The sequence below is a fragment of the Canis lupus genome, chromosome 11 (assembly GCF_011100685.1).
Source record: "Canis lupus familiaris isolate Mischka breed German Shepherd chromosome 11, alternate assembly UU_Cfam_GSD_1.0, whole genome shotgun sequence".
Lineage (NCBI taxonomy): Eukaryota > Metazoa > Chordata > Mammalia > Carnivora > Canidae > Canis > Canis lupus.
The window spans coordinates 28,573,846-28,718,024 of NC_049232.1; the positions used below are offsets into that span (position 1 = coordinate 28,573,846).

A 144,179-nucleotide genomic window follows, 5' to 3' on the forward strand; every position below is an offset into this window, starting at 1 on the left:
CAAAAAAAGAAAACTACTGACAAAAGTGTCTGATGAACATAGACAAAAACTCTCAGCAAAATACTAGCATACCAAATTCTACAGCACATTAAATAAATCATATACCATGATCAAGAGAAATTTATCCCTGGAATTTAACTAATTGAATAATACATGAATAAATGGAAATATATCTAGCATTCAAAGATAGAACTAATGTTGTAAAATATTCATAGGACCCAAAGCCATCTAAACATTATTTGCAATCCCTATGAAGATTCCAATGGCATTTTTCACAGAAATAGGAAAAACAATCCTAAAGTCTGAAACCATAAAAGACCCTGAATAACCAAAGCAATCCCGAGAAAGAATGAAGCATCACAATTCCTGGTTTCAAACTTCATTACAAAGCTATAATAATCAAAACAGTATTGCATAAAAACACACTTACGTTTTTATGCCAGTGGAACAGAATCAAGGCCCATAAATAAACTCACACATTAATGGCCCACTAATATTTGACAAGGAAAACCAAGAAAATTCAATAAGGGAAGGATGATCTTTTTCATTAATCACATTGGGAAAACTAGATAATGAGCATGAAAAAAATTGAAGACTCCTATCTTACACCACTCACAAAAATTAACTCAAAATGGATTAAAGATTTGAATTTAAAACCTGAGACTGTAAAACTCCTAGAAAAAAGCATAGGTAGAGAGCTTCTTGACATTGGTCTTAGCAAGAGTTTTCTGGATATGATTCCAAAGTCCAAACAACAAAAGTAAAATAAACAAGTCAAAGATACAGATGCAGTGAAATGCCAGAATACCTGCACCCCAATGTTTATAGCAGCAATGTCCAAATAGCCAAACTGTGGAAGGAGCCTCGGTGTCCATCGAAAGATGAATGGAGGGATCCCTGGGTGGCGCAGCGGTTTGGCGCCTGCCTTTGGCCCGGGGCATGATCCTGGAGACCTGGGATCGAATCCCACGTCGGGCTCCCAGTGCATGGAGCCTGCTTCTCCCTCTGCCTGTGTCTCTGCCTCTGTCTCCCTCTGTGTGACTATCATGAATAAATAAATAAAATCTTTAAAAAAAAAAAAAAAAAAGAAAGATGAATGGATAAAGAAGATGTGGTCTATGTATACAATGGAATATTACTCAGCCATTAAAAACGACGAATACCCACCATTTGCTTCGACGTGGATGGAACTGGAAGGTATTATGCTGAGTGAAATAAGTCAATTGGAGAAGGACAAACATTATATGTTATCATTCATTTGGGGAATATAAAAATTAGTGAAAGGGATTAAAGAGGAAAGGAGAGAAAATGAGTGAAAATATCAGTGAAGGTGACAAAACATGAGAGACACCTAACTCTGGGAAAGGAACAAGGGGTAGTGGAAAGGGAGGTGGGCAGGGGGTTGGGGTGACTGGTTGATGGGCACTTGGCGGGATGAGCCTTGGGTGTTATGCTATATGTTGGCAAATTGAACTCCAATAAAAAAATTAAAAAAATAAATAAACAAGTCAGACTATATCAAACTAAAAAGGTTCTGCACAGGAAAAGAAACAATCAACAAAATGTAAAGATCATCTACACTATGGGAGAAAATACTTAAAAATCATCTATCTGATAAGAGTTGATACCCAAAATATGTAAGGAATTCATACAACTTAATAGCAAAGAGCTAAAACAAAACCAAATCTGATTTAAAAATGGGCTCAGGATTTGAATATACATTTTTCCAAAGAGGACATTCAAATGGCCAAAGGTATATAAAAAGATCCTTGACATCACCAATTATCAGCTGAATGCAAGTCAAAATCGCAATGAAATATCACCTCTCATCTGTTAGAATGGCTGTCATCAGAAAGAGGTAAGTTGTGGTGAGGTTGTAGAGAAAAGGGACCCCTATGCAGTGTAAATTGGTACATTTACTGTGGAAAACACTATGGAAGTTTCTCAAAAAATGGAAGATAGAGCTACCAAATGATCCAGCAATCCATCTCTGGGTATATAACTTGAAGAAATGAAATCACAATCTTGAGATCCCTGGATGGCTCAGAAGTTAGTGCCTGCCTTCAGCCCAGGGCGTGGTCCTGGAGTCTGGGATTGAGTCCCGGGATCGAGTCCCACATCAGGCTCCCCGGATGGAGCCTGCTTCTCTCTCTGCCTGTGTCTCTGCCTCTCTCTCTCTGTATCTCTCATGAATAAATAAATAAAATCTTTAAAAAAAAGAAGAAACCACAATCTTGTAGCACAAGCAGACTAAAACAACTATTTTATTGTGCTGATGCTTTCACAGATTCATAAATATGTGAAAATTTACCAAGTTGTATACTTTAAATACATTCAGCCTATCTTATATCAATTAAACCTTAATGAAGATGTTTGGAATGGAATATAATTTTCCATATTTTTATTACATAGGCATTTGAATTTTCCAAAAACCCTACTGGGAGATTAAACTATTACTCGAGACATTTAGCAACTACCAGTTGAAAGTCAGAAGAATGTAGAATAAGAACAGGAAACAGATCAGAAGTATGTTGTCTGGTGTGAAATGTCATTGTTACAAAGCCAAGTTCTTCAATTTATATTGTGATCTGACTATATAGTCTGAGCTGTTGTCTTCTGGGCCTTTAAACTAAAAACCAGTGGTTTTAAACATATTTCTCTTAGTGAAGAAAGGAATGTAGCTTTGTACTCTTTGGCCCCTTGAAACAGAACCAATAGAAAATAATAGTAAACATCTGAAAAACTACGTTATAGAAATGGGGAAAAATGACTTTAGAGTAAAAAAATGGGTTCAGTGTGCTGCATCAAGGTCTTTTCTTATTGTACCCTCCTAAGGAAAAGAGTATATTATCCTTATCTTAAAGTTCTCCAGCTTTTTATGGTTCCTAATGTAGAGGGACACAACAAGGGAATGGAAAGGGCTCTGGCTTGGGCTTCCCACATTTCTGGATATCCTTGACTAATTTACTTGGCCTAAACTGTTATTTACTGCGTGCATGAAAAGAGGAGTTTGCACTATATGACCTCCTCTGCAATTGCCTATTTTAATTATCAATTAACCAATGGTAAAATGAGTTAGGGACTTGGAGGTGCTGAAATAAGCCCGTATCTGGTGCTTGAAAGCTTTATTAATAAATGCCCTCCTTCTTCATTCCTCACTCTAGTTTCTCAAGACAGGTTATGTGGTGCTATCCTCATATTATTTGCATTTTCAAATGCAGGCCAATTTTGGAAAGCAAAATAAAACTGGATTTGTTTTATGTCCAGTGTATTTAATGGGACTTCTCCCTTTTAATCATTATAAGTTACAGTAGAAAAAATTAAAATGATTCTCATATTGGAGAAGTTGTTCATCCCCATGCAGAATAGATTATTCTAGTCTTCTTTGAATGACTGAAATTATTTTCCTGAGGTAAAATGAAGGACACTCCCAGAGTATTTAACAGGGCTGATTTTAAGACACACTAGTTGCAAAGCTGAGGAGGTAAATCTGAAAACAGGTTTTCAGAGGGAAAATCTTGTTTTCCTTTTCTGACCCACCATAAAAATGTTTCACTCTCAGCGCTCAGACCAATTTCCTAGCATTCTGTGCCCAAAGGTTTGAAAGAAAATGATAGAGCTCAGGAAGATTCCAAATAAGATAATGAGTCAGATTCTTGAGAAGCACCTTTTTAAAAAAGTGGAATGGAGTGTATGAGAGATGAATGGGATGGATTATCCCTTTTTTGAGTGGAGAGGGTTGTCTGTTCTATGCACAGCAGGTCTGTGTTGATGGAAATGAGGAGTCAGCCCTCGCCCCTCCCATTTTGCTTCTTGAACCTGACAATAGTGAAGTGGAAGAAGGTCCGTCTTTCCAGAGCTCATGACTGTATGCAAGCTGCTTGCCTAATGCAAGAAATGTTTAATAATGCAGCATTGCTGGGGATGACCATACCCCTGGCACGATGCTGGCCTTTTCTTCTGGATACTATCAAGTTCAGTCTATTGTTCATGCACCAAACCTTCTGACATCTATTGTTATAAATGACCCTGCTTTTTTGAAGCTAGTCATCATTTTCATTAATGGAACAACTTTTCCTCTTAAGGCAGATATTTCCTTCCTGTTCTTACTTAGAATGGGAGATGGACAGTTTCTAATAACTGCAGCTACATGGTATGGTCATTGCCATTAAGAGATTAAACTTTCAAAATTGTATGAGATGAGACATTGAAAGATCAATTGCCACCAGAAAATTCACTTCTAGACAGATTGCCAAACGCAGGCATGACAGCACTAGCAGCAACAATAGCCGGAATATGAACAAACTCAAGTGACATTTCAATTCTCAATTTTCTCTCCTATGAGGACATTTCCTGTGCATGCACACGTGCATGTGTGTGAGTGTGTCTGTCCATGTGTATTTTTGGATGGGCAGGACTGATTAACACGTGAATACTCTGTGTAAATGAGCCTAGACTCTCAAGAGTCTTTACTCATTAAACTGTCTCAACTTATTTGAAGTGGTGCTGTTGTCTGAGGTATATATATATATAGCTGAACAGTGTAGTATGTGGCCTGCTGACTTCAGAACCATTATGTCACAATTCTGTGGGCAGAGTTATGTTATATTTTGAATGAATTATGCCTCCTGGCTATCTTGATTCCTGCAGCCAATTTGATGCTCTGTTTTTCAAAAGCAGGCCTCTGTATAGAAACATCTGTGTGACTGGTTCTGTGTCTTACTAGAAGCATTTCCAATGTCCGCTTCACTCACTGTGATTTTAGCTACGACTGTGCCTGAGCAGTGATCAGCTCTTCCCCAACGTCTACTATGATGCACTATTGTCTTCTGAAACAGTGTATTGATCCACCTTCTAATTAGCATCTGTTTTTGCTCCTGTAACACGAGAGTGGGAAGGGAACTTTGCAATTAAATCCTAGCTGTGTCCGTTACTAATTATGAGGTCATAAACTCTCCATACTCAGTCTTTACTTCTGCACAATGGAAATAATAACGCTAACTTCCTAAGATTATGAGATTAAGTAGGATGTCATGGTGGCTCTGTAATGTGTCAACCTGGCTAAGCTAATTTTCACAGAATTTTCTTCCTTGTCTGTTTCTGGATAGGGTACACCACAAGAAAGATTCTTGAGTGAACTTTGGAGGATAGAAGGGAATTATAATTTTATGGCTTAAAGATATTGTTGCTTATCTGCTACCTGATTGGTCAGCTCTGTAACTGCTCTCTTCCCTTGGGTCCTCCTTCAGTTTCTCAGATTCTTGATCTAAGTCATATGTTTAGGTCTCTGATGAAGAGCCCAAGATTCTAGATGACATCCTTATTATCAAGATCAGCGGCAACAGCACTGACAATTTCCAGTCTATTTTCAAGGGTTCTAGCGTGTCTTGTGCCTTCTAGCTTGTCCATGCTCTCCTTAACTTTACCTCTATTTTCTGCTGTCCACTTTACTTCCTATGGACTTCAATTTCAGTATAAGATCTGAAAACAACAGACTTACAGGGGCTACATAATCGGCTCCTACAGCTACAAAACTTAAATTTCTATAATAAATCAAAACACACAGAGTTAAATCTTCTAGTGATTTTTTTTCTGATTGAAATTTAACTGACATAGATATAATATATAAAATGAAAAGTGCCAGGATTATGGAAGGCATTCAATAAAAGGTAGATAGATGGATAGATGGATGGATGGATGAATGGATGGATGGACACAGACTTACTTGCCTGGGTGAAGATAGAGAAAGTGAGCTAGAAAGAAATGTACTTTTATTGAGCACCTACTACATGCCAAAAACTATGATATGTGCTAAGGATACAGTTGTACAAAAGTCAGACTAGGTCTTTGCTTTTATAACCACTGTAGTTCAGGGATTTTATTTATCTTTGTTGATATCTTGCCTCAATTCCTAATGATGGTCATTTAAAGTCTATCTGGCGTAGAGGTAATATTATGATTATTAAAGAAGGCAAATGAAATATGCATACACCTAGGCATCACATCTCTCCACAGTCTATTATCAGTAAATGTTTAATGAACAAAAGAGGTCTAGAGCAGGTCCAGTTCTCACAGGAACTTAAGGAAACTGGGCATTCATTCCTCTAGACGATATTGGGTCTAGTAAGGAGCACACTACACTAAATAGATTTTCTATTCCCTTGTTATTAATCCCTTCTACAAGGAATGTTTTGATGAAATAGGAAACTCTAGTAAAGGGTCTGGCTCTTTTTTGCTGACATAAATTTTGAGTAGATAGGCCATTTCCCTGATATATGCTGGTTTGTGATCTTGGGCTCTTTATAATTGTCATGTCTTTAGAGAATGACATTGACTTAGCAATATTTTTGTAATATATTATATGTCTTTAATGTATAGGAAATCCAGAGAAAAATATATTGTAATTAAGGCTATGGCAAAGTTACTGTCTACCAGGGGTTATGCTAAAAATACTAGCAAAATTATGACATGGACAGCAAATAATCAAAGCTGTCTGGAGTCCTGAGGGTTCCTGCTTGGCCATGTCTTAATACTTTAGGTTCTGAGTTACAGACAGATTCAAGAGGTCCTGAGGAAACCCAGGTTGGTTGGACATTTAGGTTGATCCTGGGGAAGATCCAGCAGCTCAAAATGCAATCGTGTTAATATCACTAACCCATACAGATGAATGAATACACACCAGCTAAACTGGTGCTCATTTGTTTGTTTGTTTTTTTCACTCCAGTCATGTAATTCTGGCTGCTGCCAAAAGGATTTCATAAAGCCTATATTTATAGCAGTAATTCAATGATTTTATGACTTAGGACTTTCCAAAGCTACCCAGAGATTTGTTGCAATTCTCTGACCCCACAATTTGCAGTGCTATACATTAAACATAATGGAACTCTAGTTTCATGTAGACATCTTATCAAGAAAATTGTCTCTTTTAGTCTAAATTTCTTTTCTTTGGGCTTGGACTCCTCTGACATTTTTTCTGGATCTTATTAATGTTGCACACCAGTGTGCTTCATGGTGTCATATACTTGGTTCTCTCTGTTTCTTTTTCTCTCTTTCTGTCTCTCAATCCCTCTCTGTGTTCACTTTCTACCTTATATAAACTCTTGGAACTATTCAGCTTACAGCTCCTGATAGAAGCAGTTCTTTGGCTGATTTGTGTCGGGTCACTGTACAAGCAGTTGGGTACTGGACAAAGATTACAAGGGGCCCATATGCAGGTCTCTGGAGTTCTTTCTCTTTGTATCTCCTTCCTCTCAGTACTCTGCTCCTCAAATTCCAACCCCCTTGGCTTTCACTACCTCTGATCTCTTCTTGATTTGGTGAGAGGTTATACTCTGCCTGGGCTATCCCCTCCTTGATCCATACATGCAAGATGCCTCCAGGTGGAAAGCTAGTAATTTTGTAGGGCTTGTTGTTTCCTTTCTCTCAGCAATCAGTCTGTGGCTGCAGATAATCTAATGTCTGAAAACTTTCATATATTTTGTTGATTTTTTTAGTTGTTTCTGGTGGGATGGTTTGTCAAGTCTGGTACTAGTAACTCAATGAGGTAGAAGCAGAAGCTCTGCCTGCTTTTTGAACTAGGAGTACTCCATATTGCCACCTTCTTAATCTGGGTGCTTTGCATGAGTGTACACACATCCTTCCCAACTTGCTATGGCAAAGGATGGTGTAATTTAGACTTCCTTTAGAGGAAAGAATTACTTCCTAATTAAAGTTCAAATTGAAAATGGCTTCCTTACTTTGAGAAGAAATATGAATGCTGTGATACTTCGACTTCCAATAGATAAACATCATTAGACAGTCTCCTCTTTCCTGGCAGCAGCAGCCAAGAAAGTACGGGTGCTCATTCTTTAGCATTTTCATGCCACATGTCATATAAGCTGCATGTCTTTTCATTTGTGCCCCCTTTAGTAGATAGGACGCAACATGGAAACCCTTTTATCTAAAGAGACTGGTCTCTGGAAGCCTCTTGCCTTGCTCTAGGGAAAACTATAGGAATAACATGAATGATTCGCATTTGTATATCACTTCACAGGTTCTAAATAGTTTCATGTCATTATTTCACTGCACCCTTATAAGTGGTCTCTGAGGTGGGTAACACAAGTAATATTTTCCAAGTTTACCAAAGAGGAGCTAACAATGAAGGATTCCAAAATTCTGATTCAAGTGGTTCCACAATTTTGTCTTGAGTCCGGGAGTAGGGGGTGGGGGAGGGGGGCAGGGAGGGCTAGTTATCATAAGCATAGCTTAAATGATAAGTGCTTAAATTATTGTAAATTAATATAATCCATTTTTTCTGTTTTAACTGTCTTAATTTTTAAAGAAATAACGTAGGGTAATTCAAAAGTGTCTTGCAAATGTGTTTTATTCTCTGTCATACAGTTAACCATGCCTTTTCAGGATGTAAAGCCATAAATCAAGCACCACCAGGTGGCAGCTTCAACAAATTGCCAGTATAGCCTTTGGATGGAAATAAATAACTCCTGTGTGCCAACCTTAAAAAACCTTGTTGGTTATAGCACATGATCATAATGGCCAGTTTTGCTGTAAAGGTAAAAAAATAAGGAATGAGGTGAATCTTTTAGGAAACTATGGGTAAAGGATGTAGGTGATAACACTGTACTTCCTACCAGATCTCATTCTTTTTTCTTTCTGAATTATTCCCTAACTTCTTAATTTAGGAGTCTGACACTTTAGGAAAAACATTTAATAAATGAGTCAATTAATTCAAAATTTACTGAGTATTCATCATGTGCCAAGCTCCATGCTATACAATGGATATACAAACTGAAAAAGCAGACCTTAGGGCAGACAGATTCTAGCCAGCAGAGAAGAGACAAAAACCTCACTCTTACCCTGTTGTGAGATTTTGCCACTTAGAGGTGATGGAGCTTTGTGCAAAGGGAAATTTTGTACGGTTCTCTAAGGAGGATATAATCCCTGGGGTCTGTGGACAGGGAATTGAATCTTGTCAAGTCTATGTTACACAAGGAGAACTTTGAATGCCCTTGGTGGCTGGGAGAGAGTGCTGGCTAAAAGAAGACATAAAGATGAATAACCTGTCTCTGCTCATAGGAGAGAAATATCCCAATGGCAGAGAATTATAGATCCTCCAATGTGAATGGAAGATTATGATTTTACGATAATGATAATAATAGCAACATTAATATTAGCTACCAGTGATGTTATATCTGATATGAGCCAAAGATGTGTCAATCATATACATATCAGGCAGCTGTTATTATGCAGTTTTACAAATAGTAATACTGAGGCCCTTGGACTTTAAGTTATTTTCCCTGGGTCACAGACCTAGTGATTTTGAGCCTGTGTCTATCTGACCCAAAGTCTTTACATTGACCCTCAGCCAGTAATATTAAATAATATTGAGTGACTCTGTGCCTGTGCAGTGATGATATTTTAGTTGATGCTGAGTATGTTACAGACAATTTTCGTTTTCTTTCATTAAAAGTATTTTCTAGTGCACTCAAATCAGTGTGCTTAGAGTTAGTGTAAACCTGCAGAACTGTCTAGAGCAGAAAGTGTTGCCCTTTCTGAGTGAGGGGCTTTTGCCAAAGCTTATGCAATTCCCACAAAGCAACTTTGGCTGCTTGAGTCAAAAGCAGAAGAATTAATTGAGTAAATGTTAGTTTGTGGTAAAATGGAGTAGAAGGAGGAGGTGAGGGTCAGGAGATAGTAGTGGAAGAAAAGAATGGTTATTACACTATATCTTCTCTGTGGCCTTCCTCTTGCTGTGTGGCTGGACCTGGTCCTGAATAAGTAGCTTCAAGTACTGGTTGATATCTTGCCTTGCTCAGTAAATATGTTCAATGGTCAGGGGAAAATGATTATTTTCCATTGCACTGTTATTAGAAATTGAAGTCCCCATATAACAGAAGCAATTTTTTGGTTTTGTTGAGCTGCATTTTGCTACCTTGTGAAAAATAAAGGCCATGCAATATATAAATCCTGAGTATGACAATTTCAAGCTTTAAACCCGTCAAGGAAAATTCACATTTTTTTCTATTTAAGGGGATATGAATATATATATTTATTATATTATATGAAATATATATTTATTATATTATATTAATATATATGTATATGGTTGGATTAAGGGAAATTGGGGAAATGGGAAATTAAAGAAACTTAATTTTCTAATTTATTCTGTCTTGGGGTATATGTACACATACGCATATATACGCACAGTCACAGCTTCCGTTTATCTGAGGACAATGACAGGTGGCTGGTTCAGTTCACTTTACAGAAAGGTTAGAAAAACCTCTTTAGACCCCAATAATTCTTGTACATTCTGCACTTCTCTCCCAGACCTTGCCTTATTCATTTATGGCATAACAATGATGCATTGGAAGGCGTCAATCCTCAGGAGCTTGGGGGAAGTACAGCACCAACTCAGGCCTTGCATTTCAACTCAAGTTAAGGTTAGTATTTGTGCATAGGCTGATTTTATTTATGCATCAGGCCTCCAGGCCTGTACTCATTTGTGTGGCAAGTGAGAGCAATTCCCTTCAAGCAGAATCTAACCTTAAGGAATTGTGGTCTTGTGAAAGTCTAAGTTAGGCTTAAGGGAAGCACAGGGAAGGGAACGTAGCCTAGGGAATGAATGAAGGAATCACAAAGGGAGAGATTGATGTCCACCTGGCCTGAGACTGAGTCATGTCTAATTTCTTCTTGCATTCGTACTTATCTTGCAACAAATATTTAGCATTAGAGGATAAGGCAATAAGTTAGAATGCTCCCCACCATCAAGGCATTATAGTCTAAAAGAGGAGATGAACTTGCAAAAAACCATTTAGGTATCATAAGATGATTGCTATATGTGGGACCACACAGAAAGGTATAAAACATACAGGGAAGGAGTCATCCATCCATTCCTTTTGCCAAAACCCTTGACATGCATTTCCATGAGTACTTCCTCTCCCTTGCCACTTTTTACTGTTTCACAAACTCATTCAATTCCTTCCATTCCCATAACAGTATCTTATTTTAGGAAGCCCCTATCTTCCATCTGGATACCCTCGGCAGGCTCCTTACAGGTCTCCTTACCTTTCATTGCCTGCTGCATGTCTTTCTCTGTCTGTAATCTTTCAGTGGTTCTTCAATGACTTCAGGAAGATGTCCAAGGAAACTCTGGCTGGGATTACTTCCTAGGTTGTCTTTCATTAATCACATCAATGTTTATTGACCACCTATCCATAGTGCTAGCAGAAGTTGTGGCATCCGGTGGAGATATTCACCAAGTAAAGCTCAGTTACCATATCTATCAAATAAGTTCAGAACTTTCTCTAGTGGCTCAGTATGTTTGTTGGGAGAATAAAATGAGGTACCTGTGAGAAACCTTTAATATGATGGAAGTATACAGGTAAGGGCTTACTATAGCATATCTTGGGATGCATGAGACTCTCATTGCCCCCCAGGTACAGGAAAGGAGAATCTAATACCTTTAAATTAACTTGTGTTTCTAGTGGTTACTCCTAAGGCAGCTTACTGTAGTGATTAGGAAGATCTGAGTTTAATTCCTGGATTTGCCCTTTATTAGCCCTATAACCTTGATCAAGTTGTTTCACTTCCCTAATCCCAAGTTTCAAGCATCTGTAAAACTATAATAATTATAATATCTACAGTCTTTAGTGAGGATTACATGAGAAAACGTAGGGAAAGCTTATAGCTCAGTGCCTGGCATATAATAAATGCTCAATAAATGTCAGCTACTAATTCCCTTTCTGAAACGAAGGCATTTCATGGGGCCAGTGCACACTCAAGAATGTGAAAAGTGTTTCTGTAATTTTGTGAATTTACTGTGCTTATTTTTATCAGTAGATCTGTGGCTATTTTCCTTCCTTTTTCTCTCCAGTACTTTCTGACTCCAAAATCCTTCATTTCTGTTTAAAATATGTTAAGTTTTTAAGTAAAGAGGCTCTGAAATAGAGGGAACTCATTTCAGAGATGAAAAAAATGTCCATTTGTGAAAATCAAATTTGCAAAGATTAAGTCTGTTAGCTGAGCAGTTTGCACGCAGGCTGGGCCCAGGCATGGGCTGTCAAAACCAGCCCCGCTGTATGAATGAATGCGACAGAGCAAAGGTTCACAATTTGCAAAGTTGCAAGCCTCTTTCTCATGGAAGACACATGAAAAATGCTGACTTCTTGGACAGAGAAAGCATGTTATTTCCTTTGTAATATATAATATACATAATATATATGTATAATATATAACATATTACTCCCTTTTGGGCCTTATCAAAAAGACCATATTCTAAAAAAAGATTTAAATTTTCCCCAATCCAAATTGGGGTTGTGTCTAAGTTAATGGCATCCAGGGAAAGATGTATGGCTGATCCCATTTTGAAAGTGCTCTCCAGAGACTTTTCTGAAACTCCTGCCTGAAGACCAAGACAAATCTCCTGAGATCCTTCAAGCAAAAGGAAACATATTTTATTTACAATGTTACTAATAAATCCTTCCTACTGCATGTTAAGTTCCCTCTCTTTAGGTAGGCACTAGGAAATCTCATGAGGGGAGTGCTGGTATGGTGTCACTGACTATGCCTGTCTGGGAGACTCCAGAGCAGTATGTCTGGGGCCTAAATGAACGCAAAGCATTCTCAGATCAGTATGACCTGCCATGGCTTTTCTGTTTTCCTCAACCATTTTTATTTCTTTACCCAGTTAAAAGAAATACATTTCATAACTAATACACAGCAAACACCGGATGGATATAATTTTCTTCCTTCTTTTTTCTTACCTCTTTCCTCATCCATCCCTCTTGCTTCTTGTGTGTCTCAATGGCTTTTTTTTTTTTCTCTTCTACGTCTTTTCTTACATCTTTTTCTTTTCAACCAGTTTTATTCTTCTCTGTATTTATCTTTTTTTTCTTCCTTACCTTTTTCTTTTTTCTTATCCCACTTATAGGCATTCATTGGGGGTGGAGGAGATTTATTTTTTAAAGATTAAACAGAATGGCTCTCATTTTCCAGGTTGTATCTGTCTAGTATCGGAGAACGTTGGTCCCTTCTACTGTTTACTGACTTTAAAGAATATTGACCATAGTTTTAGGGTGATTCTGATAATAATTACACCTTACTTTTTTGTTTATTTGCTTCCTTTCATAAAGTCCTTCTCTTTTGTTTAGTTTTTATATACTGTGGGACTCCAGAGACAATATCAAATGTGTGTAGATTTTAGCAATCTTTCAGATCTGATGACATTAGTTTTGTTCAGGCCATGAGACCTGACAACCAGGGCATGGATGCAGTTCAGTTGCATAAACTGACTGGCTCTTGTGTGCCAGATACTGCATACCTAGAGACAAAGAAGCAGGCTTTGCCTCTTAGGAACTCCCAGTCTATCACAGAGTAGTTCAATGCAAAATGCTGTGTTAAACCACTGGTATAAGCAAAGTACTATCAGAACATTAAGGAAAGATTGATTTTTTTTCTTTTTGGATGGGAAATGAAGATAAAAGTCTTTAAAGAATGAACAGAATTTCTAAATGTTGTGAAGGGAAGGGCACTTATGCAGAGGGAACAGTTTGTACAAAGGAACAAATCATAAAAATACATGGTGTATTTTTGCCATTAGTTAGTAGCAAAAATGGTGAGTGAGTGCTGATAGGAGGTATGAAAGATGAGTCCAAGATATTTTGCTGTAATGATTGTGAAGGTTCCAGGTGATAGAATTTAGACTTTGTTATAGGCAATATGTTATAGGGCAAGTCTGGTGAGATCCCTACAGAAGGCCCTGAATCATATATCACTCCATGTTATAACAATTTCCCTTCTTATAACAATGGGGAATAGTACTACATTTTGACTTTTTTTCCAAAGTGAGATTTGTCAAACTGTTTTGTGTCTGTTCATGTAAGATATCTGCATTTTCTTGCCCAAGGGAAAATAAGAACATTTGCAAATCCTCTTCTCTTAAGGGGTTTTGGTCCTTGCCAGAGACCAGTGAAACTTAGCCCCAGGGACTAGTTCTGATCATAAAGTCTATGTTTTTCAATATCTGATCTATGTTAGCCTGCAAGTGTTCAGGGGAAAGATGGACACTTGAATTTTTTCGACTTTAGGCAAAAGGCTAAAAGCTATTTGGGGGAATACTCATTATACATCAGACATTGCGTTTAATAAGAAATGAAAAGGCTTGGATACATGTGTTTACTCGTTACTATTCTTTGATATCCTGCTATAGCTGTTTCATTACAATAAAAAGAATCACAATTTGGGTCTATTTCAAGAGCAGACTCTTACCAGTTCGGGGAGACTCTGGCCATTGAATCAGAGGGAGTCTTAGAGGAGGAGCTGGCTGAAGGTAGGAGGCCTAGTAAGATGCAGGGACTGTGTACAAGGCAAGGGAAGGGTGGAGGGCAGAAGAAGAGGAACAGAGGGGTTTCAAAATATTTTATGAGATCAAATTGATAACAGGCATTCATTAGAAATGGAGGATGAAGGAGAAAGAAGACTCATAAGATAGAAAATAGATTTTGAGAATAAGTCAATGTTCTTATTCAATAGTCTGGAAAACTCAGGAGGGTGAAAAAGTGGTAGATGAGGAAGACCTCATCTGGTTTGGAGTATGTTAGGAATAGGGGATCTGGGGTGTAACCTAACAGAGATTTTTAGTAGACAAATGAAAGTTTGCATCGGGCACTGAGAAGAGCAGTTAGATGTGGAGAAAGATTTTGGAGCAATTAGTATCCATACAATAAAATGGAAAAATAATACATAGAAAATGGGATTCTTGAGGTAGGCCCTGAGTCTATAATTAGTTGCCTGGGTGAAATTAGACAGGCTGACAGTTGACCTTTCTAGACTTCAATGCCTTTTTTAATGCAGTCTTCAAGTTCCCTTCTGGAAACTGTTGAACAGTTCAAAGCAGTGCTGGTTGGTGAATCCTCTGCTGGCTTCATGTCCTGCCTCGTGATTTGTGTAATGGACTCAAGGAGGACAGAGACCAGGAAACCCAGGATGGAGTTTGTAGGCTAACTTCTTTGTGACGGCTCTAATGGATCTTGCTGTTTGGAAAACTGTTAATTACACTGGAAAATTACTTCAAACTTCAGTTCTAAAATCTCTCATATATTTCAGAAAAGAAGAAAATAAAATAATTTGCACTAAAAATAAAAAAAAAAAATCATCAACAAAATAATCTACCCCCAAACCTGTAGTTCTTATTTTAAAAGTAGTGCCAGTTCCTTTGGTTCAACATAAGTGTGTGAGGATTGAGAGGTTGTTCACATGTTTGGCCTAGTGGAGTTATAAAAAAACAAAACCAAAAAACAGTACAAAACACTGAATTCCTTTTTCAACACCTGGCCTTAGTGACTGTCAATCTCCAGTTCCTCAAGGAGAGCTTTATTTTCCACTGGAAACAAACCTCTGCAGTTGGTAGGTGTGGATTAAGTGTGTGATTGATGCCTCCGCTTTCCACTCTCAGCTGCAGAGATCAGATTGGCCTAAAGCAGATCTCACTTAATGCTGGGCAAACCTCATGAATCATTAGAGATGCAACTTTAGCCACTTACTAGCGAAAGGAGCAACATATTGGTAAAATGGTGAGGGAAGTGTTGTCAAACTGTATGTCACTAAGGAAGCAAATCTTGAGAAGTCTTTTCCTCCCCCCACCCCCCAAAAAAATTACCTGTGAAAGAAGAAACAGGAAGGGAGAGAAAATGCTATTTAAAATTCAACTTCTATCTAAAGAAAATGAATCTTGTCCAACTTTTGGTGTTAAAAGAATAGATGATCTGTGTATCTGGAAAGGCTTGAGATCTATTAAGACAGACCTAAGTGGACAGTTTGTCAGGGTATCAGCTGATCTCAATACTGGTACATGAGCATCACCTGGAGTGCTTATTAAGTATGATGAGGCCCAGGTCTTGCTCAGAAATACTGTTATTCTGATTTTACATATATGGGTGAAGCTGCAGTGGCTTTACTCAGGCAACCAGAGCAGGAATATTCCAATTTTATTTGGAATAAGGATTTTTGGGGGTTCTTGTTAAGAAAGAAGCTTCCTTGGGGTGCCAGGGTGGCTTAGTTGTTAAGCATTTGTCTGCTTTTGGCTCAGGTCATGATCCCAGGGTCCTGGGCATCCTGGTCAATGAAGCACCTGCTTCTGCCTCTCCCTTTGCTGCTCTCCCTGCCTGTGCCCTCTCTCTCCCAAATAAATAAACAAAATCTTTTTAAAAAGAAAAGAAAGGAGCATTGTATGTACAAGTTGATTTAGTAGAGGAGACATTCAGGGATCCACATTTTATTTCATGTATTATTATACATTTTTTTTTTAATTTATTTAAGAGAGAGCAAGAGAGGGATGCCTGGGTGGTTCAGTGGTTGAGTGTCTGTCTTTAGCTCAGGTCGTGATCCCGGGGTCCTGGGATAGAGTCCCACATTGGGCTTCCTGCGGGGACCTTGCTCTCCCTCTGCCTATGTCTCTGCCTGTCTCTCTGTGTCTCTCATTAATAAATAAAAGAGCGCCAGAGAGAGAGAGAGAGAGAATGAGAGAGAATGAGTGGGGAAGGGACATAGGGAGAAGCAGACTCCCTGCTGAGCAGGGAGCCTGACAAGGAACTCAATGCCAGGACCTGAGATCATGACCTAAGCCAAAGGCAGGTGTTTAACTTAGTGAGCCACTCAGGTGCCCATAGGGATCCACATTTTAAATAAGCATCCAGGTCACTCTGATGCAGATGGTTCAGGAATGACATTTGACTAACACTGGGATTATGAATTTTGTTCAATGTTGGGGACATCCTAGGATGGAGAAGAGGAATGAGGAGACAGCTAGATGGTAAGAAGTGGGTTGCAATGTGGGATAGTGTAATAAGTGAATTACTATCCTTGTAGTGGCATGAACAATAAACCATTTTAGATGAGAGGAGCTTGATCAAATACTACTAATAAAAGGAATTATAGCTAACATTTGTTGCATGTTTAAGAGAGCATTAGGCACTATTCAAAACACTTTGCATACATTAACTTATATAATCCTTATAAATATCTTATGATCCTAAGGTAGATACACTTACTTATTTCTGTTTTACAGATGAGGAAATGGAGATACAGAGAGGTTAAGTATTTGCCCAAAGTCACACAGTAGAAAATGGCTGTGAGACATTGTCTAAATGGAGCCAGAATAAAGAACCCAGGAAGCCTGACTCCAGAGTGTGTGCTTTTGCTCACTCCACCACGTGGCTCTATGTTGTAGCACGTGGTGGTTAATTTTATGTGTCAACTTAGGCCATGATACCCAGATATTTGGTCAAAAACTAATCTGGATGTTGCTGTAAAGGTCCTTTCAGGATGGAATTAACATTTCAGTCGGTGGACCTTCCGCCAAGGAGCTGGGGCGCGGCAGGTCTTGTTCTCGGCGGCGGTAGCTGTGCTTCGCGGCCAGGCTCCTGCGCACCGGGAGCGTGTCGGGGCCGGGGTCGCTCCGCCTGCCCCGTGGCTGGAGGAGACGAGGTCTGGGGCTGGGCGGCCTCGCGCTCGGCGCAGGGGCTGTCGTCTTCGGCATCTGGGCGCGAGATGCCATTCACGACGGGCGTGCTCTGCTGGGCGGACAGCCGCCCCACAAACGGGGCCAGCGCGGGGGGCACCGGCAGGGGCTCGGCCCCGGGAAGGGGTCTGAGATGACCGGGCTGGACTTGGAGGCCGACAGGGCGCTGGGGAGGACGGAGCCGCTGCTGCCGGCCCCCCGCTGATCGGCTGCACCGCGCGGGCTGGGACCTGGGGCTCTACGGCGAGGCCGAGAAGACCAAAACGCGGGGCTGCTTTCCCTTCTCCTACACTCGGGCTCTGGACGGCGACGGCGGCGACAGGTTGCACGTGAGCCTGCAGCAGGGGCAGAGCAGCGGCACCGGGAACCTCCTGGACAAGGGGGACCCGGCCCTCCCACCCCCGACTACCGCACGTCGTCCCGCGCTCCCGGCCCAGACGGCCCGAACCCTCAAGCAGAGGCCCTACAGCCTGGCTGTGCCTGGCTTCTCCCAGGGTCAGCGGCTCGCTGGTGGCCACAGTGTGGGGACGCGGCCCACGGGCAGCCGCTGCTCGGAAGCCCCCCCCCCCCCCGGTCTGGCCTCCATCAGTTCCCACCTCTGCGCTCGTTGGCTTGTTCTCGGGTTCTTTGTCTTCCTCACTTGCCCTGTCCTGCCTTTTGGTTGGTGACCCCAGACTCTGAGATCCCCCAGGGTCCATGGTGCTGCCCCATCTCTGCTCCTCGTGGTTACACGCCCCCCCCCACCCCGCGTGTCCCCCAGGAAGGAGCTGCGGGCGCGGCAGCGGGGGGGGGGGGGGGTCCTCGCCTCTGCTCCGAGGCCGCCGTGTTCATGATGCGCGGTCCCCTGTCGAAGGCTCACCGCATGCCAGGCCTAATGTTTGAAGAGAAAGAAAAATCTTAAAAAAAGAAAAAAAGAAAACCAGGAAAAGGACTTTTCTTTCCCGAAAACCAAAACCAGATCTGCCTGGCCCCCGGGGCGCGTACTGTTGCTCCTGCCTCTGACTCCCGCCGCGGACGCTGGCGTCTGTGTCGGGGAAGGGGGGGCTCGCGGCCCGCAGGCGCCCCTCCGAGGGCCGCTCCCGTAAGGGAGGCCACGGCCCCCGCCCCCGCCCCCGCCCCCGCCCCCGCCCCACGCCGGCCCCGCAGGCCGGCCCCTGAGCGCTTCCTTCCCGCGGACGCCGAGGCCCCTGTGCAGCGCCGAGCGCGGCGGCCCCAGGGCCGTGGGACCTCCCGCGGGGGTGGGGAGGGGGGGCGGCAGGCGCGGCTGCTCTCGGACTTTCCGAAGAGCTGCAGAGACCCCCCCCCCCCGGCCCCGACTGTCCTGGAAAGCGGCGGACAGCGGGAGGGAATCGCGGGCCCCCGGCTGCGGGCCGGCCCTGGGGAGGGGGCAGCAGGCCGCCCCCCGCCCCCCGCCCCCGCTCCCACGCGCTCGGCTTTCCGTGGGTCTTGGTGACTGCAGAAGCAGACACGCGGACTCCTGGGCTACTGGCTTCGCCTCTTCACACCCTGAGTCTGGGGTGGGAGCCCCGTGACGCTGTGGACGCTTTTTCTGATGTGATCTAAGAAAACCCTCCGCCCGCCCTCCTGGGAGGGTTCGCGAGAGAAGCAGCTCAAGGCACAGACAGACCCATTTTATATTTAAGGAAGAAACAAAGCCAGAACGTGACCCATGTGCAGAGAGCCTTCCGTGGTGTGTGCTCATTTTGCTAAAAGATCTCAAATCCAGGGGATTCCATGCTCAATGGATGAATGTAGACACAAAACCGCGACACTTGTATGAAGATGTAAGGTGCTCAAAATATTTTCGTTTCCTTTCCTCTTTTTTTTTTTTAAATCTGAATTGTGCCCTGTACTGCAGTCGTTTGAATAAAAGTTTTATTTCTTGTCAAATAAATAAATAAATAAATAAATCAGTAGACTTTGAATAAAGCAGATCATCCTTTATAATGTGAGTGGATCTCATTTAATCAATTTAAGGTCTTAAGTGAAAAAGACAACCCTCTCCATAGGAAGAGGAAAGAACCTCCTAGCCTCCACAATTTCATGGGTCAATTCATTAAAATCAATCAATCTCTCCCCTCACCTCCCATGTCTGTTTCTTGAACATGGGGAATCCTGACTACTCTAGAATGATAACTTACCTTGGTAACCAACAAAATTCAGCTTCACAGAGTACAAGAATTTTATTAGAGCAGAAAATCAAAACTATAGGTGACTTTGAGGATGCAATATCCTTGTATTTTCCCGTCTTAGGAGATGTAAAGAAATCCTAAGGAAAACATACTTGCCACAAAACATGAAACAAACATTCAAGCTAAAGCTATTTAGATTTTAAGAGAACAGAATAATGGCATCTAACATCTAATTGCACCCAAAACTACCATCACCTACAACTTTTTTTCTTAATCCAAATTTATTTTTTTACTCATCTATTTAAGCCTGTCTTCTGAAGTTGTGCTTAGTAAAAAAATTCATGTACTAATGAATTGTACTAATTGTACTAATACTGCCTTTGACATGTACAGAAGAGATAAGAATGAAATCTATATAGATAGATATAAATGTAGATATAATTGTCTAAACTTACATGATCAGCTGCAAGGATTACTTCAAAGTCATTCCTTGGAATGATTGCTCTCTGTTACTATTTTATCCTTGTTAACAAATAATACATTTTTTCTTTGTCTTGCCATGGATACCCTTTTTCAGACACACAGCACATTTTTACAAAGTACTTCCTCATGTCACCCTCAGCCACAGGTAGAAGTGATGGTATCCCTGCTTGAGAAGAAACCATGGTCTTACTGGGGAAAGGAGATGACATGAAAACAGATATTTATGGTAACATGTGATAAAAGTTACAAAAAACAATGGGAAAATGCTGTAAGAGGCAAAGAAGATAGTTGGAAGATCTTGTAGAAAAGATGACTTTGTAAACTGGGTTTTGAAAGATGAAAAGCAGTTTTCTAGGTGAAGAAAGAGGGCCAAAGCGATAGGTGCAGGGATGGTGAGATGGCTGAATTCAAGATCATTTGTGAGTTCAAAAGAATAGGGATAGCAGAGGGGGCGGGCAAGATGGTGGAAGAGAAGGGTCCCCAAATCACCTGTCCCCACCAAATTACCTAGATAATGTTCAAATCATCCTGAAAAAACTACAAATTTGACGTGAGATTTAAAGAGGGAACAGCTGGAATGTTACAGAGAGAAGAGTTTGAGCTTCTAACAAGTACAACTCGTTTTTAGCCACTCTGCAATGAGCAAAATGACTAGAAAGAAGAACACACCACAAAAGAAAGAATCAGAAACAGTACTCACTGCCACAGAGTTACAGAATTTGGATTACAATGCAATGTCAGAAAACCAATTCAGAAGCAAATTATAAAGCTACTGGTGGCTCTGGAAAAAAGCATAAAGGATTCAAGAGACTTCATGACTGCAGAATTTAGATCTAATCAGGCCAAAATTAAAAATCAATTAAATGAGATCATTGGGAGGTCCCAATGATGAGGGTTAATGAGGTAGAAGAACGAGTGAGTGACATAGAAGACAAGTTGATGGCAAGGAAGGAAGCTGAGAAAAAAAAAAAAGAGAGAGAAAAACAATTAAAAGACCATGAGGAAAGGTTAAGGGAAATAAATGACAGCCTCAGAAGGAAAAATCTACGTTTAATTGGGATTCCAGAGGGCACCAAAAGGGACAGAGGACCAGAAAGCGTATTTGAACAAATCATAGCTGAGAACTTCCCTAACTTGAGAAGGGAAACAGGCATTCAGATCCAGAAGATAGAGAGATCCTGCCCTAAAATCAATAAAAACCATTGAACACCCGGACATTTCATAGTGAAACTTGCAAATTCCAAAGATAAAGAGAAGATCCCTAAAACAGCAAGAGACAAGAAATCCCTTACCTTTATGGGGAGAAGTATTAGGTTAACAGCAGACCTCTCCACAGAGACCTGGCAGGCCAGAAAGGACTGGCAGGATATATTCAGGGTCCTAAATGAGAAGAACATGCAGCCAATAATACTCTATCCAGCAAGGCACTCATTCAGAATAGGAGAGATAAAGAGCTTCCAAAATAGGCAGAAACTGAAAGGATATGTGACCACCAAACCAGCTCTGCAAGAAATATTAAGGGGGACTCTGTAAAAGAAAGAGGAAGCCCAAAGAAATAATCCACAAAAGCAGGGACTGAATAGGTATTATGATGACAAATGATGATAAATTAATCTCTTTCAATAGTAACTCTGAGCATGAATGGGCTTAATATCCCATCAAAAGACGTAGGGTTTCAGACTGGATAAAAAGCAAGACCCATCTATTTGCTGTCTACAAGAGACTCAATTTAGACCTAAGGACACCTCCAGCCTAAAAATGAAAGGTTGGAGAACCATTTATCATTCAAATGGTCCTCAAAAGAAAGCAGGGGTAACAATCGTCATATCAGATAAATTAAAGTTTATCCCAAAGACTGTAGTAAGACATAAAGAGGGACACTATATCTTACTAAAGGATCTATCCAACAATAGGACCTAACAAACATGAATATTTATGCCCCTAATGTGGGAGCTCCCAAGTACATCAATCAATTAATAACCGAAGTAAAGACCTACTTAGATAATAATACACTTATACTGGGAGACTTCAACACGGCACTTTCCGCAAATGACAGATCTTCTGAGCACAACATCTCCAAAGAAACAAGAGTTTTAAACGATACACTGGACCAGATAGATTTCACAGATATTTACAGAATTTGCATCTGAATGCATCTTAATACACATTCTTCTCAAGTGAACATGGAACTTTCTCCGGATTAGACCACATACTGGGTCACAAATCAGGTCTCTACCAATACCAAAAGACTGGGATGTTCCCCGCATATTTTCAGACCATAATGCTTTGAAACTTGAACTCAATCCAAGAAGAAATTTGGAAGAAACTCAAACACGTGGAGGTTAAAGAGCATCCTGCTAAAAGATGAAAAGGCCAACCAGGAAATTAGAGAAGAATTAAAAAGTTTCATGGAAACTAATGAAAATGAAGATACAACTATTCAAAATCTTTGGGAAACAACAAAAGCAGTCTGAAGAGGGAAATACATCGCAATACAAGCATCCCTCAAAAAATTGGAAAAAAATCAAATACACGAGCTAACCTTGCACCTAAAGGAACTGGAGAAAGAACAGCAAATAAAACCTACACCAAGCAGAAGAGAGTTAATAAAGATTCGAGCAGAACTCAATAAAATAGAGACCAGAAGAACTGTGAAACAGACCAACAAAAACAGGAGTTGGTTCTTTGGAAGAATTAATAGGATAGATAAACCATTAGCCAGCCCTATTAAAAACAAAAGAGAAAAGACTATAATTAATAAAATCACAAATGAAAAAGAAGAGATCACCACCAATACCAAGGAAATACAAACGATTTTAAAAACATATTCTGAGCAGCTATATGCGAATAAATTAGGCAATCTAGAAGAAATGGATGCATTTCTGGAAAACCACAAACTACCAAAACCGGAACAGGAAGAAATAGAAAACCTGAACAGGCCAATAACCAGGGAGGGAATTGAAGCAGTCATCAAAAACCTCCCAAGACACAAAAGTCCAGGGCCAGATGGCTTCCCAGGGGTATTCTATCAACTGTTTAAAGAAGAAGCAATACCTACTCTACTAAAGCTGTTCTGAAAGATAAAAACAGATGGAATACTTCCAAACTCTTTCTATGAGGCCAGCATCACCTGAATTCCAAAACCAGACAAGGACCCCACGAAAAAGGAGAATTAGAGACCAATATCCCTGATGAACACAGATGCAAAAATTCTCAACAAGATACCTGCCAATAGGATCCAATAGTACATTAAGAAGATTATTCATCATGACCAAGTGGGATTTATCCCCGGGATGCAAGGCAGGTTCAACACTTCTAAAGCAATCAATGTGATTGATCATATCAACAAGAGAAAAAACAAAAACCATATGATCATTCAATAGATGCAGAGAAAGCATTTGACAAAATAGAGCATCCATTCCCAATCAAAACTCTTCAGAGTATAGGGATAGAGGGAACATTCCTCTATAGGGATAGAGGGAACATTCCTCAGCATCTTAAATGCCATCTACAAAAAGCCCACAACAACTATCATTCTCAATGGGGAAACACAGGGATGTCCACTCTCACCACTGCTATTCAACATAGTACTAGAAGTCCTAGCCTCAGCAATCAGGCAACAAAAAGAAATAAAAGGTGTTCAAATTGGCAAAGAAGAAGTCAAACACTCCCTCTTTGCAGATGACATGATACTGTACCTAGAAAACCCAAAAGACGCCACTCCAAGATTGCTAGAGCTCATATAGCAATTCGGCAGTGTGGCAGGATACAAAATCAATGCCCAGAAATCAGTGACACATCTATACACTAAGAATGAAGAAAGAGAAATTAAGGAGTCGATCCCATTTACAATTGCACCCCAAAGCATAAGAGACCTAGGAATAAACCTAACCAAAGAGGTAAAGGATTTTTGCCCTAAAAACCACAGAACACTTCTGAAATAAATGGAGGAAGACACAAAGAGGATGGAAAACTATTCCATGATCATGGATTGGAAGAATTAACATTGTGAAAATATCGATCCTACCCAGGGCAATTTACACATTCAATGCAATCCCTACCAAAATACCATGGACTTTTTTCAGAGAGTTGGAAGAAATCATCTTAAGATTTGTGTAGAATCAGAAAAGACCCTGAATAGCCAGGGGAATATTAAAAAGAAAGCCAGAGCCAGGGGGCATCACAATGCCCGATTTCAAGTTGTACTACAAAGCTGTGATCATTAAGACAGTGTGGTACAGGCACAAAAACAGACACATAGATCAATGGAACAGAATAGAGAATCCAGAAATGGGCCCTAAACTCTATGTTCAACTCATATTAGACAAAACTGGAAAGACTATCCACTGGAAAAAGGACAGTCTCTTCAATAAATGGTGCTGGGAAAATTGGACAGCCACATGCAGAAGAATGAAACTAGACCATTCTCTTACACCATACACAAAGATAAACTCAAAATGGATGAAAGATCTAAATGTGAGACAAGATTCCATCAAAATCCTAGAGGAGAACATAGTCAACACCCTTTTTGAACACAGTAACTTCTTGCAAGATACATCCATGAAGGCAAGAGAAACAAAAGCAAAAATGAACTATTGGGACTTCATCAAGATAAGAAGCTTTTGCACAGCAAAAGAAACAGTCAACAAAACTAAAAGATAACCTACAGAATGGGAGAAGATATTTGCAAATGATGTATCAGATAAAGGGCTAGTATCCAAGATCCATAAAGAACTTATTAAACTCAACAGCCAAGAAACAAACAATCCAATTATGAAATGGGCAAAAGACATGAACAGAAATCTCACAGAGGAAGACCTAGACATGGCCAACAAGCACATGAGAAAATGCTCCGCATCATTGCCTGTCATGAAAATACAAATCAAAACTGCGATGAGATACCACCTCACACCAGTGAGAATGGTGAAAATTAACAGGACAGGAAACCACAAATGTTGGAGAGGATGTGGAAAAAGGGGAACCTTCCTGCACTGTTGGTGGGAATATGAACTGGTACAGCCACATGGAAAACTCTGTGAAGGTTCCTCAAACAGTTAAAAATAGAACTATCCTGTGAGTCAGCAATTGCATTACTGGGGTTTTACCCCAAAGATACAGATGCAGTGAAACACTGATCACCTGCACCCCAATGTTTATAGCTGCAATGTCCACAGTAGTCAAACTGTGGAAGAAGCCTTTGTGTTCATCAAAAGATGAATGGATAAAGATGATGTAGTCTACGTATACAATGGAACATTACTCAGCCATTAGAAACTACAAATACCCACCATTTGCTTCAACATGGATGGAACTGGAGGGTATTATGCTGAGTGAAGTAAGTCAATCAGAGAAGGACAAACATTATATGGTCTCATTCATTCAGGGAATCTAAAAAATAGTGAAAGGGATTAAAGGGGAAAAGAGAGAAAATGAGTGGGAAATATCAGTGAGGGTGACAGAACATGAGAGACTCCTAACTCTGGGAAACGAACAAGTGGTAGTGGAAAGGGAGGTGGGCTGGGGGTTGGAGTGACTGGGTGACAGGCACTGAGGGGGGCATTTGATGGGATGAGCACTGGGTAATATGCTATATTTTGGCAAATTGAACACCAATAAAAAAATATACACCCCCCCCCCCAAAAAAAAACCAAAAGAATAGAGATAGACAGATTTTGGTTGTGGATTGTGAGTGAGAGGGAAGGATTCAGAATGAAATTTATGGAGAAACATCTCTCTCTCTCTTTTTTTTTTTTTTTTTGTCAGATGTTGGTTTTAAATGCAGGCAACCTAATGTATTAGGTCAGTAGAGAGATCATCTATTTAAGAAGGGCTGAATTTGGCTATTTAAAGGTCCTTTCAATTCTAAAATCCCATGCCCCTGTAGAACTTGAAGTCTAATGAAATGAACAAAGTTAAATATTTGAGATAAGCTGGACAAAATACATGAAAGGAGGTAATTTGTTTTCCTTGGCAGTAACATTGAATATCTCCTGACCAAAGGCAGTGGGAAAAAGTTATATCAATGAGCATTTATCACAGCTTCTTTTCAAAATGAGCATCACTAAATAGAAAATAAAATCCATGAAGACAAAGAAGCAGAGGGAAAGATGGTGGAAGGGAGATGAGAATTTTGGGGATGAGAATCAGATCATATAGTGGTAACTGACTAAGTGAAGAAAGTAGAAACTGAAGCCTACAGAGTGAAAAGTGAACAGCAAGGAAGCCAATTTGTGTCCATAAACTTTGGAAATGCTCAAAAAGGAGAGTCACTGGACACCTCTGTTGAAGGCTGGATTGAGCAGTAGGGCTGAAAATAATATTTCTTAAAAGTCTGTAGAAGGAATGGTTGCAATGCAGAATACACTTTTCTTGGTAGTGGGAACTTGTACTTTCCTAACCAGATAAAAGGTAGAAATTTAATTTCATGAGGAATTGACCCAGAAAAGCTCTGGCCTGAGGACTCCTAAACACAGCTGGGGACAAGGGTGAGCCACTACCCAGAAAACCAGAGGAATATGTAAGAATGATGTATCTTGATGGAATGATGGTTGATGAACCATCCTGCTTCTCCCCAGCTTCCAGAATGCTGGCTTCCAGGCTGATTGCCCATGTCTTTGTTTCTTTCACCATGCCTCCTTTTGACTCACATGTGCCCAGGGAGATTAGAGAATTTCTCTCTGGAGTAACCAATTGGTTCAGGGGAAAAGATGTGCAGATACTGAAAACTATGGAAGTCCCTTGAAGAAGTTTGCTCGCCATCTCAGCATCCTTCAATATAGTCCACTAGATATTTGCTAAGTTGTCAGTGCCTCACTCTTAAATATGAACAGGGAGGAAGAACAGATTTTTGAAGAAAACATGTAACATGAACACCACAAGCCAAAATGTATATAATAAAGGAAGAAAGCTAGAAGAAATGTGTGGGAAATATCAGAAAGGGAGACAGAACGTAAAGACTGCTAACTCTGGGAAACGAACTAGGGGTGGTAGAAGGGGAGGAGGGCAGGGGGTGGGAGTGAATGGGTGACGGGCACTGGGGGTTATTCTGTATGTTAGTAAATTGAACACCAATAAAAAATAAATTAAAAAAAATACAGAGACAATGTAAGAAACAAAACAAAACAAAAAACCTCAAAGAAATTAATTAATATACTTATAAACATGAGAAGGTACTCAGCTCAAGAAATAAGAAAAAGATATTATTAAAAAGAAAAATTGAAAAAAAAAAACCTTACACATAGTGAATTACATCATGACAAAAATAAGTCACCCTTAATATAAAGTTAACTTTGGCAAAGGAAAAGAAATCTGAAGGCGAATGTTAAAAGACAATGGTAAGATGCAATATCTGTCTAATAAATGACCCAGAGGAAGTGATAGAAGATAGAAATAAATATTCATATTCAGAAATATATGACTCATATGTGTCCTTTATTGTTAAAAGTGTTCAAGGGGTGGCTATTGAAATAAAAGACGGGGTGAATGAATTAGCAAGGTGTAGTATATACATAAAATTAAACACTGTTCAGTCTTAAAAAGGAAGGAAATTCTGTTATATGCTGCAAATTATGCATGAAATGTGAAGATGCCATACTAAGTGAAATAAGCCAGTCACAAAAGGGTAAATACTGTACCTTATGCGATGTACCTAGATGCATAAGAACAAAGTAGAAGAGTGATTGCCAGGGGCTACCAGTCAGAGGAATGGGAAGTTTTTGTTTAATGAGGAGTTTTTATCCTCTGGGAGGGTTAACACTCACCCTCCCTTTTTTAAAAGTAGGCTCCATGCCTAGTGTAGAGCCCAATGCAGGGCTTGAACTCATGACCCTGAGATCAAGACATGAGCTGAGATCAAGAGAGTTGGATTCATAACCAAATGAGCCACCCAGGCATCCCACGGATTTGGAGTTGTAGTTTGGGAAGATGAAAAAGGTCTGGAGATGGATGGTGGTGATGATTGCATAGTGATGTGAATGCACTTATTGCCATTGAACTGTGTATCTAAAAATGGTTAAAATGGCAAATTTTGTTTTGTCATGTTATCCTAATCAGTCAACAAATAATCTATGAGAAAATATTTATTTTAAGAAAACAATGGTGAGCAAGAAATCCAGTAAAATTGATATTTAAATTCAAATAATTGCAAATTATAAGGCTTATAGAGCTTATTGCTATCTTACACGGTTGTTTTTAAATGGAAGAGAAATAATTTTTTAAAGTTTTAAAAAATTTTTAAATTTTCTTTTGAATTAAAAAAAAAAGATAATTATATCTGATCCGATCAATATGGATTTAACAGAAATTCTCCATTGGCAGAAAGTGGAATACAAAAAAGCTAGTGGTGGAAATGCCCCAGTGCTGATAATGGAGATAGCAGCAGATCAAGAGGATTCTTGAGAGATGGTGACATCATTGTTGATAGGGCAATCAGAATTCAATTGCACACAGTTGTACAGAAAGCAAAAGAGTTTATCTAACACTGGTGTCTGACTGGCTGACTTGTAGGAACCATTGGATAAGAAAAGAGCAAGGAGCAGATCCAGTGGGAGTGGCAGAGTAGAATAAAAATATGAAATGTTGAGGTTAAAGAGGGACTTTTCAGAATTTTGGACACTGATACAAAGCAAGCATTCTGTTTGATAACGGAGTCCATAGTGTGTATCTGAAATAGAAAAGGTTTAGATGTGTTGGAGTTGAGGAAATTAAGGAATCAACAATCTGGTCTGTGATGTCACCATGAAGATAGAACTGTACAGGCAAGGAGGACTGCTGAACCAGAGCCAGAGTCTCAGAAGGCAACTACAGCACACTGGTGGATGAGGGTCCTGTGGTACCTGTGGGCAAGGTAAGGGAAGGAAGTGGAGATACCAGACAACATCCATAGGTGTGGGTGAAGTGTCTTCCATTCATCTAGTTTTGTGAAAAGTGCTGAGAATAGCGTTTTTTCAGTGTCACAATTAGTTTGATAATATCTGGAATCATAAAAGTCTATTTTAAAACTGTGCTTGTAGTATGCTTGTGTATTATGTTGAGCTATGTGAAATGCCAGTATCATATGGTAATCATAATAGAACTTTCAAGTCCTCCTAAACTTCCTGACCATTAGAGGAATAAAAAGGTTTTTACAGATTTTCAGCATGTCATTTTAGATAACTGATAAACTCAAATGCAATATGGGAAATATCTTTTTTATACAAGACCATTGCTATGCACAGCAGATAGGATGCAAATGATTAAGACTTTTATCTTGTTTTAGTTCTGTATCCCTGCTAGCTATTCAAATGTATTCTCAAAAAAGTTTTAGGAAAATCTGAAAATAGGCTCTTCAGGTGTTCTGTTTCTAGACCCAAATGGAAATATTAGGAAACCAATCTAATGTGAAATATTCCATCTTTTGGTTGAATTCACTTGCTGTGATCAGATTCAAGTAACATTTATTAAGTACCTGAGCATTTTCTACTTACCAGCCCACATGCTAGGTTCATTCATTATTATTCATACATTATTTTCTTTAATGGCAACTTTTCATGTAATCTTATACTCTTTGGTACTATTTTCTTATTCTACAGATAGGGAACCAGTTTCAGAAAAGATAAGCAAATTGGTCACATGGAACAGATAAAGAGTAGAGCCAGGAATTAAACCCAGGTCTCTTGACTCTACATCTTGTATTCTTTCTGGTATTCCATAATCATTATATTTAAACTTCTAAAAGAAAATAAGAAATTACATCTGGGAAATTACCTATGAAAAGAGGGATGGAATGTTTACTATTGAATTAAGTCCATACATTTCTATATTATATCATGTAGAAGTTAATCTATATTTTTGCATGATATTATACATGTCATAGTGTTGAACAGGGGCCCTGTCATTGAGAGAAATGGTAAGAAAACTGTCAGAATATACTGGACTTTGGGACTATGGGGAGAGAGTGGCACAAGGGAATGACATGAACATAGAAGAAGGAAGTATAATGTAAAGAGTATGTTGACCTGATCTCGATGACCTGTAAATTTGGAAACATGAAAAATGTGTGTCTATTTGTGTGTATGTGTATGTGTATGTATGTATATGTGCATGCATATGTTTATATTCTATGAATTTTAACATGTAATTTGATACTACCTAGGAAATACAATTTATCTGAAATATCATATATATTTCACTATTGCAAAATCTGAACTTCTACAAAATTAATAAAATAAACCATGATCATCTTGCTGAAGGATTTTAGTTTACATAAGTACCACCACTGTTTAAATATTATGTGATTCATATCTGACTTTTAGAAATAACCTGTTATGTAAAGCACTTATCCTTCAGAAACTTGAGGTCTGTATAAATTTCTGGAAAGCATAGACTTTCTTTCTTATTTATCTTAATACTGAGATTCTTGATATTTTATGGATCATTATCTCTTTAAGAATTTGATGAAAACTACAAATTCCTTCCAAGAAGAACAGATACATGCATAAATGCTAACAATCTTACATTCTATGATAGGCATTCATGAACTTCTTGGCATCAACCCCTGGACCTCCTAGGGCATCAACTCGGGTCCATAGTGGCTTTCATTGATAGGTCTTTATACTCCTCAGCCTGAGTAGAAGACACAAGGTATGCCATAGCTCAATCTAATCTCCTAATTCACTGCAACTCTAGCTCCAACCAAACTCCTCACTGACTGAAGATAAGGGGAAGGCACATAATCTCTGTGCAGAAATAGTCAATCTGTCTTTTTAAGGAGGTTATTTTGACTTACCTACTCTGGCTTGGAAATTTTTGAATTAGACACAAGCAATAAAACTCCAAGCTATTTTTAAATCACCAGGTAACATAAAATAAGAGCTCCCACTCGGCCCTGAGCCTTACAGCATCATTCAGCCCCACTTGTGGAGAATACATCAGGATGGAATAATGCTCAGGTATGAGTGATGAAAAAAATTAGTGGGAGTCCTTAAGGACATTAATTATGGTAAAAAGCAGTGATTATATATTTTCACATAGATGCTGTGACTCAGATCAACTTAGGTATGAAAAGAATGGTGGTAGAGAAATGTCAAAGTATCAACGCTACCAAGAAGTTTCTGGAGTCAGTGATTTGCAGTGTTTCTTGCAAAATTGTCTTCCAGCTTTGGACTTGCACTAATACCAAGAAAAAGCTTAATTTGTAAATATATAATCTCTGAGGCCACTTCCAGTTTGTGGTGCTTTTAATGGACAGCCTTTTTTATAGTAGCACATCAATTTTTCTAGCAGACATTGTTATTTTTCACTGATGTAGTGTTTCCCTCTCCTTCTAGACACAAGAAAGAATTACACTCTCTCAATTCTTGAACTTAGTTACCATTTGATTCCCACTTGCCAGTGAAATGTAAGTGAAGTGAAATTTAATATGCATGATTCTCCACCTCTCTCTCCATCTGCCTCACTGACCTGTGGAAACCAGATGATGGTGTCTTCCTCATCTGTGCACTTTGAATGACGATGACATGGAGCAAAAGCCACTGCCAACTTGCAGTGGATACATAGCAGAAGCAAGAAAAACACCTTGGTTGTTCTAAGTTGCTGGAATTTAGGGTTATTTGTTACAGCAGCATAACCTAGCCTGTTATGCCTGCTATTGGTATGTACTGAACTTATACAACTTTTATTTAAACACTATAAACAGAAGAGTGAGCTAGTAAATAGGTGAAACAGTGTAAAGGAGGAATGAGTAGTACCTGCTTTTAATGATTAACCTGTTCCTGCATAAGAGCAACTCAGCCAGTTGTTCTGGGATTCTTGGCTATTCCACAAAGCAAATATCTGTGTGTAAATATAGTCCACAGCAACAATGCCTTAGAGAATTCACAATGGCTGAGTTGGCCCAGTGGCCCAGGCAAATAAACACCATTTGCTTTCTTTCCCCTTTCATTTTCTCTGAGAGCTGGAGAGTGCTTGAGTCACTCAGCTTCATCCACTGGGACAGTGGTGTCAATGATCTTGTAGTTCTCTGGAGGCTCCATGTCATGGTCAAGTCACTTGAAACTGCTTAATAATCTGTGCAGGTCTTGTTGGGTCATGAAGTCCCAGAGCCACTTACTCATGCATTATCTTCAATCTCCCTCACTTTTTTCTAAGAACAGAAGAATCTCTCAGGATCCTTTAAAGCATATCCATCACAGGCTTGACTACAAGGGGAAAAGGTTGGGGAAGGTGCTTTCACCATTAGCAGGCACAAATAGAACAAATTTCAGTGAGTGACAGCAACAGGTAATGAAGAGCTCATGCTTAGATTCCAACAATTCACTAATGCACTTTTTAATTTGACAGGAGATGATATATATGTAGAGAGGCAAATGATGTCATGAGAAGAGCAAAGGATTTGGAATAAATGATCTTATCTCAAAAGCAGTTCCTACCATTTACGGCATTGCAGCTGTAAACATCTGTTTAATCCTTTTTTTTTTAGGATGTTACTTGTTTATCTGAAACAGAGAGAGAGAGAGAGAGTAGGGGTCGAGGGGTGGGCAGAGAGAGAGGGAGAAACAGACTCCCTGCTCAGTGGGGAGCTTGATACTGGCTTGATCCCAGGATCAAGCCCTGAGCCAAAGTCAGATGCTTAACTGACTGAGCCAGGCACCCCTATTAAATCTAAGCCCAGATTCTTCACTAGCACCAATGGATGCAATGATACTTGCCTTCCACAGAAACCCTGAAGGTGTATTTCACAAAATGGGCTTTCATTTAATGCTTCTTTCATTTTTTTCTTTATACATAGTCAATAAATATTAACATAATCCAGGTATCCATACATATCCAATCCTCAAGGATCATGTTTTCCTTTAATGCCCCATAAGCAATAACCTAAGCCTCCATCCTACCTAATCCAAGAAGTCCAATGTTTTGCCTAATTTGACTCCTTGGATTTTCCTGAGAATCCTTGAGGATGTGTACATATTTCACAAATCTATCCTGGCTACTCTTGTCACCTTAGCCAGCTATCTGGCACCAGACTGTTGCTCTGATCCTCTGCAAATCCTCCTAGCTGTTGTATAACTGTCTCCCCCAAGTTCTAGCTCTTTATCCTTACACTGCCTTTTCCCAAATTTTGGCACAGGACTCTCTTTATTCCCTTAGCATGGCAAAGACCAGGCTCTGACAAGATTTTTGTAAAGGTTTAGGGACAATAGAAAATTACTTTAATGTCATAGGGGTGGGGGTGGAGAGGAGGAAGGGCTTACATGCTGATTATGTTCTCATAATCCTCAGACCCAATCCTCCCTAAATGCCAGGATTTCCAGCTGATCTGTGCAGAAGCATCAACTGGGAATTGCGTAGTTCCCTCTTAAACAGATCTAGTGAATCAAAATCTCTGAGGGATGCTGTTGAGAAAGGTGTATTTCAATAAAAATACCTAGAGTTTATTAAACTCTCTATGAAGTATTTATAAAGTAGTTTCTCTGTTGGAACATTGGAAGGAATTCTGTGGGAACTTGCACCCTAGTGCCATGTTTCAGAGTCCAGTTTGCATCCAACCAAAAATAATGATTTGATGATATTTCCCCGACTTGGAATCTGAGCCTTCAATTTCTCCAGGACCAGACTAAAATAGCAAACAAACAAAATGAACAATAACACTAGGAGCAGGAATAACGAATTTTCCAGATCTCCCTGTGGGGAAACTATTATTTGTCTACCCAACACCCATCTCCCCTCTTCATCCTTTCTAATGGGACATCATTTCATTGAGCACAAAGTGCTTGGCTTCTGATAATGAATTAGGATTGGTCTGAGTCTATTTTGACTAACCTGTCTCCTCTTAGCTTCTTTTACAGCTAGGGATAGTCATATGACCCAATTCTGGGCAATTAAGGTATAAAGGAAAATTTGTGGGAGACAGTTTCTGGAAAGACTTTTGATTTCCTATCTTGACTATAGATATGATAACTGGATCACGGGATTTGTGGCAACCATCTTCTGTCTATGAGAAAAGGAAGAGAAAATTACAGAAACATTGTCAGGTCACTAGACCAAAGTCAGCATTTGGCTACCCCCAGTCTTCTTTGGATGGGAGAAAAATGAACCCCTATTTTTAAGCCACTGTAGCTTTTCTTTGTTCTATTTTATTTTAGTTACTGAAAGTATTCCCAATCGCAGGCTATTCCCCCTATAAAGATAATATAATTTCAATGCTAACTGCAATGATTGTTGCCTTTTATACTACATGATCTATTTAGTGCATTGTTATTGCAATCATCTCTATTTCAGAAGAGAATCTTGGCTTTATCCAAAAATCTCATTTTTTCCCTTCAAATTGATGAAGTTTGTCTTTGAAACTTTGCTCTGAAAGTGGTTTGCCCTGGACCTCTGAAGAAAGAGGAAAAAGTGCTGTCATCTTTGAAATAAGCCTTTTCTTTTTACTATCTTAGCTTCCCCTACCCCTCACATATATACTCCATTCATAGTTTGAGAAATCAATCACCCTTTACACCACAAATATATGATATGTAAAAATCTTCACTGGCATTATCCAATCTCTTAATAAATTTTTCCATATTTTCAAAATATTTGCAAACCATATATTTGATAAGAGCTTACCATCCAAATATATACAGAACTCATACAACTCAATAGCAAAAACAAAACAACAAAACAAAATAAACAAAAATCCTATTAAAAATGGGTAAGGGACTGAATAGCCATTATTACAAAGAAGATATAGGTCAAAAGGCATATGACAATATGCTCAAAGTCACTGATTGTCAGGGAAGTCAATCATAACCACAATATGATATCGCACACCTATTAAGATGACTGTTATCAAAAAGAAATGAGGTTAAGTGTTGGTGAGGATGTGGAGAAAAGGGAACTCTGATATACTGTTAGTGGAAATATATATTAGTGTAGTAAGTATGGAATATAGTATGGAGGTTCCTCAAAAAATAAAAATAGAACTACCATATAATCCAACAATCCTTCTTCTGGGTATATACACAAAGAAAATGAAATCAGTACGTCAAAGAGATATCCGCTCTTTCATGTTTACTGCATCATTATTCACAATAGCCAGGACATGGAAACACTCTGTCAGCTGATGGAATATATATCCTCTCATTGTACGGCTGGGCTTCTGAGCGAGTTTGGCGTGTTTGCTAACGGTCTTCAGAGAGGACATGGCGAGTCACAGGGTGACTTCTGAGCTCACAAGCATAAGCTTGGGGGCCTGAACCTGGGTGGGACGGGAAAGAGCTTTCTATGGGCCATACGGGGAAATTGACTACCACGGTTTCTGGAGAGAAGCTGCATCTTGTGTTGCACTGGTTTCTTCCATTGCCCAGTGGGACTGTGTATGGATCTGACCATGATCAGCAGACGCTTTGCGACCACAGAACCAAATTCATATATATAATGGAATTTTATTCAGTCTTAAAAAGGAGATCCTGTTATTTGCAAGAACATGGATGAATTTGGTGATCATTATGCTAAGTAAAATAAGCCAAATGCAGAAAGAAAAATAGTGCATGAAGAAACAAACATGAAGGAAAGTGGTTTTCTTCAGGAAAGTGGGCACATGTAGTAGGATCTGATAGCATTCCAGAAATCAGTCCCCTTAGGCAGGGTTCAGGCCAGAGCTAGAGCCAACCCATATTAAATTACTTTAAAGAAATATTATACAACATCTGTTTCAGGGAACGTGATTTCCATAGGGCACTTTTGAAAGAAGAAGGAGAAGGAAGAGGAGGAGGAGGAGGAGGAGGAGGAGGAGGAGGAGAAGAGAAGAAGAAGAAGAAGAAGAAGACGAATAGAGAAAAGCATAAAAACAAGCACCAAGACCATACAAGAACAAGAGACAAAAAGAAGAAGAACGAAACTGAATCATGAATAAGCCACTCATCCTCAGAAGAAAAGATCCCCCTCCAAAAGAATACTCATCCCCGCCTATACTCCAAAGAAGAAGAAAGAAGGAGAAGGAAGCAGCAGTAGCATAGGAGGAGAAGAGGGGCAGGGAGGAGGAGGAAGAATTTCAAGACCAAAAGATGAGAGAAACATTGTGTACTGCATCCCAATTTTAGAGATTTTTTTCCTAGTCCCTCAAATGATCCTGGCCACCACAGGACATTTAAACATCCTCTTTTTGCCTAGAAATCTCTTTTTCTTTCCTCCTCACCTAAACTTGTCTTTCATTCTTGATGCTTTTATCTCTCCTGATTTTCCCTAACCAGATTGAAATCTCCTCTTGTGCACACTTATAGCATTGTTCACCTCTCCAAAGCAGAACTACAATGATCATTTTATGTTTTATTTGTATAATTATGTGTTAAATGCCTACCTTTCCCACTAGATTACAGATTCTAGGAGGACAAAAACTATGCTTGTTTATACTCAACAGAGTATCTTTGGTATCTAATACATGGTAGGCACTTAATAAGTAGCTATTGTTAGACTGAATGAATATAGAAGGCATATATACTTATCAATGCATCAGAAATATCCTGTAGTAAAAAAAAAACTAATTAACTTTACCTGTAGATTTCCCACATTTGAATCACAGAACTGTTTTTTCCTGTATAACTCCCATTAACATCCTACAGAATGAGGGTTCTAAAAACACATGTTAAAAACTCTTTTCTAGAGCCACATATTTAAAATAAATAAATAAAATTTAAAAATAAAAAATTGCATGGCCTACTGACTGAGCCAGCCAAGAGTCCCATGTTCTGTATCTTTTACTAAAATAAAAACATGAACAAACATCTCCCGCATTCTGTAAGAGATGTCAGAAACCAGAGTCCTCAGGGCAGGGGCTAGAGCACCATCTGCTGCTGCCCGTGGAGCTGGAGAACAGTCCCCGGCCACACATTTTTAATGTTTTGGAGTCTGAAGAAGTCTTAAATTTATCTAGTTTAATTTAAATCCATTCATTTAGCAGAGAAGAGAAAAAAGCCAGGGTGCTTATGTGTCCTACCTAAGATCACACAACTAGTTACTGGCAGATTAAAGTCTAAAACTTAGCTCTTCTATTATCTTATGTAGTCCAGTGATTTCCCTGTGTCTTCTGTTACCTCTCTAACCCAGAATTATGTGAAATTCAGTTGTAAAACAGAGTGGAAAGCAGTAACAACAGGTTGTTAGGAATTCCATTTAGAGACATTCATTTCTCTTCAGTTTCATTAAGACATTTATTTGTGACTAAGTCATGTAACATTTCTTTAGACTTACTCATTTAACACTAATGACTGTGGTGTTAAAACCTAAAACACTGCCACTGAATTTAATCCTTAGAAAAGATATTTGTCAACACTGAGAAATTTTAGTTTCTACTCTTCAATATAACCTCCTTTACTGATCTACTGTAAACTTTAGCAATGATATGGTTCAAAGAAGACTGTACTTTCTTTGCTTGTCTTTTTACCCTTTTCTCCAGCAGTTCTTTACATTATGAAAATTTTTAGATAAAACTTTCAGGACTTCAATGAGTTCCTGACAAATGGTGCCAAGTTATTTAGTGGTTCGTCAGTGGCACCAGGGTGTTCCAAGAGAGGCTGGTGTTGCTACCTCATTAGACTGACTTAACTCTGGCAAGGGATTGTTACTCACTAGGGCCCAGTGCAAAGATTTATTTCAAAGATTTGGGCTGAGCAACTTTTGTTTCACAGTCATTCCTTTTGAAGAAAAGGAGGAAACCCAATACATTTTTATTGCATCTTATTTTTTATAGTGAAGGTTGTTTAGAATGGATAATATGATATAGCAAGGTAATAAATAAAGGAAAAGATAAGAAATGGTTATGCAGGGAGATGGGGAGTAAAAATGGATCAAAGAATAAATGATAGGAAACTGATGAAAAATATTTTGCCATAAACCACAGGGAACATTTTCAGTCACACATGCATTCATTCATATGGAGTCTTCCTCTCCTCCTTTGCATATATAGATCCACCTGTAAATGATTTTCGGAGCTACCCCTTGACCAAGCTTTAAAGAGTCCTTTGCCTTATTTTGACATTTATTCACCAGACTTTAGGATTCCTTTACCTCTTCATCCTCCACGTCCCCACCCATTCCCACATATTCATATATAGAGACTCTTTCCATGTATTGTAAAACAGGGTTAAATCACTGTGGAAAAATATCACCTCAGTTTTGGAATCCAATTGTTTCTTGAGGACCATGATCTTGACTTCTACAGGTGACAATTAAACCACTGACAACCCATTAGAAGAAGGGAACTATTCAAAGCCATTGCCTTGCCATGGGTCAGATATAATCCACATAGAGACCAATCCAACTTGGCAAAACTTATGTGGAATAACTGCCATGTGCTGAATTGCAGTGAAAGAAACAGAAAAATCAGATTATGAAATCAAGGAGTTTATAATCTAGGAAGAAAGAAAGATAACTGGAATTTAATTGTATCTTCTATGTGTTTGGACCCTGAGCAAATTCAGTGATTCACTTAAACTGTCTAAGAACATTTAGTATTTAATGTTTAACTCCTAGAACAGGGCCTAGCAAAATACTGAGCCTTGATAAATATTTGTCAAATGAAGGAATGAATACATAATACTATGAGGAATCAAAAACTCATAGGAACCACATAATTGTTTGAGGTTAGGTAGAACTTACTGTACAAACAGTAATGACTACCATTTATTGAGCGTTTTCTGTATGCTCAAACCTATTAGTGAAGAAGCTTTATCAACACAGCAGCCAGTACATAAGTTTTGGAGCAGACACGGGTTTACATTTTTGCTCTATAAACATAGGATTGTAAGACCAGCAGCTTCACATTGCCAAGGCATGATTTCTTCATATATAAAATACAGATGAGAGTATCTATTTTGGAGATTTTATAAAGATTAAATGAAACAATATGTAAAGTGCCTGGCATAGTGCCTAACACAGGGTAATAAATAACTAACAAAAGCAATATTGGAACCCAGCTCTGGTTGAATGAATTATGGTCCCCCAAAGATGTCCATATTGTAATTCCCAGAACCTGTGAATGGCAAGAGATTTTACAGATGTGATTAAGTTAAGGCTCCTCATATATAGATTATTCCCAATTATCTGGATAGACTCAAGGTAAGGACATGGGTCCTTTTAAGAGGGAGACACAAAGATCATAATCAGAAAAGGAGATATGATGATGGGGGGAAGCTTAAAGTGATGCAGTCACAAGAAATTCAGGAAGCCTCTACTAGCCAGAAAAGGTAAAGACCTAATTCTTCTCTAGAGTTCTGCACCCAGAAGAAATGCAGCCTTGCTAACACCTTGATTTTAGTTCAGTGAGACCCACTGTGAAGAACTGTAAGATCATAAGTTTGCATTTCTTTAAGTTTGTGGTAATTTGTTATAGCAGCCATAAAGGACATGCACATGCTCTTTCCTCTATACCTTGCTTGCCTTCTGCAAATACAGAATTAAAGAAGAAAGAAATCTAATGTTTGGCAGCCTAGTGTTGATTTTGTTTTGAATTCTTATTCTCTTGACATGCTTACTATTTCTCCTCTCATGGCTAGACAATTTGGCAGGTCTGTTCTCACTGTTTGATTGCTTTTTCTGTGGCCACTAACTTGGGAGTTACATGGAAAAAGAAAAAAAGGACAAAAGCAAAGGAAACATTGGGAGAAATAAGAGCTGTTTTGGGGAAATGCAGATCCTCAGTATCTGTCTTCTTACACTGGAAAATGTATGCTTCCCTTGAAAAGGTTATGTTTTTCTCCACCATTTTCCAATATCTTTTCATGCTTCCTTCCTATCTCCCCAGACACAAACCCAGAGAATTTTGGAGAATCTGGAAGGCTTGTCTAATGGAGGCCTAGGTTTGAACTCCATTTTAAAATGCATCCTTAAAAATGGTTATTGTAGTGAATATGTGAGGATATCTTGAATCTTTATTTAAAGATAATCATTCACTTATTCATTTATTAATTCAAGAAATATATTTTTGAGAACTTCGCATGTGCCAAAAGAACTTTGACTCTTATGAGGAAAGCAGTGGTCAGTGAACAGGTCAGATACAGTTTTTTTCCTCATGCACTTAAAATTTCAGGGAGGAAGAAAAACTAACACGAGAAAATACACTTAACATGTGTGTCAAAAGAATTGTAAACTGTGTTAAATATTACTAAAGAAAGGAACCAAAGGCTGAGATAGCTCATAGGATGTATGGGGAGTGGGGTGAAGGGAGAAGGTTGCTGTAGGTAGGTTACTTAAAACAAGGTGTCAGATATTTAAGCCAAGACTACCTTAAAGGATGAATAGGAGTCTTGTAAAGAATGATGGTGTTCTGGAGAGCCTTCCAGGCAAAGAGACCAGCATGTGCAAAGGCTCTGAGGCAGATAGAAGCTTAGAAATTCCAGGAATTGAAAGAAGGCAGTGTGATTAGAATATAGTGAGTGATACCATGTTGTGAGGTGTATTTAGGTTCATAGCAGGGTTTCACTCCTTGAGAGTCTTACAGGAAATATAGCAGGGAATTTGATTTGACTTTGTGTGAGATGGAAAGCAATTACAAATTTTAAACAGACAGTGACATAAACTGATGCATGTTTAAACAGGCCATGCTTTGGTTTATTTGGAGGATGGATTTAAGAGGAGCAAAACTGGAAATGGGCAAATACAATATCCCAGATGAGAGCTAAAGAAGACTTGAAATAAGGTGGTGGAAGCAAAATATATGTCTAAATATAATAGAAAGAATTTATAAATAAAGCAAATATGGGGGGCCTTTTAGCTTGAATATCTGAGTGGATGGGGTACCATCCCAACTGAGATGAGAAGATTGAGGTGATAAGGAAATAATTTTGACAAAGGGATTGAGAGTTATATTTTGTGCATGGAAATTTCAAATGTCTGGCTATTATCCAGTGGAGCTGTCAAATTGGAAATTGGATAAGTATACAAGCCTGGAGTTCAAGGGACAGGTCTGGGCCAGAGATACAAATGTGGAAATCATTAGCATACTTATGATACTTAAAGACAAATGACTTGTGATACAGCTGGAGAATATGTGTGGAGCAAGTAGACAGTCCAAGGTAAAGCCCTGGGGAATTTCCACAGTGAGATGTCAGATGGAGGAGGAGCAGGAGCCATGGGAACAGAAGATGAGTAGTCGGCGAAGGAGGAAGGCAATCAGGCACAGGTTGTGGTCTAGAGTGCCAGAGTGGGAGGGAGAAGGCATGTGTGTTAAATGATGCTGAAGCTTGAGTGTAACAGAGAGTGTCTTTTGGATTAGCCAATGTGGAAAGCACTGATAACCTTGAGAAGATGAAGGTATATTTAAGTCACAAGTAGATTGCAATGAGCTAAAGAGTGAATGTAATGGGAGGAAGCGCAGACAGCATTTGTGTGCAGACATCTTTTCAAGAAATTTGGTAGTGATGGAGGACAGATTCATGGGGCAGATCTGGCAGGGAATATGTGGACAGTGGAGGTGTTTTGTGTGCATATACATAGATAAAAAGTGGGAGATGCTAAAACATGTTGGTGTGCTGAGGAGAGTAAGCAAGTGGATGGAAAGAGATTGTTGATACATGACAAAAAGTGGATACTAGAAAAGCCAGCTCTTGAGAAGACAGGGAAGAACATGAGCTAGACCTTCACTAGCAAGGACACTAAGGAGGCAGGAGAGGAGTGCAGGTATCAATGATAGAAAGATGATGTTCTCACTTAATGGCTTCTATTTGTCAATGAATTTATGAAAAGTCATCAACTGAGTAATAGGGTTAGTGGAAGGTTTGAGGAAAGAAGAGAGCACATAAAATTCTTGTCTCGTTTGGATTAGATAATTAGCTTCCCTTCAGCTGACTCCGTGCTTATCAAGCAACTTTGTGGTTGTAATTAGGCCTCCTGTGGGACTTGCCAACAGAGAAGATATGCAGGTCAGAGGTTCCAAATATCAGCCCAGAGGAAGTTAGAATTCTAGTAAAATGTATCTTGCGAGTCTGTCTATGTGAGTCAAACTGGTCAACTCAGGGATGCAGAGAAGTTCAGACTGGATGTGTAATCTGAAATGTGACCACCACATCAACTTTGTATATGCTTCTAGTGGGAAAATCCTTGACTTATCCAGCACCTTTCTTATATTCTTTTAAATTTAAATTCAACTAGCCAACATATAGTAAAACTAAGTGCTTAGTTTCAGATGTAGTGTTCAATAATTTATCAGTTGTATATAACACCCGGTGCTCATCACATCACAGGTACTTTCTTTTAAACTTCGGTAGGAATTATATCATTTGCCTGCATTAAATAGGCACATTTAGGCTCACAACAGCCTGTGCATTCTATGTCTTAAATAGTATCCTTGAAGAATTGGTTATGATGATTAATAATTTCATAGAAGCACCATTTTATACCTCCAAATTATAATAGTAAAATTTCTGTTGTTCAATTCTTGTGGAAATAAAATGAGTAAGCAGATAATAGAGACAAGGAAGATCTGAGATTAGCCTGGGAATTGAGGGGGCTTCTGGGCCTTATATTCTGAAGAGTCTCATCAGAGGGGTTTCCACATTTAATATTCTAAGTGTTCTGGCTCTGAGAAGAGTGCAAAGACAAGTATGTATATACAAGTAAGAAATAATTTTTATTTATTTGTCTGTTTAAAAAGACTTTATTTATTTGGCAGAAAGAAAGAAAGCACAGAGTTTGTAGCTACAAGCCACAATATCCTTAAATATTCCTTTAAATATCCCTTGAATACTTGCAAAATGTCCAGCTGATGGGTGGAAACAACAAGGAAATATAATCTTACAATATTTTGAGCAGAATAAATAGTGACCATCTGGGGAAAGAGGCTCTAAGTTTCTTTCTTAGATGTTAATTCTTTAGGTACTCCTTTCTTTGACTGCTCTTCATACATTATTATGATAATTATTCTTTTTAAGACTTCATATATTTTCATGTCAAAACAACAGTAAAATAATTGTGAGTTCTAGATAAAGCTACAGTGTAATTTCTATGTTTTTTTTTAAGATTTTATTTATTTATTCATGAGAGACACAGAGAGAGAGAGAAAGGCAGAGACACAGGCAGAGGGAGAAACAGGCTCCATGCAGGGAGCCTGATGTGGGACTCAATCCCGGGAACCCAGGATCACGCCCTGGGCCGAAGGCAGGTGCTAAACCGCTGAACCACCCAGGGATCCCGTGTAATTTCTATGTTATAGCAGCTGGGATTGTGTGTGGTATGTGTGTGTGTGTGTGCAAATGAGAAGAGAGGGACAGAGAGAGGGAGAGGAAGAGGGAGAGAGAGAGGGAGGAAAAGGGAGAGGGGAGAGAAAGAAAGAGAGAGAGAGAGAATAGAAATTTTTGTTGTAGATGAAACAAAAATTCCCTTGAATGATGGAACTCAGCAGAAACATCAGACCAAAAAACAGGACAGTACATTTATTCCAAAAACACTTATTGTACATTTTCCTTATATACAAGCAACTGCACTGGGTATTGGGCATATAAAACAGACCTTAGAAAACCTATGATTATGGAAACTTATATTCTGGTGGATGGCACCTGACTCTCCTCCCTACTACATTAATGGACAGGTATATATTTTTTACCAGAAGTTTCAATACCTTCTTTTGAGAGCCAAGGGAGGTTGAAGGTTTTTTGCTTTCTTGGGTCAAACACAACTTGGTTGGGTACTTTGTCTTTCTAGTTGTCTTAAACAACACAAGAAGTGACTTTCAGGTTTACAGTGATAATAAAACTTGAGCAGAAGTGGCTGATGGTGTTATTTACTATAGAAAAGGAAGTGTATCTGTAGAGTAGTGAGATTAGATCTATCAAGGTAGCTTGCAAGTAACTAGAAAGCAGCCACCAAATAGGATTGACTCCTTCCCTCAGTAGCAATAACATTATCTTCTGTTCTATTGAACTTTTCCATTTCATTTTTTGAAGAAACAAAGTATTCTTTCTCTTTCATTGGTAGACAGGCTCTCAAACACACAAGAGCATTGTCTCTCTGTCCCTGTATCTCTGTTTCTGTCTCTCTCTCTTCTCTCTCTCTCTCTCTCTCTCTCTCTCACACACACACACACACACACACACACACAGATACTGCTTCAAGCCAGTTGCTTCCAGGATTTATCTCAAAGCTGCTACCTAGAAACAAAGCCCATTTTCTCCCTCTTACCAATCACCTTAAAGTTTTCTTTGAAGTAAAATCAGAAGTCCACCAGAGTCACTTTCCTGGTTGCTGAAAATTCCATCACTTCATTTTCACACCAGGATTCTCAGGCTGCTAGCTTTGCTCCTGGAGTAACGGGGTGGGGTGGTAGTGGGGGGGCAGTCTTCCTCCTTTTATCTTTGCTTATGTGGTGAAGCAAGCACATTAGGCAATATGGAAGCATATTATATCCACACTTGTCTCCGTGGCATCATTTATAGTTTCTGCGTCAATGCTTAAGATCCTCGATGATAACAAAGAGGGTAATTAGTCTATAATTAGCAGTTAATCACAAATCTGTAGAAGAAATTTCAGCGTATTGACAAAGACTTTTCTTTAAGTGACATTTCTATGCATAGTTAATTAATTGCTGGTTTCAAATTGGGTCACTAGAAATGTATTTTTCTGATCTCTAGTAATTTCTCATGTAGGCACAGTTTTAAAAAAAATTCAGATAACATATCTAGGTGCCCAGTGTGTAGTTGAGCTATACTGCAGTGGGATAAAAGGCAAACCATGTAGGGCATGGTTAATACACTTGCTAACGAATAACCAGTAACTGATGCACCACTGCAGTCTACTTTGTGAGTGACAGGACATACTCACTCACCCTTTTTTAGAAGGCACTTCCCCTCACCCCTAATTCCTTAAGGAAGTCAATGAACCAGAAACAGCTCACTGCACAAATATGAATTGCAATATGTAGCACATAAGATTAATAATGGGAAAAAACACACTAGCAGGAAGCAAGCCAGACTCTTTTTTACCCCATGTATTCATAGAAATAAATATATCTATAATATCTGTACCTGTGAGACTGTACTAAGTAAGGCTCGATATATGGAAATCCAATGGAATTTTAATAGAAAATAATGTGAGGATTGCTATGGAATTACATTGGTGTTATATTCACTAATACCAAATGCATTAGTTGCACTTAATACTGTTGCCATTACTGGCTAAACAGGGGTGATCACACCTCCAATAATCTGCTGAACAGATTTCATAGAGACTTTCTATCAAATAGTAATAAAAAATGAAATGCTTCCTGAGGCTTTCCAACTCAGAAGAAAGATATGTTGAGATTGTGAATTAAGTTTGAAACAATGTTCTTTTCCTGCACTATGTTCCAGCTCAAATAACACAGCCTTGGGCAAGTATGCCGGAGGATCTTATTCCATAGCCTGAGCAGTTGATGAAGAAGAGCCATCCAGATGGTTCAACTGTTAAGCCCCTGCCTGATTCAGGCCTAACTCCATCTATCTGTAAGTCTTCTGTCCTCCATGGTATGGATTTTATAAACAGAGGGGTTCTGATAATCTGTGCTCCACCCCTGGGCTGATACTCTAGGATTTTATAGTAGTGCTGGTGCTAATGTTCTATAGTCCTAACCCTACACCTACAACCTCCATGGAATGTCCCCATGGTAAAGCTAAGCTCTTTTTCTGACTCTTACATGGCCCCCAAATCTGGAATTTACAATATTTTATGATATTGGTATTTTCTCATTTTAAGCATAAGGAAGCTGAGGCTCAGAAAGATTTAGCAATCTACATGGCAAGTAAATGGCAAAGCTGGGCATCAAATCCAAGCTGACCTCAACATCCACATGCTGACTTTACATTTCCTCTCATATTCCTGAAACTGTGGCCTAGAACACAGTTTCTTAGGCCTGACTACACATAAGAAACACTAGAAGGCTTACTAAAAATACAGATTCCTGAACATTTTCCCTCTGATATTTTGATTTTACTAAATCAAAATCTGGGGTAGAATCCTGGAAGCAGATTTCCTCCAATAGTAGATCTGGGCAGAGTCCAGGAATCTAAGATCCTCCAAGTGATTCTGAAGGAACTGCTGATTTTGATCAATGCACCACACTGGAAACTCAAATTGAGATTCACTCATTGTTTCTTTCAACAAATATTTCTTGGATGCTGACTATATACCAGGTATTGTTCTAGATGCTTGAAATAGAGCAGAAATAAAACAGATAAAATCCCTGCTCTTATGAAACTTACACTCTAACTAGAGGATACATACAATGAAAAAAATATATATACTATGAAGCTGTGACAAATGCTATATAGAATAACAAAGCATGAGATCTACAGGAGATATTAACAGCATGGCTGTAGTTAGATGAGAATGGCTAGGTGAAAATGATAGAAGATGAGTCTGGAGGGGGCAGGAATTTCCTCTCTGATGGAAGAAGTCAGCAGATTCATGGACAACTTCCAAATATGTTGCTACAACAAACACTTCTGGAAGGGAAAAAAAAAGATGTTCTTTTTCTCCAGTTCTTGTGATGACAATAAAATGACAACACATCTGCCCTTTTTGGGGAAGTAGCATCCTCACATGTGGAATCTGAACCCCATAGGTTCATCTCTGCCTCCTCAGGCAGGAAAGGAGAATTGGCTCAGCAGTGCTGATGAAGATCCATCCTTTGCAATCAAAGATAAGGTTCATTGCCCAACCAAAGATCCCAAGAGTACTTTAAATACCATTTGGTTCTAGGCAGTGCTGAGAATCCTCGAGAAGCTGTACAGCAATGAGTGCAAGTTAACAGAACAGCTCACAAATAGATCCTGGGGGAGGCTCCTGCTGCCTTGTGGCAGGCCCATAGCCTACACACACCCAGTCAGCATCTTCTGTAAGCTGGGACCCTCCAAGTGCAAGTTCAATGCTTCCCCATGGTGTTTCCAGGGATATCAGTAGTGAACTTGATGCTTCCAGTTTCCACTCAGATTCTCCAAGATCCTCAGGGACTATAGTTACTATATATTACTAGGAGAATTTCGCAAAGAGTGCTTCCTCAAATTATTACAGGTTGAGACCAGAGCTAAACAGATTACTTTAGTCTACATTTATTCAGGGCTATGATAGGTACACAGGTAGCTTCTCTGAGGTATTCTCAGAATTTAGGGGAACGATCAGGAAAAGGTGAGTCCCCAAGAGAGGGAAGAGCACACATGCATGTTTCCCATGTGCAAATGCCTTATTCTCAGATGGTTTGTATTTATTTTGCTGAGGGGACTTCACAGATTTCTCTGGCCAACATGTGTCTCCAGGACTATGGCACAATTTCAGAAAGAGTTAATCTGAGTGATAGTGCTGCTTCTTGCCTGGCTGAAGTGGCAAAGCTAATGGTAACTGAAGGTGAGAGTCTTCATGAAAATTAGAAAAGGGGAAAACGAAGAGGAAGAATAAATCACTGTATTTCCAGCCCTGTCCACAGTAGAGTACTCTGTTCAGCTAGCACAGGCATCCACTTAACTTCACCTACCTAGACTGGAAATGGGTGGCCTTGAAATCTCAAAAAAGCAAAATCATCCAGCTCCTTTGACTTTGTCTCAACCTAAGTGTAAAATAGTCTCACAGGATTGGGGTGTCCATGGAGTTCTTCTTTATACTAAGCAGTTAGCCGAGATAGCTGTTTTGTCTTTTTAACATCTTTCCTCCAAACCTAACCCGAGTCAGTAGGTATACCCTGCTTTAAGGCAGTTTTAGACTCAATTTTATACATAATTATATATGTGATATGTAATAATATATGTGTATTAATAGTGATGATATGTTTTTAATAGTGGTCTGAAGAAAAAGTCACTCTTTAGCATCTGAAAGGGATTCTGATATAGTTAGGATAAGAACAATACTTATATAATATACATATATATAGTGTACATATATACTATTGAAATATATACATTTTAGTACAATAAGCTAGTGGTAAAATTGGTATCAGAGTCCCATTTTCTGTTCATCTGAATAAATATCTTTTTCTTACTGCTGCCATATTATTGCTACTATACTAGTCACTTTTATTGATGAATTTGGTGATATATGATGAGCCCAGAGAGGTATATGCCATTTTATTACTCTCAGTAATGTAATCTGGAAGTCGGTTGCAGCACAGATTTTATATATCAAACAAGAAAGATTAATAAAGACACGAAAAAAAGAAAATGACCAGTTTAACTTTTATCTTTATTTCAATCTTAGTTCCTATTTTGCAGTTGACTTCTTCACCATTTTTTTTTCTTTAATAAGCTCGCTTGCCAATTCTATTTTTTGGACAAGCTGTTTCTTTCATCTATGTTTTTTTGTAACTTCTCTTAAATGTTTATTACCCTTTAGTGCAGAATTATTTATCCCCAGATTCTTTTGTTTGTGGATATAAGCATTTGGGTTATTTTAATGATTTGTCTCTCAGTAAGTTTGTTTGGATTTATGTCAGTAGCATCTCTTTCCCAATTAAAGTAAGTCACCCCAATGTTTCCAAGATCATAAGATCAAACTTATTGATGACTTCAATTCTTAAGAGCCAATCTTCTCTTATTGAGTGCAAAGCTCAGCTCAGTAACAAGATCTTATTACAAAAAGAAAGAATAAAGTGGTCACCATAATGCTTATTGTTGGGATGTTATTTTTATTCACTGAGAGAACTGCAAGTGTGAAAGTTTGCTTGACATCACTTAATCTGCCTTAGATAAGCAACTGATTTAGGTGAGATCAAAACATGCAGTCCATGGAAGACACATTGAGTTGCCACACACAAAAAATGAAAATATGAATTTACCTTAAATGTTAGATGATGAAAATTGGCACTTGATGAATAAGGACAAAGATATAGGAAATCATCTCTAAGATGTAGAGTGATTTCCAGGATAGAGAGACTATTTTTATTGATAGTATTAACACATTTAAACTATGAATGAATCAAAGCAAAGGAGATTGGTTAACCATAAATGTGCAGGAAAAGGAGTGCTCAAAGTCAACAATCCCCAGGAAGGAGGGAGCAGGTCTCAGTGAATGTACATCAAGTTTGATAGAGGATATCCTGAGACATTACCAAATCCCCAATTCTATCTGTGTCCTCATCTCTAAAATGGAGATTAAAAGTATCAACATTTAAATGAGATCCTGTTTTTTTGGGGGGGGGGGATTACTCTTTAACTTTTATTTTATGTGTGTGTTTACCATTTTACCAAAGTATAATCAACATATAATAAATTATGTACATTTAATATGAACAGTGAAACCACCAACACAATTGAGATAATGAACATATGTACTATTCCCCTAAGTTTTTTTGTGTCTTTTTATAATCCTTCCCTCCTGCTGTTCCTTTCTACCCTCCTCATGCCCCACAGCTCCCATCTCCCAAGTCTCCAGGCAACCAAATGATCTACTCTTTGTCATTTTTAGATTAGTTTGCATTTTATAGAATTTTGTATGGATTGAATTATGCAATAGGTGTTCCTTTTTTTTCAGCTCCTTTCACTCGGCATAATTATTTAGCAATTCATCTATGTTGTAGTGTGTATTAACAGTTCATTCCTTTTTATTTCTGAGTATTTCATCATATGGATATACCACAGTTTCTTATCCAAACACTTGATAAAGTTGGATTGCTTCCAGTTTTGGCTATTGCAAATGAAGTTGCTATAAACATTAGTATATAAATCTTGAGTAAATACTTAGGGATTGGAATGACTGGATCACATGGTAAATATATGTTTAACTTTTTAAGAAATTGACAAACTGTTTCCAAAATGGGTATATTTTATGTTTCTACTAACAGCATATGAGAGTTTCATTTCATCCACACAGGTCCTATATTAAAATGAGAATGATCTCAGTAGCAGGTGTAGGTTCACTCTCCAAGTCTGTATTTCCCATAAGTCAGCTGTGTACTATGCCTCTGAGTGATTTCTGCCATTGTAATGTATGATAGTCCTATTATTTATTAATGTTTATCTTGAAAATAACTCACAGTCATGCTCTTGCATGACCAGAATATATGCACCTATAAATTGGTATTATTGATATCCAAGTTTATGTAGTGATTTTTGGGAATCTGGTTAATATCCCTGTAGAGACTTAGACACATTGCCAACTCACATTTTTGAGCCTACAGAGTTTCACCTCTCACTGTGGACCATGGTCAGTGGACTAGGATAATTCCACCCAGTGAAACCAACCTCTCCTGTGCCACTCTAACCAAAAATATTATTTTCTTACAAGTAAAACACCATATCTTGCTGATTTTGAGCTATACCTATTGAAAATAATAAATAATTCATCAGCTCGGAGTCTCACCTAAAAGTATTAACCTTTTTAAATTTCCAGTGCCTAGGCAACCCTGAGATTCTTTGAAGGTTCAGCTCCCCAAGGGCAGAGAAACAACCTAAAAAATTTATACCAACTTTTCCCAAGTTAGAGCCAGTAACTCAATCAATCTCAATGGATTCCTGACTCATAAGCAAGCTTTCTCTATTAGGTGGTGAATTCTAGGAATTGGTAGATCTGAGAAGTCCATCTTGGCTGTACCTGTGATAAACAGACACTAAAAAATGTAAATGAGGGTAGAAAAAGACTTTGAAGTCTAGAATCAGAGAATCCAAGAACTTGAGAACTAGAAATGACTCTAGTGACCAACCAACATAACCCTTGGGATGCTGAGGTCCAGAGAAGTGAGAGTATTGGCCAGAGGTCACAGAGTCGGTGATTAAGTAGCAGAGGTGCTCTATTTATTTTTTAAATAAAATTAAAATCAAGCCTCATGACAGTGCTTTCACTATAGTGTATTCTTCACAGAAGTACTTTGGACCGATTGCTGTTAAGAAAGCAAGGGTCATAGGGAAACAATGCAAAAAAGAGAAAAAGAGGGTAAGATTTTTGAACTTGGTTTTCCTTGAAAACAAAATAAACAAAACAAAACAAAACACCTTCAGAGGTTGTTTTTACTTTGATAGACCATGTATTCTTCCAGCAATATTCCAGCTTCTCTTTTCCTTTTTTAGTTGCATATGGTTCAGCTGAAGACTTTGGGACTTTTCTACCATAATCATGGAACTATTTCCTAATCACTATTCTGCATTTCTTTTCCATTTATCAAGCAGTTCCACTTCAAATTGCCTGTCTTGAGACTTACTGAACTCTACTAGCATTCAAGCCTGCTCACCACCTACCTCTTACTGCATCTGACTTCACTACTCCATTGCTTCCTGTGGCCTGTTGACAGTCATTTAGTTTCTGTGTTTCCCATTCAATAGCATCTCTGTTTCAGTCCCCGGTAGAGCCTGGTGGAAACTTGGAAGAGAGGAGAGCACATAAATGAAAAATAAACCTCTATTTTCACATCAAAATTGGAGGGTTTTTTTTTTATAGGTCTTATATATTGTTTAGGGAAAAAAGAGTTCATTATTCCTGCTCATGACCTAAAATCAGAAAGCCTTTGCAAGGCTTAGATGTATAGATTATTGAAAACTAAAACCTGGTTTCCACTGGGTACAGACTATCATAAATTCATTCCCATTTAAGGGATTAGAATGACAAAAAGGGAAAATGAAATGCTCTAAAGGAATTTAAATCTTCCTCCTCCTAGAGAATTTAATGCTTTGAGTTCTGTTTCTAAATGTTACAGTCTACAGTGTAATTCAGGAAGTCCCCAACCTATTACCTTTAGCTTTTCCAACCTCAAATGACTCCCATTAGGGCTCTGTGGCCCAAATGAAGTTGATGAAGCCAACCCTTAGAAGTGGTTCTATTCTATAAAACTCTTAATGCATACTTCATCAACCAAAAATAGATGATTTAACTTTTTCCAAAATGACAGACATTTTGGGTTTGGAGAAAAAAAGATGCAATCACTGTGCTATCTCCCATAAAGAGCCATCAAACCCCCAGTGGTTAGTGTTGCCCAATAAACTGATGAGCCACATTGAGAATATTGGATGTGGGGTTATTCTGCTCATCGGCCCTCAAGAGAGATCAAATGGCACTGAAAACACTTCAGGGAATGTCAAGGGAAAATAATTAAGAAGAAGAAAAGGTAAGAAAAAGAAGGAAGACCAAAATTAAAACAAAAACAAGTCAATGTTTTTGCCTAGAACGATAAAGCTAGATATACTTGAAGAAGAAAGCATGATGAACATAGTGAGCACAAATCCTTATTTGATAAAACATCTTATCTGTCTGCTTTATCTGTAAGGCTCTATGTGGAGTGCTATGGGGGGAATGGAGATAAATTAGACAAAGTTCATGTCATGGAGTATATGCATTTTAGTGTGTTTAAAATTAGAAAAACAAATATCAATAGTGCAAACAGAACACTGCATATGTCTAAGAGGTATGTAGATAAAGCAATAGTATTTCAGAGGATGAACAATGTCAATTGGAAGGAAAAGGAAGGGAAATTATAGATAAAGTTTTATCTCAAAAGACAAGTATGATCAAATGTGGATGTATTAAAAACAAGAGCATAGGATATAGAGGGACTATAGGGAAAAGTTACATCAGTAAATTAGTTAAGGCAAAATTTACTGGTATGATTGATAAATCCTCAATCTCAGTGGTTTCACAGAATAGGGATTTAATTTTGGCTTCCAAAATGGACATTCCTGTTTAGTAGGTGACTATCTATAAGTGGTGATTTAACAACCAAGTTCTTTCCATCTTTTGGCTTTTATCCACTCTCACATCTCTAAGATCACTGCACTCATCTACATTCAGCCGATAAAAGAAAAGAGAATAGAAGGAAACACTTGGAAAATTTTTGTGGGCTGTCTCTAAAAGTGGTACATTGATTCTACTTATATTCCAATAAGTATAACTTAGTCATGTGCCCACACTTAACTACAAGGTATACTGGGAAATGTAAGTCCAGTGAGAATAGCAAAAAGAAAATGAATTTGATGAATAAATAACTAGCTGATCTCTTCCACAGGTGGGATAGTCTGAATGGAGAAGTAATTCAGTTTGGTTGAATTGAGGTTGGGAGATAAGACATTCTTTGAGATAAAACTAAAGAAGTGGGTTGAGAACATTTTTATTTTTGAATAATGGATTGATTATTTCATTCATTCATTTAGCAAAATTTATTTAGCACCTGCTATATACCAGATACTATACTAGATGTTGAGGATTCAATAAGCAATGTGTCTAGTGGAGGAGACAATTATGAGAGTGTTGTAAGCATAATGATAGAGGTATATAAAAATACCATAAAACACAGAGGAAAGGAAATCACTCTGCTTGGGAAGTTTGGGATTGGAAGTGAATCAGAATAAGTCTTTTTATGTGAGAATAGTGGGCAGTGGGGGATATGAAAGTGATATTCCAGGTGGGGGAAACATTCTAGGCAAATGTCCAGGTATATGGAAATCACAAGGTCACAGAGAATATGGAATTTTTCACAGAATCCTAGTTTGCTAGAAATTGGCCAACTCTACAAGTCTGAAAAATATGAATTCAGGACAAAAAGGAAAAACAATGGAAATGCAGCATTTCACAGTGGATCATTAATTCACAGAGTTTTTTCTTTAAGAAGTGGTATAGACTAGTGATATACACATTTACTGGTAGATTAAAGAGATAGATTCAAGGTTGAGAGATTACAATGTAGGAAGCTTTTAGGGGTACATTGCAGGTCCCTTGCATTTATTGGCTTAGTCATAATATATTATTTGGAGTTGGCTGTCAAAGACATGGGCTTTTAATTCAGATAGACTTGGATTTAAATCCTAGATGTAGCCCTTGCTAGCTATGTGGTCCTGGGTGATTTTTGAGTCTTGGTTTTCCTTGTCTGTAAAATTGAGACATTGATATTATATACTCTAGTGTATCAGTTAGGTTTTTTGCCCATTATTTAATGGCTTAAAAGTGATTTATTTTTGAGAGTTGACAATTTTGATTGTGCTCAGTTAAACAGTTTTCTTGCTGGCCTCACCTGAACTCATGCATATTGCTATATTTAGCTATAGGGTGGGCCAAGGGCTAGTTGGTCTGCAATAGCCACTTGTCTGGTAATTTGTTCTGGCAGTCAGTCAAGGTAATGAGGCTGAATGTACTAATGTAGCTAGTAGGCTAGTTTGGGCTTATTCATATAGTGACAATCTCAAGATTCCCAAGTGTATAAAGATAGGGCAAGCTCCAATGCTGAAGCGTTTTACAAGCCTCTTTTTGTGTTATGTTATAATCTCACTGGCTAATGCAAGTCATGATGTTCCATTGGCCAAGCTCAAACTTAGTATGAGAATTGACTATCCAAGGCCATGGATACGGGGATTAAAAAATCCATTGGGACTGCAACAATCTACCACATTCAATCATGGTGTTGTCACATAAATTAAATAATATAATGTACTTACTATTTTGATCAAATTTACTAATGTAGTAAACTTTCAATAAATAGTAATGATAAAGATGATGATTAGGCATGGATCACTGCCAAAGTGGAATATGTAATTACTTTTTATAGTTGAGGAAAATGTCTAACAGGAAATAGGAGATCTAGATTTTAGTCTAGCTTTGCTGTAATATGATTTGAGGTAGGGAATTGATACTAGAAGGACTAGAAGTTTAGTTACAACAATGGACAAATAAACATTTCTTTGTTAATTGCTACTCCAGATAATTCTTCTACCATTAATCCTATCACATCCCACCTTACTAGATTGTTTCTCAATACTCTCCCTTGTCCGTTCACCACAACGACCTTTGTCTGCCTAGGCCTGCTACCACTGAATACATGACTTATTATACAACCTCTCACTCTGTGTCAGATATCCTGGGTACTTTTTCTTTCTGGATCTGTGAATGTATTTATTAGGATGCCTATAGATACATGCAACTAAATAACTAACTGAAATGGCTCAAACACTGAGGAATTATTAGTTTATGTAATAACTCTGGAGGAAATAATTCCTGAGTTGATTGATTGATTGATTGATTGAGAGGTTCAATAAATGTCAGTTCTCAGATATGGCACTCTGAAATTCTCTTTGGTTTTCTTTTGCTATTATTGCAAGATGACAGCTTTCATTTCCAAACATCCTGTACTCACAAGACAACATCTCAAGGCAAGAGAGAAAGGGTACTTCCTATTCCCACTTGTGGTCCCTTACTCCCTTTTGTTTACTTATCAGATATGTCAAATTCTCTCAGAACCTTCTCCTTTATTTCTCATTGACTAGAAAAATTACTTCCAAACCAATCAGAGGCAAGGAGGGAATAAGGTTCTTGTTATCATGGTGAGATTAGATTTCTCATCATTCATTTTCCATAAATAGAAAGGGGCCATATTCCTTGGGTATACTGTTGCATAATATATTGTTACAAGATAGTTGTTTTTAAACCTTTACTCATGATTCTTACAAAAATATAAAATGGATAGGTGTCAAAGATTTCATTTAACAGATGAATTAAGAAGGAAATGAGAGAAATTACAACTAGTTCTAAAGAGATTCCAAAGACCAAACAAATATATAAGACCATCATGATTGCTGAAGTGAATTTATTTAATTGATGCAAAACTAGCTTCTTCCATTGTAGGGGAGAAAAGTCAATTGAACCTCCATGGAACAGAACTTATTTTCTATAGAAAAGAAATATTTGTCTTACCATGAGTTTTCTACAAGTTAACTTCTCTCTCTATAGGCTTGTAAAATAGCTCAAAGACAATGAAAGTCACAAATAACATAAAATCAGATGACTCGGGAGAGTGAGCTTCAAACAATATATATATTTAATTTGAAGACATTTTATAGTCTTTTGGTCCATTAAAAGTCTTTCAATTTTTTCTTATAATATGAGAAAAATCAGATTTTCTTAGCAAGAAATGAAGGGACATGGCTGTTGGACAGAACACCAACAGTTAGAGAAATAAACATATTTTAATTTGCAGTGAGGCTTTCATATCACTTCACAAGGATCACTTTGGAGGTAAATGGTGAAACAGACAGTATTGGTTGAGGCAGAGAAAGCCTGGTGATTTGTCCTTAATCTAAGCCTGAGCCTTCAGTGGGAATGGAACAGCAGCTTGGTATCTCCATTTCTGAGAAGTTGCTAGAATTGCACATTAGGAATTGTCACCAGAGGCACTTCTGCCATGAAAGACTGGACCATGAATGATTCCTTCTTGGAAGCCACAGAATTTAATTTTTCTAATGTTCATGATGATTCTTTGTTCCCATTCCACCCCCTTCCTTGGCTCTTTCTGCATTTAGTGTAAATTGAATTCCAAGGGAATTATACCAGGGATCACATACTATTCATTTCAGTCTGTTGACAGGCAATTTTTCTGTAGTACCCTGCTGGGGATTTGATAGTGAGAGGGGGTGGTGTGAAAATGTGATATCTGGTATTCTTACAGCTTTTGTCCCCAATCTGGTGTTTATGGACTGCTTTATTCCTGTGTCTTATACACTTTGGGATACTATATTTTTGTACCTTAATTAGCTTCAAAATTAATAAACCAATTTTTTCCCTTAAGTTCCAAACCACACAGTGTACTTGCCAACACTGTTAGCTCAGCAAACCTGTCTTGTCATAGGAAAGAAATCTAGTCAGGCTTTTGCTAAACACTGCGTTTAATACACATACATTTCACACATATACATCAGACTTTGCCTGTGAATAAATTTTTCCTTGAGAAAGCTATTTTACAAGCCTTACACACTTTAGAGGAATAAACATTTTCTCCACTTTGTTACATTGCAACTAAATAATGTCTATATCCAAGGCAAAATATAGGTCTATACTGATTTCTCTAGGCTAGTGGTTCTCAAGCTTTGGCCTGCAGCATAATCACAGAGGTGCTGGTTGAAACATAGATTGTGGGCCACATAACAGTTTCTGATTTGAAAGATCTGGATGGGCCTAAGAATTGACACTTCTAACAAGTTCCCAGGTGGTTACTGCTGCTGCTGGTTTGGAAACTACAGCCCAAGAACCACTGCTCTAAGCCAGTTACCATCAGGAGATTCTCTCAGTCCAGAAGGCATTCAGAAATCTACATGTGAGAGATAAGGGAAGTCATTTTGTTATTTCTAAGGAGTATTTCCTTACCCTTCAAAGGTGCTTATTTGACTTTCTATTATCTTCATCCATGAAAATATTGATGTGAATAATCAAAAATGGCAGACCATTAAAAAATCATTGTATTGAAATCACTCTAGTACTTCCAGTTCTCTGTTGATGCGTGCCATAGGTAAGAGAAAGAGACTGAATTGAAAATCAGCAAACTCATAAATCTGAGTAGGATTCTTATCATATACTGGCTGTGTCACTTTGGTCTATCATGGACTGTTTCCTTTCTGTAAATTTCATCTGTAGACAAGGATTGTGGATTGTGTTGATTGCTAAGTCCCTTCCAGCCCTAATTTTCCACAAAACTGATCTTAAGCAAGCTCATCTGCTGGTTTGGGCGTCTAGAGCAAAGGAATCCAGCAGGAGAGGGGCAGTAACTTCCTCAGAGCCCACAGCTATGGTTTTGTCAACCTTGATGACAGAGTGAAGAGCCAAGTAAGTGGAGTTTCAAGGGACCCAGGTAAAAGTGATCTGATTACCTGCTCTTTTGATAGAGCTGTCACAGGGTTATTAATGATCTCCAACTGCCTCACACGGTTTTGCATGCTGTCACACCTATGCCCTCAGAATTGTTCCAGCACCAAAGATCCTCAACCAGAGGAAAAGTGCAATCTCCACATTTCAGTAGAAACTCTGGAGGCTTTGCTAGGAAGTGCTCTGGACAAGTAAGAAGGCTCCCTGCAGTCCACTTCAGGCATCTGAAGGGTCACAAAAGAAAGGTGGAATGCTTTTGGTTTCACCTCAGAGTCCTAGAGTTCCATGCACAGCCTATGGTTAATAGAAGGGCAGAGACTCTTTGAAAAGAAATCTATTGTCAAGTCTTGCAGTCCATTGTGCATGTGTGTATATGTGTTTCTTTGGCAAAATTATGGACTCTTATGACTCTCCATGCTTCCTCCATCATTGAATTTGTCTATTGCCAGAACTGGAGCAGAAGAAGTACTTTGTGCTGAGTGGATAAATATATGGATATCCATACTTCTGTGTGGAGGTAAATATAAGGGTTGTTTTGTTGGTTTGTTTTTCTCCGAAAACTCTTCAGAATCAATAAAGTTATTAATGAATGAATGGCTTTTATATGAAAACAAAGTTACATCAAAGGCTTGGAATATTTGTTGCCTTGGTAAAGAGATATTGAATGGGTAGATGAATAAAATCTTCAATAGAAGTTTCATGAAAACAGGATTATTTTGTGGCTTGCAAAATTAGCATCTGAACTTCTAAGTCCTGACAAACTTTCAGTGGGTCCCAAAGGTAGGTCTGCAATAAAGAAACAAATAAGTAAACAATTTCTCCCTGATCTCAGCTCCACTAGCATACATATTTTTGTTTCTTCATTGTTTAATAATAATAATAATAACAGCAACAATAATATTAAGGGCACTAACTGGGCATTAAGACCCAGGCATTGTGCAAGCCCTCTTTTCCTTTTTTCCCCTCTTTTCTTTTAATACTTATAGCAATCTAAGAAGTAATTACTATAATTATCCTCAGAAAGACTGGATAATTTATTCAAGGGCATCCAGTTGTTGATGGGGGAGGCAGGATTTTTGCCAAGGAAGTCTGACCACAGTGCCACACTTCTCACTGCTCCATCATACCAGTAGCATTTGTTGATAAATGAGCCTTTGGAAAAACAGCTTGTGGGAGGCTGAATAATGACCCCCCAAAGATGTGTATTATCTTAATGCCCAAAACATGTTAATAAATTGCCTTACATGGCAAAAGGGACTTTACACTGATAACTAAATTAAGGGTATTGAGATGGAGAGATTACCTAGGATTATCCAGTGGGCTTAATGTAATCACAGAGGTCTTTATAAGAGGGAGGCAGGGGATCAGAGTAAGAAAAATTCACAGATGACAGAAGCAGAGGGGGCCATGAGCTGAGGAATGGAGGCAGCCTTGAGAAGCTGGAAAAAGCAAGAAAATAGAGTCTCCCCTAGAGTCTCCAGGATAAACAAAGTCCTATTAACCCATTTTGGACTTCTGACCTCCAGAATGTGAGATAATAAATATGTATTGTTTTAAGCCACTGAGTGGTAATTACTAGCAAGTATTTAGTTTTGGCACTTTGTTACAGCAGCCATAGAAACGGAAACAGAGTTGATGTAACCTGATAATAGTTACACCCTGCCCTCATTAGGAAGATGCTAGCACAAGGCCTCAAATCTGCTATAACTGTTTCACAGACCTCACTCTGGAGAGAAATACCCTGTTGGTTTTGAGGCTCCCAGATTTGCCTGCTGCTTTATTTATCAGTACATAAATACATGCCATTTCAGAAAGTGGATGCCATTCCCCAGCATATTCACAGCAATCAAAATAGCAAACAGACTGAAAATTGCCATAATAGCGCTTATTCTTGTCCTCACTTTGACTTATAAAATGACATGCTTACAAGATTTGTAAAAATCTCTGCTTCTCTTTGCCACCTCCCTTTTTTCTAGATCCTTCTTTTCTGTCTGTACTAAGAAACTAAGTCCATTAGCAGGTTTCCTTTCACTGGTATATATTGTGAGCTTTATTCTTTTTTTCTTTTTAAGTGATCATATGTTTTCTCTTTTAACTATTTTTATGACATGTGTTGGGTTAACAGCAAAAGGGAACCTTGAAATGGCAAACATAAACATGAGGAATGGAGACTCTAAATTAATTTCCTCTCTGACTAAAGAGAAAACATGGTTGGTCTCTATTTGAGTATATCAGATTTATGTGGTAGAGAAAGAAGGATTGTTTTAAACTTTAAAAAGAAGAGCAAAATGTAATATCCTTTAGATACCTACTATATGTCTAATGATTTATGCATGCTATCATATTTACTTCTCACAACCTTTAAACGCTAGGTATTTTCCTTTTTTTTTTTTTTTTTTTTTTTTTTGGATGCAGAAGAGTAAAATGACTTATACAAGGTTTCACAGCTTTGAAAGATGAAAGCCAGGTATTACCTGAGGCCTAAACTATTGTAAACCCCATAAAGAGTGGGTTTCCTTCCTGTACCATCCTCAAGGTGAAAAGTATCTTTTCCTTTCAGGGCACCACAACTAGCTTTCTGAGAAGTTCCTTGATACCTGGGAGCAGGCAAGTGCTCTAGAACTATGGGTCCTCCTCTGTTCATCCCATTTTCCTCTTACTTGGAAGTTTCCCATCTGCCATCAGTAGCCTCTCCACTTCAAAGTCATCTTCTTGTTCTCCAAATTGCTCATTGACTCAAATTCTTGCTTTCATCTTCCCTCTCATGAACATGTCATGTTTGACAGAGACAGAATGTTTAAAGAGAAGGCCTTTGTGGTATTACTATGACAGACCTACATAGCCTAACCACACCATGCTATTCCCCAAAATATGGTAGTCTGCCATTCACTGTGAAACTAGATTGTTCTTTTGATATCTCTTGCCATTAGTTTCAAATGTTGGTGCCTGTTATAAATAAATCTGATAAAGATAACACTCTTATAATGTCATCTTATGTTGGTGTATATAAAGAGGCAGAATATAAATTTGGATAATCAAGTATAGGAGGAGAGAAACAGAATACTGGGATGAGGAAAGAACATGAATAGGTGACTTAGAAAAAGAAAAATTTCTATGATTTTATTTTAAGCAAAGCTAGATGAGTTAAGACTACGTGCACTTGGAGGTATGGCGAATATTCAGTCCCTTGACAAGCATGGGGTCTCATATTTCCACTGCATTTTTCTGGTTAGGCTTTGGTGTTGCCTAAAACCAAAACAGAACCCTAATGAAGACAGGAGAAAGAACATTTGGTGTACAACAGGCTGTCTCAGCACACTGGCTCTTTCTCTTTTTCACCTTCCCACTTGCCCCTCATTCATGTTCTACCCCGGCCTGGGTAGACTGAACCTATGGAACACATCATCCAGGCCCCCTTGAATTCTTTTCTCATTGGGTTTAGCCACTGAAAGGTGCTAGCAGGAGATCTTAGATTCGAAGAACTGAGACACTGGGACATTTCTTTCTTGCTGCTTCTTATTCCATGCTATTGTTCTTGTGGTGTCTATACCCTTTCATTACTCTAGATATGGGCCTCTCTGAAATAGGCCTAGTCTCACTAGACTTCAAAAACACTGTTTCCTTATTTTGCCCCTTCATATGTAGGAGCAGTAATAACTTTCCACTCTTGCTGACCTTGGGATGTCTCAACCTCCTTCACTGGTTGGCTTAACCTGCTCACTCTTAATGTGAATAGTACCTTCATTAAAACGTCTTCATCTCAACCATCTGTGTATAGTTCTGTTTCCTGATGTTGCTCCAACTGAGCACAATTCTCTTCCAGAGCCTCATGAACAGAGAGTGTCCCTGCAACCATCATTATTGCATTTTTTAGTTTTGTCCTAGTATCAGAATTAGCCATATTTTTAAATCCTAAGTTCATTTGTTTGCTTGTTTTCTTTTGTAAATGGGGAAATAACTTTGTCTGTTTCACAGGGGGAAATAAGGTAAAGTAGTACCTCTTTAAAAGTGGCATGGGTTTTGCTCCTGTGGAGAGTCAAATCAGTGCCTTCCTGGAAATAAAACCTCCTGTTGATATAGGACCCTACTCTCTTTCCTTAGTATAAAATCTCTCTGACAGGTGTTTTCCTTGTCATATAACATTGGGGTCACAATGAGGTTCCACTGTGCTTGTTTCTAAGCCATACAATGTCACTCTATGGCTGCACAATACCTATGTCCCTAAATGTTCCAGATATTTTAAGGAAATTTAACATAGCTATCTGCAATAAAATGTTATGAAGAGTTGGAGTATTACCTCAACCAGGCAAAAGCCTGATTAAAAAGATCTTATGCTGGCCCTGAAGGTCGGTATTTATGGCACTATATTATTTATAAATAATGTGAGAATTATTATAGCAATAAAAGTTGGCGTTCCAAAGAATGGGCATATTAGGGATGGATAAATTATGGTGACATTGAGACCATAGGTCACATCTGAAGCTTCCTTTCAGCCCAGTGGAAAATTACCACCAATTTGACTGCAGGAAAGTCTTCAAAGACATAAAGAATAGTGGGGAAATTTCCATACATTTGACTAGAAGGAGGAATGAGTAAGACTACATGGATTCAAGGGGCTGTGAGACTTGAGTAATTTAGCATTCGTTCTCAGTTTCAACATTTCTGCCTAACTTTTTTTCTCTGAATCTGAGTAAAGTTGTGCTCTGGTCAGAATACCAGAATCTCAAGTAGAAATACACAGCTAAAGAAAATCTTGAGACTGGAGCAGCCCAGGTGGCTCGGCGGTTTAGCCCCACCTTCAGCCCAGGACCTGATCCTGGAGACCCAGGATTGAGTCCCTGCATGGAGCCTGCTTCTCCCTCTGCCTGTGTCTCTGTCTCTGTCTCTGTCTCTCTCTCTCTCTCTGTCTCTCATGAATAGATAAAATCTGTAAAAACAAAAAACTCCTGAGAGAGGATGAGATTGGAGACTGTATGTAATCACAAATCTGAACTTAACCCACAAACTCCTCTGCCCCTCCTACAAAAGGCAAGAGCATAGGTTCCCAGTTGATACCATTGCATGGCCAAGGTTCAGACAATTGACACATTTAAGGGGCAGTTATAAGAAAGTCTCTTTCTCTTCAAAGGAAAGCTTTAGAAGTACAAAATTGTTGGGACGTCTCAGTCCCTATCCCTATGGAGGTAGAGTCCACTTCATTGCTGGAGAACGTAATCTTATCACAAGACCTGTGATTATTTTTAAGGAAACACTCATTTGGAAACACCATTCTATATGATGTCCCTACTTCACCCCTTCTCTGATTTAAACACTTCAAACTCGAAGATCAGTTTTCACTCAAAAGCTAACAGATATTTATTACTCTAGGAAGCAAGCCAGTTTTAAAAGTTCAACTCCACTTCTGACTCTGAAATGTTTGAGATGGGAAAGAGCTCAGAAAATTATTTTCAAAACCAGTTGTCTAATCATACTGTTTCTGGCTATGGGCAAGAAATTGATTTAGTTAAGAAAAGCCATTCTTGTGACATTTGTAATATAAAAACCACCAGGAGGGTCTCACTCTGCTGGAAGATCTCTTTGTCCAAAAAGCATCAGAGTTGCAAGTAAACTGAACAACTGGGGGAAGGGGGAAGTAAAATAACACTCCGATCCTTTGATAGACTGCCATCTCTCTATGTTTTTGTTTTGGCACTTTAAATGTCTATGTTTTTCCTTGGGGTTTGTTTTATATAGTGTCAAATTTGTGTACACATTTTTTTCTTTCTCTAAGGAAAATTCATTCTTCTACAGGTCCATTAAAGTTCTTAGGCAACCTTTAAACTGGTAATTATGTAGAGATTATACTGAGAAGGAGGTAGATTCAATTCAAAGGTGATTACAATGTAATCCAGAAAGCATAAATAATAATGTACTTAGCAGAAGAGTTTGCAAAAAGGCACAACCATTACTTAGCTATGTGTGCCTGGGGAAAGAATAAGAACCCAAATGTTTGTGATTTATGATTCCTTCGTCTCTGTTAGGAGCTTCATATATATATACTTTTTTTCAAACCATTTCCTTATGAGAATGAAAATAATCTTCAGTATTGCGTGTTTCTTCTTCCCTTTATGTTTTGCATCCTTGGTCAGCGTTGGGCTGCTTAACCCTGGAGTTTGTAGGACAGCATTCTGGGGAAGCAGAAGCAAAGCCACTAAATTTGATTGGCTGGAAGGCAAGTTGTACCCTATATTTCTATAATCTTTATTGCTATTTTATTTTCAGTTTCTACCACATAAATTTTTGCACTTTGGAAAAACAGAAAGATCTGGTTTCTCAGATTCGGGATTTAAAATTTCATTGTTTGGAAATTCACTGTTTACCCTCCCGTGGTTTCAAATTCTTCCACTCTTAAATTAATAGATCTAAAGGTACTAAAGAAAGGTGTTTAAAAATTTGCATTTAATTGAGTCTTTTCTCATAATGCAACATGAAGAACTCCAAAGAGAAAGTTGGCATGTCTTTCAAATACAGACCAAATTTTACGGATTTTCCAATCTTAAGAAATGTAAACAGTCTATCTCATCCCACTTAAATAGGGAGGATGTACTATATCCCTTTTATTCTTCATTGTGGTGACATTTGGTTGATATTGAATGTATGGATTATTTCTCCAGTAGCTTCATTTGTTTATTAACCACATGGACCGTATCATTTAATTTTTAAAAAAGATTTATTTATTTATTCATGAGAGACACACAGAGAGAGGCAGAGACACAGGCAGAGGGAGAAGCAGAATTCCCACAGGGAGCCTGATGCAGGACTCTATCCCAGGACCCTGAGATTATGACCTGAGCCAAGACAGATGCTCAACCACTGAGCCACCCAGGCACCCCATATCATTTAATTTTTTGTCTCCTCTCCAGTGCTCTATACATGTTCTTATGTATACAGAATTGACACAAATTCCTGAAGCCAAATTAGAATTTATCATAATAATTCTGGAAATAAACCATCAGTCAGAATAGATTAGAATATGCTGCAGCAACAAATGACCTGAAAATATCAGCAGCTTATAATACCCTGGGATTCAAGCAAGTAGAGCAGAGTCTAGATGGTACATTGCTATATCATGGCAGAGAAAATGAGAGATACTGAACCAGCTGCTGCTTTGAGGGGACATGCATCACTTCTGCCCACATTTAATTGGTCAGAGTAAGTCTTATGGCCACTCACTGAAGGAAGAGAAAAATGAGATACTAGGCAAACCTAACGTAATCTCCACAGGAGACATAGGGGTTAAAAAGAAGACATACTGGGGCAATGTTTAGTTGGTATATATCCTTCCAGCCTTAGGCCAGGCAATTAGCAACTATTATTCACCACTTCCCTGTCTCTTCTAACCTTGGGTATGATTAAATTAATTGGTTAAGGAAAGCTGGTATGCATTTCATGTGATTAATGCCCTAGAAAACAATTGCAGTAGATTGCATTGATTTGTTTCATTTTACATACTTGAAATTAGAGGCTTATGAAGTCTACATGCAAATTTATGCAAAGTGGGATGCAAATTCATATTGTGAGCTATGAGTCCTGGCACTCCCCCCGCCCCCCAGAAAAAGAACTGCACCATTGAATATGCATGTGCTGCATATGGTGCTGCTCTTTTCAAATAGCAGCTCAGAGCCAGCAGCCAAATAAATCCCAATGACATCGACTGAGCAACAAACAGAAGTTTAAAGTCATTTAGAACAAAAATTAAGCTCCAAAGTCTCAATATTTTTAGGGTCAATATCTCCAAACAAGATTTGAGTTAATAAATGCACTGTTCCCTGGACTCAGTGGATGGGGTAGAGACATACAGTTGAACAAAAGAGGTACTAGCGGAACCCATCCTAGAATATCATTCTCTTGATTGCTTGCTTCTGGTGATCACTTGGCTGGCTGGATCAAATAAATCTTCATTGCCACAAGCCAGTGCCCATGTGAGCTGACAATATTTTTCCCTCATTTGTACCCATCATTGGGGGATTCTGGTTCCAAGATTCAGACAGGGAGTGATTATTAAGATAGTCTCAAAGAGAGGAACAAATTTTGCACCTGAGTGCTTTCAACTCAGGCATAGGGGAAAAATTAACCACTTGTAGGAATACCAATTAGAAACAATATCTTGATTGGCCTGCAGGTGGTACTCAGATGATTCTTCTGAGCTCATTCTGTTCTTGCGAGACCCCAATTTTCCTTTGATACTAAGTATGTGTAAAATATTTTTGGTAAATGTTTATAAATAAACTGATATTGGGTGCAGCCTCATGAGAGTTCTTCTAATTTGATGCTAATGACTTCAGCATTTAGTCATTTAGTTATTCATTCATTTATCAAATACTTTTTTGGTTACCCTCCAAGTATTAGGTAGGGACCTGGGGGTAAAGAAAGAATGATAAGCATCCCCTGTGCTTAAGAACTACCAACCAACCTACTGAGCTACCTGAAGCTCTTCATAGTATCAAGGACATTGTTTTTGGATGGCATTTAAAAGTAAATGCTTATGAATTACATTAAGAAATATACCAAGTGGGAGGAGGGAGCAATGAAATCTTTTCATTAGCGTTTATGGAACAATCCTCCATTATAGTAACTGTTTTTGGGTTTTTTTTAGTAACTTTTTATAAAAATCTATTCAGGAAAATATTTCTCAGCCACAGCTAAGGTTTCAAACAATATTTAGTACAACAAAATTTCAGTACAATAAATGTGCTTCTAATGTCCCCTGTAGTTTGTCATAACGGGGTTTGATCTATGAATTTAAAAGATATGTTCAGTGGTTTAGATGTTTAACTTATAAAAAATTTCCCAGAGAAAATGTAAAAAGGAAATATAGACTGTGTTGGAGGCATAAAATGACCAAGAGGTTAAGGGACCTGTGTTTCCTCTATTTACCTTTGGCAATTGCCTTAAGGCAATTGTTCAAAATTGGCATGCCAGTGATAAATGTGTGAGAGTTTCCCACAAAGATCAGTGCAGAAGTGCAAAGTTAAGTCACCTTATAGGCTGAGAGGCAGTCTGATGAAAATACTAATCATCCAAAGATGGCTACTAATAAACAAAGGAATAATAATCATAATGGCATCAAGTCATAGTATTTATGCTTAAGAATTTAAGAATGAGATAAGAGCATTTATTTGTTATATCAACTCAATACGTCCATTTTACAGGTTAGGACACTAAGGCTCAGATAGGTATATAAAGGAGCAAGCATGGTATTCAATTTGGATCTACATGATCTTTTTTCCTCAGGCATTAAACCTCTTCCTGAGGAGAGCTTCTCTCCCATAGCTGAGAGCCAGAGAGGCTGTCAGAGTAAGAAAGTTCACATTAGCTTGACCTCGGTGAAGGACAGCTTTCAGAAGCCTGCTCTTATCTGGCCTGTTCAATGAGCTCAACTACTCCAATCCAGTGACGAGAAGAATAGATGCTTCTTTTATTTCTTTGACTGCAAAAATCATTTAAGCAGGCTGGCTTCCCATATCTTATATTTCAAGTGGATATACCATGTATAGTAGGTTGAATTATTCAATTTCTAACCACAGTACCTGTGCCAGTGGCCTTACTTGGAGGTATTGTTGTTGATGCAATTAACTAAGATGAGTTCATGCTGCAGTAGGGTGAGATCTAAATTCAATTATCTTAATGAGAGAAGGAAGATGGAGATTTGGACACAGAGACACAGAAATATAGGGAAGAAGACTACATGAAGACAGAGGCAGGAATTAGCAGTGATGCAAGATATAAGCTACAGAACACCAAGGACTGCTGACAACAACTAGAAACTAAGAAAGCATCAAGGAAGGATACTTCTCTAGAATCTTCAGAGGAAGCACAAACCTACGGACACCTTGACTTGGGATTTCTACCCTCAGAATAGGAGAGAATATATTTCTGTTCTTTTAAGCTACCCAGTTTGTGGTATTTGTTATGGAAGCCCTTGGGAGGCTAATCTATTACATTTCTTGTCTCTCCCCATTGTATCTCCCGTTTTGTTACCATAGCCATCATCTATTAAGACCACTGTCTCCATCACTTGAACTTTTATTGTGGGCTTTCCTCTGATCTGGCTGCAAACTACTTTTTTCTTTTGCAGTACATCTTTTCCGCCATTTCAAAAATCATTCTCCAGAAGTCCAGGTCCAATTATGGTATACCTCCACTGTTCTAAGTTTTCAGTGACCCCCCCTGCCAATATTTGACACCCCTACTCTGGGACTCAAGACTCCAAATGAGAAGTTTCTAACTCACCTACTCATCACTGTGGTCTCTCATGTCTTTGTCATCCTTGTCCTTTGAGTCCATGGTTACTATTCATAACTATCATTATTTCTTAAATCTGAATTCAGCTCAAATGAAGGTTCAGCATGCCCTGTCTCTGAGCTTCATTTTTCCTCCTTGTTGCTTTCTCATTTTTACATACTTCACTCCTACTAAATATGCTACTGTCTCCCTCTTTTTCCCTTCTGAGGCCCATGGTTGTCCTTCCTACTTCACAAATGCTGTCTACTCATAGTCTTCCCCAGTTGTACTAACTTGGCAGTCTTTTTCCACCCATGACACTCCCATAATTTCCCCCTCTTCAGTAATAATTAATCTTGAATTCTTTCCATGTACCAGCCACCATGCTAAGAATTTTTTTAAAGATTTATTTATTTATTTATTTATTTATTTATTTATTTATTTATTATTTTTAGAGAAAGAGGGGGAGAGAACATGGAGTAGAGGAGCAGAGGGAGAGAGAATTTCAAGCAGACTCCCCACTGAGCATGGAGCCTGCCATAGGGCTTGATCTCACAATTCTGAGATCATGATCTGAGCCAAAATCAGGAGTTGGGTGCCTAACCAACTGAACCACCCAGGCACCCCTGTGCTAAGATTTAAACTTGTAGATTATCATATTTCATCCTCACAACAATTCTACTTGTTAATTTTATGGGGAAAAAATGAGGCTTAGAATTAAAAAGTGTCTTGCTGGAGATCACAGCTAACAAATGGTGGAATTTGTTTAAGATCTGGGCTGCTGAAATCCCAGTCCCATGTTTCTCATCATTATACAATGTCACCTCTGTGATAGCTTCATTGCTCTTGAGTTATTGTGATATCTTGGGTCTTCTTCTTCTCATATTCTATTTGCAGATCCTTGAGAATGGTGTCTCAATTCATTGTGGTTTCTCTGTAGGGCTTGATGTTGGGAAGACTCTGGATTAGGAGGTAACACATGTCAAGTTTAGGCTCACCTCTACCATGAAGCAATGGTGTGGTTTCAAACAATCATATCATCTCCATGGACCACTCTGGCTGTAAGATTTAATAATTACCATGGCTCAGAGCTTGGGCTGTATTAGTAGAGCAACAGACATTGATTTAACTTAATTAGGAGCAGCTCTAGTCATAACTGAGGCCTTTAAACAAACTGGAAGGCAAGAGCCCATAGGTGAAATGCCCATTTGACTAATTGTTCTTTTGTCCAGAAACATTACTTAAAGCTTAAACTGAACACTTTCATGAAAGACCACCTTACAAGAGAGATAGATTATTTGCTAAAGGCAAGTCTGCTCAGTTTTTTCTATTGTCACTTTAAATCAGATGAATTTTCTATTTGTAACAAGTCTTAATTTATTAAACAACTACCAACACATGATATAAGGCATAAGATTTAAAAGTAGATTTTAAGACCATCTAGGGTAGTATCAAGATGTTTAAAGATCATATTTAAATTGAGACATTAAAAACAAAAAGATTTCTCAGCTCTTCAACCATCAAAACATTTGGCGTCGCTTTCTTTCCTAGGCCCCAAATAGCCATGTAATCATCGCTCTGTGTTTTACATGCAATTCCACAGCTAAGTACATCATTATTTAGACTCCACAGATTATATGGTAATCATGGATTTACTGTAAACCCAATTTAATTTCTATGGAATTACTGACTTTAAGGTTGCAAAACAATATTGTTTACAAGGCAGTATAATAGCACCCAGAATGAATGCTGATTAGAACTAATAAACAAAGGAATGCATAGCTTTCAGGACTAAGCCTAAACAGTTATAGTGATCGATATGGTAATCAAGGCTTTTTAAGACAGTACCTGTTGAGCACCTATTCTGCAGTCTCCGTACAACTTACTAAGAATATAGAAAAGAAGCAAAATCATTTTATTATAAAATTCAAGAGTAGTGCTTACAATGGATCACTTCACTTATGTATTTGCTTGTTCTAACTAATAAAACTAACCCTGTGTTTGAAATTTCAATTTTTAATAACCAACATATTGAGTTCTTGGTTAGGTTGGTCTTTAAAGTATCACCTTAAAACCTAAATGTTGTACATTCAATCCATTCCACCCTAAACTTGCTCTCACTTTAATTTCCCTGTAACTAACTAAATGTGTCTGAATTTAGATGCATAGGTGGGAACATGAATGAATAAATTAATACTCCTCAACTCAACAAACTTTGACATGTATTGGACAAGACGATGGATACGGTTTAGTTAGTGGTGTTTATTGGTCATAATCTCTGATGAATAAACTTCAGTTATTGCACAGAGATGAAAACTAGCCTAAGCATGAGTCAAGCTGCATAGGTCTTACTTGACAGTGGGGTTGAAAATGTGTGGGGAAGAGGATTCACACAAAAGTATAGATCAAATAAAAATTTGAGACTTTTGAGAAATTGAGACTGCAAATTAAAGAAGAAAGCTAATAGGCTCAAAAAAAGATGAGTAAGGGGAGAAGATAGGGCCACATTCTATAATTTTTCTAATATTCCTTATGATAGGAATTATATTTGAAAGTATCAAGCTACTAGGGAATGCTGAGTGAGACTTTAAATTTAATAAGGATTGTATATGTTAGAAAGAAGTTGCAAAGTGGTTAGGAGTGGAAAGGAAGATGCTAAATTACATCTCTTTTGGAAACAAGTGCTCCCTTAAGCCTTTTAACCCATCAGGCTAAATATCCCTGGAAACCAATGCCAAGAACCCAACTGCATCTAACATAGTGAATCAGTTCTAAACCAAAAGTTCCTTGAATGTAGGCATTCTATTGCATTCTATTTTATTTTTTTTCATTCATTTATTCAACCAATATTTAATGAGTTCCTACTACATGGCAACTGCTTGCTAGACACTGGAGATTTTAAAATCAAAGGACATATGTGATTTCTCCAGTCTTTAGCCTCATAGAAAGAAAGAATTCAACAAGTTACCTGAGAAAAAACCATAAACATTGCGTTAGTAGTAATTTTTTTTAGTTAACAACAACAACAAAAAGAACAAAAACCCAAAACCTTAGCTAAATTAGAGAGTGATTGGTTCACAGATCAGAATGGTCCAATGCATTCATCATGGCTAAAAGCAGAGAGTTTAGAGCGTGTATTCTGACTTGATCTCATTCTTTCCATTATTCTTCTGTAATCGTTTCAAACTCAGACTTGCTCCTTTGTTGACAGAATGGCTGCTAATAGCTCCAATCATGACTTTTATCTTCTTAGTTCTCTCATTTAAAAAATGGAATTTCTCTTCCCCTGCAGTTCTACAGAAATCTTGGGCCTAATTTGTGTTGTTCAAATTGTTTCATCTACCCATTCCTGAACCAATCACTGCAGCTAACAGGATGCATATGTTCCTTGGCTAAGGCCAAGGCCCACCCTGAGCTAGGGCATGATCAATCCTAATCAAATCACATGAAATGAGAAAAGGGATGGTATCATAAGAAAAATTTGGATGAAGTCCCAGGCAGGCAAAAACAATGGATCTACCACAAATCTTATGATGGAAAAAAACCCAGGGCATTCACTGTGTTCTCACTTCTTTCTCCATGCACATAGGAAGCATCTTTTCAAAGATGGTTATAATAAAATCATTTTAAAAGATATTTTTGAAGGATGCTTGGGTGGCTCAGTTGGTTAAGTGCCTGCCTTTGGCTCAGATCATGATCCCAGGGTGCTGGGGTTGAGCCCTGCATTGGGCTCCCTGCTCAGTGGAGAGCTTGCTTCTCCCTGTCCCGCTGGTGCTCCCCCTACTTGTGCTCTCTCTCTCTGTCCAATAAATAAATAAAATCTAAAAAAAAATATGTATATTTCTGAGGATCTTTTACAGTGTATGGTAGTAAATTTATGTGTCAAATTAACTGAGCTAAAGGATGCCAAGATAGCTGGTCAAACATTATTTTTAGGTGTGTTTGTGAGCCTGTTTCTGGAAGAGATTAGAATTTGAATCAGAAGATAAGGCAAAGAAGATCACCTTCTTCTGGAGGAGGTCATTGAGAGGAGTTGACAGCCCATTGACTTAAAAGCTGGACCCAAAGCAATTGGAGGCCGTTATCCCTCCACATTCCTTGAAATATACATTCAGCTTGCCTTCTCTGCATCAGAAGCTGCCCTAAGGACACAGCCTTGAAAGACTATAGTGTTGCTGAGGCCATCTGCACAGAGTATGTGAGTAAACCCAGTTAAGGCCTCTATATAAACTTTTAAGGTTCTGGCATGGAGTGCAGAGATCTACTCATTTTGAAGTCATCCAAGTAAGTACCCTGGCTTGTTAAAACTACTGCCTACCAATCTGGAGTGACTTGCCTCTTTCTTTGTCTCTCTTTGCTCTCCAGGGGGCAATTTGGAAATTAACACCTTTCCTTATGTGGGTGGACATCATCCAATTGGTTGAGGACCTGAATAGAACAAAAATAAAGAGGAAGGGCAAATTTGTTCTCTGCTTGGGCTGGGATATCCATCTTTTACTGCCTTGGGACATTGGTGCTCCTTGTTCTTAAGTCTTCAGCTTTGGACCAAGACTTGCACACCATTGATCTCTGGTTATCAGGCCTTTGGGTTTGAATTAAAACTACAACACTTGCTTCCCTGGGCCTTAAGCTTAAAAACAGTAGATGGTGGGACTTTTCAGCCTCTACAGTCATGTGATCCAGTCCTTAATACTGAATCTCTTTCTAGATATCATATATACTCCACTAGTTCTGTTTCTCTGGAAAACTCTAACTAATATACAAAGTATTATTTTTGAGATACCCAAAAAATAAGAACCAAGGATCTTGAGGTCTATTCTAAACAGTAAATACGGCCAACTTAAACAATCTAAGAAGTTCCAATATATATAAAGTAATACATTAGAATTTGAATGCTTGGGGTGCCCGGTGGCTCAGTCAGTTGAGTGTCTGCATTTTGATTTCAGCTTAGGTCATGATCTCAGGGATGTGGGATGGAGCCCTGTGGCAGCTCCATCCTCAGCAGGATGTCTGCTTGAGACTCTCTCTCTTTCTCTCCCCTCCCCCCGACCCTTCCCTCTGCAGCTCTCTCTCTCTCAAATAGATAAATAAATAAATCTTAAAGAAAAAAAATGATGTAAATACTTAAGTGATAAGTAAGGCATGAAGACACTATGCTCTACTATAATAACTAAAAAAGCCAACTTCTATTTTCCAGTAATTTGTGCTTTATTTAAAAAAATTTTTTTAAAGATTTTGTTTATTTATTCATGAGAGACAAGAGAGAGACAAGCAGAGATACAGGCAGAGGGAGAAGCAGGCTCCATGAAGAGACCCCGATGTGGGACTCAATACCGGGACTCCAGGATCATGCCCTGAGCCGAAGGCAGATGCTTAACCACTGAGCCATCCAGGCATCCCATATTTTGTGCCTTAAAAGAATTTTCATATGTATTATCTCAGTTGATTTTAAAATCATCAGTCTGGTTGTTGGGGACCCAAATTTTCCATAGGAGACAATTGATGCAGAAAGAGGCACAAAAATCCAAAAGGAGGTGAAAAGATGAAAAGGGTACAACAATCTTGTCACTTTTCCTCTGGTCTCCGGAGGGTCTACTCTCAGACAGCCCTTGCAGTGGAAGTTCCTGGGTAATTGTAAAGCACAAGCCAAAGTGACCTGCCATAAAAGGGCTCTTCTTCTTCTTCTTTTTTTTTTTTTTCCCTGAAGCTCACATTTTAGCTATGTGCAGTTGCTTTTTATTTCATAATATATTTGTACTACTTTTCATACTAAAAAACTTTTGCCTTTGTCTTTCAGTAACTTTGATCCTAGCTTGTTTTATGACTGTGAGTAATCCCCATCACACTTCTGACAATGGGCCCATCATCCAAATTCAAAAAGCACAGCACAGAGTTGTAGGGACATGGATACCTGAAATGTAATTTCTGGAACTGTCATTTTCAGTCTTGAGGAATATATCTGGGGAGACATAGTATTGGGTCACAAAGTAACACCTGTTCTTTGTGGAAAACAGTGACAGGAGAATAATTCGTTTCCTCCACCCCATAAAGTCCTTGAAACAGAAGCACAATTCTAGTGAGGGAAAAAAAAAATTGGCAAATGCCTGCTATTATACACAGAAAATCAGAGTACTTCTTTGTATAATCACATGTTTAGTCCCTTTCACAAAGATATGAATCACACAGTACACTTCTACAGGTTTTTATGTTTTCTATAAGCAAACACAATTTCACAGCTTTCCAGAATATCTTAGTGTTTAGCATCTTTCAGGACTTTGTACTCATTAAGTACCTTACAGTTTATTCCTTAATCATCACAGAATCCTTGAAACACTTTGGCCTGATATATTGCTATTTTATTTTATTTTATTTTATTTTATTTTATTTTATTTTATTTTATTTTATGGATGGGGAGCCTAAAGCAAAGTGATGTTCAAAGTTACACACAAGAACAAAAGTTAGAACCCATAAGTATTTTATATTTATTTAAATTTTAGCTAGTTAACATACAGTGCAATATTGGTTTCTGGAGTACAATTCAGTGATGCATTACTTACATGCAACACCTGGTGCTCGTCATAATAAGTGCCCTCTTTAATACACATCACCCATCCAGCTCATTTGTCACCCACCTCCCTCCATCAACCCTCAGTTTATTCTCTATCATTAACAGTATCTTATGGTTTATTTCCTTATCTCTCTTTTTTCCTTTTCCCCCTTCCTATATATTCATCTGTTTTCCTTCTTAAATTCCACATATGAAGGATATCATGTGGTATTTGTCTCTGTGTGACTGACCTACTTCACTTAGCATAATATACTCTAGCTCCATCCAAATCATTGCAAATGGAAAGATTTCATTTTTTGATGGCTGAATAATACTCCATTGTATACATATATACATGACCTCTTCTTTATCCATTCATCAGTCAATGGACATTTGGGCTCTAATGGTTTGGTTATTATTGATAATCAGGGTGCAAGTACACTTCCAAATCTGTACTTTGCATCATTAAGGCAAATACCTAGTAGTGAAATTTTTGCTAGATTGTAGGGTAGTTCTATTTTTAACTTTTTAAGAAACCTCCATACTATTCTCCAGAGTGCACCAGTTTGTATTCCCATGAACAGTATGAGTGTTCTTCTTTCTCTGCATCCTCCCCAAAACCTGTTGTTTCTTGTGTTGTTAATTTTAGCCATTCTGACAGGTGTGAGGTGATATCTCATTGCATTTTTTTTTAAATTGAGGTTTTGATTTGTATTTCCCTGATGCCAAATAATGTTGAACATTTTTTCATGTCTGTTAGCCATTTGTATTTTTTCTTTAGAGAAATGTCTATTCATGCCCATTTCTTGACTGGATTTTTTATTTTTCGGGTGTTCAGTTTGATACATTCTTTTAAGATTTTGTATACTAGCACATTATCTAGCATATCATTTGCAATATCTTCTCCCATTCCATAGGTTGTCTTTTAGTTTTGTTGACTGTTTCCTTACTATGTAGAAGCTTTTTATGTTGATGAAGTTCCAATAGTTCATTTTTTCTTTTGTTTCCCTTGCTCCAGTGACATGTCTAGTAAGAAGTTGGTATGGCTGAGGTCAAATAGGTTTCTGCCTTATTCTCCACTAGGATTTTGATGGTTTCCTATCTCACATTTAGGTCTTCCATCCATTTTGAGTTTATTTTGTGTAATGTGTAAGAAAGTGGTTCAATTTCATTTTTCTGCATGTGGCTGTCCAATTTTCCCAACACCATTTGTTGAAGAGACTCTCTTTTTCCCATTGGATATTCTTTCCTGCTTTGTTGAAGATTAGTTGAGCAGAGTTGAGGACCCATTTCTGGGTTTTCTATTCTGTTCCATTGATCCATGTGTTCATTTTTGTGCCAATACCATACTGTCTTGATGTCTACAGCTTTGTAATATAGCCTAAAACCCCAAATCATGATGCACCCAGTTTTGTTTTTGTTTTTCAGAGTTGCTTTGGCTGTTTAGGATATTTTGAAGTTCCGTACAAATATTAAGATTGTTCTAAGTCCAAAAAAAATGCTGGTGGTATTTTGATAAGGGTTACATTAAATGTGTAGATTGCTCTGAGTAGCATAAACATTTTAACCACGTTTGATTTTCCAATCCATGAACATGGAATACTTTTGCATTTCTTTGTGTCCTCTTCAATTTATTTCACAAATGTTCTATAGTTTTCAGAGTACAAATCTTTTACCTCTTTAGTTGAGTTTATTCCTAGGTATCTTATTGTTTTTGGTGCAATTTTAAATGGAATTGATTCCTTGATTTCTTTTTCTACTGCTTCATCATTGTTGTATAGATTTCTGTACATTGATTTTATATCCTCCAACTTCGCTGGATTTACATATTAGTTCTAGCAACTTTTTGGTGGAGTCTTTTAGGTTTTATACATAGGGTATCATGTCATCTGCAAATAGTGAAAGTTTTATTTCTTCCTTGCCAATTTGGATGCCTTTTATTTCCTTTTGTTGTCTGAATGCTGAGGCTCAGGCTTCCAATACTATGTTAAATAGGTAAGTGAGAGTGGACATCCTTGTCTTGTTCCTGACCATAGGGGAGAGGCTCTCAGTTTTTCTCTATTGAGGATGATATTAGTTGTGGATCTTTCATACATGGCCTTTATGAGGTTGAGGCATGTTCCATCTATCCCTGCTTTGTGGACAGTTTTATCAAGAAGGGATGCTGTATTTTGTGAAATGATTTTTCTGCATCTATTGACAAGATCATATTGTTTTTTCTTTTACTAATATAGTATATCATGTTGATTGATTTGCAAATATTGAACCACTCCTGCAGCCCAGGAATAAATCCCACTTGATTATGGTGAATAATTCTTTTAATATACTGTTGAATTCAATTTGTTAGTATTTTATTCAGAATTTTTACATCCATGTTCATTAGGGATATTGGCTCTTAATTCTCCTTTTTCACAGGGTCTTCATTTGATTTTGGAATCAAAGTAATTCTAGCTTCATAGAATGAGTTTGGAAGGTTTCCTTCCATAACTGTGGGGTTTTTTTGGTTTTTTTTGTTTTGTTTTGTTTTGTTTTGTTTTTTTTTTTTTTTGGAACTGTTTGAAAAGAATAGGTATTAACGCTTCTTTAAATATCTGATGGAATTCCCCTGGGAAGCCATTGGCCTAGGACTTTTGTTTGCTGGGAGATTTTTGATTACTAACTCAATTTCTTTGCTTGTTATGGGTTTGTTTAAATTTTCTATTTCTTCCTGCTTCAATTTTGGTAGTTTTTGAGTTTCCAGGAATTTGTCCATTTCTTTCAGGTTTCCCAGTCTGTTGGCATATAATTTTTCATAATATTCTCTTATAACTGTTTGTATTTTTGTGGTTTAGGTTGTGATCACTCTTCTTTCATTTATGATTTTATCTATTTGGATCCTTTATCTTTTATTTTTGATAAGTCTAGCTAGTTTATCAATTAGGGGTTTATAAATTGTGTTGACTCTTTCAAAGAAACAGCCCTTATTTTTGTTAATCCATTCTACTATTTTTTTATTTTTTTATTTTGTTTCTATGTTATTTATTTCTTCTCTAATCTTTATCACTTCTCCCTTTTCTACTGACTTTAGGCTTTATTTGCTGTTCTTTTTCTAGGTCTAGTGTAAGGTTAGGTTGTATATTTGAGACTTTTCTTCCTTCTTGAGGTAGGCCTGCATTGCAATATACTTCCCTCTTAGGACTGTCTTGGCTTCATCCCAAAGGTGTTGAAATATTGTATTTTCATTTCCATTTGCTTCCATGTATTTTTTCTATTTCTTCTTTTATTTCCTGATTAATCCATTCATTCTTCAGTAGAATGTTCTTTAAACTCCATGTATGGGTGGTTTTGTGGTTGATTTCTAGTTTCATATTATTGTGGTATGAAAATATGCATGCTATGATCTTGACCTTTCTGTACTTTTTTTTAAAAGATTTTATTTATTTATTCATGAGAGAGAGAGAGACAGAGAGAGAGAGAGAGAGAGAGAGAGAGAGAGAGGCAGAGGGAGAAGCAGAGGGAGAAGCAGGCTCCATGCAGAAATTCCAACACAGGACTCGATCCTGGGACTCCAGGATCATGCCCTGGGCTGAAGGCAGGCACCAAACCGCTAAGCCACCCAGGGATCCTCCTTTCTGTACTTGTTGAGGGCTGATTTGTGACTCAGTACGTGATCTATTCTGGACAATTCTCCATGTGCACTTTTTTGAAAAAAACAAAGTATTCTTCTGCTTTATGGTGAAATTTTCTGAATATATATGTTAAGTCTATCTGGTTCACTGTGTCACTCAAAGCTGCCATTTCCTTATTGATTTTCTGCTTGGATGATCTGCCCATTTCTGTAAGTGGAGTATTAAAGTCCCCTACTAGTATGATATTATTATCAATGAGTTTCTTTATGTTTATTATTAATTGATTTATATATTTGGGTGCTCCCAAGGAAGGGGCATACATATTTACAATTGTTAGATCTTCTTGATGGGTGGACCCCTTAATTATGATGCAATACCCTTCTTCACCTCTTGTTACAGTATTTGTTTCATTTTTTTCTTTTTTCTTTAAATTCGATTTGCCAACATAGAGTACATCATTAATTTCAGAAGTTTTCAATAATTCATGAGTTGTGTATAACACCCAGTGCTCATCACATCACATGCCCTCCTTACTTTGTTTTAAAATCTAGTTTGTTTGATATGAGTATGGCTTCTTCAGCTTCCCTTTGATGTCCATTAGCATGATAGATGGTTCTCTAAGCCTTCACTTTCAATCTGTAGGTGTCTTTAAGTCTAAAATGAGTATTCTGAATGAAGTATATAGATGGATCTTATTTTATTTTATGTATTATGATAACTTATGTCTTTTGATTGGAGCATTTAGTCCATTTACATTTAAATTGATTATTGAAAGATATAAATTTAGTGCCATTGTGTTATCTGTAGAGTTGGTGTTTCTGGTGATGTTCTCTGGTCCTTTCTACTCTTGGTTGCTTTTTGGTCTTCTTTTCTCCAATCAAAGAATTCCTCTTAAAGTTCTTGCAGGACTGGTTTAGTAATCACAAGCACCTTTAGTTTTTGCTTGTCTGGGAAACTCTTTGTCTCTCTGTTTATTCTGAATGACAGCCTTGCTGGATAAGGAATTCTTGGCTGCATATTTTTCCCATTCAGCATGTTGAATATTTCCTTCCATTTTCTCCTGTCTGCCAAGTTTCTGTGGACAGATCTGCTGTGAACCTGATCTGTCTGACCTTGTAGGTTAAGACCCCCCCCCCCCCCCCCCGCTGCATTTAGGATTCTTTCCTTGTCTGTGTATTTTGTGAATTTGGCTATGATATTACTTGGTGATGGTCAGCTTTTGTTGAATTTAATGGGGATTCTCTATACTTCTTGAATTTTCATGTCTGTATCCTTCCCTGGATTAGGGAAGTTTTCAGCTATAAATTTTTCAAATAAACCTCTGCCCCCTTTTCTCTCTCTTCATCTTCTGAGGCTTCTATGATACAAATGTTATCACAATTTAATAAGTTGTGAAATTCCCTAAGTCTACCTTTCTGATCCATTACCTTTTTTTCCCTCTTTTTTTTCTTCATTATTTTCCATAATTTTATCTTCTGTATTGCCAATTTGCTCCTCTGCTCCATCCATTCTTGCTTTTATGGCTTCTATTTGGGTTTGCACCTTAGTTAGAGCATTTTAAATCTCAGCCTGATTGTCTTTTAGTTCTTTTGTTTTTATAGCAGGGGATTCTCTAGTGTCTTCTATGCTTTTTTCAAGCCCAGCTAGTGTCCTTATACTCATTGAACTCTAATACTTTTAGTCTTTGAAATATAATCCTTAAATTCTAATTCAGACATCTTACTTATATCTGTATTGATTAAAGCCCTGGCTGTGAGTTCTACCACCTGTTCTTTCTTTGGGGTAAATTTCTCCATCTTGTCATTTGGTCCAGAAAAGAAAGAAAAAGAAGAAGAAGATGATGAAGAAGAAGAAGCAGCAAAAACTGGATTCCGAATGTTTTTGTCTGCATCTAGACCCCAAATTTAAAAAAAAAAAATTAAAATGAACAAAAAATATATATAACTAAAAATTTAAAAAGGAATTGAAAAAATAAAATAAATAAAAAAAGGAATAAAAGTAAAAACGAAAGCTACTTTCTATTTCCCATAGAACTGAAGATTTGTAGTATTCTATGATCAGTAGACTTGTGAAGACTTGTGAAAAAATTGTTTGTTTGTTTTTTTTAAGATTGTATTTATTTATTCACGAGAGACACGGGCAGAGAGAGAAGCAGGCTCCCTGTGGAGGACCTGAGGATTATGACCTGAGCTGCAGGCAGATATTCAACGATTGAGCTACCCAGCTGCCCTGAGCAAATTGTTTATGTTGGTCTTCTGGGGAAGGTGCCTGCTCTGCTAATTCTCAGGCTGATTTGTTTCAGTGGAAATACACCTGCAGGGTGAAGGGTGTGGGGCTTGGTGTTAGTGACTCCCACCTCTACAAAATGGTGCTGTTTTGCTTCCTTAAGGCTTTCCTCACTGTTGGGCTGGATGAATATGGTGGCACCAGCTCTCCAGCCCTGGATTCAAAGTTTGCCCCCCACCAACTCTTAAGTGAGCCTTCATAGAGGAGCAATCTATCACCCCTCTTGTGTTCCTGGTTTCCTCTGAACTCTATGTTCACCATGCCTGTGTCTGAGCTTTATATCTCTGGAATTCAGTGGAGTTTCAAAACTCTAAATTTTAGGGACTCCCACAGCATGGACCCATGCTGTTCCTCCAGGGGAGGGTATTGCAACATTTTGCCCTTTGCTGGTCAGTCCCAGGAAAGCAGTTGCATAATCACATAGTGGTTTGTAGTTTATGGCAAAATAGAGGAGAACACTGGCACCAAGACCCACTGCTCTCAGCTGGCTTCCTCACTCCTGTGCTTGGGAACAGTGCAGCACATTGGCACTACTTGTTCTTCTTGTGACCCAGGGGATCCTCAGACCATGCAGTCACTCCTGGGCTTCACCACCTGAGCCCATTTAAGCCAGGCACATCCTCTATGATTAGTGGAGTCGTAAAATTTCAGATTTTGTGCTCTGCTGCTTATAATACTTTGAGGTAGCCCCCATAAGGAGGTTCTCTCCTTGCTGTTGTAGCCACAGCTATATTTCCCCCAAGTCAACTCTTTGCATCTCCTACCTCCCAACAGGTGGTCACATTTCTACTTGTAGACTTGTAGTTTTTGTTCTCTCAGTCCTCCAATTAACTTCTTGGCTGTTCTGAATGATTTGATAACTATCTAGCTGAGTTTGACAGACGAGACAAATTTAGGGTTCCCCTACTCCTCTTCCATCTGAATTCCACACCCTTAGGTTTTAATTACAATTAAGATTTAATTAATCAGTCCAATGACTGATTTCCTTTTTGTATTTAACCTTGGGTCTCTCCATCACCTCTTTAAGTGAAGTAAAAACAAACAAAGAAACATGTCTCTATCTGATTTTGCCCAATGTTCATTCTGATCTTGTTACTTAGTAGTCTGATAACCAAGGGCATGTCATTTAACTTGAATAACCTGCAGTTTTCTCAGTTGTAAAAAAAAAAAAAAAAAAGGAAATTAAGCCTATATTTCTGGTTGTGATTGCTAATAACAAATGCAACAAATGGCAATTGTTGCTATTAAGAATCTTCTCACTCTTCATTCAGCTATTTCTAATCAACATAACTTCTCCAATTTTCTCATTCTACTCTGTCTTGTGGTAGATCATAAACCCCTTGAGGACACAGGCTTCCACTTATAAATTGCTTTAAACAGTGGTTCTGAACCTAACTGCACCTTAGAGTCAGCTGGGCAGCTTTTTGAAATTATCTATTCCTTTCTTTCACTCCAGACCAATTAAATAAGAATAAATAAGAAGTGGGTCTCAAGCATCATACTTTTAAAAATCTCCCCAGCTAACTCCACTGTGCAGTACAAGTTGAAAAATCTCTGCTTTATAGAGATGCCTGTCATTTTCACCACCTACTTATAAAGCCATTACTCTTTCATTATCCAAGATGCAAGTCTTAAGCAGTTTGGGGCCTAATTAAAAGATAAACAAATGCATAAATTAGGACATATATGATAAGTATAACTCATTTAAAGATTGCAATTATCCTTCTACACAATAATACTATACACCTCTGAGATCAGCTAGAGAATCAGGAAGAATGAAACCCATTCTGAGGACTTTTTTAAGCTGAATCTTTGTCACACAGATTCCTCTAGATCTTGAAACTTCCTTATTTGCAATGCTTTTCCATTAGATAAAATTCCACCATTAAGAGGTTTATTTAAAAAAAAAAAACTATTGATTAAAAAAAAAAACGTATTTGAATGGTTTAGGATGGGCTTGTGAAAAGGACAAATGATCTTGCATGGAAGAAGGCTGCCTAGAGTTTCAGACATACTTGATACTCCCCCCACCACACCTCCCTATTGTGGAGGCTGGCCTACCATGCCAGTGGGTCTGGAAGGCAGAGCATTGAGTGAAACTGGAATGTTCTTGAGTCTTAAGATTTCAGGTTATTGGCCTTGCTAGGTTTTAGACTTACTTGGGACCCATTACCCTTTCCTTCTTTTGTGTTCTTCCCTTTAGGAATGGGCATCCTGTTCCTGCCTTAGCATTGTATATTGGTGGAAGCACATAAGCTGTCTGGTTCTACAGGTTCATAGCTGAGCAATTTGCCTTAGGATGAGTCAACTTTAATATCACTCATATCTGATTAGATGATATTTAGATGATATTCTGGACTTTAGACTTTACAGTTGATACTGGAACAAGTTGAGAGGTTGGGGACTGTTGGAATTAATTTAGTTTGCATTCAAAAAAGAAGGTGATGAAAGTTAGACTGAATATGTCTCTCCAAAATTCATATGATGAAATCTGAATCTGCAATATCCTCCCTTTGGGAGGCAATTAGGTCATTAGGGTAAAGCTCTTATCAAGGGGATCTATTTTTGCCTCTTTTCCCTACCATCTCCAACCCCCCTAACTAAACCAGGTAGTCTCATGTCCTTCTAGAGTTTCTTTCTGCAAATCCAAGAAAAAAAATGCAAACATATGTATTCTTATTTTCTCCTCTTTCTTGCTCAAAAGTGGCATATTATATATAATTTTCTGCACAGTGCTGTTTGCACTGAACAGTGTATCTTAGGAATCTTTGCATTTACATACACACAGAGCTTTAGAGTTTGCTTTCAAGCTGACTCTTGTAAAATAAGGAGTCTTATAAAAAGAAGGGGAAGGTCATTGCAGAGGAATGGCCTGGAGGCAGGACTAGGCCTGGCAGTTTGGGGGAAATCAATGCCCTCCTGTTTAGCTGGCATACGGAGCAGGGAAAGAGAAGACATTTTAGATAAAGCTTGGGGGGAACCCACACAGATGCTGCAAATACCATGAAAGGACATTATCAGGTGAACCAGGAAATGATGGAGCATCAGAATTATGCTCTAAGAAGATCAATCAATAGCAAGGTCAAGGGTGGTTTACAGAGGATAGAAAAGAGGCTAAAAAATCAACTAGGAACCAAAATAGTCTAAACCCAAACCAGGCATAGTGATGAAGAGAATGGGAAAGGAAGGATATAAACATGAGAGACATCATAGAGATTCATTCTACATCCACAGTTCTCTACCCTTTCTGTCCAGCTATCACACATTATAAATAAAATTCAACTGCTCTACTCAATTCTGTGGGCATATTTAATGATATATACAGTCAAGCTTGCTAACCTCACTTTCATCTATTCCTTTAGCATTAATGGGAAAAGAAACATCAGAATTCATATGAGTGAGAGTGATGACTTCTGTAGAGTTGATTTGTACTCCCATATATTCTACATACTGGTTAAAAAGTAAATAACTTATAAACATTGGCATTTTATTATTAGCAATAGTAAGTTATTTTGTAGCTGATTGACAGGATAGTTTAATAAGTTAACTCAGTTAGGACCACTGATTTCCAGAACTTGGCAACCAGCCCTGAATGGGGTTTGGAAAAGTGTATTGGCAGGAGGAAGGAGTTGATGCAAATCTAAGTGGCTAGATGCATGAAATATACTTAATAGAGATGGGAAATGCAGCTGGAACAGAGTTCTAGTCAATGAAAGTGTAGAACAGCAGGCATAACTAACTATGTATCTTGAATGTATCTTCCTAAATACATTTAGGAATTGACACCCTAAAATGCTCAGAGTAAAGATATGAATAAACATATGGCTGAGTCCCCTTTATTTAGTCTATTTAGCAAAGCACAGTGGTTAAGAGAATAATTCCAGAATCAGACTGCTTGGGTTTGAGTACTTTCTCCACCACATCCAAGCTTTATGACACTAAATAAGCTATTAACCATTTCTATACCTCAATTTTCCTGTCAAATGAGAAAGTCACACTAACTTTTCCTAACTTACTGGGAGGGGAAAAATAAGGCAATTCATGGAATGTGCCTAGAGCATTCCCTTGCATATAATAAGTGCTCAATTGTTCATTATTTATTAAAGAAATATTTATTTAGCTTTTACCATGTGCTATGCACTGTACAAGAGGCTATGCACAGTGCTAACTAAGCAAAGCACATTTATTTCCCTCTTAGATAGGAATGATGAGCTCTAAAAAAAACCACTGATGGTAGTCATGGTTGACTCTGAATAGGAAGAAATGGGAAGTATCTGTATTATTATATAGGTAGTTCTCTGACGATAATATGTTTAAAGATATATAAAGATACATGTGTAGAGAGACAGAAGTATACATCATAAAGGCATATGTATAAAGTAAATAGTCAAGGAAGCTAAAGTCCAGAATGAGGAGAGAAATGCAAAACTTACAAAAGGCCTTTAATATTTTCAGAACAAAACAATTGAGCAAATAAAGTATAGATCAAACACCAAAGCCAGACAAATATGCCACAAGGAAAGAAAACTACAGACCAATATTTCTGTGAATATAGATACAAAAATCCTCAATAACATACTAGAAAATGAAATCCAGCAACACATTAAAAGAATAGTATACACCATAAGTAAGTAGGATTTATCCCAGGAATGCAAGTGTGGCTCAATATAAGAAAGTCAACCAATGTAGAAGGGAAAAAACAAACTCATGATCATCTCAAAAAACTTGGAGAAAATATTTGAAAAAAAATTCAATGCTTTTTTATGATAAAAGCATTTAATAAACTGAGAATAAAATATATTTCTCTAACCTTGTAAAAGGCATTTATGAAAACCCATTGTTAATGTCATATTAAATGGTGAAAGACTGAAAGTTTTTCCTTTAAGATCAGGAACAAGACAAGTATAACAACTTTCACCACTGTTATTCAACATCGTACTGGAAATCCTAGCAAAAGCAATTTAGCAGGAAAAAGAAACAAAAGATAAAACAAAATAGGAGGAAGTAAAACTATTTTCAAATGACATGATTCTATATATGAAAATTCCAAAGAATACAAACACACACACACACACACACACACACACACACACAAACTACCAGAAATAGTAAATACATTAAGCAAAGTTGTAGAGTAGAAAATAAACATACAAAAATTAGTCACAAAAATTAGTCATGTTTCTGCACACCAGCAATGAACAATTCAAAAGGAAATTAGGAAAATAATTCCATTTACAGTAGCACCCAAACAATAAAATACTTAGGAATAAATTTAACCAAGGATATATAAAATGTGCACAATGAAAACCATAAAACATCAGATGAAAGGGATTAAAGAAGACCCAACTAAATTGTTAGACATCCCAAGCTCATGGATTAGAAGATAGAGAATTGTTAAGTTGACAACACTCCCCCAAATAATTCACAGGTTCAATGTAATATGTATCAAGATTCCAATGGCCTTTTTTTCCCCCAGAAATGGAAATGCAGGGGTGTCCAGTTGCTCAGTGGTTGGGCCTCTAACTCTTGGTTTCATCTAAGGTCAAGGCCAGAGGGTTATGAGATCAAGCCTTGTGTCAGACTGCACTCAGCATGAACTCTGCTTGAGATTCTCTCTCCTTGCCACTCCCCTTGCTTGTCAACCCTCTCTTTCTCTAAAATAAATGAATAAATATTGAAAAAATATGGAAAAGCCAATCCTCAAATTCACATGGAATTGCAAGTAGCCCTGAATAGCTAAAATAATACTGAGAAAGAAAAACCAAGTTGTAGAATTCAGGCTTTTCAATTTTAAAATTTACTGCAAAGCTACAAGAATGTGATACTGGCATAAAGATAGATATATACACCAATAAAATAGAATTAAGAACTAATAAATCAATAAAATATCTATGGCCAATTTATTTTGCCAAGACCATTCAATAGGGAGAAAATAGTCTCTTCAAATTGGTACTGGGGCAACTGGATAAGCACATGCAAAAGAATGAATTTGGACCCTTTACCTCATTTACAAAAATTAACTCAATGTGGCTCAATAACCTAAATATAAAAGAAAAGGAGGAAGGGACACGACAGCTACCTGAGTGTAGATAGTATCAAATTAATAAGAAATGGAAAGCTGTCAGGCCTGTTCAATTGTAAAGCATAAAACAGAGGTTTTTCTTTTTAGAGAGAAATAGAAACCAATCACAACATATTGTCTAGTTTCTTGAAGTTAGTTCATTTGTCAAACTCAGGTTAATTACTTCTCAAAGGACCAAAGGAATAGCCTGATGTGATTGTGGAACCACTGCTGGTCATCTTTGAGAAATCACAGGCAATGAGAAAAGTGCTAATACAGTGGGGATGGAAAACTACAAAGTTTTTCATAAGGCAGAATATTATCCCTGGATTCAAGACTTGGTCTTGGTGGGAAGCATAAACCCAAAAGTCATTCCTTATGCTTACACCCTCAGACAAGAGGAGACCAAAGCAAGTGTTGTACCTATACTAGGGTGGTCTTTCTAGCTGTTGGGACTACCAGACAATCTCCCCAACTATGTTTTTAGCTTATTTCTTGGTCTTTTGTCTTGGTAACTTGGCTGTCTGCTAGGTATAAAGAAGCTCTAAAGAGCAGATAAGAGCAAGCCAGCGTCAAACTGGATGCTTAGGCTTTAATTTCCAAATCCCCCTTGAAAACCAAGATCCCACCTGATATTTCCCACCTGAGGAGTGCTCAAACTTTTTATGTTTCAAGAACTGCAATGCTGATTCTCAGCTCTGTATTAAAATAAAATATAAATAGTATTTTTATAGAGAATGGGGACTATAAGACTAGACGCTTAAAACACAAATTAAACATCTCATGTGCAGACATCAAGATATGCGGTCCTTGTTTTAGCTGTTTTTGCCCTGACAAGGCAGACAGAGTGTTGTGGGAAAGGCACACAACTTGATGTCAAGGCAATGTATGTTCAAATCCAGGTCTTTTGATCTGTGTGACTTTAGGCATTTTGCTGAATTTCCCTGCATTTTCATTTCCTATCTATAAAAAGGCAATGAGAATACCTATGTCACCGTATCATTTTTTTAAAGATTTTATTTATTCATTCATGAGAGACACACACACACACAGAGAGAGAGAGGCAGAGATATAGGCAGAGGGAGAAGCAGGCTCCAGGCAGGTCTCTCATGAACGAATAAATATTTTTTTTTTAAAAAAGGAATGCCATATAATAAGTTCTCAATGAATAATATTTTTCTCTTTTGCTTTTCCAGTAAACTTTTGACTTCCTTTAATGGCCCATTTCTGGGAAACCCAAATCTCTATCTTGTTGGCATCTTAGACTCAGTAGGTTCAAAAGTGACACCATTTTGTTTACTTCTAAACCAGCTCTCCCTTTCAACATCCATCTGTAAATAGCAGCACCATTTTCTCAATTAATTACCTCTTTGATTCTACCTCTTCAGTCACCAAGATCTATTGGGTTTTCCTCTCTGATATCTGAAACAGCCTCATTACACCTTGCAAATCCATAACTTTGAAGTTATAAAAGCATCAAAAATGTCATAGAGGTCAGTGAAGTGTTTAGAATAGAATCCTGACCTGTTGAAATCAGTATTTAAATATTTCTTTTTAGTGCACCACTGTTAGGGGTGTAGCTCCAAACTGCTAACAAGATGAGGATCAGAATTGGAAGAGGTGAGAGTTGAAAGAATCCCACAGAGACAAAGCCAAGTAAATGGGGCCTTAGCAATAAGGAGATTTCCTGTTTTACTGGAAGGAAGTTAAGGAGTTAGATGGGCTTCCGGATTCTGATAAATCCAACATTCTCAGATATATCTTTTAGTGAAGTTGCACCCCACACTTTGCTCTGAGCCTTTTGCCTACTGTGTTAAAGATTACTTCCATCTTCCATTCCATTTAATATTTGAGAATGCAAGTCCAAAGTAAAATAACCCATCTAACATTATCTAGCAGGTCAGCCAATCATACTTTGGCTCTCCCTTTTCTCCTCTCCTCAGAGTTTTGCTCTGTACAAACCAATCTACAATAAATTGAGTGTCTTAGACATCATTACTTTCTGAGTACATATGATGACACACCAACATTAATGCCCAAATTTGGATTTTACTGATATTTCCCACCTGAATAATTGTAGGATCTTCACTGAGAACCCCCAGAGAAGACTTTACTGGTTATTTCCAAGAGAACTAAGGAGAGAGAGTCAGCTTACAAATGTGCAGGGGCAAATCCACTCATGCCTGTGTCAGACTTCATCAAACTGCCTGCTAGGCCTTGCAGGGAATCATGGCCCTTCTGTCATGAGTGCTGCATTCCCTCCTGCTATCACCTTCCTGAGCCCTCAGGTTGCCATGGCTATACTGAAACCTGAAGTGGAGTGTAGGTGGTAGGGAGAGATTCCCTTTTCTCCAGCTCAATTTTACACTAGCTTACTTCAGGCCTGAAGCAGGATTCTTACACATTTTTCAAGAAACTTTAGCTCTAGCTCTAGTCCTCTGCCCTATCTTCCAACTGAAACAAAATAAGCAAATTTTCAAATAAATGCCAGTCCTCTAGGAAGAACAGATACCATATGTCCCTTCCATTGTTACCATGTCTCTTCAATGCTCTTCAAAACAACTTATTTTCCTTTTTGCCAAACACATATATGGGCAGAGGAATCTCCATCTCTCATTTGGGACATGTTTAGATTCTCAGCTCCAGCTCAGCCAGAATTTCTTACCATTTTGGAAAACTGTGTGAAAGCGAAGTACATAATCATGGTTTAGAATTTTTCACTCTTTCCCAATTCTGAGCCCAGTTCCTGCTCTACACATTGTAGAGGCTAAACAAAACTTGCCTCTTGGGAGAGGTCTCCTGGTGGTACCAGGCTTTACAAAGGAACATTATTATCTTTGGTATTTTAGTTCCATAGAGACATATCATGTAGGCAATAGAAAACCATGAGTTCTGAAGCCAGAGCCCACACTTTGACCAAGAGTATTTGGGTGGACCTATTGGGATGGACAATTATATGTAAAGTGTTGTTATACTGTGATCTATAATAAGAAATATATATTATCTTTATATCTGTTTCTGTTTCTGCCACAGAGTTCCCCAAACTCTTGGAATTTCCTAAATATTGAGACTGTGATAAAAGTGTCTTTTGTTAGTGAGGTAACTCTTGGAAAGCACCTGAGAATGGGAGCTGGCTGTGGTGAAGCCAACATGTGATTAGGGAATTGGAACTTTCTGTACCCCCTGACCTCTAGAGATGCCTGAAGATGGAGTTCAACACCAATATCCAATGATTTAATTAATCATGACTATGTAATGAAGCCTCCTCAAAAATTCAAAAGGAATGAATTTGAGAGTTGTTTGGGTTGGCGAACATGTGGCACTTTGGGAAAGTGGCATGTCTGGAAAGGTCACAGAAGCTCCTTGCAACCTTCTCAACATCTTTCCCTATGCATCTCTTCCATCTGATTATTCCTGAATTGTATTCTTTTACAATAAGTTCATTACCTAATAAGTAAAATGTTTCTCTGAGCTTTGTGAACAATTCTAGCAAATTAATTGAACCCAAGAGGAAGGAAGTGGAAACCTCTGATTTATAACCGGTTGGTCAGAAGTACAAGTAACAGCCTGGACTTGCAATTGGCATCCTGTGTCCCAGAGGGGGATTAGAACTTCTAATTTGCAGGAGGTCCATCAGAAACACAAGTTACAACCTAGGCTTAGGATTAGTGTCTGAAATGAGGGGGACACTGCAGTCTTGTGGGACTGAGCTTTGAACCATGGATCTGATGCTATCTCTGGACAGATAGAGTCAACATTGAGTTAAATTGTAGGACAACCAGGTGCTATCCCAAGAATTGCTTACTGTGTGGGGAACCTTCCCACCCCACCCTCCCCCTGCCACCATGAATTGGAATTGGGATCTGGACAATTTTAGATGTGTACACTTGTCAGGCAGTACTTTCGTCAAGCCTGCCCTGATCTTCCATATGAGTTAGGTGGCCTCCACAGCATTCCCACTACACCCATTACTTGTCTCCATTATGGTTCTTACAGTTCTGTGCCATGATTATTATTTAAACATCCATTATCCCCCCAGTTAACTATGAGCCCTGTGGGTAAGGAAGGGATCTACTTGCCTTTAAAATGCAGTATCTAATATGAGTTTTACCACTTGAGAAATTTGGCTTAACATTGCTGTTATAGAAAATTAAAATTAAAGCCCTCAACATGGATTATAAATTCCCTGTCTTCTTATTCCTGTCTGCTTCTCACGTTCATTTCCCTCTTTGCTTATTGTTTCAAAGCTCAAGTATATTGGCTTTTTTCAAATCCTTGATTATGACCTGGGTCCTCCTGACAAAGAGACTTTTCCCATTTTGGTCTCCATCAGCTAAAATCTCAGCTCACATTTTACTTTCATGAGAAATCTTCTTTGATCCCACCTCCCTCCAACCCATACAAACTTCATTTCCTCTTGTTTCCTATATGGGAAACATATATAAAAAAAAAAAGATAGGAAATTTCCTATCTTTTTCTTCCCTTCAGGTTCTTAGGCTGGTCTTATAAGTAAACTGACAGAGACAACTTATCAGGGATAAACAGATTTAATTTTGTATGTATGGGAATCCCTAAGAGATAAGAAACTCAAAGAGACTTTGGTCACAAAGCAGGCAGCATTTATACCTTTTAGACAAGAAAAAAAAAACAACAACGCCAAAAAACCCCCCCAAACCCCAATAAATTTGTGAAGAACTGACAAGACAAAGGATTTGGGCTTGAGGTAATAAATTAGTGAAGTAGTAACAGGTTTGTTTATATAGCTTTCTTGGCCCTGAATTCCTTACCTCTGATGATAAGGATGCCTTTCACCCTAACGGATACAGAGAGGATACTTTTCACATAGGAGATTTATTTCATGTTTTCAAGGGGACAGAGGAGGGCCAGGGTGATTCTCTTGCACTGACTGTTTTTTAAATAACTTTAATTCAAAACAATCAACATGCCAAAGTAGAGTGGCATTCTGTTTCCCTTTACTTTCTTCATTTCTGGTCGGGAATTAAGTTGTCTTGTGATGAGAATTCATAGAACTATCTCCTATCCTTTCTAAGCACTCACTTTGTAATGCTGCATTTACTGGTGTGGCTTTATGATAAATCCTCCTGCACCACCCCCTATTCAATTTTAATTCCTCAAGATGAGAGAATTTCATGGTATATTCCAAGTGATCAGTACAGTGCCAGGCATATAGAACGTGTCAAATTAGTACTGTGCAATAGATGAAATGTTTGATAAATGAGTGAATGGATGAACTAAATTCAGGTGGAGTGTACTAGGCCTCTGAAGGCACACAGAACTCTTAGAGCTCAGAATACAGTGAGCTTCACCATACCATATTGCTAAACTAGATAACTGACCTTTGATGAGCGCTTAAAACAAATGCTTAGTTATTGCAGTTGCACCGTGAAAATATTTATGAAATACATTTTCGAGGCTGAGAAAATAAAACTCAGGTTAATTTTTGAATTAATAGCATGACTAAAGCAAGGGCCTAATATATTTATTATCTACATATAAATGTATTAAAAATGTGCAGGTAGAGTGAATGGTATGTTCATGATTTTCAAATGCTTCTTATGGATACATGCAGATAAAATGAAAGAACATTTAATTGGATATAATTAAACTACTAATAAAAAAAATTAAACTACTAAGATGCTTAAAGTAATGGTACTTTAAGAATAAAGTCACAGAGGTGTCTGAGGAGCCAATTCAAGAACTTACAACCCATTGAATATATTGGCAGAGCTAATGCTTCATGAATAAAATAGAATACTTGTATTTCACACTACAAAGACCCATATTATCTGGGGGAAGCTCATAATGTGTCAAAAAGACAGACTTCAGTGCAAGACACACCTAGGTTTGAATCCCAATTCCACTACTCTCTGGCTATATAAATTTGGGCAAGAAAGCTATATTGGCTTCCTTTCTTTACCTTGAAATTTGAAAGGTCTCCCTCTGCTTCAAGGATTTTTGCCTTTCTTCTCTCCCTGGCCTTGTACATAGCTGGATTCTTCTCATTTTTCAGATTTCAAGTCATATATTCTCTCTGAGGAGAGGCTGTTATAGTCATGTTCCTTGGGCAGCAGATTCTGACATATGGATGCATATACAGAATGCTGATCGGGGAATGCCTTTGTGAATAATACCTGTGAAAGGGTGACAGAAACCAGATTGGACAGAGGGAAAAGCTGAGCTGTGACACACTCTTGACAGAGGCCACAGCCAATCTCTCAGGAGGTTCTAAAGGCATTATGGTCCTTCAGAATTGTCCTATATGAAGGCAACTGATCTGGGCCTCTACACCCCAGCCAGTCAGGCTTTGGAGGCAGGATGCATCCCCCTGGAAAGGGGGCGTAATGTGGGTGAGGCAGCTCCCTTCAGCCAAGGACAGTTCCTAGAGTGACTGAGGTGTGAGCCCTCGGTAGAACATCCCCACAGCTGGGGAAATGAGACCTCAGGTCCCAGAGGGGGCTGGGAGCATCCACCACAGGGGCCTCGGCTAATCACACTACCAATGATTGTAACCACCCTTGCCCATAGCATTCTCAAGCCACTCTGTTCATCTCTATGCTACCATACATTTTGAAAGTAATTTGTCCTATTGTTCATTTTCTGCCTTCTCCACTCAGGTAAGGACAGCTCTGGAGGGTAAAGACATTTTTGGTCAAAGAACAATGTGTAATTTGTACTTAGTAAATACTGGTTGAATAAATGAAGGTGCGACTAAATGACGCAGATTGATAACTGTGCTTTGGTGGTTAGAATATCCAAAGTTGGGATCCCTGGGTGGTGCAGTGGTTTGGCGCCTGCCTTTGGCCCAGGACGCTATCCTGGAGACCCGAGATCGAATCCTACATCAGGCTCCCGGTGCATGGAGCCTGCTTCTCCCTCTGCCTATGTCTCTGCCTCTCTCTCTTTCTCTCTCTGTGACTATCATAAATAAATAAAAATTAAAAAAAAAAGAATATCCAAAGTTACTGCACAGAGTAAATCGCCACTTTATTAAGGAGGTGAGTCTGCAGTCTTTAGAAAGAATAAAAGAATATTAAATTCCCATCTTGATTCTGAAGGTAGGAAGAGAATATGCTCTCAAACTGTAATATCAGATATATTGCAATTTCCAACCAAACTTTTCAAACAAACCAAAAAAAGTTAAATGTTTTGTTTTAATCAGTAAAGTAATGGATATTTGTTTAGTGGAAATTGTATACAAAACTCTAAATATAACAATAAAATGTATCCATGACCAAAACACAGAGAATAATGGCCACTATTAGCATATTCTGCTATGCTCCTTTTTGGCTTTTCTCTATTCATATTTTGCATATAATTGAGATCATATTGCTGCTATACTGCTATACTTTGCATTTTTTTTCATCTCAATATCATAGAAAGTTTTTGAGGTCACTGAAATTCCTTAGGAATCTTATTTTTAAAGGACTGTCTTAAAGTTGCAATATTATTATTTAACCATACTACCATGATTAGATAATTAGATTGTTTCCAATTTTTGTATGATTATAAAGAACTCCAAGTGCTTCAAGTAAACCTTTTTTTATAACAAGATTTATTAATGATTATTCTTTTAAATGCTCAGATGATCTAATTTGCTAATCATATGCCTCATTTGTCAGTTAGATCAAATCACTCTTTTTCATTAAAGTCTTTTATCAGAAATAATTGAGTAGAACCCAGTCACTAAGATAAAAGTAAGAAATCCTGGGGTCCAGCCCAAGTTGGCAGCTTAATTGTGATGTAGCCTTGGGAAAGCAATGTGCTATTGTAAACTGAACCTCAGTTTCCTTGCTCGTGAATGAATGGTTGGGCTAGATAATTTGAAAAATCCCTTTGAGCTCTAGTATCCTAAACTATCATGACTGCTTCTTACTTTTTTCCAGGAAACGGCTTCATGGGCTCAATTTCAGCCTCTTTGACATTCTAAGTTTCCTACAAATCTTCTCTGATTTCCTGTATTTCTGATTTAATTTCCTTCCCTTTATCCAATATTGGCTATTCTTTAATCTTCTTATCTAGGTCTTACTTTTGTTCCTTCTTTCACTGCCATCCATTAAGCTGAGATGAACTCTCTCTTCTTGATCTTTTACCCACTCAGTACCTGATTTTCTTTTAAATCCCTTCTCAACACTTAATTCTTTTTCTGTTAAACCTCTTGATGTTCAGTACTCACAAAGATTGCTCAGCCCTCTACTTTATCTTTTTCTGTAAAAATAAATGCAAATAATAGACTGGGTAAAAGAATGAAAGAAAGTGAAATTAAACCAAGTAATGTGATATAGCACACATATTGTGTTTTTATATATTTTGTTCTGTAACAGACTATATATGGAATGGGATTTGTGAGTGGGGTGGGGGAGGTATGGGCTAAAGGCTGACTGAAAGGCCAAAGAGTATTGCAGTCAGCAAGGTTCATAGCAGTTCATATGCCACATTACTCTTAATCTCACAACAAAAATGGTGATAGTATCAGTAATTGGTAACATTTTAAATTGTTTTTTATATGGCATATTAATATGCAATGTCTCCTTAAATCTTCAAAAAACCCTGTGAGGTAGAAATTATTGTTATCTCAAAATTATAGACAGGGAAACTGATATGTATATTGAAATCATTTTGCTATATTACAGTAAACAAATTGATAATAAATATATCGAATCCTTGGAAGGCACTTGTCATAATGGCAGGTTTGGATTACACCATGTATTAGTTAGGATGTTGCAAATTGTCTTAGTTTGGTTTTGCCTAAAATTTAGAACTTAAGGACTTAGCAGGTGATCCCTGAAATCAGGAAGAAGGGCCTGAAGAAAGTAAGAGAGGGAAAGAGGAAGGGCCAAAAAAAAAAAAAAGGGTGTGTCATCAAGGCCACTATGCAGGTTCCTGCGGAGTGAAATCTGTCTCAATCTCTTAGGATCAAACTCTAGAATTGTGGGCACTGACATCCTTCCTTATAATATTTTATCCTTTCTGAAAGTGGGTTTTCAGAAAAAATCTCTGGAAAGATATTGATAGGAAAGGTATAACAAAAAGAGTTATGCGATCAAGCAGTAGCATTGAGAAACACTGCAAGGAATATAGGAAGAAGGGAGTGGAGAATGAGCTGCTATATCCTCTGTGCTAGGTACTTTCTCTTCACTATCCCATTTGATCTTCACCACTAAGGTAGAAAATGCCCATCATTTCCATTTTATAGATGAGAGAGGAAACTGGGGCTCAGAGAAATTACATAACCAGAGTAGGATCCCATGTACAGGGCATGAGTGATCTGAATTGAGCATTCACCCTCTTTTTCTAAAAGATTTATTTATTTATTTATTCATGAGACACACACACACACACACACACACACACACACACACACAGAGGCAGAAACATAGGCAGAGGGAAAAGCAGGCTCCCCAAAGGGAGCCTGATGTAGGACTTGGTCCTCAATCCCGGATCATGCCCTGAGCTGAAGGCAGATGCTCAACTGCTGATCCACCCAGGTGTCCTGAGCATCCATCCTCTTCTTTAAATACCTAATTTCTTTAGCAGTCATGGTTAACACTATTTTCTTGTGGGGGAAGGATCTTCTCATCTCTCTTTCACTTATCAGATACCCCATATCTGCTCAGCCATAAGAAACATGTGGTTTGTTGAAGGGTGTCTTACTGGGCAGCAGTTGGATATCATTGGAACTGAGGCATGTTTTTAGTATACAATGAATCCATGGGTCAGTCTTTTGAATAGTTTGTGAAATGTGTCCCAAGCATGAATTCTGTACACTGTCTCCCTGTATCCTGCTCAGTACTGGTTGTTCCCATCTGTGTCTCTCTTCTTTTTGAACTAGTCATCTGTCAAATACTGCTTCCTACCAAATCAGTGCTTTTCAAAACCCAAAGGGAAAGGAAGTCTTGAGTAAATAATGGCAAAAAAAGTCATATTTCTTTCAAACTAGCTTCCATGTTAAAATTTACCTGATTTATTTTCATTCTCAGATATAAAGAGACATGGATGTTTCACAGCTGCTTCTCAGATGGTTCAGAAATACCATTTCGGGCCCTAATTTCAATTTCTCCTGGACCAAAACTTGAACTGGTTTGGCTAACCAGAAATCCCCAGATAAGCTTGAATTTTACTTTCTCCTTTTCAGGGAAAATGGGATTCAAACAAAGATAGACACAATTTCAAATCCTAGGTCTGCCTTTGACTAGTGGTGTAACTTTGGATAAATTAATTAAGCTTTCTGCTTTGTCAACATAAGGTGAGGATAAAATGTTCATATTTACTTGACAGGGTTTCTTTATGAAGATAAAAATAGAAATGTAAAATATTCAGCAAGTTTCCTGTCCCCAACAGATACTCAATAAATGTTAACTTCCATTATATTCCCTTTAATTCTTTAATTAATGTCTTGCCCTCTTATAGTGATGAAATAGGTAATAGATTTTTAAAAGGTATTTTTAGACAGTAAAAATCAACAGCTCTCAATTTTTACTGTGCTAGATTTTCACTGTGTGGCTTGTTTATAACACCCAAATTAGGAAGAAACTTCAGTGAAGCAAAAATCCAGCTCAGGCACTCAGATTATTTGCTTTTGGGAGAGAATTGCGTATCTTATTACATACCAACCACTGTGCTATTCTCTCTAGAAAATCATTGGTTGAATTAGGTGGCCAGGAAGTAAGAATTGAATAAAGCCAGGAAAACAGCTGTGTCTGGATGGATGCAGCAACTTCTAGCTCTTGCTGATTCATTTCTCTAGCAGTTTTTACTTAAGAGAGCCATCCATAATGCATGGCTACAGGACTACATTGGAGGCAAATCACCCAAACTGTGAGCATTACAGGCATTGCACATTGACTTTTCCAATTCTGGGAAACTGCATGATGAGCTACCTATAATTTTTCTAGCAGGAGCATGAAAGCAAAAGAAATGTAACTACTCAAACAATAAAAAAGAAGTAAGAATGATTGATTTGCTTTTTTAGTAGAATTTCACCATTCTTCCAATAAGAATTAATTATAACTCATTTATTCTACAAACATTTGTTAATCATCTACTATATGCCAGGCAGAATGTTAAGTATTGGGTATTCATAAGGCAAGTAGAATACCATGATACCTGACCTTCCTGGGGCTTGCAGCCTAGTGAATCCAGTAAACATGTAACTGAGTAAAGAAATATTTATTTTCAGTTAAATGAAAGTGCTACGAAGATAGAAGATGGTGACAACCTGCTTAGCGGCACCAGCAGCCATTTAAGTTGAGTTTACAAGATGAGGAGGAGCCATCCATGTTAAATGACAAGAGCAGGACACCTCCATTGAACACATGCACAAAATCTCTGGGAGGGAAAAAGCTTGGCTTAGTCTGGGAACTAAAAGGAAAGTAATGTGGTTAGAGGAAGGGAAGGTGGCATGAATGGGAAGTTGGGCAGGAAAGTAGGGGTTGGTAGGCCATGTATAAAATATAGTTTTTATTGTAAGGTTAATATGAAAACATTTAAAGATTTGACTCAGGTGAATGGCATAAACATATTTACAATTTCAAAAGATTGCTTTGGTTACTTGATGGAAAAAGTCTTGTGTAGGGAGAGTACCAAAGGATTCACAGCCAAATAACTAGGTGTTCTAATATTCCTGGTGTGGAATAATGTTGCAGCGGTGGGAAGTGATGACAGCGTAGGTAAAAAGAAGCAGAATAATGAGGACACACACTAGAGGTAGAATAAACCTGGGTAGTATGAAGGGTGATTAAGCATAATTTAGGAATTTATGAAATGGTTTAATAGAATGGTTGTGTGATGGTGTCATTTACTGGGTTGGGAAAGACTGTAGGAGACAGAAAGACAGTTCAAGCTTTCTCTGGGCCCCTTGAGAATCTTGTACACATTTTTGTTATAGAGTGAACTACAATATGCTTTGGTTTATTGTCTATCTGACTACCTTCCCTGAAAGCTTTTTCATCCCTTTGAGCAAAAAGCACAAGAGTCAATAGAATGGACTTTTGAGTGGAAGACAACAGGGGTCAAATCTATGCTCTGTCACTCACTCACTGTGTGACCTTTGTCGGGTTTCTTTTTTTTTTTTTAAGATTTTATTTATTTATTCATGAGAGACACAGAGAGAGAGAGAGAGAGAGAGAGGCAGAGACACAGGCAGAGGGAGAAGCAGGCTCCACTCAAGAAGCCTGATGCAGAACTCGATCCCAGGATCACACCCTGGACCGAAGGAAGGCAACTAAACCACTGAGTCACCCAGGGATCCCCCCCTTTAGATTTCTTAACGTCATAGAGCCTAGGTTTCTCAATTTGTAAGTAGCCTGTAATAACTCACCTATCTCGAGGGCTGTTAGATGAGATGAGATAAATTATATGTTTGTATAAAATCAATGAATGTTAGCTATTGTTATCATTAGAATCTTTCATAGTCCTGGTCCATAAAAGATACTTAGTATTTACGGAATAAGTGAATGAATGGGCCAGAGCCCATTTAGGTACTCACTGAAAAAATGAGTAAATCAGCTCTGGATTCTAATCTTAAATTTACTATGTACCAACACATTACTGTTGGTTTAAACCTCTCTGAGTTAAACCCAGACTCAATTTTCTCATCTGTAAAATGAAGATGTTTGTGAAGGAAGTGAAGTTGTGTTAGACTACATGGTTTCTTAAAGAGCTTCTAAGGATAAACTTCCAATAATGTTTTCAGTTCTTTGTTTTAATGTATTTGTGTAATCAATTATTAAACTGTGCTTAATAATTCATTAAATGTTTATCTGCTTCTTTATTTGATGCTTACAAATAAAGGCCAGATGATATAATTCTTGGTAAAGAGATGAGAAAATTGAGGTTAAATGCCATGTCCATGGACAGTGTTTGAATTCAGACTCCCTAACATTGACTATGGTCATTTTTCCAATATACTACAGTGCTTCTTAGACTATATAGTAACCCTCAGATACTTGCACACAGAATTTCTTTCTAAGAACCATATTATCTTTCAAACCAAAGACTTAAAAAAGTTGATCCATTCTTAATATCCATTCTACAAAATAATTCAGGTGGCTCAGTCAGTTAAGCATTTGACTCTTTGATCTCAGCTCAGGTCTTGATCTCAGGGTCATGAGTTCAAGCCCCACTCTGGGCTCCATGGTGGGTGTGGAGCCTACTTCAAAAAAAAGAAAATTCAAATGAGGTTTCAGAGCTACAAGAAACCACATAGACAACACTTCCAGTGAGCACTTAATTAGATCTTCTTGTTTCTGTTTTATTCAATGAAAATATAAAATTTTAAGGATTCCTAGTAGCCACATTAAACAACTAAAAATGGGTAGGTGAAATTAATTTTATTTTTATTTTATTTTATTTGTTTATTTTTTGTATTTTTTATTGGAGTTCATTTGCCAACATATAACATAACACCAGTGCTCATCCCATCAAGTGCCCCCCTCAGTGCCCGTCACCCAGGCACCCCAACCTCCCGCCCAACTCCCTTTCTACCACCCCTTGTTTGTCTCCTAGAGTTAGGTGTCTCTCATGTTCTGTCACACTCACCGATATTTCCCATTCATTTTCTCTCCTTCCCCCTTTATTCCCTTTCACTATTTTTAAATACCGCAAATGAATGAGACCATATAATGTTTGTCCTTCTCTGATTGACTTATTTCACTCAGCATAATACCCTCCTGTTCCATCCACGTTGAAGCAAATGGTGGGTATTCGTTGTTTCTAATGGCTGAGTAATATTCCATTGTATACATAGACCACATCTTCTTTATCCATTCATCTTTCAATGGACAGTTTGGCCACTGTGGACATTGCTGCTATAAACATTGGGGTGCAGGTGTCTTGGCATTTCACTGCATCTGTATCCTTGGGGTAAATCCCCAGCAGTGCAATTGCTGGGTCGTAGGGCAGGTCTATTTTTAACTCTTTCAGGAACCACCACACAGTTTTCCAGAACTGGCTGTACCAGTTCACATTCCCACCAACAGTGCAAGAGGGTCCCCTTTCTCCACATCCTCTCCAACACTTGTTGTTTCCTATCTTGTTAATTTTCACCATTCTCACTGGTGTGAGGTGGTATCTCATTGTGGTTTTGATTTGTATTTCCCTGATGGCAAGGGATGCGGAGCATTTTCTCATGTGCTTGTTGGCCATGTCTATGTCATCCTCTGTGAGATTTCTGTTTATGTCTTTTGCCCATTTCATGATTGGACCGTTTGTTTCTGTGCCGTTGAGTTTAATAAGTTCTTTATAGATCTTGGATACTAGCCCTTTATCTGATAGGTCATATCTTCTCCCATTCTGTAGATTGTCTTTTAGTTTTGCTTACTGTTTCTTTTGCTGTGCAAAAGCTTCTTATCTTGATGAAGTCCCAATAGTTCATTTTTGCTTTTGTTTCTCTTGCCTTCACGGATGTATCCTGCAAGAAGTTGCTGTGGTCAAGTTCAAAAAGGGTGTTGCCTGTGTTCTGCTCCAGGATTTTGATGGATTCGTGTCTCACATTTAGATCTTTCATCCATTTTGAGTTTATCTTTGGGTATGGTGTAAGAGAATGGTCTAGTTTCATTCTTCTGCATGTGGCTGTCCAATTTTCCCAGCACCATTTATTGAAGAGACTGTCCTTTTTCCAGTGGATAGTCTTTCCTGCTTTGTTGAATATTAGTGGGCCATAGAATTGAGGACCCATTTCTAGATTCTCTATTCTGTTCCATTGATCTAGGTGTCTGTTTTTGTGCCTGTACCAAACTGTCTTGATGATCTCATCTTTGTAGTACAACTTGAAATCCGGCATTGTGATGCCCCTGGCTATGGTTTCTTTTTTAATATTCCCCTAGCTAATCGGGGTTTTCCGATTACCCACAAATCTTAAGATGATTTGTTCCAACTCTCTGAAGAAAGTCTATGGTATGTTGACAGGAATTGCATTGAACATGTAAATTGCCCTGGGTAACATTGACATTTTCACAATATTAATTCTTCCAATCCATGAGCATGGAATAGTTTTTCATCTCTTGTGTCTTCCTCAATTTCTTTCAGAAGTGTTCTGGGATTTTGAGGGCAAAGATCCTTTACTCTTTGGTTAGGTTTATTCCTAGGTATCTTATACTTTTGAGTGCAATTGTAAATGGGATTGACTCCTTAATTTCTCTTTCTTCTGTCTCATTGTTAGTGTATAGAAATGCCACTGATTTCTGGTCATTGATTTTGTATCCTGCCCCACTGCCGAATTGCTGTATGAGCTCTAGCAATCTTGGAGTGGCGTCTTTTGGGTTTTCTAGGTACAGTATCATGTCATCTTCAAAGAGGGAGTGTTTGACTTCTTCTTTGCCAATTTGAATGAATTTTATTTCTTTTTGTTGCCTGATTGCTGAGGCTAGGACTTCTAGTACTATGTTGAATAGCAGTGGTGAGAGTGGAAATCCCTGTGTTTCCCCATTGAGAATGATAGTTGCTGTGGGCTTTTAGTAGATGGCTTTTAAGATGCTGAGGAATGTTCCCTCAATCTCTATACTCTGAAGAGTTTTGATCAGGAATGGATGCTGTATTTTGTCAAATGCTTTCTCTGCATCTATTAAGAGGATCATAAGGTTCTTGTTTCTTCTCTTGTTGATATGATCTATCACGTTGATTGCTTTACAAGTGTTGAACCAGCCTTGCATCCCCGGGATAAATCCCACTTGGTCATGGTGAATTATCTTCTTAATTTATTGTTGGATCCTATTGGCAGATATCTTGTTGAGAAATTTTGCACTGAGTTCATCAGGGATATTGGTCTATAATCTTCCTTTTGGTGGGGTCTTTGTCTGGTTTTGGAATTAAGGTGATGCTGGCCTCATAGAACGAGTTTGGAAGTATTCCATCCCTTTCTATCTTTTGGAACAGCTTTAGTAGAATAGGTGTTGTTTCTTCTTTAAAGGTTTGATAGAATTCCCCTGGGAAGCCATCTGGCCCTGGGCTTTTGTGTCTTGGGAGGTTTTTGATGACTGCTTCACAATTTCCTCCCTGGTTATTGGCCTGTTCAGGTTTTCTATTTCTTCTTGTTCCATTTTTGGTAGTTTGTGGTTTTCCAGCAATGTGTCCATTTCTCCTCAATTGCCTGTTTTTGGCATATAGCTGCTCATAATAGGTTTTTAAAAAAGATATTATTTATTTATTCATGAGAGATACAGAGAGAGAAGCAGAGACACATGAAGAGGGAGAAGCAGGCTCTTTGCAGGTAGTCCAATGTGGGACTCGATCTCAGGACTCCAGGATCATGCCCTCGGTGGAAGGTACCACTGAGCCACCCAGGGATCCCTCATAATATGTTTTTAAAATCATTTGTATTTCCTTGGTATTGGTTGGTTCTTCTGGTCTCTACTTCATTGAGTTCTGCTCGGATCTCTATTAAGTCTCTTCTTCTGCTTGGTGTAGGTTTTATTTGTTGTTCATTCTCCAGTTCCTATAGGTGCAAGGTTAGCTTGTATATTTGAGTTTTTTTTCCAATTTTTTGAGGGATGCTTTTATTGCAATGTATTTCCCCCTCAGGATTGCTTTTGCTGTATCCCAAAGATTTTGAACGGTGTTATCTTCATTCTCATTAGTTTCCATGAAACTCATTAATTCTCTAATTTCCTGGTTGACCCTTTCATCTTTTAGCAGTATCCTCTTTTATCTCCACCTGTTTGAGTTTCTTCCAAATTTGTTCTTGTGATTGAATCAAGTTTCAAAGCATTATGGTCTGAAAATATGCAGGGACAATCCCAATCTTTTGGTATCAGTAGAGACCTGACTTGTGACCCAATATGTGGTCTACTCTGGAGAAAGTTCCATGTGCACCTGAGAAGAATGTGTATTCAGTTGCAGTTGGATGTAAAGTTCTGTAAATATCTGTGAAATCCATCTGGTCCAGTGTATAATTTAAAGTTCTTTTATCTTTGGAGATGTTGTGCTTAGAAGATCTGTCATTTGCAGAAAGCGCCATGTTGAAGTCTCCCAGTATAAGTGTATTATTATCTAAGTATGTCTTTACTTTGGTTATTAATAGTTGATATACTTGGCAGCTCCCACATTAGGGGCATAAATACTCATGTTTGTTAGGTCCGATTGCTGGATAGATCCTTTAAGTATGATACAGCATCCCTCTTCATCTCTTGCTAGTCTTTGGAACAAACTTTAATTGATCTGATATAAGGATTGCTACCCCTGATTTCTTTTGAGGACCATTTAAATAGTAAATGGTTCTCCAACCTTTCATTTTCAGGCAGGAGGTGTCCTTAGATCTAAAATGAGTCTCTTTTAGACAGAAAATAGATGCTGTTTTATCCAGTCTGAAAAGCTGCGTCTTTTGATGGGATCATTAAACCCATTCTCATTCAGAGTTACTATTGAAAGATATGAATTTAGTGTCATCATAATACCTATTCAGTCCCTGTTTTTGTGGCTTATTTCTTTGGGCTCCTCTTTCTTTTACAGAGTCTCCCTTAATATTTTGTGGAGCTGGTTTGGTGGTCACATATTCTTTCAGTTTCTGCCTCTCTTGGAAGCTCTTTTTCTCTCCTTCTATTCTGAATGAGAGCCTTGCTGTACCAAGTATTATTGGCTGCATGTTCTTCTCATTTGGAACCCTGAATATATACTGCCAGCCCTTTCTGGCCTGCCAGGTCTCTGTGGAGAGGTCTGCTGTTAATCTAATATTTCTCCCCTTATAAGTTAGGGATCTGTTATCTCTTGCTGCTTTAAGGATTTTCTCTTTATCTTGGGAATTTGCAACTTTCACTATTAAATGTTGAGGTGTTGAAAAGGTTTTATTGATTTTAGTGGGGGACCTCTCTATCTCCTGGATCTGAATGCCTGTTTCCCTCCCCAAGTTAGGGAGTTCTCAGCTATGATTTGTTCAAATATGTTTTCTGGTCCTCTGTCCCTTTCCGTGCCCTTTGGAACCCCAACGAAATGTAGATTTTCCCTTCTGAGGCCATTTATTTCCCTTAACCTTTCCTCATGGTCTTTTGTTTTTCTTTTTTTCTCAGCTTCCTTCCTTGCCATCAACTTGTCTTCTATGTCACTCACTTGTTCTACCTCATTAACCCTCGTCATTAGTACCTCCAGTTTGGATTGCATCTCATTTAATTGATTTTTAATTTCGGCCTGATTAGATCTAAATTCTGCAGTCATGAAGTCTCTTGAATCTTTTATGCTTTTTTTCCAGAACCACCAATAGCTTTATAATTGTAGTTCTGAATTGGTTTTCTGACATTGAAATGTAATCCAAATTCTATGACTCTGTGGCAGAGAGTACTGTTTCCGATTCTTTCTTTGTGGTGAGTTCTTTTTTCTAGTCATTTTGCTCAGTGCACAGTTCCTAAAAACAAGTTGTACTGGAAAAAGGCAAAAAAAAGGAGGGGTACCCTCTGGTTCTATACACTGTAAATCCCTGCACTTCCCCTGGAGCTTCACAGCGCTGCTGGGTGGAGAACTTGCCCTTCCCCGTCCTTCCAGCTGGTCTTCTGGGGCGGGGCCTGCTGTGCCGGTTCTCAGGTGTGTGCACCTGGGGAGATGCTCCGCCCCTGCTGCTGACCCCGTGAGGCCCCCGTCCCCTGGCGGCCCCGCCCCTCCCAGGCGCAGGGTGACCCAGGAGGGACAACCCCGCTGGCGGCGGCCGGGTCCCCAGCCCCGGCGTCAGCTCCCGCGGTACCGACCGCAGCTCCCCGTCCGCACTGGCCTGGATGCTCCGGGGCGGGGGGCGCGGCCCCGCACAGCTCGGGGGCGCCCGGCGGCGGCGGCAGGAGCGTCCCCGCCGTCCCGGGCCCTCCCCGCCTCCCCGCCTCCCCGTCCCGGGGGGAGCGCAGGGTCCCGGCCGTGTCCCCCGCGCCCTGGGCTCCGGGGCCTGCGCTGCTGGGGTCGCTCCCGGGGCCGCGGCTCCCGAAGGCAGCAGGGCGCAGCCCCCTCCGCCCGGAGCCCCCGCCCGCCCGCCCGCCCGGCTGCTCCCCGAGGCCCCGCCGGGCGCTCCAGCCCTTTCCCGCGCTCGGCCCGCGGGGTGTGGGGCGCCCTGCCCCGGGCGCACGTCCTGCCAGTGACCCCGGGAGGCTGGAGGCCCCACGGCCCCTCCGCGGCTCCGCCCGGGCTCCCCGCTCAGCGCCTTTCCCTCGGGAAGAATCCGGGGCGGATGTGAAGTTCCCGCTGCCCCGGGCGGGGCCTCCCTGTGCCGAGGCTTTCACCCCGGCCTCGGCCGGCTCCCGGGGCCTCCCCCACTGGATTCTTTCTTATTCCATTGTGTCCACACCTCCCTACCTTGCTAGAGGCGAAAACCCTTCCCTCTGTAGCGCTCCAGCTGTTCTCTCTTTAAAGCCAAGGTCGAATTTATAGGTTTTAAGGATGATTTGAAAGGTATCTAGGTAAGTTGGTGGGGCCAGGTGACTTGGGGACCCTACTCCTCTGCCGTCTTGCCCTGCCTCCAAGTTTCTTTCTTTCTTTCTTTCTTTTCTTTCTTTCTTTCTTTCTTTCTTTCTTTCTTTCTTTCTTTCTTTCTTTCTTTCTTTCTTTCTTTCTTTCTTTTTTTCTTTCTTTTTTTTTTGCCTGGGAAACTCTGTATCTCTCTTTCTATTCTGAATGATAGCCTTGATGGATAGAGTATTCTTGGCTGCAGATTTTTCCCATTCAGAAAATTTAATATTATAATGCCACTTTCTTCTAGCTTGCAAAATTTCTATTGAGACATCTCTAGCTAGCCTTATGGGTCTTCCCTTGTAAGTTGAGGACTTCTTTGGCTTACTGCTTAAGATTTTTTCTTGATCACTACATTTTGTAAATTTGAGTACAATATGTCTTAGTGTTGCCTGCTTCTTAAGATACGGTGGGAATTCTCCTGGCCTCCTGGATTTAGATATATGATTCCTTCCCCAGATTAAGGAAGTTTTCAGCTATTATCTCCTCAATAAATGTTCTGCCCCCTTTGTCTCTTCTTCCTCTGGGACTCCTATGATACAAATGTCATCACATTTGATGGAGTCACTGAGTTCCCTAAGTCTCATGCTGCACAATTCTTTTTTCTCAGATATTTGCTCAGTTTCATTATTTTACTTTACTTTGTCTTCTTGGTTACTAATCATTCCTCTGCTTCTTCCAGCCTGTTGTTCACTGTATCAAGCATGTTTCCGATCTTGTTTATTGCATTCATCATCTATGATTCTTTTTTAACTCTTTTATCTTTGTGGTAAAAGTCTCCCTGATGTTTTCTATTCTTCTCTCAAGCTTGATGACTATCCTTATGGTTGTTGCTTTAAATTCCCATCAAGCATGTTACTTACATCTGTTTCACTTAGATCTCTGGCCGTGGCCTTATTTTATTTTTCATTTGGGATAAATTCCTCCATAATGGCATTTTGTTTAAGTTTTTCCCTTCTTTTCTGTGCATAAATATTTACAATTTTTATATTTTCTGTAGGCACCATATAGATGGGTCTTGCTCTCTGTGTTAGGAAAGCGAGTTGTGTTTCCTGCTCCTGAAAGTAATAACTTTATGAAGAAGAGGTCGTGTAGCAGTGTTCAGGGCCTGGCACTTCAGGGAGTGTCTCTGGTATGTCCTTCATGTGTTCTGCTTATGTTTTGGCTTCTCTATCCTTCAGGCCAGTCATCTGCAGAAGATCTTGTCTGCTCTGGGCAGTGTTTAGTTCTTGGCCTGAATGTGGTGAGTTTTAGCTAAGTGTGCTCTGGTCTGTTTGTAAAATGCAACCTGATACTACTTCCATGAGAACTGAGGCCTCTTGGTCAGGAGACATGGTGTTGGCAGGCGTTTGTGCTGGTCTTCTGGGGGAGGGGCTTGCCATGCTGGGCCTGAGGCCAGCTTGACTGAGAAGAGTAGCCTCAATAGAGCACAGGGGTGTGGGACTTGGTGTAAGCAAGTTAGGCAGCCAGTGTCAGCACTGTGCTGCATTGTGCAGGTGGCTCTGTGATTATGCTGAGGGGTAAAGGAGGGGAAACGGTGCCAGCCAATTCCTTTGTTCCTGGAAAGGCATCTCTGTGAATGCATCTCAGGGAAGCACTCTGAGAAGAGCAATAATCTCCCCTCTGTGTGCTCCAGGCATTCTTCAAATTGCTCTTTCCACACTGTCTGCTCCCAGGAGCAGGGCAGTGCCCTTAGGGCTTTATCCCAGCCATGCCTGCTGATCTTTAAAACTCCAAGCTTTAAGCCCCAATGGTTGCAAGAACTTATGAAATTCATCCCCTCTCATTTTCCAAGCCAATGGCTTTGGGGAACTGTTCTTCTTGTGCATTCTCCTGTGTGGTCCTCTCTCTTTCCCCTTTCTGCACAATCACAGCTCCCTCCCCTCTGTGATCTCCCTCCCCTAAACCACTGTATCTGCATTTCCTACTTTCTTTGATGTGGCCTCTTCTCATCCTTTAGTTGTGGGGTTTGTTCTGTCATTCTTCAGATTGGCTTCTGGGTTATTTAGGATGATTTGATAGTTATCCATTTATGTTTGTGGGACAAGACAAGCTTTGGGTCTTCCTCCTATTCTTCTACCATTTTCTTTCTGACCAACCAGGAGGTACAAGGTTAGACTTCAAGTCTCAGTGATCTTAAATAAGTCAATGGGAATGATTCTCAAATTTACACCTCTGGACTCAAAATCTTCCTAAGCCCCAGATTCATATATTTGATTGCCTTTGACATTGCTGTTTGGATGACTAATAGATGCCTTGAACTTAACACTGCCAAATAAAAGTCAAAAACCTCTTGATTTTTCCTTTTACTTCCCAAATCTACTTTCTCTCTTTGTCCCTTTCTTTTTTTTTTTTTTTTTAAATTTTTTTTTTTATTTATTTATGATAGTCACAGAGAGAGAGAGAGAGAGGCAGAGACACAGGCAGAGGGAGAAGCAGGCTCCATGCACCGGGAGCCCGACGTGGGATTCGATCCCGGGTCTCCAGGATCGCGCCCTGGGCCAAAGGCAGGCGATAAACCGCTGCGCCAGCCAGGGATCCCCTCTCTTTGTCCCTTTCTTAAGAAGTGGCATCACCATCCTCTTGGTGGTCATATCAAAAACTTGGAAATTATCTCTGACTCTTCCTTTTCTCTTATTTTACACATCTATTAAGTTAATTAAGCAAAGAGGTCATTAGACGGACGTTACTCTGTCATGGTAGCCTACATAAACAAATGAAAATCTCCGCTTATAAATGTCTCAAGGTTATGAAACCAAAACATGAAGGACCACCAATCACAAGGAGCCAAATATGCTTTAAGCTATATCCAATCAATACTTTCCTCTTTGTTCCCACACTTTCTCCTATATAAATCTTTCTCCTGGCTTCTGTCCAGGAGTGCTCCTAACCACTTCTGGTTTAGCACTACCTGATTCAAATAAATTTTTACTCAGATAACTCCTAAAATTTTTAATAGGCCATGGTTTTCCTTTTAATAAACCCAACTCCACAGCAAATCCTGTTAGTTCTATCTTTAGAATATTCCTAAATCTGACCCCCATTACCTGCTACATCACCCTGCTTCACGTCACCACAGCTGTTACCTGGCTTATTATAATCCTCTCCTGATTCTCCCTCTTGTCTTATAGTATACCTCCTATACTTTCACCCCACACAGCAGCCAGAATGACCCATTCAAATGTAAATTGGATCATATCATATTATTTCTTAAAACCCACCAATCACCTATCTTTTCCTATCACACTTAGAATAGATTTTAAGCTTCTTTTCTTGGCCTTTAATATTTTATATGATTGAGCCCTGGATAGTTGTATGATTTTATTTCATAATTTTCATCTTGCTTACAGAGTTCCAAACAGAGACCTTGTTGTCACTCAAACATACACATAATATCTCCTCATCTCAGAGTCTGTACTCACTTTTCCCTTTGCCTGGAACTCCCTCAAATAGTCACATAGCTTGTCCTTCACATCAATCAGATACTTGCTCAAACTCTCTCAGAGCACTCTCTATCAAATCCAGAAGAGCTCCTACTTTTGCTCCTATTACTCTATCTCTTTTCTGTACTCTTTCTCTTCCTAACACCCATCACTACCTGATATTCTGCTCAAATACATACCCACACTTGTTTGTTCCTCAGTCAAATGTTAGCGTCATAAGGACATAAACTTAGGATGTGAAGTTTACAACTTTATTCCTAGTAACTAAACAGTGTCCTGTATTCAGTAAGAGCAAAATGAATAATTGTCAGTGAATGAAAGCAGGCAGGTTCTGGGCCTGTTTCTTTTCTGTAAAATATGGGCTACAATCAGATGATCTATAAGAATACCACTAGCCTTAAAATCCCATGATCCCTTACTTTATTTTTTGCTTTATCATCTTGCTTCGTTATGTATAGAAAGTCAACTGTGTCAAAAAACAGTAGCATAGGAAGCACTGAGTTAACCAAATAGCATCTCTACAGTAACTTTTAAGAACTTGCTCTAAAATTTCCTTCTGATTAAATATCTCATTTCTCAGAATTTATGGTTGTGGAATATAAATTAGTACATCTAATACCATGGATAGAAATGATAGGAGTGTGACCATTTAAGCAAACCAAAATGCTGGTGAGGTCTGGAGCCTTAGAGTCAGCCTTCTTATTTCCAGAGAGCTTTATAAATGTAGCCACATAGGCAAGGACATCCTGAAATCATTCTCTTTGAGCTCCTAATTTGCAGGTACTTCCCAAGCAATGTATTATAATCAAATGAACAATTTGATTCAGGTTATCTATTCCAATGCATCCTGTAGGTAGTCAAATCATAAATTACCTGACCTTCACCTATTGAATGGATTGACCAAGATAATGAAATAGCTTTAATGCTGAAATTGTTCTGTGTGTTTAAGGCGGGGAAACAGACAGACAGACCTCTTTCATAATGTTCATGAAAGCCAGCCTTTTTTGGCTTCCATTCAACATAAAGAAGTTTGAAGTAAACTTAAAATAATACTAACACTATTCTTTACTAATGAATAAGAAAGGGCACCATTCATTTTCATTTTGAAATACCCTTACTCTTAAGTAAAGTGCTTACAGAGAACACAGAGTATGTAAAAATTGTCCTTTACTTTGAGACACAACTTCCATCTTCTCGATCTCATAATTGTTGAGAATAGAAGCTTCTTACATATCAGGGTTGCCTGTCACTTCTACCCTTGGAGTCACTAGGAAAGCAAACCCTTCTCTCTATGACTGATGGCTTTTTTACTCCTCTGCCTTTCTCTTTTGGAGGTCTTCTTCTTATCATGTATCTGACACAAGTTAACAATTATTTGTGGGTGGGTATGTGTATGGTGGGGGAGGATAGTACTTAGGATGCTGCAAGTGGAAAATTGGTAAAACAACAGAATAGTTCTATGCTGCCAAACCTTTGCATAGCTAGAGTTTCTGTTTCTTTCTTCATTTGATCTACATTACCAAATTCCTCTTTTTGCTATCCTGATTTTAATGTATCTATTTCCTGTAAAGGAGTAAGAATGGGAAAGAGAAATAAATTTATCATATCACAATTAGCAAAATCAGATAGAAGAGGGTTAGGAGGAGGCTTACGATATTTTCTTTTTAGAAAAAATCAAGGCAAAGGTGCCAAGCAACAGTAGCAACAAAAAAGTTGGAGAAGCTAAAGGCAAGATTTTAGAATGCAGCATTTTTTTCTTATATTATGATCAATATAGTACATGTATAGATGATATACATTAGCTCAGAATTCCACCTGAGAATGTCCCATAGATCTGGTTCTGCTTTGGCAAGTTATAAGTGAGAGAGAAGAACAGCAAATGCACAGGTTAGATCAGCTCTTGACTGGCAGCTCTGTTACCAAAATTACAGCCAAGTTTAAACCCAAGAGTCATGAGGTGTATTGGCTGTGAACTGAAAAGAAAAATCCACCAATGCATCTGAGCACCTGAGATTAGAATGTGCGAACCATTGTACTCAGCATGCCAACTATAGTCCTGAAATATAGCGTCAGGCAGAGTAGGGAGCCATAAAATGTGAAGTCAAAAGGCTGACTGAGTTGTCACTGGAAGGTTCATTACTAACTCTGATGTGCTCGTTGGCATTTGCCCAGACAATCTGAGGCTATGACATTAACATGCAGTTCTTTATGTGAATCCAAGCCTTGCTGCTTCCCCAGAAAGAAATGTGAGAGAGGGAAACCTAAAATATTTTAATTTCTTCTGCAGTTTCACTAAAAGCCCAGAAATGGTTTTAGATATATATAGAAGATATTAAAATAAAAATGTAAGGCTTCTTGTAATTTCATTCATATATTTGTAATGAGAAATGCTATCATTGCTTCAGATACTTTTCAAATAAATCTGCATGTGTATCTAAATATTTAAATGACTGGGAAAAAGAGAATTATTCCTTCATAGCACAAAGGGTTATTAAATTTATAGGAAAAGATAGAGAAAATGACCTTTCTGCTTTTTATGACAAAGCAATCCAAAGGTCTTTTCCAATTGAGAAGAGCAACTTCCAAACATATATCTAAACATATATCTGAGTCCAAGGTTTGGACTGCTTTTTGACAACACATGACATAAATCCTGCTTAGGGAATAATTGCCTGGGATAGTGTCGAGTTACCAGGTCATTTAAATCGATGCTATGTGCTATTGCACACTTAAAATTATTTACACTGCTCTTATCCTAGCTACAATCTGTTCTCCTTCACTAATGCAGTGGAGAGCAATTTACTCAAGAATTCCAAAGTCTTTCTGATTTCATTTTTGCTCCCACATCTGCTGCTGTGAGCGAAAGTCCTAGAAATAAAACCAAATAAAGAAGCACATGGAAGCTTCGGGGGAAAGTGGGTTTTAGAGAAACATCAATGAAATCTTCAAAGTTCTGTTTCTGACACTTGGTTCTAATTAGCTTTAATGGTTGCTTGCAGTTGTTCATTTGAGAGTTTTCGAGATCTTTTTCTTCTTATTCATTTCATTCCATTTATTATTTATTTATTTATTTATTTATTTATTTATTTATTTAATTTTTTAATACAGGCATTTGATGCAGGACTGAGGCAGAGGGTGTACTATGGCATTTTTCATTTGAAATGAGGCTGTGATCTGTGACTCATGTTACTTGCACCATTAAAGTTGTTGGCTGTTTGTGAAAAGTGAGAGATTTAGAGAGTTCTACTCAGCAGGACTGAAATGACTGACAAACCCTAGAAAATATCAGATATGAATGTTTTGTTTAAATCTCAATTGTTTTATTATTAAACCTTCATGTTACTTATATTGACCTACAAAGCTGTTGAAAATTCTTAGTTTTGTTTTTGTTTCTTGTCTTTTAGGGCTTTTTTTTTTTTTTTACTGAAAAAATGAAAAGGCAAGGTCTAGTTGGAAATAAATTGAAAAATCAGACACTGTACATTGTGGATAACTAGTGAAAAATTAAAATAAATAAATTAAATTAAACCCAAACCTCCTCATTGCTGTAAGCCAAAATCAGGTGTGTTTCTGGCTATTCTATGGTTCCAAATGAGAATCTAGGAGTTGTAAACATGCCAGAGATTAGGATATGAATAACTACATTAGTCTCCCAGAGATTTTCATCATGAAGGACCAAAAGTCTTTTAGTAGTAGGAATAGCTGGACCACACTACCCCAAACCCACCTCTTTCTTCTCTGTTAATAAGACTCTAACTGTATCCATACGTCTAGCCCTTAGGGAGGAAATATTGAATATTGTAGCAACAAACAAACAAAAACCTCACAAGATTAACCTGTACTCCTTGATGGTGATTGGTTTATGAGTGAGCATGTGATTCACTTTTGTTCAAGAGATTAAAGGTCAACTTGCTGAGAATCTTGTGAGAGACATCTCCTCAGTATTAATACAGACATATAGAAAGGGATGGACTCTCTTCTTTTGATTGTTGGGTCTGTATTTGATGCCTTGCACTGCTGCAGCTGTCCTGTGACCATGGAGTGAACCAGTGTGAGGACAAGCCAACAAATTCTTGATGGCACAACAGGAAGACAGAAAGCTATTCCTTGATGGCATTGTTAACTCAATGAAAGCATCTTTTAAAACCTCCTAAGGAAAAAAAAATCTCGGCCTATTAGAGAGGATGTTGAGCTCTATAAAGTTGATATGAAATTGAAGCAATCTGTGGAAAAAGAAAAAAAAAGATCAATTTAAATGTCATTAGCTCCCTCTCCAACCTCCTAAACCCCACTAATGTGACTTCTGACCAATTTCTGTGCACAGGAAGATACGACCAAATGAGAAACACATCACTCCATTCTCTGGCAAGACACAGAAGTTAAAAGTCAAATCCATTTACAATTTTGGATGCAGAAGACAACACAGGGCTAGATGAAGAAAGTATTCCTCACTGGCAGGTAGCTTGTTGGAACTAGAAGTAGCAAAGCAGGACCAAACCAAACTCCTGGGTTTGGGAAGTTGAGAGCAAAAAACCATAGCAGGCTTGAAAAGCACATACCCTCTGGAGACTTCTTTTGAATGCCTTGGGAGTCATTTGGGGTTGGGGTTTCTGGGTGTCCAGTGGGAGGGCTATTCTTTCCCTAGATCCTTGTGACAGGGAAGAACAGGGTTCTCTGTTATCAAACTAGTAGTAATTTGATTTGGGTTAGAACAGAAAATTGATGTGTGGAGAGACCTCTTTTAAGAGCTACCAGGACAAATTCTGATTAATGGTAGATTAGTGGTTTGTAGTTGCTATTTTTTAATGGAGTTCAATGTTGCCTAATGTTGCCTACTCATAACACAATGAATGAATACATTCCAGAGTAAGACTGGTTACCCATTTGAGATCTCATACAACTTAAGTTTCTGAAGTATTGTTTCTGAAACATTAGCATGCTTAAGACTCACCTAGTGTTCTCATTTAAATTGCTGATTCCTGGAGTTTGCAGATTCTCATTATGAAGGTGTGGGGTGAAGCCCAGGAATCTGCATTTTTAACAGGTTTTCTATGTGACTCTAATATAGGTGATCTCTGGACCACACTTTAAGAAACTCTGCTCTAAGAATTCTGCATTAAAGTACAGATGTCATAAATAAAAACATGGAGCTTTCCCCTCTAAGAAGGCTTTGCATTTGAAATATTGTTCTACTGTTAGGAATGAGCTTGATACTGAATAGTCCTCTTGGGATCTACAAATAGTCCAGGAGTTGTGATTTAGCCACCCAAGAGCTATTGTATAGCAGTCATTTTTCTTCATAGAGGTTTCTTAAAACAGAGGGAATTTTGTTGCTGTTGTTGTTGTTGGGGAGGGGGAGTTGGGGGGATGAGAAATATGGAAGACAATATTCACTACATATTTCCTCCTTCACTGAAAGTGGGAGCATAAGAGGAGGTCAAAAGTCTACCATCCTTGAGACCGAGAAGCAAAGTATTGATTTGTGACTTTCTGAGAGCAGAGATTGCTATTCATTTTTGCATTCCCAGCACCCACCTGCTCTACCTACTATCTTGCACATAATAGAAACCTGCTAAATATCTTTCAAATGTTAATGGACTTGAGCCATAGTTACTGGTATGAGCTTATAACCCTAAGATAGCAACAGATACACCCTCAATTCTTAACTCCAAGAGGGAAAAGAAATGCTTTTTGGTTTATTTGTAGACAAATAAACAAACGTTTGTTGAATAACTGAATGTGTGAGGGTATACAGACCCTAAAACTTTATAATCTTTTACATGACATTAGATTTCCAAACTATTTTTCTAGTAATGGAGCCCTCCTTCCAAATAAAAACTCATGCAAGATTCCTCCAGATAAGACAAAAACAAAATTGAGAGACTGGAACTTGAAGATTCTTCCTCTCTGTATCATTACCATCTCTCAGCAATAAATTCCTCTTAACCTAGTTTAAAACTATTGGTCTATAGAATCCTCACAAGGTATTTGTGCAGCTTTCTATACTACTATATTTTATATTTAGTGTCATAGGTTATTAAAAACCTAATTTTTGTGTGGCCTACCTTTCTCACAATAAGCAGGAAAGATTTTTTTTTCCCTCACAAGTGACAAACATTTACATCTTCTAACTACAGGATGTACATACTCTGTGCTTTCTTCCTTTATAAAGTCTAAAATAAAATATTATATATAATAGGAAACAAAGCTATTCTAAACATTTATTTTTAATTCATTTTACAGAGTGCTTCTATCATAAATTCTACTTATTCATAGATGGCTAGAGTAGCTATAATTTTCCTTTTCTTTACACACTTTCCAACCAGATTTCTTCTGGCTTCTCTGGTGAGCAGGTGGGACTGAAATTCATGGTGTTCCTTGACTCTAACTCTACCTGCTACCACTGACTACTACCGTCAATACCGTCATCTCAAAGTATACACATCAATCAGGCTGGTCAACTACAGTGATTGGCTCAGGAGTGAGCATGTGACTTGGGATTGATAGGTGCTGAGAGGGAAAGATCTTCTTTCTATTCTACTGCTATGCCATAAATGTGGGAGTTTGGGTATACTGGTGACCATGTTACTCACTACACAGTGGGAAGCAAGACAAGATGAGATAGTCTGCGTCTGACTATGTCACACACTGCTCCACCCATGACTTGTCAGTTGTTTGAGAGCTTAAACATTCCCTTTCATCTTGAAGTAGACTGAGTTGGCTTCTGTCACTTACAATAAAAAGATACCTTTTATTTATTTTTTTTATTTTTATTTTTTAAAGATACCTTTTAAATAAAACATTAGTTGTATGCAGAAGAGCGGGAGGAATTTATGAATTTATAGACCACTGAAGAGCATGTATTATATTGAAAAGAACTTGCTCCTAATTTCTTCTTTATTTATTTATAATCTCAAAAGGACCATGTAAACTAAATATGAGATTATACTGTAAAAAAAGAACGTTTGTAATTAATAAAACTTTTTTTTTTTCAGATAGCCACATAGTTACCTATGGAGCTGCAGGATTCTAATATTTTAACAAACCCCACAACCTGTTTTGTGTTTTATGTACTATTCTAGATGAGAGGTTTAAAGACAAGTTAGAAATGAGTGTTTATATTTATTCAAAATTTCTTTGGTGTTCTTTTTGAGCATTTTTAAACTTTAAACATAAATTATGAATTAATGTTTAAATTTATTTTAATAAATTAATATTCGTATCCAAGATCTATAAAGAACTTATCAAACTCAACACCCAAGGAACAAACAATCCAGTCATGAAATGGGCAGAACACACGAATACGTATTTCTCCAAAGAAGACATACACGTACGTGGCCAACAAGTACATGAGAAAATGCTCCGCATCACTTGCCATCAGGGAAATACAAATCAAAACCACAATGAGATACCAATTTCACTGGTGAGAATGGTAGAATTAACAAGACAGGAAACAACAAATGTTGGAGAGGATGTGGAGAAAGGGGAACCCTCTTGTACTGTTGGTGGGAATGTGAACTCGTACAGCCACTCCAGAAAACTGTGTGGAGGTTCCTCAAAGAGTTAAAAATAGAGCTACCCTATGACCCAGCAATTACACTATAATTACCCCAAAGATACAGATGCAGTGAAATGCCGGGACACCTGCACCCCAATGTTTCTAGCAGCAATGTTCACAATAGCCAAACTGTGGAAGGAGCCTCGGTGTCCATCGAAAGATGAATGGATAAAGAAGATGTGGTCTATGTATACAATGGAATATTACTCACGGCATTAAGGAGGGTACGTGATGAGATGAGAACTGGGTGTTATACTATATGTTGGCAAGTTGAATTTGAATAAAATATTTTTTAAAAATAAATTAACAATATTAATTATAAGTTAATCATAACTTGAATTGTGCGTGATACATGCCAGGCTAAATACTTATGTGCATCAGTTATTCCTAACAATAACCCAGTAGGGTTGGTGTGACCAACCAAGATGGTGTCATTGATCCTTGACTTCTGATATTCACACTCTTATATACTCACCACCCACATTGAATAGACCTGACCTATATAACCAGTAGCATGTGGTGAAAAGAATGATGTGGGGCTTCTGAAATTGTCATAAAATACAGTACAGATTCTACCTTGCCGTTTATTGGATTACTCACTTTGGAGGGTACTGGCTGCCATGTTGTGAGGGCTCTTATGTAGCCCTACAGAGAAGTCTACACAGTAGAGAGCTGAGACACCCTGCTAATAGCCAGGACCAATTCATCATGCATACAACTGAATAGATTCTTCAGCCTCAGTCTAGTCTTTAGATGACTGAAACTCTAGCCAACACTTTGACCACAATGTCATGAGGGAACATTAACCAGAACCACCCAGTTAAGCTGTTTCCAAATTCCTGACCCACAGAAACTATGAAATAATGATTGCGGTTTTCTTTTAACCCATTAAGTTCTGGGGAAATGTGTTATGCAGTGAGAAAGAACTAAATACGGTTGTGTCTACTGTCATCCTATTTTATAGGTGAAATAAGTCAGTTTTATGGAGGCTATAAAATGAACTCAAGATCACAAAGAAAGTAAATGAGAGCATTTGGATTAAAACTGAAGCCTTTTATGGGTGCCTAGGTGGCTCAATGATTGTGTCTGCCTTTGACTCAGGTCATGATCCCAGGGTCCTGGGATGGAGCCCTGCATCAGGCTCCCTGCTCAGTGGGAATCTGCTTCTCCCTTTCCCTCTGCCTCTCCTCCCCTTCTTTCTTTCTCTCTCTATCCCTCTCAACTAAATAAACAAAACAAAAAAATAAAAATAAAAATAAGCAAAACAAAACTGAAGCACTTTGAACCTTTTAGATTTCAAAGCCCTATGCTACATATTCTGGGAAAGGAAAAATAAAAATAAAAGTCATTTTTAAGGGCTCCCCACACAGCCACCACTTCAAGGGTTGTCTATATCCCACTAACCCTGGACAAATAAAAAGCAAATAATATATTATCATTCTTATAGTTTAAAAAAGTTGAATATTGTTAATATCATATATTGTGACCTTATAGAAAATATAATTGCAGCAAGTGCCTCCTTTTCCTGTGACATGTCTGTGACATCTTTTCAGTTTTTACAAGGTTTTGAGATAGAAGCAAATTGTCTCATATGTAAAAATGCTCAGTGAGGTTTAAATGAATAAACATCCTTTATAATAATTCACAAATAATAATGGAATTTTTAAAAAGGGGGTAGGCAGAAGAATGACTCACAATAGATGAGAGGAAAAAATATATGTATGTATACTTATAACAGAGACAGCTATACACAAGCAAATTTGTTGCCTTCTCTACACTCCCTGTCCTCTGCTACCCTGTCATTTCACTTCCCAAAACTTTGCCTTAAATGCTACAAACAAATTGAGCCTCAGCTACCCTCCTCACCATTTCCACATTTCTCTATTCCATGACACATGCTCACATGTCTCAGTTGTCCTCTACACACACACTGCCTGCCCCAAAAGAACCACCACCTTGCCCTGTAATAAGAATGGACCTATCTATGTATGTGTGCATGTGTGAGCCACTGTGCACTGCCTGTGACCTGACATTCTCCATCCAGCTGCATTTTCAGTAGCTGCAGTTAATTCTGCCATGATAACTCATCCATCCCTTTGCTAACTCCCAGCACAACCCACTTAAAATCATCCCTGCATTTTTCTTATTTTAAGAATGTTGAGAGCAGAACCCTGCTGGCTAGAGCAGAATCATACGAGCTACACAAAATGTGGGGATGAAACCAAAATGATCCAGCAGAACAGACAGCACACAGAAATAGGTACTCAGGTACCACTATTTGTGTGGGAAAACTCCAGGGACACTGGAAGCCCCCAGCTGTTCTGCCTAGAGAGAAAGGAGACATGATGCCTCTAGAAAGCAAGTATTTTACAAGAAAGACTGGTTTAAAGTAATATTTTCTTAATTTCTCTAACTATTATGGTCCTAAAATAAAAGTAGATGAGAAGAGGAGAAATGACATAAATTGAGTATTCAGGAAGCATGGATTTTGACATTAGCTCTACCAATAGAGCCATGTAATTGTGGCAAATATTTCCATTTTTCTGAGTCCTATTCTTTCCTCTATGAAAGATGATATTTTGATTGTAAGACTCTTAAAGTCATTTCTGCTTTAACATTTTTAAAATATTAATTGAGGAGGGAGCCACAATTTTAATAAAAGTTGAAGAAAATGAGCTAATTAGGGAAAAGTCAGAATAGTTAGATTATAGAAATGGTTAAAAGTGAGCAAACTGGTCTTTATTTTAATAAAGGATTTTTTTTTTTTTTTTGAGATGAAGATCAGTTGGACTTAATCTAACTTTGGTCAGCATGAGAGGAAATGTTCTCTATTTGCTAAGATTAGTTTTAACACGGACTGCATTGGATGTCAAAGTTGCAATAGGCAATGGGAAAGAATATGTAACTCCTCTTAAGAAACTTTGAAATAACATGAAATTATCTCTTAAATGGCCTATTCCAAACAGAAAAAAAAAATGCATGCAGGTAGCTTTTCATTGATCCTTTGATTTCACACATTTCATGAACAGATTAATGTAAGAGATAAAAATCCCTACTTTTGGCCCTTATTTCTTCCTTTTTCCAGTGTCCATCTGCCATCTGTCTCCCCCACTGAAGCTCCCAGTGTCTGAGAGCAAAAGACAGATAATCAAAATACAATGGAAAACAAGTGCCATAGGCAGTGGTTTGCCAGTAAATGTTTAACAACCAGTTCTGGGGATAGGCGTGTGCTTTTGATTTGCAGTGCTTACCAGTATTCACAGTGTAAATATTCCCACGTGGTTGATTTCAAGCAACCAATATGGCATCAACTAACTGCAAAATTTCTGAACACTTAAAAATCAGCTTTTAGGAGGTAGTATAAGCTAGCTGTAGCACACCACTGAACAGGTATTAGCAAAGTGATTTAAAAGCTCACTACTACCTGTCCAGAGGAAGTAGGTTGTCAGGGGCTGGCTCAGCAACCTGCAGAAATTGTGAGAGCATGGTGAATTAGGCCACAAGTGGTTTGCTAGGGCAGGGTCCTAGATGTGCGATGGGAAATTCAAAAGGAAAGCAAAATGGGAAATGTTGTGAGGGGCTAGGTAATCATACTAAGGAGTTAGGGTTTCATCTCAAGAACAAAAAGAAACCTGGGACACATCAAGGTGGTGGTTCAATGCAGGGTAATGATAAAAAAAAATGATTTATTTTAGAAAAATAACTCCAGTGTGAATTATGGACACATTCAGAATCCAACTTGAATGTTTTAAGCAAAAATAGGAAATTATTGTAATGATTACAACTCTATAGCAATGCACATGAGTCAATGAAACACAAAAGCTACTTGGACTATACCAAACACTGGAAGCCTGTCAGGAATCCAACCCATGTTCTCCCCCAACCCCCCTTCTCTCAGTCTCCTGAGTTTGTTTTTCTTTTCACCCCTATTCAACTCTCTCTTTTTTTTCAGAAGAGTGGTTTTCTCTGCAACCTCATTTATATGGTAAGATGACAAATATTCCAAACATCCAATTTAAAAAGAAGAAGGAGGAGGAGAGGGAAAAGGAAGAGAAGGAAAAGGGGAAAAGAAGGAAAGAAGAATCTTGTTTACATGGCTTTGATCAAGTGTCTTATCCAATCAATTGTGCCATGGATGTGACATGGGAAAGAAAGCCAAATATGAACTGTAGGTTTAGGAAGACAAAGGAGCAGGTGCTTGTGTGGAGGGGAGCAGTTCTCACAAAAGGATGTCACTAGAGGTTGGGTAGATATTCTCAGAAGTATCTACTAAAGATTGGAAATGAGAGAGAATATTAAAGAAGATCCATGTTTGAATCTAAGTTCCTTCACACATATTCTATATGATCTCTTAGCAAGTTAGGTTACTTCTTCAAGACATAATCTCCTAATGAATAACATGAAGATAATAGTACCAATCTTAGTAGGTTATGGGAAGAATTACTGAGTTAGGAAGGAGAGGCAAGATGGCAGAAGAATGGGTCCTTGTTTCATCTGGCATTCCAAATTTAGCTAGAAAACTTTATTTTTTTAAGATTTTATTTACTTATTCATGAGAGACACAGAGATAGAGACAGAGACATAGGCAGAGGGAGAAGCCACCTCCCTGCAGGGAACCCTAAGAGGGTACCTGATCCTGGAATTCCTGGATCACGCCCTAAATCCAAGGCAGATGGCAGACACCCACTGAGCCACCCAGGCCTTCTGAGCTCGATAACTTTAAAACCATCCTGAACACCTATGAATTCAACCTAAGATGTAAAGAAAGAGCAGCTGGAACACTACAGATAGAAATATGATCACCTCTTGCAAGGTAGGAGTTTGGAGAGGAGAAAAGGAGGGGATATGTGGGAAGATAAATGGCGGGGGGAAGGAGCCTGTGAAAGCTGGCTGCAGGAAAATGATACAGCTCTGAGGAGCAAAATCAAGACCTTTAGGAATCTGCTCCTGAGAGAGTCTTCCCAGCTTGAAAAGTGCTCAGTGGTGCAACAGGGCAGAATTGCAGGAGGGGCAGTGAGGTCTCAGTATTCCCAGAGGTACAGAAAGAACAGGGGTGCTTGAGCCCTCAAAGTTCCCAGGCATTGGAACTGGAAATGGGTTTAGGTCAGTAAGCCCCAGAGAAGGCTCAGCTTGTTGGGCCATAAGCCACAAACTGCAGATAAATTGGGGGACAGCTGTCTATGCTGGGTCCCTGCAAAGCACTGGAATGCAGCAACCCTCCACTTGCATCTGGGAGAGGTAGAACAGGTGTGCACCCAACCAGTGAGCACTCTCCATGCCAGGGCCCTGCAACAGACAAAAGCAGGAAGACCCTTCACTTTCTCCAGAAGGGGCAGAGCTGGTAAGCCCATAGGCCTGAGAAAGCTCTCCCACTGCCTGGGAGCCCTTCAAATTGTACAAATCAGTCCACCCCTCTTACCCCCACTGCTGTCCTCAGAAGGATCTGAGCCAGTGGGCACTATAGGAGTCTGCAGTTTGGCACACACTGGGAGCTCTTGGCTCTGGGGCTGCAGATCTGGCTTTGGCCATTTTTATTATTTTTTCCCTCTTTCACCCTCAAGAGAGGCGCAGCCTCCAGGGAACAAAGGCCTCACAAGGCAAACAGCTTAATTGAGCCCAGCCACCCAGGAAGGGGTGGGGCATCTCTGCCCAGGCACAGACACCTGAGAATCAGCCCAGAAGGCCCCTTCCTCAGAAGAACTGCTAAAAGAACAGGGGAACAGCAAGGTTACTGACCAAGCAGGACTGGAAAACTCTAGGACTGATGAAAACTAGTGAATAGAACTTGAAGTTTTTTCCTTATGATTCTTTTATCTTTCAGGATAAAAATTTCCAATATTCTTTCTTTTTTCTCATTTTAACTATAATATTTTATCAATCCTTCATTTTTTAAGGTTTCTGCTTTTTGGCTTTCATATTTTTACAGTTACATGTTATTCTTTGTATAAGTTTTGCTTTTTTATATACATTTGGAATTTAGTATCTTTTTTTTTAATTTTTATTTATTTATTTATGATAGTCACACACACAGAGAGAGAGAGAGAGGCAGAGACACAGGCAGAGGGAGAAGCAGGCTCCATGCACCGGGAGCCCGATGTGGGATTCGATCCCGGGTCTCCAGGATCGTGCCCTGGGCCAAAGGCAGGCACCAAATCACTGCGCCACCCAGGGATCCCGGAATTTAGTATCTTTTAACATACAGACCAAAACACACTCAGAACCAACTGGATCATTGTCTTGGTCCACTCTGTGAGACTATATTCTCTGTCCCCATTTCCTCCCCATCTTTTTAAATTCGTTTTTTCACTTTTGTTGGCTTTTTTCTTTATTTTCTGGTCTCTGACCTCTTTGGAATTGTCTAATGTGTATTTGACTCTCCTCACTTGTACAGCAATTCTGCACAGGACAAAATGTCTAGAAGGAAGAACTCACCACAAAAGAAAGAACCACAGGTAATACTCTGCCACAAATCTAATGGATATGGATTCAAATAAGATGTTGGGGATAGAATTCAAGATTACAGTTATAAAATTACTGGTGGCTCTTGAAAAAAAAAGCATAAGACTCTAGAAAATCTCTTACTGCAGAAATGATATCTAATCAGGCCCAAGTTAAAATTACTCTGAGATGCTGTTGAAACCGGATGCTCTAACAGGTAGGGTAAATGAGGTAGAAGAGAGAGTCAGTGACATAGAAGACATGTTGATGGAAAAGAAGGAAGCTGAGAAAAGCAACTAAGAGCCTATGAAGAGAGACTCTAAGAATTAAATGGTAGTTTGAAAAAGTATAACATCCATATTATTGGGATTCCAGAGGATATGGAGAGAGAGGGGACCAGAAGGTATATTTGAACAAATCATCACTGAGAATTTCCCTAATCTGTGGAAGTAAACAGACATTCATATCCAAGATCAACAAAAGCTGATCAACACCCCAACATATAATAGTGAAGCTTGCAAATTTTACAGATAAAAAGAAAATCCTAAAAGCAGCTTGAGATAAGAGATTCCTAACATATATGCAGAGAAATATCAGATTAATAACCAAACTATCCACAGAGACCTGGCAGACCAGAAAAGGGCTGGCATCATATGTTCAAAATACTAAACAAGAAAAACATGCAGCCAAGAATACTTTATCTAGCAAGGCTGTCATTCAGAATAAAAGGAGAGATAATGAGCTTCCAGGATACACAGAAATGGAAAGAATATGTGACCACCAAACCTGCCTTGAAAGAAATATTAAGGGGGACTCTAAGTGAAGACGAAGCCCAAAGAAACAATCTGCAGAAACTACTATGTACAGGTAATACTATTACATTAATTTTATGTCTTTCAATAGTTACTCTGAATGTGAATGGGCTAAATGATCCAGTCAAACACACAGGATATGAGACTGGATAAAAAAGTAGGACCCATCCTGTCTACAAGAGACTCATATTAGAATGAAGGACACCTTCAGACTGAAAATGAAGGGGTGGAGAATCATTTATCATGCAAATGGACCTCAAAGAAAGCTGGGGTAACAATCTTCATATCAGATAAATTAGATTTTAAACCAAAGACTATAGTAAGAGATGAAGAGGGACACAATATCATATTTAAAGGATCTATCCAACAAGAAGGCCTAAGAATTATGAATATTTATGTCCTTAACATGAGAGCAGCCAATTATGTCAACCAATTAAAAAACAAAGTAAAGAGACACATAGATAATAATACATTAATAGTAGGAGACTTCAACGCTCCACTCTCAGGCAAGGACAAATCTTCTAAGCAGAATATTAGCAAAGAAACAAGGTTTTGAATGACACCCTGAACCAAATGGACTTCAAAGATATATACAGAAATTCCATCCTAATACAACAGAATACACATTCTTCTCAAGTGTACATGGAACTCTCTCCAGAATAGACCACATACTGGGTTACAAATCAGGTCTCAATGGATACCAAAAGATTGGAATTATTCCTTGCATATTTTTGGATCACAATGTTTTGAAAATAGAACTCATTCACAAGAAGAAATTTGGAAGGAACTCAAATACTTGGAGGTTAAAGAGCATCCTACTAAAAATAAATGTATCAACCAGAAAATTAGAAAGGAATCAAAAAGATTCATGCAAAGTAACAAAGATGAAAGCACAACTGTTCAGAATCTTTGGGATGCAGCAAAGGCTTGTATTGAAAAAAAACATTTCAATATATTTAAAAAATGGAAAAATCTCAAATACACAAGCTAACCTTACACCTGAAGGAACTGGAGAAAGAATAGCAAATAAAGCCTAAACAAAGCAGAGGAAGAGAAATCATAAGGATTTTTAGAGCAGAAAAGAATGAAATAGAGACCAGAAGAACTATAGAACAGATCAATGAAAGCAGGAGGTGGTTATTTGAAAGAATTTATAAGACAGATAAACCTCTATCCAGACTCATTAAAAAGAAAAGAGAAGAGACTCACATTAATAAGATCATAAATGAAAGAGGAGAGATCACAACCAACACCAAAAAAATACAAATGATTTTTAAAACATATTATGAGCAACTATATGCCAACAAATTAGGCAATCTAGAAGAAATGAATGCACTCTTGGAAACCTATAAACTACCAAAACTAAAACAGGAAGAAACAGAAAACCTGAACCAACCAATAACCAGCAAGGAAATTGAAGCAGTCATCAAAATCTTCCAAGAAACAAAAGTCCAGGGCCAGATGGATTTCTCAGGGAAATTCTACAAAACAGTGAAAGAAAAAATAATACCTATTCCAGTAAATCTGTTTCTAAGGATAGAAATGGAAAGAATACTTTCAAACTCATTCTATGAGGCCAGCATTACTTTGATCCCAAAACCAGACAAAGACCCCACCAAAAAGGAGAGTTATAAACCAATATCCCTGATGAAAATGGATACAAAATTCTCACCAAGATGCTAACCAATAGGATACAACAGTACATTAAGAGGATTATTCACCAGGACTAAGTGGGATTTATCCCCAGATTCACCAGGACTAAGTGGGATTTATCCCCAGATGCAAGGTTCAACACTCATAAAATAATCAATGTGATAGATCACTTAATAAAAGACAAGAACCATACTATCCTCTCAATAGATGTAGAGAAAGCATTTGACAAAATACAGCATCCATTCCTGATTAAAACTCTTCAAAGTGTAGGGATACAGGGAGTATATCTCAATATCATAAAAGCCATCTATGAAAAGCCCACAGAAAATATCATTCTCAATGAGGAGAAACTAAGAACCTTTCCCCTAAGATCAGGAACATGACAGAGATGTCCACTCTTTTTACTGTTATTCAACATAGTACTAGAAGTCCTAGCCTCAGCAATCAGACAACAAAAAGAAATATAAGGCAGTCAAATTGGCAAAGAAGTCAAACTCTCTCTCTTTGCAGATGACATGATACTGTATGTAGAAAACCCAAAAGGCTCCACCCCAAGATTGCTAGAACTCATACAGCAATTTGGCAGTGTGGCAGGATACAAGATCAATGCCCAGAAATCAGCAACATTTCTATACACTAACAATGAGACTGAAGAAAGAGAAATTAAGGAGTCAATCCCATTTACATTTGCACCCAAAACCATTTGATACCTGGGAATAAACCTAACCAAAGAGATAAAGAATCTGTGCCCTAGAAACTACAGAAGACCTCTGAAAGAAATTGAAGAAGACACCAAAAGATGGAACAATATTCCATGCTCATGGATTGGCAGAATAAATATTGTAAAAATGTCTATGCTACCCAGGGCAATTTACACATTCAGTGCAATTCCTATCAAAATACCATGAACTTTCTTCACAGAGCTGGAACAAATAATCTTAAGATTTGTATGGAATCAGAAAAGACCCGAAATAGCCAGAGAAATTTTGAAAAAGAAAACCAAAACTGGGGGCATCATAATGCCTGACTTCAAGCTGTATTACAAAGCTGTGGTCATCAAGACAGCATGGCACTTGCACAGAAACAGATACAAAGATCAATGGAACCAAATAGAGAACCCAGAAATGGGCCCTCAACTCTATGATCTACTCATCTTTGTCAAAGTTGGAAAGAATATCCAATGGGAAAAAGAGTCTCTTCAATAAATGATGGGAAAATTGGACAGCCACATGCAGAAGAATGAAACTAAGCCATTCTCTTACACCATACACAAAGATAAACCCAAAATGGATGAAAGATCTAAATGTGAGACAAGAATCCATCAATCCTAAAGGCTTTTGGCAACAACTTTTCTGATCTTGGCTATAGCAACTTCTTGCAAGATATATCTATGAAGGCAAGGGAAACGAAAGCAATAATGAACTATTCAGACTTCTTCAAGATAAAAGCCTTCTTTATAGCAAAGGAAACAGTCAACACAACTAAAAGACAACCTACAGATTGGGAGAAAATATTGGCAAATGACCTATCAGATAAAGGGCTAGTATCCAAGATCCATAAAGAACTTATCAGACTCAATACCCAAGAAACAAATAATCTAGTCATGAAATGGGCAGAAGACATGAACAAACATTTCTCCAAAGAAGACCTATACATGGCCAACATGCACATGAAAAAAAAAAATGTTCCACCTCACTTGCCAGCAGAGAAATATGAATCAAAACAACAATGAGATACCACCTAACACCTAACAATGAGAATGGCTAAAATTAACAAGACAGAAAAGAACAAATGTCAATAAGGATGTGGATAAAGGGGAACCCTCTTGCACTGTTGGTGAGAAAACAGTGTGGAGGTTCCTCAAGAAATTAAAATTAGAACTACCCTGTAACCCAGCAATTGCACTACTGGGTATTTACCCCAAAGATACAGATGTAGTGAAATGATGGGACACCTGCACCCCAATGTTTATAGCAGCAATGTTCACAATAACCAAACTGTAGAAGGAGCCATGATGTCCTTCAACAGATGATGGATAAAGAAGATGTGAAATATATGGAATATATTATATATATTCCATATAAATATATGGAATATAATATATATGGAATGTTATTCAGCCATCAAAAAGGATGAATACCTACTATTTACATCGATGTGGATAGAACTGGAGGGCATTATGTTGAGTGAAATAAGTCAATCAGAGAAAAACAATTATCATATGGTTTCACTCATATGTGGAATATAAGAAATAGTGAAAGGGACCATAAGGAAAGAGGGAAACTGATTTTGGAAAAAAAAATAGAGAGGAAAGCAAACCACAAGAGACTCTAACTCTGGGAAACAAATAAAGGTTTGCAGAAGGGGAGGAGGGTGGGGGGGATGGGGTGACTGGGTGATGGGCACTAAGGAAGGCACACGATGAGATGAGAACTGGGTGTTATACTATATGTTGGCAATTGAATTTAAATAAGATTTTAAAAATTAAAAAAGAATAAAGAATTACTGAGTTAACCCACATGAAGGAACTTAGCACATTACCTGTTACGTACTCAGTCCTAATTAAATATTTATTGTCATTATAAATGTTATTAATTTCAAGTAAAGTAATAAATGTAGGAAATAACTAAATAATTTGGAAAACACAAAAAAGCAAAAGGTACAGGCAAGTAAATGAAAATACCTACATTCCTAGAATCCAGAATATAATACTGTTAACATTTTAGTAGAGAGTCTTCTAATGAAAGCCATTTTTGCATTTCTGAATTAGTATTAAACAGCCTTCCCAACCATTAGAATGTAAACAGCAAAGAGGTAGAAAAACTCAGCATAAAGTTTATAAGCTTAATAGACTAAAGTCATGAATCCCAATAGATAATCCATATTGGACCCACTTTTCCTCTTGACACAATCTAACAAGATCTAATTTTTTAGTTCAAAGTTGGTAAGGAGCTTCCTAAAGAAGCTCTGGAGGAGATATTCTTTTAATTATTCAGTCAATAATTAAATAGTTATACCTTAATGGTACGTGAAGTGATAACCAACAGCCTTAGAGCATTGGGAAAACCTCCAATATATCATAGAGGAAAAAAATAATAAAAATTTAAAAGGTAAGATTTTAGAGTCATTTAGTGTAGGAATAAGTATCTAATAGACACTAGTCATAGTGTAGACTTGACTGAATGATAATTTTTGCAGTGATTAATGATAGTGGCCCAGAATCATCAAGGAAATTTTGTTATGCTCTGTGTGGATAAAGGCAATGAGACATTCCTAGAATTCCAAGTCAGTGTAATTAAATCATGACATGTTTGGAGAAGATCTCTTGACATGTCTCTTGACATGTCATGGAAAATAATTTGTATCTGCAGTGCCAGCTCTAATAGATTAGCATAAACTGGGGAGAGTACTGTGTTAAGTACTGTGTTAAGGCTTACTCTATACTCTGTAATCTAAAGAAAGATAGCCTTATGCATCATCAATAATGTATACCTTGGGCTTCAGAACTAGTAGGGGCTGCCTCTGTATATTTATCTATCCCGGGCTTGACCAAAGCTCAATTTGAGATATTATTACATACATAGATAAAAACTACCAAGAAAGGTAGGAATTACTGGCATGGAACCCATTTCAGAATTGGCCAACTTTATCAGTATATGACATTTTCAGAGAATATCTTCAATCTGAAAGATGAGACAAATTTCTTCAGAGAGATGTTCTATCAGTAGGGTTATTTTAGAGGTTTAGTGTTTAGGCTAAAATAATCCCACACAGTTATTCTTGCATACAACAAGCAATTTCTCAATTAAGATTTGAGATACTTTAATAATGGAGGAGGAATGATGTCTCTAGGGGGCACAAAATTCTGATCACTAAAAAATATCTAATATAAATAATTAAGAAATATATATTTGCAATTCTGACTCTTGAGCTTGATTAATGTAAATCAGCCACCCATTTACCCACTGACCTGTTAATAGCCTACACCAACTCCAAAGAAGACCTTCAATGAACAAAGACTGAATTTATACCTAATTTTATATGTAAATATTATGTTTAAAGTTATATAATTTTATGACTTTTTCTATCAAAGTAAGACCTCCATATGCCCCTCCCCCCAACACACACAGAGTTAAGGACCAACATTCATATTTATTATAACTATGTTTATGGAAATTAAAATAATTATCACCATAGTTAACATAGCTTACTACATGAAGGCTTTATGTTTAATGATTAATAAATGATATTACATATCACTCAAAGTAACCCCTGGAAACGAGAATTATTGTTACTTCCACTTTCCTGGAGAGAAATCCAAGGCTTAAAAAGGTTGTGTGTCTTGTCCAAGGTCATATAACTAGTAAGTGAAAAAGCCAGGATCTGAACCAAGGTGGTCCGGTTCTAACGCCCTTTTGTAGCCAGAGCCCAACAGAGAGAAACAAAGGTCTGATTCATGCGTTCCCAGCTTGAGCCTGACCTTGACCTTTATCCAAGAAGCAATCAGGATTCAGTTGAGAATCAATGCACAAAGAAAATTTCATTTCTTACCTGCAAGGGTAAGGATCAGATTCTATTGTGGTGATCACATGCTTCCTCAGCACAGGCTGGTCTCTATACTAGTGACTTTCAAATGCCTTTGTGACCCACAGTAAGAACTATGTTTTACACTGCATCCAAGGTCACACACACAAATATACACACCTAATAAACAAAACTTCTCAGAAAAGTACCTATTCATATTATACGTGATATACTCCGATTTTTCTATTCCATTCTATTCCAATTCTATTTCATTACTGGTCAAGACTCACTAAATTGACTTCCTGATTGCAATTTTGAATAATGCTCCTTTGTTCAATTCCTCCAGTGTTATGTCTCCCACTCCATCTCCCCTTGTTTTCATCTCAACTTAGACTACAATAAGATCAATGTATTTTGAGAGAAACATTTATTTTAGAAATACTTCTACTGACCATGTTTTAATAAAATTTTGTCATTTTTTATTAAAAAGGAACATCTATTATTAGACAGCAATAAATATCTCTTCCCTTATGATGCCAGATAAATAAGCTTGTATAAACAAAATATGAATATAAAATTATGCAATAAAATTAAATAACCAGGGCAGCCCAGGTGGCTCAGCGGTTTAGTGCCGCCTTTGGCCTAGGGCGTGATCCTGGAGGCCTGGGATCGAGTCCCACGTCGGGCTCCCTGCATGGAGCCTGCTTCTCCCTCTGCCTGTGTCTCTGCCTCTCTCTCTCTTTCTCTCTCTGTGTCTCTCACAAAAAAATAAATAAAATCTTAAAAAAAAATAAATAACCATGGTTTAAATTATAATATTTATCACATCTATTGATTAGTCACATGTACAAATATAAATATTAATATAATAACTAAATTTCCAACTAAGTCTATACCCTCCGAAAATACTTGGATAGAATTTCATCAAGTTGGAAAATTTAATTTGGGATTGTCTAACCTAAAATATATGCGACTTATACAAAATTCAATGTGAAGGTCCTGGGGAACATGTTAAATAGCTTCCAAACTAAAACCGCTTCTTGGTACAGACAGAGCTTCCATACTGACATGCCATGGACAGTGGGTTCAAATATGAAACCCAAGATGAAAATGCAATTCTCAAGGGACAAATGCTGCACAGTGGTTGATTTCTACTTGGAGCTACTTTTCACATGGATCCTTTTAAGTAGGGCAAATGGCAATAGGAATTTATTGACTGTCCTGAACAATTCTTATTGTTCTTACACCACTTAATGTTTACTAAGATATTCTGGGGGCATAGAGATTTTTTTCTCCTTTGCTTCTGAGGGAGAAATAACAGAAAATAAGAGAGTAAAGCATGAAAGGACAGAGTTTAGCCATATGGAGGAACCCTGAAGCCCTATTTTGCAGAAATAGCTACAAGACTTTAAGAAAAAAAAAAAGCCTACTTTTTTATACTGTTTACATTTCTGAAATGCAAATCCTTTCCTTTTCCCTAAATATTCTTTTATACCTATAGAGTCTTTAAAATGAAATTTTTGTTTTTAATTTTTTGTTGTCTGTGTTCTGAACATCAAGTAAAGGGGCTGAGTTTTACATCTGGGTTGATACAGTGAGTTCTGGGGACAGCACATTTAGGATGACAGGAAAATGTGTAACCGAACTACTTCAGCAGAAACAGAACCTGAGGTTGTAAGTGCTCATGAAAGGCAAAGCCTGCTAGGAATTTACAAAAACATTTTCTGATGGCACTGGATCTTCCATGGAATGCAGAGTTAAATTGATCTTATTTTCATCTCAAGCAACAGTGACCCCAACTGATACCAAGTATTCGATTTTAAGTAAATAAACCTACATGTGATTTTAAAACATATGTTTAAATCCAAAATTCACATGTATACATATATTACTTCGCTTCAAAGAAAAGAGTGTGTATCAAATAAAAAGACAGTATTTGGGACAGCCCGGGTAGCTCAGCGGTTTAGCACTGCCTTTAGCCCAGGGTATGATCCTGATGACCCAGGATCGGGTCCTACGTCGGGTTCCCTGCATGCAGCCTGCTTCTCCCTCTGCTTGTGTTTCTGCCTCTCTCTGTGTCTCTCATGAATAAAGAAATAAAGTGTTAAAAAAAAAAAAAGAAGAAGACAATGTTTGGTAATTTATGCTGGAAACATGGTTGGGGATCTAGGCTATTCACAATACTACAAGTGGACCTTCCACAAAATGTTTAAGATTGAGGACTGAATCCAGACTCCATAGAATTTATACTTTTATATTTAGTTTAGGAATTTCTAATTGTAAGATTATTCTCAGTTAAAACAGAAAGAAAAGAAGAAAGAAAAAGAAAGAGAAAGAAGAAAGAAAGAAAGAAAGAAAGAAAGAAAGAAAGAAAGAAAGAAAGAAAGAAGAAAGAAAGAAAGAAAGAAAAGAAAGAAAGAAAGAAAGAAAGAAAAAGAAAGAAAGAAAGAAAGAAAGAAAGAAAGAAAGAAAGAAAGAAAGAAAGAAGAAAAGAAAGAAAAAGAAAGAAAGAAGGAAAGAGGAAGGAAGGAAGGAAGGAAGGAAGGAAGGAAGGAAGGAAGGAAGGAAGGAAGGAAGGAAGGAATGGGTTGCCTGGGTGGCTCAGTCGGTTAAGCTCAAGTCACGATCTCAGGGTCCTGGGATCAAGTTGTTCATCAAGTGCTACACCCCGAGTCAGGCTCCATGCTAAGTGGGGGGTCTGCTTCTCCCTCTCCCTCTGTCCTTCCTCCTGCTCCTACTTAAACACTCTCTCTCTCAAATAAATAAAATCTTTTAGAAAAAGGAAGGAAGGAAGGAAGGGAGGGAGGGAGGGAGGGAGGGAGGGAAGAGAAGGAAGGAAGGAAGGAAGGAAGGAAGGAAGGAAGGAAGGAAGGAAGGAAGGAAGGAAGGAAGGGAGAGAGGGAGGGAGGGAGGGAGGAAAGAAGGGAGGAAAGAAGGAAGGGAGGAGGAAGAAAGAGTATAATTGGAGAAATTCCTACTTTAAGGAAATTCTGTAGACCAAAATCTGTTTTTGTGCTGAAAACCTGATTAAAACAACATATACAAGTGTGGTTCATGCTTTTTAGGACGCTCTCATCTTCTGTTTCATTTGCACCCTTTTGTGTCTTAGCCTTACTGGAAATGTGTGTTATAATATAAGAAAAAAGGTCTTCTAATTTTCTAATGATTATGGTTTAGCAATATTCATCTTTTCTACAAGAGTTTGCCTAATAACAAAGAGAAACAAGTAAGGGCAGAAGAGCAGAAAAGAATATAATTAATTTCAGTTGAGTTATGCCTCCTTCTATGTGTTGCCCATTATGGAGGTCTTTCCTTCATGTATCATTTCACTAAATTAATTTGGTCCTCATATATCATTATTGCCTTCTTTAAAAGAAAGCTTAGGAAAGTTAAATTAAGTTACAAAATCACATAAATGATAAGTGGCATCCACTTACAACTATGCCACGGTTTCAAGTGTCTTTCAGTGTGTCAATTAAGTATGTCCCAAAGAAACTAACGTTGCTTCACCACATAAGCTTGGTAAATGCTGGATTAATCAACAGCAAGAAGGTCTTCTTATTATAGGACTTTTATGAGTCATTAATATGATAAGGTTGATTGCCAGTGTCTAAAAATATAATAAGTAGAAATTATCTTTAAGAGTAACCCCTCTAATTAGTGTTCAGTGAATTAGTCACTTTAGGAAATAAATATGACACCAAACTATGTACCCTAAAAAAAAAAAAAAAAAAGGATTTGATTGATCTAGAACCAGTGCAATGACATGATCAGAATCTGCCAGAATATGGTCACACCAGGTGGCTGATAACACATCAAACATGCCCTGCAATTCAGGGTACAAGTAAGGAGTCTTTATTGATTTTCTCAGGTTGCTTGACAGCCAAGCCCGTGGGTAAAGTAGGGCTACAAATCCCATCAAATTCACAGGAACTTTTCGACAGACTATGTCTGCCTCCTACACTGCCGTGATATGTTTGAACCTTCCTGGGTTTATACATTGATTATAACCTTGGATAATATGCCACGGCAATTTCTAACTTTCTGGCTGAACATTGGGCTCTAACTGAGAAAAAAAGTAAAAAATCAATGGAATTTTCCTGCTCTCTGATGCAGGTTTATCTTTTTTAATTGATAGCTTTGTTAAAAACGTAATTTTATCCTGTTGTAGTAATTTTGACTGAAAAAGGAATTTTTATCACTTTTGTTGAAAATTCTGGTAAAAATTTCAAACACTATAAAAGCATATATAATTTTTTAAAAACTTAATTTTCCAATCCATCATACTTCTTTTCCAAAGTTGGCTACTAAGACCAGTTTCTTTCTATATATAAGCAATATATACATAAGTGTCTTTAAGGGGTTTTTTTCAGGGAGGTACATATATTAAGAATTATATGTTGTTCTGTTCCTGACATTTAGATTTCCTGAATAAAGATCTTTCTCATATAAACTTAAGATATAGTAGACTAATATAATTCATTTCAAGTAAAATACCAAGTTTAAACAGCTATATTGATCTTTTTAGGAAATACAGACATATTAACTGATATACTACACAGTCCAAGCATTCTTAAGACTATGACACCATTCTATGATCTGAGTGTTCATCCTTAAGGAAATAGAAAGTGAGCAAGGGATTATAGCATGAAGGTGAAGGTGGAAAGGAGAGGAGAAGCTGATAGGCCATAGACAGAGTGTGGCTTTTAGTGTAAGGTTAATGTGACAACATCTTAAGGTTTGACTGGTACTTGGGTGATTATGCTACTTGCATATCCTGTGTTGTTCAATACAGTAGCCAAGACCACATGTGGCTACTAAACATTTGAAATCTGGCTAGGTTGAATTGAAATGTCCTGGAATGTAAAATGCACATTAAATTTTTAAGATTTAGAAGATTTAGAATATCAAAAAAGATTGTAAAATACCTCAATCATTTTTTTAATTCGTTACATATTGAAATGATGGTATTTTGGAAATAAGATTAAATGAAATGTAAAAATAAAATTAGTGGGCAGGGCAAGATGATGGAAGAGTAGGGTCCCCAAGTCACCTGGCCCCACCAACTCACCTAGATACCTTTCAAATCATCCTGAACACCTACAAATTCGGCCTGAGATTTAAAGAGAGAACAGCTGGAACCCTACAGACAGAAGAATTTGTGCTTCTAACAAGGTAGGAAGACAGAAAAAAATAAAAATAAAAAAGAATCAAGTGGGGGAGGGGTCCCGCGAGGAGCCGGGCTAAGGCGGTGGGGGGTGGCAAAGCCTCGGCACAGGGAGGCCCCGCCCGGGGCAGCGGGAACTTCACATCCGCCCCGGATTCTTCCCGAGGGAAAGGCGCTGAGCGGGGAGCCCGGGCGGAGCCGCGGAGGGGCCGTGGGGCCTCCAGCCTCCCGGGGTCACTGGCAGGACGTGCGCCCGGGGCAGGGCGCCCCACACCCCGCGGGCCGAGCGCGGGAAAGGGCTGGAGCGCCCGGCGGGGCCTCGGGGAGCAGCCGGGCGGGCGGGCGGGCGGGGGCTCCGGGCGGAGGGGGCTGCGCCCTGCTGCCTTCGGGAGCCGCGGCCCCGGGAGCGACCCCAGCAGCGCAGGCCCCGGAGCCCAGGGCGCGGGGGACACGGCCGGGACCCTGCGCTCCCCCCGGGACGGGGAGGCGGGGAGGCGGGGAGGGCCCGGGACGGCGGGGACGCTCCTGCCGCCGCCGCCGGGCGCCCCCGAGCTGTGCGGGGCCGCGCCCCCCGCCCCGGAGCATCCAGGCCAGTGCGGACGGGGAGCTGCGGTCGGTACCGCGGGAGCTGACGCCGGGGCTGGGGACCCGGCCGCCGCCAGGGGGGTTGTCCCTCCTGGGTCACCCTGCGCCTGGGAGGGGCGGGGCCGCCAGGGGACGGGGCCTCACGGGGTCAGCAGCAGGGGCGGAGCATCTCCCCAGGTGCACACACCTGAGAACCGGCACAGCAGGCCCCGCCCCAGAAGACCAGCTGGAAGGACGGGGAAGAGCAAGTTCTCCACGGAGCAGCGCTGGAAAGCTCCAGGGGAAGTCGAGAGATTTACAGTGTATAGAACCAGAGGGTACCCCTCCTTATTTTTTCTTTGCTTGTTTGTTGTTTGTCCTTTTTCTTCCTCCTTTTTTTTCTTCCTTTTTCCAGTACAACTCATTTGTATATCAGACTGTAAATTTCCATTTTTTTCTCTTTTCCCACCTTAACTACAATATTTTACCACCTCTTCATTTTTAAGATTCTTCCTTTTTGACTTTCATACTTCTACAATTATAGGTCTTAGATATATTTTCCACTTCTAGATTCCTTTCAGAATACTCAACTTAATTTTGGGAGATATGCAAGATTTTTTTTTTTTTTTTGGTTTGTATTTTTTGTTTTCTCTGCCTCATTCTATTCTAAAATGGCAGAAGTTAATACCTTATAAAACATAACCAGTATGCACCCAGAACCAAGTGGTATACTGTGCTGGTTCATTCTGTGAGATTCCTCATTTCCATTCTGCCCCTCTCTTTTATCTCATTTATGTTTTGGTGGTCAATGTTGGGGCCCTCTACAAGTATTTCTGGTTTATATAAATTCAGGCCTGAGCATCTTCTAGTATACAGAATTAATATACTCAGAAACAAGAGGATCACCCTCTAAATACCTCAGGTAGATACATTCTCACTCCACTACAACTTCATCACCACCACCATCTCCCAGTCCCCCCTACTTTTTTTCTTCTCCTTCTTTTTTCTTTTTTTTCTCTTCCTCTTTAGGATTCCTAGCCTTTTACTTTTTACTACTTTGTTTTAAAATATGTTTTTCACTTAGGTGATCCTTTTATTTTATTCTGATGTTTGTTTTCAATTTCTGGTCTCTGACCTCAGTAGAATCATCTAGGGTGAAATTTACTTAGGTCGTGGTTGATATTCTTGACTCAGCCCACACATACAGCCACTCTGCACTGAGCAAAATGACTAGAAAGAAGAACTCACCACAAAAGAAAGAATCAGAAACAGTACTCTCTCCCACAGAATTACAGAATTTGGATTACAATTCGATGTCAGAAAGGCAATTCAGAAGCACAATTATAAAGCTACTGGTGGCTCTAGAGGAAAGCATAAAGGATTCAAAAGACTTCATGACTGCAGAATTTAGATCTAAAGGATGAAATTAAATATCAATTAAATGAGATGCAATCCAAACTGGAGGTACTAACGACAAGGGTTAATGAGGTAGAAGAACTAGTGAGTGACATAGAAGACAGGTTGATGGAAAGGAAGGAAGCTGAGGAAAAAAGAGAAAAACAATTAAAAGACCATGAAAAAAGGTTAAGGGAAATAAATGACAGCCTCAGAAGGAAAATCTACGTATAATTGGGGTTCCAGAGGGTGCTGAAAGGGCCAGAGGGCCAGAAAGCATATTTGAACAAATCATAGCTGAGAACTTCCCTAACTTGGGGAGGGAAACAGGCATTCAGATCCAGGAGATAGAGAGATTCCCCCCTAAAATCAATAAAAACCATTCAACACCTCAACATTTAATAGTGAAACTTGCAACTTCCCAAGATAAAGAGAAAATCCTTAAAGCAGCAAGAGACAAGAGACCCCTAATTATATGGGGAGAAATATTAGATTAACAGCAGACCTCTCCACAGAGACCTGGCAGGCCAGAAAGGGCTGGCAGGATCTATTCAGGGTCCTAAATGAGGAGAACATGCAGCCAAGAATACTTTATCTAGTAAGGCTCTCATTCAGAATAGAAGGAGAGATAAAGGGCTTCCAAGATAGGCAGAAACTGAAAAAATATGTGACCACCAAACCAGCTCCATGAGAAATGTTAAGGGGGACCCTGTAAAAGAAAGATGAAACCCAAAGAAATAAGCCACAAAAACAGGGACTGAATAGGTATTATGATGACACTAAATTCATCTCTTTCAACAGTAAATCTGAACATGAATGGGCTTAATGGTACCATCAAAAGACGCAGGGTTTCAGACTAGATAAAAAAGCGAGACCTGTCTATTTGCTGTCTACAAGAGACTCATTTTAGACCTAAGGACATGTACAGCCTGAAAATGAAAGATTGGAGAACCATTTACTATTCAAATGGTCCTGAAAAGAAAGCAGAGGTAGCAATCCTCATATCAGATCAATTAAAGTTTATCCCAAAGACTGTAGTAAGAGATGAGGAGGGACACTACATCATACTTAAAGGATCTATACAACAAGAAGACCTAACAATCATGAATATTTATGCCCCCAGTGTGGGAACTGCCTAGTATATCAATCCATTAATAACCAAAGTAAAGACATACTTACATAATACACTAATACTGGGAGACTTCAACATGGCACTTTCTGCAAATGACAGATCTTCTAAGCACAACATTTCTAAAGGAACAAGAGCTTTAAATGATACACTGGACCAGATGGATTTCACAGATATTTCAGAACTTTACATACAAAAGCAACTAAATACACATTCTTCTCAGGTGCTCATGGAACTTTCTCCAGAATAGACCACACATTGGGTCATAAATCAGGTCTCAACTGATACCAAAAGATTGGCATTGTCCCCTGCATATTTTCAGACCATAATGCTTTGAAACTTGACTCAATCACAAAAAGAAATTTGGAAGAAACTTAAACAGGTGGAGGTAAAAGAGGATACTGCTAAAAGATGAAAGGGTCAACCAGGAATTTAGAGAAAAATGAAAAAGATTTATGGAAACTAATGAGAATGAAGATACAACCGTTCAAAATCTTTGGGATACAGCAAAAGCAGTCTGAAGAGGGAAATACATCACAATACAAGCATCCCTCAAAAAACTGGAAAAAAAACTCAAATACACAAGCTAACCTTGCACCTAAAGGAACTGGAGAAAGAACAGCAAATAAAACCTACAGCAAGCAGAGGAAGAGAGTTAATAAAGATCCGAGCAGAACTCAATGAAGTAGAGACCAGAAGAACTGTAGAACAGATCAACAAAACCAGGAGTTGGTTCTTTGAAAGAATTAATAAGATACATAAACCATTAGCCAGCCTTATTAAAAAGAAGAGAGAGAAGACTCAATAAAATCATGAATGAGAAAGGAGAGATCACTACCAACACCAAGGAAATACAAACAATTTTAAAAACATACTATGAGCAGCTATATGCCAATAAATTAGACAATCTAGAAGAAATGGACGCATTTCTGGAAAACCACAAATTACCAAAACTGGAGCAGTAAGAAACAGAAAACCTGAACAGGCCAATAACCAGGGAGGAAATTGAAGCAATCATCCAAAACCTCCCAAGACACAGAAACCCAGGGCCAGATGGCTTCCCAGGGGAATTCTATCAAATGTTTAAAGAGAGCAGTCTCAGTGGCTCAGCGGCTTAGCGCCACTTTCAGTCCAGGGTGTGATCCTGGAGACCTGGGATGGAGTCCCATGTCAGCCTCCCTCCATGGAGCCTGCTTCTCCCTCTGCCCGTGTCTCTGCTTCTCTCTCTCTCTCTCTCTCATGAATAAATAAATAAAATATTTGAAAAAAATGTTTAAAGAAGAAACAATACCTATTCTACTGAAGCTATTCGGAAAGATAGAAAGGAATGGAATACTTCCAAACTCATTTTACGAGGCCAGCATCACCTTAATTCCAAAATCAGACAAAGACCCCACCCAAAAAGGAGAATTATAGACCAATATCCCTGATGAACACAGATGCAAAAATTCTCAACAAGATACCTGCCAATAGGATCAAACAATACAGTAAGAAGATTATTCACCATGACCAAGTGGGATTTATCTCCGGGATGCAAGGCTGGTTCAACACTCGTAAAGCAATCAATGTGATAGATCATAACAACAAGAGATAAAAAAAAAAAAAAAAAAAACAAAAAACAAGTACCATATGATCCTCTCAATAGATGCAGAGAAAGCATTTGACAAAATACAGCATCCATTCCTGATCAAAACTCTTCAGAGTGTAGGGATAGAGGGAACATTCCTCACCATCTTAACATCTATCTATGAAAATCCCACAGCAAATATTGTTCTCAATGTGGAAACACTGGGAGCATTTCCCCTAAGATCAGGAACACGACAGGGATGCCCACTCTCACTACTGTTATTCAACATAGTACTAGAAGTCCTAGCCTCAGCAATTAGACAACAAAAAGAAATAAAAGGCATTCAAACTGGCAAAGAAGAAGTCAAACTCTCCCTCTTTGCAGATGACATGACACTGTACCTAGAAAACCTGACAGACTCGACCCCAAGATTGCTAGAGCTCATACAGCAATTCGGCAGTGGGGCAGGATACACAATCAATGCCCAGAAATCAGTGGCACATCTATACACTAACAATGAGACTGAAGAAAGAGAAATTAAGGAGTCGATCCCATTTACATCTGTACCTGAAAGCATAAGATACCTAGGAATAAACCTAACCAAAGAGTAAAGGATCTTTGCCCTACAAAACACAGAACACTTCTGAAAGAAATTGAAGAAGACACAAAGTGATGGAAAACTATTCCATGCTCATGGATTGGAAGAATTAATATTGCGAAAATGTCAATGCTACCCAGGGCAATTTACACATTCAATGAAATCCTTACCAAAATACCATGGACTTTCTTCAGAGAGTTGGAATAAATCATCTTAAGATTTGTGTGGAATCAGAAAAGACCCCGAATAGCCAGAGGAATATTAAAAAAGAAAATCAGAGCCGGGGGCATCACAATGCCAGATTTCAGGTTGTACTACAAAGCTGTGATCATCAAGACAGTGTGGTACAGGCACAAAAACAGACACCTAGATCAATGGAACAGAATAGAGAATCCAGAAATGGGCCCTAAACTCTATGGTCCACTAATATTCGACAAAGCAGGAAAGACTATCCACTGGAAAAACGACAGTCTCTTCAATAAATGGTGCTGGGAAAATTGGACAGCCACGTGCAGAAGAATGAAACTAGACCATTCTCTTACACCATACCCAAGATAAACTCAGAATGGATGAAAGATCTAAATGTGAGACAAGAATCCATCAAAATCCTAGAGGAGAACAGAGGCCACACCCTTTTTGGACTTGGCCACAGCAACTTGCAAGATACATCTGTGAAGGCAAAGGAAACAAAAGCAAAAACGAACTATTGGGACTTAATCAAGATAAAAAGCTTCTGCACAGCAAAAGAAACAGTGAACAAAACTAAAAGATAACCTACAGAATGAGAGAAGATATTTGCAAATGACATATTAGATAAAGTGCTAGTATCCAAGATCCATAAAGAACTTATTAAACTCAATAGCAAAGAAACAAACAATCCAATCATGAAATGGGCAAAAAACATGAGCAGAAATTTCATCACAGAAGACATAGACATGGCCAAGAAGCACATGAGAAAATGCTCCACATCACATGCCATCAGGGAAATACAAATCAAAACCCCAATGAGCTACCACCTCACACTAGTGAGAATGGTGAAAATTAACAAGACAAGAAACAACAAATGTTGAAGAGGAGGTGGAGAAAGGGAATCCTCTTGCACTGTTAGTGGGAATGTGAACTGGTACAACCACTCTGAAAAACTGTGTGGAGGTTTTCAAAGAGTTAAAAATAGAACTAATCTACCACCCAGCAATTGCTCTACTGAGGTTTTACCCCAAAGATACAGATGCAGTGAAACAGCAGGATACCTGTACCCCAATGTTTTTAGCAGCAATATTCACAATAGCCGAACTGTGGAAGGAGCCTCAGTGTCCATCGAAAGATGATTGGATAAAGAAGATGTGGTCTATATATACAATGGAATATTACTCAGCCATTAGAAATGACAAATACCCACCTTTTGCTTCATTGTAGACAGAACTGGAGGGTATTCTGCTGAGTGAAATAAGTCAATCAGAGAAGGACAATCATTATATGGTCTCATTCATTTGGGGAATACAAAAATAGTGAAAGGGATTAAAGGGGAAAGGAGAGAAAAGAGTTCAGAAATATCGGTGAGGGTGACAGAACATGAGAGATACCTAACTCTGGGAAATGAACAAGGAGTAGTGAAAAGGGAGGTGGGTGGGGGGATGACGTGACTGGGTGACGGGCACTGGGATGGGCACTTGACAGGATGAACACTGGGTGTTATGCTATATGTTGGCAAATCGAACTCCAAAAAAAAAAGTATACAAAAAGAATAATAAAATAAAACAAAAACAAAACTAAATTAGTGTGTGACCTACAAAATCAGCTCTGCAAGAAATACTAAAGGGGAGTCTTTGAGCAGAAAAGAAAGATCAAAAGTGACAAAAACAAGAAAAGATTAGAGAAACCTCCAGAAACAATAAGAAAAGAAGTAATAAAAAACAATGAACACATAGCTCTCAATAATTACTTGGAACATAAATGGACTAAAAGCTCCAATCTAAAGACATAGGGTGTCAGAATGGATAAAAAGACAAGACCCATGTATAGGTTGCCTACAGAAGACTCATTTTAGACCTAAAGACACCCCCAGATAGAAAATGAGGCTCTGGAGAAACATTTATCAAACAATGAGTGTCACAAGAAAGCCAGAGTAGCAATACTTACATTGGACAAACGAGACTTTAAAACAGACTGTTGACAATATCCAAACTATGGAAAGAACTGAAATGAATGGATAAAGAAGATGGTAAAGAATATATGTATATATCCCATTGTAGATATAATTGAATATTACTCAGGCATCAAAAAGAACGAAATCTTGCCATTTGTAATTATGTAGATGGAGCTGGAGTATATTAGTCTAAGTGAAACAAGTCAGTCAGAGAAAGAAAAATACCATCTGATTTCATGCATATGTGGAATTTAAGAAACAAAACAGATGTGAAAGGGGGAAAAAAAGAGAGAGGGAAGCAAACCATAAGAGACTCTTAATGGTGGAGAACAAACTGAGACTTGATGAATGGAAGTAGGGTGCAGGATGGGCTAGATGGGTGATAGGTATTAAAGAGGGTACTTATTATGATGAGCACTGGATATTATACATAAGTGATGAATCAGTAAATTCAATCCTGAAACCAGTATTATACTATATATTAACTAACTAGAATTTAAACAATATTTGAAAAAAATAACAAGGACTGTAAAAGAGATAATGAAAGGCATTATATCATAATGAAGGGGATAATCCAACAAGAAGATATAACAATTATAAATATTTTTGCACCCAACCTGGAAGCTCCCAAATATATAAAACAATTAATAGCAAATATAAAGGAACTAATCGATAGTAATACAATAATAGTGGGAGATGTTAACATCCCACTTACATCAATGGTCAGATCATTTAGAGAGAATATAATCAAGGAGACAGTGGCTTTGAATGACACACTGAACCGGATGGACCTAACAGATATATTAAGAACATTCCTTCCTAAGACATCAGAATACACATTCTTTTCAAGTTAACGTGGAATATTCTCCAGAATAGATCACATATTAGATCATAAATTAGGCTTCAACAAATACCAAAAGAATAAAATACCATACAACTTTTCTGACCACAACAATATGAAACTAGGAGTCAACCACAAGAAAAAAAATTGGAAAGACCACAAATGTGTGGAGGATAAGTGATGTTACTAAACAATAAATGGGTCACTCAGGAAACCAAGAAAATTAAAAAAAATACATAGAAACAAATGAAAATGAAAACACAATGGTCCAAAATCTTTGGAATGCAGCAAAGCAGTGCAAAGAGGAAAATATATAGCAATGCAGTCTTACCTCAAGAAGCAAAAAAAATCTCAAACAACCTAACCTTATATCTAAAAGACCCAGTAAAACAACAAATGAAACCTAAGACCAGCAGAAGGAAGAAAATAATAAAGATTAGAGCAGAAATAAATGATATAGAAACTAAAAAAAAAAAAAAAAAGATAAAGAAAACAAAAAACAAAAAATA

The 144,179-nt window shown here is 38.3% G+C and overlaps 1 long non-coding RNA gene across 3 annotated transcripts; it reads left to right on the forward strand.

Annotated features, from left to right (window-relative positions):
- Nucleotides 1-28,756: 28,756 nt before the first annotated feature.
- Nucleotides 28,757-63,854, forward strand: LOC102152219. 3 transcript variants are annotated; one of them, XR_005366757.1, is made up of 3 exons: nt 28,757-28,972; nt 45,423-45,554; nt 51,195-51,418. It is a non-coding gene; the product is annotated as an uncharacterized LOC102152219 (long non-coding RNA). The 3 variants fall into 3 exon arrangements; XR_005366756.1 differs by lacking the exon at nt 51,195-51,418 and adding an exon at nt 63,768-63,854 and having other exon boundaries at nt 28,767-28,972; XR_005366755.1 differs by having other exon boundaries at nt 28,770-28,972; nt 51,198-51,418.
- The last annotated feature ends 80,325 nt before the right edge of the window (nt 63,855-144,179 follow it).